Source organism: Conger conger, chromosome 12 (genome assembly GCF_963514075.1).
Source record: "Conger conger chromosome 12, fConCon1.1, whole genome shotgun sequence".
In the NCBI taxonomy this organism is placed as follows: Eukaryota; Metazoa; Chordata; class Actinopteri; order Anguilliformes; family Congridae; genus Conger; species Conger conger.
Genome location: NC_083771.1, coordinates 1,293,460 through 1,437,638, shown reverse-complemented (window position 1 = coordinate 1,437,638; position 144,179 = coordinate 1,293,460). Strand labels below are relative to the sequence as shown.

The 144,179-nt window shown below is 48.4% G+C and overlaps 9 non-coding genes and 10 pseudogenes across 9 annotated transcripts; 1 reads left to right on the top strand and 18 right to left on the bottom strand.

Annotated features, from left to right (window-relative positions):
* Positions 1-50,745: 50,745 nt before the first annotated feature.
* On the bottom strand, positions 50,746-50,862 carry LOC133106106 (U5 spliceosomal RNA). The gene has a single exon (XR_009704284.1). It is a non-coding gene; the product is annotated as a U5 spliceosomal RNA (small nuclear RNA).
* A 363-nt stretch (positions 50,863-51,225) lies between these two features.
* Positions 51,226-51,397, bottom strand: LOC133106304 (U2 spliceosomal RNA; annotated as a pseudogene).
* A 6,104-nt stretch (positions 51,398-57,501) lies between these two features.
* On the bottom strand, positions 57,502-57,618 carry LOC133105752 (U5 spliceosomal RNA). Its single transcript, XR_009703945.1, has one exon. It is a non-coding gene; the product is annotated as a U5 spliceosomal RNA (small nuclear RNA).
* A 326-nt stretch (positions 57,619-57,944) lies between these two features.
* LOC133106455 (U2 spliceosomal RNA) lies at positions 57,945-58,124 on the bottom strand (annotated as a pseudogene).
* Positions 58,125-63,444: 5,320 nt separating this feature from the next.
* Positions 63,445-63,561, bottom strand: LOC133105751 (U5 spliceosomal RNA). The gene has a single exon (XR_009703944.1). It is a non-coding gene; the product is annotated as a U5 spliceosomal RNA (small nuclear RNA).
* A 324-nt stretch (positions 63,562-63,885) lies between these two features.
* On the bottom strand, positions 63,886-64,061 carry LOC133106551 (U2 spliceosomal RNA; annotated as a pseudogene).
* Positions 64,062-68,042: 3,981 nt separating this feature from the next.
* On the bottom strand, positions 68,043-68,159 carry LOC133105750 (U5 spliceosomal RNA). The gene has a single exon (XR_009703943.1). It is a non-coding gene; the product is annotated as a U5 spliceosomal RNA (small nuclear RNA).
* Positions 68,160-68,518: 359 nt separating this feature from the next.
* LOC133106394 (U2 spliceosomal RNA) lies at positions 68,519-68,696 on the bottom strand (annotated as a pseudogene).
* An 8,686-nt stretch (positions 68,697-77,382) lies between these two features.
* LOC133105749 (U5 spliceosomal RNA) lies at positions 77,383-77,499 on the bottom strand. The gene has a single exon (XR_009703942.1). It is a non-coding gene; the product is annotated as a U5 spliceosomal RNA (small nuclear RNA).
* Positions 77,500-77,861: 362 nt separating this feature from the next.
* Positions 77,862-78,041, bottom strand: LOC133106407 (U2 spliceosomal RNA; annotated as a pseudogene).
* Positions 78,042-83,214: 5,173 nt separating this feature from the next.
* Positions 83,215-83,305, bottom strand: LOC133106566 (U2 spliceosomal RNA; annotated as a pseudogene).
* A 2,398-nt stretch (positions 83,306-85,703) lies between these two features.
* LOC133106323 (U2 spliceosomal RNA) lies at positions 85,704-85,894 on the bottom strand. The gene has a single exon (XR_009704469.1). It is a non-coding gene; the product is annotated as a U2 spliceosomal RNA (small nuclear RNA).
* A 7,358-nt stretch (positions 85,895-93,252) lies between these two features.
* Positions 93,253-93,429, bottom strand: LOC133106472 (U2 spliceosomal RNA; annotated as a pseudogene).
* A 3,352-nt stretch (positions 93,430-96,781) lies between these two features.
* LOC133106312 (U2 spliceosomal RNA) lies at positions 96,782-96,972 on the bottom strand. Its single transcript, XR_009704467.1, has one exon. It is a non-coding gene; the product is annotated as a U2 spliceosomal RNA (small nuclear RNA).
* A 445-nt stretch (positions 96,973-97,417) lies between these two features.
* On the bottom strand, positions 97,418-97,534 carry LOC133105748 (U5 spliceosomal RNA). The gene has a single exon (XR_009703941.1). It is a non-coding gene; the product is annotated as a U5 spliceosomal RNA (small nuclear RNA).
* A 358-nt stretch (positions 97,535-97,892) lies between these two features.
* LOC133106309 (U2 spliceosomal RNA) lies at positions 97,893-98,066 on the bottom strand (annotated as a pseudogene).
* Positions 98,067-109,899: 11,833 nt separating this feature from the next.
* LOC133106557 (U2 spliceosomal RNA) lies at positions 109,900-110,004 on the bottom strand (annotated as a pseudogene).
* Positions 110,005-110,453: 449 nt separating this feature from the next.
* LOC133106098 (U5 spliceosomal RNA) lies at positions 110,454-110,570 on the bottom strand. The gene has a single exon (XR_009704275.1). It is a non-coding gene; the product is annotated as a U5 spliceosomal RNA (small nuclear RNA).
* Positions 110,571-120,263: 9,693 nt separating this feature from the next.
* LOC133142257 (perforin-1-like) lies at positions 120,264-138,644 on the top strand (annotated as a pseudogene).
* The last annotated feature ends 5,535 nt before the right edge of the window (positions 138,645-144,179 follow it).

Here is a 144,179-nt window from a genome sequence, read left to right as displayed (position 1 = left end):
CTGCAGAAACTTCACATCAAGCTCAAAACCTTAGTTATTTTGGCAGGAGAAAGTGCTTCAACACAAAAAGATTGTGCAGTTTTCATGACTTGTTATTAAAAGCAATTAGTATGATACCTTGCTGGCATGCGGTTTCGGTTGTGTAGTGCTTATCACGTTAGCCTTACAGGCGAAAGGTCCACAGTTTAAAGCCGAGCAGAAACATGGATTTTGGGACTGCAACGAGGAACACAGTGCATGTCTGGAATATCAAATTGTGTAAAACTTCTCTCTGTGGCTCAACGTTGATATCAGAAAAGTCCAAACATTGGTCTGTACTTGAACCAACCTGGCTATCTCCTGACAATTAGCCTGAGTAATTTATGCCAGAAGAGCTACGTTGTTAATCCAAAAGAACACGTGACCCATGAATCCTTAGTTATCGCAAGTGTGCTTGGCCAATGTGAAAGCTGTTTCTGCTCGGTTTTGAACCGAGAACCTTTAGCGTTCTTGGCAAACATGATAGCCACTACCCTGCAGAGACTACACATCAAACTCATCATCTGAGATTTCATTTAGCAGGGAAACATGCTTCAACACAAAAAGATTGTGCAATTTTCATAATTTAGTATTAAAAGCGATTAATATATCTTGCCGGCATGCGGTTTTGGTTGTGTAATGCTTATCACGTTAGCCTCACACGCGAAAGGCCCTCAGTTTAAAGCCGAGAAGAAACATGGCTTTTGGGATTGCGACGAGGAACACAGCGCCTGTCTGGAGTACGAAATTGCGGAAAAACTCATCAATGTGGCTCAAGGTTAATGTCAGAAAATTTCAAACATTAGTCTCGACATGAACCAACCCATCTATCTCCTGACAATTAGCCTGAGTATAATATGCCCGAAGAACCATCTTGTTAATCCATAAATTCACGTCACCCACACCCACAAATCCTTGTTCATCGCAATGTGCTTTGGCAGTGTTTACAGTGGAAAAAGCAGTTTCTGCTCGGTTTTGAACCGAGAACCTTTAGCGTTCTTGGCAAACATGATAGCCACTACCCTGCAGAGACTACACATCAAACTCATCATCTGAGATTTCATTTAGCAGGGAAACATGCTTCAACACAAAAAGATTGTGCAATTTTCATAATTTAGTATTAAAAGCGATTAATATATCTTGCCGGCATGCGGTTTTGGTTGTGTAATGCTTATCACGTTAGCCTCACACGCGAAAGGCCCTCAGTTTAAAGCCGAGAAGAAACATGGCTTTTGGGATTGCGACGAGGAACACAGCGCCTGTCTGGAGTACGAAATTGCGGAAAAACTCATCAATGTGGCTCAAGGTTAATGTCAGAAAATTTCAAACATTAGTCTCGACATGAACCAACCCATCTATCTCCTGACAATTAGCCTGAGTATAATATGCCCGAAGAACCATCTTGTTAATCCATAAATTCACGTCACCCACACCCACAAATCCTTGTTCATCGCAATGTGCTTTGGCAGTGCTAACAGTAGAAAAAGCAGTTTCTGCTCGGTTTTGAACCAAGAACCTTTAGCGTTCTTGACAAACATGATAGCCACTACACTGCAGAAACTTCACATCAAGCTCAAAACCTTAGTTATTTTGGCAGGAGAAAGTGCTTCAACACAAAAAGATTGTGCAGTTTTCATGACTTGTTATTAAAAGCAATTAGTATGATACCTTGCTGGCATGCGGTTTCGGTTGTGTAGTGCTTATCACGTTAGCCTTACAGGCGAAAGGTCCACAGTTTAAAGCCGAGCAGAAACATGGATTTTGGGACTGCAACGAGGAACACAGTGCATGTCTGGAATATCAAATTGTGTAAAACTTCTCTCTGTGGCTCAACGTTGATATCAGAAAAGTCCAAACATTGGTCTGTACTTGAACCAACCTGGCTATCTCCTGACAATTAGCCTGAGTAATTTATGCCAGAAGAGCTACGTTGTTAATCCAAAAGAACACGTGACCCATGAATCCTTAGTTATCGCAAGTGTGCTTGGCCAATGTGAAAGCTGTTTCTGCTCGGTTTTGAACCGAGAACCTTTAGCGTTCTTGGCAAACATGATAGCCACTACCCTGCAGAGACTACACATCAAACTCATCATCTGAGATTTCATTTAGCAGGGAAACATGCTTCAACACAAAAAGATTGTGCAATTTTCATAATTTAGTATTAAAAGCGATTAATATATCTTGCCGGCATGTGGTTTTGGTTGTGTAATGCTTATCACGTTAGCCTCACACGCGAAAGGCCCTCAGTTTAAAGCCGAGAAGAAACATGGCTTTTGGGATTGCGACGAGGAACACAGCGCCTGTCTGGAGTACGAAATTGCGGAAAAACTCATCACCGTGGCTCAAGGTTAATGTCAGAAAATTTCAAACATTAGTCTCGACATGAACCAACCCATCTATCTCCTGACAATTAGCCTGAGTATAATATGCCCGAAGAACCATCTTGTTAATCCATAAATTCACGTCACCCACACCCACAAATCCTTGTTCATCGCAATGTGCTTTGGCAGTGCTAACAGTGGAAAAAGCAGTTTCTGCTCGGTTTTGAACCAAGAACCTTTAGCGTTCTTGACAAACATGATAGCCACTACACTGCAGAAACTTCACATCAAGCTCAAAACCTTAGTTATTTTGGCAGGAGAAAGTGCTTCAACACAAAAAGATTGTGCAGTTTTCATGACTTGTTATTAAAAGCAATTAGTATGATACCTTGCTGGCATGCGGTTTCGGTTGTGTAGTGCTTATCACGTTAGCCTTACAGGCGAAAGGTCCACAGTTTAAAGCCGAGCAGAAACATGGATTTTGGGACTGCAACGAGGAACACAGTGCATGTCTGGAATATCAAATTGTGTAAAACTTCTCTCTGTGGCTCAACGTTGATATCAGAAAAGTCCAAACATTGGTCTGTACTTGAACCAACCTGGCTATCTCCTGACAATTAGCCTGAGTAATTTATGCCAGAAGAGCTACGTTGTTAATCCAAAAGAACACGTGACCCATGAATCCTTAGTTATCGCAAGTGTGCTTGGCCAATGTGAAAGCTGTTTCTGCTCGGTTTTGAACCGAGAACCTTTAGCGTTCTTGGCAAACATGATAGCCACTACCCTGCAGAGACTACACATCAAACTCATCATCTGAGATTTCATTTAGCAGGGAAACATGCTTCAACACAAAAAGATTGTGCAATTTTCATAATTTAGTATTAAAAGCGATTAATATATCTTGCCGGCATGCGGTTTTGGTTGTGTAATGCTTATCACGTTAGCCTCACACGCGAAAGGCCCTCAGTTTAAAGCCGAGAAGAAACATGGCTTTTGGGATTGCGACGAGGAACACAGCGCCTGTCTGGAGTACGAAATTGCGGAAAAACTCATCAATGTGGCTCAAGGTTAATGTCAGAAAATTTCAAACATTAGTCTCGACATGAACCAACCCATCTATCTCCTGACAATTAGCCTGAGTATAATATGCCCGAAGAACCATCTTGTTAATCCATAAATTCACGTCACCCACACCCACAAATCCTTGTTCATCGCAATGTGCTTTGGCAGTGCTAACAGTGGAAAAAGCAGTTTCTGCTCGGTTTTGAACCAAGAACCTTTAGCGTTCTTGACAAACATGATAGCCACTACACTGCAGAAACTTCACATCAAGCTCAAAACCTTAGTTATTTTGGCAGGAGAAAGTGCTTCAACACAAAAAGATTGTGCAGTTTTCATGACTTGTTATTAAAAGCAATTAGTATGATACCTTGCTGGCATGCGGTTTCGGTTGTGTAGTGCTTATCACGTTAGCCTTACAGGCGAAAGGTCCACAGTTTAAAGCCGAGCAGAAACATGGATTTTGGGACTGCAACAAGGAACACAGTGCATGTCTGGAATATCAAATTGTGTAAAACTTCTCTCTGTGGCTCAACGTTGATATCAGAAAAGTCCAAACATTGGTCTGTACTTGAACCAACCTGGCTATCTCCTGACAATTAGCCTGAGTAATTTATGCCAGAAGAGCTACGTTGTTAATCCAAAAGAACACGTGACCCATGAATCCTTAGTTATCGCAAGTGTGCTTGGCCAATGTGAAAGCTGTTTCTGCTCGGTTTTGAACCGAGAACCTTTAGCGTTCTTGGCAAACATGATAGCCACTACCCTGCAGAGACTACACATCAAACTCATCATCTGAGATTTCATTTAGCAGGGAAACATGCTTCAACACAAAAAGATTGTGCAATTTTCATAATTTAGTATTAAAAGCGATTAATATATCTTGCCGGCATGTGGTTTTGGTTGTGTAATGCTTATCACGTTAGCCTCACACGCGAAAGGCCCTCAGTTTAAAGCCGAGAAGAAACATGGCTTTTGGGATTGCGACGAGGAACACAGCGCCTGTCTGGAGTACGAAATTGCGGAAAAACTCATCACCGTGGCTCAAGGTTAATGTCAGAAAATTTCAAACATTAGTCTCGACATGAACCAACCCATCTATCTCCTGACAATTAGCCTGAGTATAATATGCCCGAAGAACCATCTTGTTAATCCATAAATTCACGTCACCCACACCCACAAATCCTTGTTCATCGCAATGTGCTTTGGCAGTGCTAACAGTGGAAAAAGCAGTTTCTGCTCGGTTTTGAACCAAGAACCTTTAGCGTTCTTGACAAACATGATAGCCACTACACTGCAGAAACTTCACATCAAGCTCAAAACCTTAGTTATTTTGGCAGGAGAAAGTGCTTCAACACAAAAAGATTGTGCAGTTTTCATGACTTGTTATTAAAAGCAATTAGTATGATACCTTGCTGGCATGCGGTTTCGGTTGTGTAGTGCTTATCACGTTAGCCTTACAGGCGAAAGGTCCACAGTTTAAAGCCGAGCAGAAACATGGATTTTGGGACTGCAACGAGGAACACAGTGCATGTCTGGAATATCAAATTGTGTAAAACTTCTCTCTGTGGCTCAACGTTGATATCAGAAAAGTCCAAACATTGGTCTGTACTTGAACCAACCTGGCTATCTCCTGACAATTAGCCTGAGTAATTTATGCCAGAAGAGCTACGTTGTTAATCCAAAAGAACACGTGACCCATGAATCCTTAGTTATCGCAAGTGTGCTTGGCCAATGTGAAAGCTGTTTCTGCTCGGTTTTGAACCGAGAACCTTTAGCGTTCTTGGCAAACATGATAGCCACTACCCTGCAGAGACTACACATCAAACTCATCATCTGAGATTTCATTTAGCAGGGAAACATGCTTCAACACAAAAAGATTGTGCAATTTTCATAATTTAGTATTAAAAGCGATTAATATATCTTGCCGGCATGCGGTTTTGGTTGTGTAATGCTTATCACGTTAGCCTCACACGCGAAAGGCCCTCAGTTTAAAGCCGAGAAGAAACATGGCTTTTGGGATTGCGACGAGGAACACAGCGCCTGTCTGGAGTACGAAATTGCGGAAAAACTCATCAATGTGGCTCAAGGTTAATGTCAGAAAATTTCAAACATTAGTCTCGACATGAACCAACCCATCTATCTCCTGACAATTAGCCTGAGTATAATATGCCCGAAGAACCATCTTGTTAATCCATAAATTCACGTCACCCACACCCACAAATCCTTGTTCATCGCAATGTGCTTTGGCAGTGTTTACAGTGGAAAAAGCAGTTTCTGCTCGGTTTTGAACCAAGAACCTTTAGCGTTCTTGACAAACATGATAGCCACTACACTGCAGAAACTTCACATCAAGCTCAAAACCTTAGTTATTTTGGCAGGAGAAAGTGCTTCAACACAAAAAGATTGTGCAGTTTTCATGACTTGTTATTAAAAGCAATTAGTATGATACCTTGCTGGCATGCGGTTTCGGTTGTGTAGTGCTTATCACGTTAGCCTTACAGGCGAAAGGTCCACAGTTTAAAGCCGAGCAGAAACATGGATTTTGGGACTGCAACGAGGAACACAGTGCATGTCTGGAATATCAAATTGTGTAAAACTTCTCTCTGTGGCTCAACGTTGATATCAGAAAAGTCCAAACATTGGTCTGTACTTGAACCAACCTGGCTATCTCCTGACAATTAGCCTGAGTAATTTATGCCAGAAGAGCTACGTTGTTAATCCAAAAGAACACGTGACCCATGAATCCTTAGTTATCGCAAGTGTGCTTGGCCAATGTGAAAGCTGTTTCTGCTCGGTTTTGAACCGAGAACCTTTAGCGTTCTTGGCAAACATGATAGCCACTACCCTGCAGAGACTACACATCAAACTCATCATCTGAGATTTCATTTAGCAGGGAGACATGCTTCAACACAAAAAGATTGTGCAATTTTCATAATTTAGTATTAAAAGCGATTAATATATCTTGCCGGCATGTGGTTTTGGTTGTGTAATGCTTATCACGTTAGCCTCACACGCGAAAGGCCCTCAGTTTAAAGCCGAGAAGAAACATGGCTTTTGGGATTGCGACGAGGAACACAGCGCCTGTCTGGAGTACGAAATTGCGGAAAAACTCATCACCGTGGTTTACGGTTAATGTCAGAAAATGTCATACAGTAGTCTCTCCGTGAACCAACCCATCTATCTCCTGACAATTAGCCTGAGTACATTATGCCCGAAGAACCATCTTGTTAATCCATAAATTGACGTCACCCACACCCACAAATCCTTGTTCATCGCAATGTGCTTTGGCAGTGTTTACAGTGGAAAAAACTGTTTCTGCTTCATTTCAAACCGAGGACTTTTGTCGTTCTTGGCAAACATGACAGCCACTAGCCTGCAGAAACTACACATCAAACTCATTATCTGAGATTTCATTTTGTAGGAAAACGTGCTTCAACACAAAAAGATTGTGCAATTTTCATGACTTAGTATTAAAAGCAGTTAGTATGATAACTTGCTGCCATGTGGTTTCGGTTGTGTAGTGGTTATCACATTAGCCTCACACGTGAGAGGTCCCTGCTTACAAACTGGGCGGAAACATGGCTTTTGAGTTTGCAAGGAGGAACACAGCGCATGTCTGGAGTATCAAATTGCGTAAAACATCTCTCTGTGGCTCAACATTGACATCAGAAAAGTTCAAACATTGGTCTCTACTGGAATCTATCTATGATCTGACAATTAGCCTGAGTACATTATGCCCAAAGAACCATCTTGTTAATCCATGAATTGAAGTCACCCACACCCACAAATCCTTGTTCATCGCAATGTGCTTTGGCAGTGCTAACAGTGGAAAAAGCTGTTTCTGCTCGGTTTTGAACCAAGAACCTTTAGCGTTCTTGACAAACATGATAGCCACTACACTGCAGAAACTTCACATCAAGCTCAAAACCTTAGTTATTTTGGCAGGAGAAAGTGCTTCAACACAAAAAGATTGTGCAGTTTTCATGACTTGTTATTAAAAGCAATTAGTATGATACCTTGCTGGCATGCGGTTTCGGTTGTGTAGTGCTTATCACGTTAGCCTTACAGGCGAAAGGTCCACAGTTTAAAGCCGAGCAGAAACATGGATTTTGGGACTGCAACAAGGAACACAGTGCATGTCTGGAATATCAAATTGTGTAAAACTTCTCTCTGTGGCTCAACGTTGATATCAGAAAAGTCCAAACATTGGTCTGTACTTGAATCAACCTGGCTATCTTCTGACAATTAGCCCGAGTAATTTATGCCAGAAGAGCTACGTTGTTAATCCAAAAGAACACGTGACCCATGAATCCTTAGTTATCTCAAGTGTGCTTGGCCAATGTGAAAGCTGTTTCTGCTCGGTTTTGAACCGAGAACCTTTAGCGTTCTTGGCAAACATGATAGCCACTACCCTGCAGAGACTACACATCAAACTCATCATCTGAGATTTCATTTAGCAGGGAAACATGCTTCAACACAAAAAGATTGTGCAATTTTCATAATTTAGTATTAAAAGCGATTAATATATCTTGCCGGCATGCGGTTTTGGTTGTGTAATGCTTATCACGTTAGCCTCACACGCGAAAGGCCCTCAGTTTAAAGCCGAGAAGAAACATGGCTTTTGGGATTGCGACGAGGAACACAGCGCCTGTCTGGAGTACGAAATTGCGGAAAAACTCATCAATGTGGCTCAAGGTTAATGTCAGAAAATTTCAAACATTAGTCTCGACATGAACCAACCCATCTATCTCCTGACAATTAGCCTGAGTATAATATGCCCGAAGAACCATCTTGTTAATCCATAAATTCACGTCACCCACACCCACAAATCCTTGTTCATCGCAATGTGCTTTGGCAGTGTTTACAGTGGAAAAAGCAGTTTCTGCTCGGTTTTGAACCAAGAACCTTTAGCGTTCTTGACAAACATGATAGCCACTACACTGCAGAAACTTCACATCAAGCTCAAAACCTTAGTTATTTTGGCAGGAGAAAGTGCTTCAACACAAAAAGATTGTGCAGTTTTCATGACTTGTTATTAAAAGCAATTAGTATGATACCTTGCTGGCATGCGGTTTCGGTTGTGTAGTACTTATCACGTTAGCCTTACAGGCGAAAGGTCCACAGTTTAAAGCCGAGCAGAAACATGGATTTTGGGACTGCAACGAGGAACACAGTGCATGTCTGGAATATCAAATTGTGTAAAACTTCTCTCTGTGGCTCAACGTTGATATCAGAAAAGTCCAAACATTGGTCTGTACTTGAACCAACCTGGCTATCTCCTGACAATTAGCCTGAGTAATTTATGCCAGAAGAGCTACGTTGTTAATCCAAAAGAACACGTGACCCATGAATCCTTAGTTATCGCAAGTGTGCTTGGCCAATGTGAAAGCTGTTTCTGCTCGGTTTTGAACCGAGAACCTTTAGCGTTCTTGGCAAACATGATAGCCACTACCCTGCAGAGACTACACATCAAACTCATCATCTGAGATTTCATTTAGCAGGGAAACATGCTTCAACACAAAAAGATTGTGCAATTTTCATAATTTAGTATTAAAAGCGATTAATATATCTTGCCGGCATGCGGTTTTGGTTGTGTAATGCTTATCACGTTAGCCTCACACGCGAAAGGCCCTCAGTTTAAAGCCGAGAAGAAACATGGCTTTTGGGATTGCGACGAGGAACACAGCGCCTGTCTGGAGTACGAAATTGCGGAAAAACTCATCAATGTGGCTCAAGGTTAATGTCAGAAAATTTCAAACATTAGTCTCGACATGAACCAACCCATCTATCTCCTGACAATTAGCCTGAGTATAATATGCCCGAAGAACCATCTTGTTAATCCATAAATTCACGTCACCCACACCCACAAATCCTTGTTCATCGCAATGTGCTTTGGCAGTGTTTACAGTGGAAAAAGCAGTTTCTGCTCGGTTTTGAACCAAGAACCTTTAGCGTTCTTGACAAACATGATAGCCACTACACTGCAGAAACTTCACATCAAGCTCAAAACCTTAGTTATTTTGGCAGGAGAAAGTGCTTCAACACAAAAAGATTGTGCAGTTTTCATGACTTGTTATTAAAAGCAATTAGTATGATACCTTGCTGGCATGCGGTTTCGGTTGTGTAGTGCTTATCACGTTAGCCTTACAGGCGAAAGGTCCACAGTTTAAAGCCGAGCAGAAACATGGATTTTGGGACTGCAACGAGGAACACAGTGCATGTCTGGAATATCAAATTGTGTAAAACTTCTCTCTGTGGCTCAACGTTGATATCAGAAAAGTCCAAACATTGGTCTGTACTTGAACCAACCTGGCTATCTCCTGACAATTAGCCTGAGTAATTTATGCCAGAAGAGCTACGTTGTTAATCCAAAAGAACACGTGACCCATGAATCCTTAGTTATCGCAAGTGTGCTTGGCCAATGTGAAAGCTGTTTCTGCTCGGTTTTGAACCGAGAACCTTTAGCGTTCTTGGCAAACATGATAGCCACTACCCTGCAGAGACTACACATCAAACTCATCATCTGAGATTTCATTTAGCAGGGAAACATGCTTCAACACAAAAAGATTGTGCAATTTTCATAATTTAGTATTAAAAGCGATTAATATATCTTGCCGGCATGCGGTTTTGGTTGTGTAATGCTTATCACGTTAGCCTCACACGCGAAAGGCCCTCAGTTTAAAGCCGAGAAGAAACATGGCTTTTGGGATTGCGACGAGGAACACAGCGCCTGTCTGGAGTACGAAATTGCGGAAAAACTCATCAATGTGGCTCAAGGTTAATGTCAGAAAATTTCAAACATTAGTCTCGACATGAACCAACCCATCTATCTCCTGACAATTAGCCTGAGTATAATATGCCCGAAGAACCATCTTGTTAATCCATAAATTCACGTCACCCACACCCACAAATCCTTGTTCATCGCAATGTGCTTTGGCAGTGTTTACAGTGGAAAAAGCAGTTTCTGCTCGGTTTTGAACCAAGAACCTTTAGCGTTCTTGACAAACATGATAGCCACTACACTGCAGAAACTTCACATCAAGCTCAAAACCTTAGTTATTTTGGCAGGAGAAAGTGCTTCAACACAAAAAGATTGTGCAGTTTTCATGACTTGTTATTAAAAGCAATTAGTATGATACCTTGCTGGCATGCGGTTTCGGTTGTGTAGTGCTTATCACGTTAGCCTTACAGGCGAAAGGTCCACAGTTTAAAGCCGAGCAGAAACATGGATTTTGGGACTGCAACGAGGAACACAGTGCATGTCTGGAATATCAAATTGTGTAAAACTTCTCTCTGTGGCTCAACGTTGATATCAGAAAAGTCCAAACATTGGTCTGTACTTGAACCAACCTGGCTATCTCCTGACAATTAGCCTGAGTAATTTATGCCAGAAGAGCTACGTTGTTAATCCAAAAGAACACGTGACCCATGAATCCTTAGTTATCGCAAGTGTGCTTGGCCAATGTGAAAGCTGTTTCTGCTCGGTTTTGAACCGAGAACCTTTAGCGTTCTTGGCAAACATGATAGCCACTACCCTGCAGAGACTACACATCAAACTCATCATCTGAGATTTCATTTAGCAGGGAAACATGCTTCAACACAAAAAGATTGTGCAATTTTCATAATTTAGTATTAAAAGCGATTAATATATCTTGCCGGCATGCGGTTTTGGTTGTGTAATGCTTATCACGTTAGCCTCACACGCGAAAGGCCCTCAGTTTAAAGCCGAGAAGAAACATGGCTTTTGGGATTGCGACGAGGAACACAGCGCCTGTCTGGAGTACGAAATTGCGGAAAAACTCATCAATGTGGCTCAAGGTTAATGTCAGAAAATTTCAAACATTAGTCTCGACATGAACCAACCCATCTATCTCCTGACAATTAGCCTGAGTATAATATGCCCGAAGAACCATCTTGTTAATCCATAAATTCACGTCACCCACACCCACAAATCCTTGTTCATCGCAATGTGCTTTGGCAGTGCTAACAGTAGAAAAAGCAGTTTCTGCTCGGTTTTGAACCAAGAACCTTTAGCGTTCTTGACAAACATGATAGCCACTACACTGCAGAAACTTCACATCAAGCTCAAAACCTTAGTTATTTTGGCAGGAGAAAGTGCTTCAACACAAAAAGATTGTGCAGTTTTCATGACTTGTTATTAAAAGCAATTAGTATGATACCTTGCTGGCATGCGGTTTCGGTTGTGTAGTGCTTATCACGTTAGCCTTACAGGCGAAAGGTCCACAGTTTAAAGCCGAGCAGAAACATGGATTTTGGGACTGCAACGAGGAACACAGTGCATGTCTGGAATATCAAATTGTGTAAAACTTCTCTCTGTGGCTCAACGTTGATATCAGAAAAGTCCAAACATTGGTCTGTACTTGAACCAACCTGGCTATCTCCTGACAATTAGCCTGAGTAATTTATGCCAGAAGAGCTACGTTGTTAATCCAAAAGAACACGTGACCCATGAATCCTTAGTTATCGCAAGTGTGCTTGGCCAATGTGAAAGCTGTTTCTGCTCGGTTTTGAACCGAGAACCTTTAGCGTTCTTGGCAAACATGATAGCCACTACCCTGCAGAGACTACACATCAAACTCATCATCTGAGATTTCATTTAGCAGGGAAACATGCTTCAACACAAAAAGATTGTGCAATTTTCATAATTTAGTATTAAAAGCGATTAATATATCTTGCCGGCATGCGGTTTTGGTTGTGTAATGCTTATCACGTTAGCCTCACACGCGAAAGGCCCTCAGTTTAAAGCCGAGAAGAAACATGGCTTTTGGGATTGCGACGAGGAACACAGCGCCTGTCTGGAGTACGAAATTGCGGAAAAACTCATCAATGTGGCTCAAGGTTAATGTCAGAAAATTTCAAACATTAGTCTCGACATGAACCAACCCATCTATCTCCTGACAATTAGCCTGAGTATAATATGCCCGAAGAACCATCTTGTTAATCCATAAATTCACGTCACCCACACCCACAAATCCTTGTTCATCGCAATGTGCTTTGGCAGTGTTTACAGTGGAAAAAGCAGTTTCTGCTCGGTTTTGAACCAAGAACCTTTAGCGTTCTTGACAAACATGATAGCCACTACACTGCAGAAACTTCACATCAAGCTCAAAACCTTAGTTATTTTGGCAGGAGAAAGTGCTTCAACACAAAAAGATTGTGCAGTTTTCATGACTTGTTATTAAAAGCAATTAGTATGATACCTTGCTGGCATGCGGTTTCGGTTGTGTAGTGCTTATCACGTTAGCCTTACAGGCGAAAGGTCCACAGTTTAAAGCCGAGCAGAAACATGGATTTTGGGACTGCAACGAGGAACACAGTGCATGTCTGGAATATCAAATTGTGTAAAACTTCTCTCTGTGGCTCAACGTTGATATCAGAAAAGTCCAAACATTGGTCTGTACTTGAACCAACCTGGCTATCTCCTGACAATTAGCCTGAGTAATTTATGCCAGAAGAGCTACGTTGTTAATCCAAAAGAACACGTGACCCATGAATCCTTAGTTATCGCAAGTGTGCTTGGCCAATGTGAAAGCTGTTTCTGCTCGGTTTTGAACCGAGAACCTTTAGCGTTCTTGGCAAACATGATAGCCACTACCCTGCAGAGACTACACATCAAACTCATCATCTGAGATTTCATTTAGCAGGGAAACATGCTTCAACACAAAAAGATTGTGCAATTTTCATAATTTAGTATTAAAAGCGATTAATATATCTTGCCGGCATGCGGTTTTGGTTGTGTAATGCTTATCACGTTAGCCTCACACGCGAAAGGCCCTCAGTTTAAAGCCGAGAAGAAACATGGCTTTTGGGATTGCGACGAGGAACACAGCGCCTGTCTGGAGTACGAAATTGCGGAAAAACTCATCAATGTGGCTCAAGGTTAATGTCAGAAAATTTCAAACATTAGTCTCGACATGAACCAACCCATCTATCTCCTGACAATTAGCCTGAGTATAATATGCCCGAAGAACCATCTTGTTAATCCATAAATTCACGTCACCCACACCCACAAATCCTTGTTCATCGCAATGTGCTTTGGCAGTGTTTACAGTGGAAAAAGCAGTTTCTGCTCGGTTTTGAACCAAGAACCTTTAGCGTTCTTGACAAACATGATAGCCACTACACTGCAGAAACTTCACATCAAGCTCAAAACCTTAGTTATTTTGGCAGGAGAAAGTGCTTCAACACAAAAAGATTGTGCAGTTTTCATGACTTGTTATTAAAAGCAATTAGTATGATACCTTGCTGGCATGCGGTTTCGGTTGTGTAGTGCTTATCACGTTAGCCTTACAGGCGAAAGGTCCACAGTTTAAAGCCGAGCAGAAACATGGATTTTGGGACTGCAACGAGGAACACAGTGCATGTCTGGAATATCAAATTGTGTAAAACTTCTCTCTGTGGCTCAACGTTGATATCAGAAAAGTCCAAACATTGGTCTGTACTTGAACCAACCTGGCTATCTCCTGACAATTAGCCTGAGTAATTTATGCCAGAAGAGCTACGTTGTTAATCCAAAAGAACACGTGACCCATGAATCCTTAGTTATCGCAAGTGTGCTTGGCCAATGTGAAAGCTGTTTCTGCTCGGTTTTGAACCGAGAACCTTTAGCGTTCTTGGCAAACATGATAGCCACTACCCTGCAGAGACTACACATCAAACTCATCATCTGAGATTTCATTTAGCAGGGAGACATGCTTCAACACAAAAAGATTGTGCAATTTTCATAATTTAGTATTAAAAGCGATTAATATATCTTGCCGGCATGTGGTTTTGGTTGTGTAATGCTTATCACGTTAGCCTCACACGCGAAAGGCCCTCAGTTTAAAGCCGAGAAGAAACATGGCTTTTGGGATTGCGACGAGGAACACAGCGCCTGTCTGGAGTACGAAATTGCGGAAAAACTCATCAATGTGGCTCAAGGTTAATGTCAGAAAATTTCAAACATTAGTCTCGACATGAACCAACCCATCTATCTCCTGACAATTAGCCTGAGTATAATATGCCCGAAGAACCATCTTGTTAATCCATAAATTCACGTCACCCACACCCACAAATCCTTGTTCATCGCAATGTGCTTTGGCAGTGTTTACAGTGGAAAAAGCAGTTTCTGCTCGGTTTTGAACCAAGAACCTTTAGCGTTCTTGACAAACATGATAGCCACTACACTGCAGAAACTTCACATCAAGCTCAAAACCTTAGTTATTTTGGCAGGAGAAAGTGCTTCAACACAAAAAGATTGTGCAGTTTTCATGACTTGTTATTAAAAGCAATTAGTATGATACCTTGCTGGCATGCGGTTTCGGTTGTGTAGTGCTTATCACGTTAGCCTTACAGGCGAAAGGTCCACAGTTTAAAGCCGAGCAGAAACATGGATTTTGGGACTGCAACGAGGAACACAGTGCATGTCTGGAATATCAAATTGTGTAAAACTTCTCTCTGTGGCTCAACGTTGATATCAGAAAAGTCCAAACATTGGTCTGTACTTGAACCAACCTGGCTATCTCCTGACAATTAGCCTGAGTAATTTATGCCAGAAGAGCTACGTTGTTAATCCAAAAGAACACGTGACCCATGAATCCTTAGTTATCGCAAGTGTGCTTGGCCAATGTGAAAGCTGTTTCTGCTCGGTTTTGAACCGAGAACCTTTAGCGTTCTTGGCAAACATGATAGCCACTACCCTGCAGAGACTACACATCAAACTCATCATCTGAGATTTCATTTAGCAGGGAAACATGCTTCAACACAAAAAGATTGTGCAATTTTCATAATTTAGTATTAAAAGCGATTAATATATCTTGCCGGCATGCGGTTTTGGTTGTGTAATGCTTATCACGTTAGCCTCACACGCGAAAGGCCCTCAGTTTAAAGCCGAGAAGAAACATGGCTTTTGGGATTGCGACGAGGAACACAGCGCCTGTCTGGAGTACGAAATTGCGGAAAACCTCATCACCGTGGCTCAAGGTTAATGTCAGAAAATTTCAAACATTAGTCTCGACATGAACCAACCCATCTATCTCCTGACAATTAGCCTGAGTATAATATGCCCGAAGAACCATCTTGTTAATCCATAAATTCACGTCACCCACACCCACAAATCCTTGTTCATCGCAATGTGCTTTGGCAGTGTTTACAGTGGAAAAAGCAGTTTCTGCTCGGTTTTGAACCAAGAACCTTTAGCGTTCTTGACAAACATGATAGCCACTACACTGCAGAAACTTCACATCAAGCTCAAAACCTTAGTTATTTTGGCAGGAGAAAGTGCTTCAACACAAAAAGATTGTGCAGTTTTCATGACTTGTTATTAAAAGCAATTAGTATGATACCTTGCTGGCATGCGGTTTCGGTTGTGTAGTGCTTATCACGTTAGCCTTACAGGCGAAAGGTCCACAGTTTAAAGCCGAGCAGAAACATGGATTTTGGGACTGCAACGAGGAACACAGTGCATGTCTGGAATATCAAATTGTGTAAAACTTCTCTCTGTGGCTCAACGTTGATATCAGAAAAGTCCAAACATTGGTCTGTACTTGAACCAACCTGGCTATCTCCTGACAATTAGCCTGAGTAATTTATGCCAGAAGAGCTACGTTGTTAATCCAAAAGAACACGTGACCCATGAATCCTTAGTTATCGCAAGTGTGCTTGGCCAATGTGAAAGCTGTTTCTGCTCGGTTTTGAACCGAGAACCTTTAGCGTTCTTGGCAAACATGATAGCCACTACCCTGCAGAGACTACACATCAAACTCATCATCTGAGATTTCATTTAGCAGGGAAACATGCTTCAACACAAAAAGATTGTGCAATTTTCATAATTTAGTATTAAAAGCGATTAATATATCTTGCCGGCATGTGGTTTTGGTTGTGTAATGCTTATCACGTTAGCCTCACACGCGAAAGGCCCTCAGTTTAAAGCCGAGAAGAAACATGGCTTTTGGGATTGCGACGAGGAACACAGCGCCTGTCTGGAGTACGAAATTGCGGAAAACCTCATCACCGTGGCTCAAGGTTAATGTCAGAAAATTTCAAACATTAGTCTCGACATGAACCAACCCATCTATCTCCTGACAATTAGCCTGAGTATAATATGCCCGAAGAACCATCTTGTTAATCCATAAATTCACGTCACCCACACCCACAAATCCTTGTTCATCGCAATGTGCTTTGGCAGTGCTAACAGTGGAAAAAGCAGTTTCTGCTCGGTTTTGAACCAAGAACCTTTAGCGTTCTTGACAAACATGATAGCCACTACACTGCAGAAACTTCACATCAAGCTCAAAACCTTAGTTATTTTGGCAGGAGAAAGTGCTTCAACACAAAAAGATTGTGCAGTTTTCATGACTTGTTATTAAAAGCAATTAGTATGATACCTTGCTGGCATGCGGTTTCGGTTGTGTAGTGCTTATCACGTTAGCCTTACAGGCGAAAGGTCCACAGTTTAAAGCCGAGCAGAAACATGGATTTTGGGACTGCAACGAGGAACACAGTGCATGTCTGGAATATCAAATTGTGTAAAACTTCTCTCTGTGGCTCAACGTTGATATCAGAAAAGTCCAAACATTGGTCTGTACTTGAACCAACCTGGCTATCTCCTGACAATTAGCCTGAGTAATTTATGCCAGAAGAGCTACGTTGTTAATCCAAAAGAACACGTGACCCATGAATCCTTAGTTATCGCAAGTGTGCTTGGCCAATGTGAAAGCTGTTTCTGCTCGGTTTTGAACCGAGAACCTTTAGCGTTCTTGGCAAACATGATAGCCACTACCCTGCAGAGACTACACATCAAACTCATCATCTGAGATTTCATTTAGCAGGGAAACATGCTTCAACACAAAAAGATTGTGCAATTTTCATAATTTAGTATTAAAAGCGATTAATATATCTTGCCGGCATGTGGTTTTGGTTGTGTAATGCTTATCACGTTAGCCTCACACGCGAAAGGCCCTCAGTTTAAAGCCGAGAAGAAACATGGCTTTTGGGATTGCGACGAGGAACACAGCGCCTGTCTGGAGTACGAAATTGCGGAAAAACTCATCACCGTGGCTCAAGGTTAATGTCAGAAAATTTCAAACATTAGTCTCGACATGAACCAACCCATCTATCTCCTGACAATTAGCCTGAGTATAATATGCCCGAAGAACCATCTTGTTAATCCATAAATTCACGTCACCCACACCCACAAATCCTTGTTCATCGCAATGTGCTTTGGCAGTGCTAACAGTGGAAAAAGCAGTTTCTGCTCGGTTTTGAACCAAGAACCTTTAGCGTTCTTGACAAACATGATAGCCACTACACTGCAGAAACTTCACATCAAGCTCAAAACCTTAGTTATTTTGGCAGGAGAAAGTGCTTCAACACAAAAAGATTGTGCAGTTTTCATGACTTGTTATTAAAAGCAATTAGTATGATACCTTGCTGGCATGCGGTTTCGGTTGTGTAGTGCTTATCACGTTAGCCTTACAGGCGAAAGGTCCACAGTTTAAAGCCGAGCAGAAACATGGATTTTGGGACTGCAACGAGGAACACAGTGCATGTCTGGAATATCAAATTGTGTAAAACTTCTCTCTGTGGCTCAACGTTGATATCAGAAAAGTCCAAACATTGGTCTGTACTTGAACCAACCTGGCTATCTCCTGACAATTAGCCTGAGTAATTTATGCCAGAAGAGCTACGTTGTTAATCCAAAAGAACACGTGACCCATGAATCCTTAGTTATCGCAAGTGTGCTTGGCCAATGTGAAAGCTGTTTCTGCTCGGTTTTGAACCGAGAACCTTTAGCGTTCTTGGCAAACATGATAGCCACTACCCTGCAGAGACTACACATCAAACTCATCATCTGAGATTTCATTTAGCAGGGAAACATGCTTCAACACAAAAAGATTGTGCAATTTTCATAATTTAGTATTAAAAGCGATTAATATATCTTGCCGGCATGCGGTTTTGGTTGTGTAATGCTTATCACGTTAGCCTCACACGCGAAAGGCCCTCAGTTTAAAGCCGAGAAGAAACATGGCTTTTGGGATTGCGACGAGGAACACAGCGCCTGTCTGGAGTACGAAATTGCGGAAAAACTCATCAATGTGGCTCAAGGTTAATGTCAGAAAATTTCAAACATTAGTCTCGACATGAACCAACCCATCTATCTCCTGACAATTAGCCTGAGTATAATATGCCCGAAGAACCATCTTGTTAATCCATAAATTCACGTCACCCACACCCACAAATCCTTGTTCATCGCAATGTGCTTTGGCAGTGTTTACAGTGGAAAAAGCAGTTTCTGCTCGGTTTTGAACCAAGAACCTTTAGCGTTCTTGACAAACATGATAGCCACTACACTGCAGAAACTTCACATCAAGCTCAAAACCTTAGTTATTTTGGCAGGAGAAAGTGCTTCAACACAAAAAGATTGTGCAGTTTTCATGACTTGTTATTAAAAGCAATTAGTATGATACCTTGCTGGCATGCGGTTTCGGTTGTGTAGTGCTTATCACGTTAGCCTTACAGGCGAAAGGTCCACAGTTTAAAGCCGAGCAGAAACATGGATTTTGGGACTGCAACGAGGAACACAGTGCATGTCTGGAATATCAAATTGTGTAAAACTTCTCTCTGTGGCTCAACGTTGATATCAGAAAAGTCCAAACATTGGTCTGTACTTGAACCAACCTGGCTATCTCCTGACAATTAGCCTGAGTAATTTATGCCAGAAGAGCTACGTTGTTAATCCAAAAGAACACGTGACCCATGAATCCTTAGTTATCGCAAGTGTGCTTGGCCAATGTGAAAGCTGTTTCTGCTCGGTTTTGAACCGAGAACCTTTAGCGTTCTTGGCAAACATGATAGCCACTACCCTGCAGAGACTACACATCAAACTCATCATCTGAGATTTCATTTAGCAGGGAGACATGCTTCAACACAAAAAGATTGTGCAATTTTCATAATTTAGTATTAAAAGCGATTAATATATCTTGCCGGCATGTGGTTTTGGTTGTGTAATGCTTATCACGTTAGCCTCACACGCGAAAGGCCCTCAGTTTAAAGCCGAGAAGAAACATGGCTTTTGGGATTGCGACGAGGAACACAGCGCCTGTCTGGAGTACGAAATTGCGGAAAAACTCATCACCGTGGTTTACGGTTAATGTCAGAAAATGTCATACAGTAGTCTCTCCGTGAACCAACCCATCTATCTCCTGACAATTAGCCTGAGTACATTATGCCCGAAGAACCATCTTGTTAATCCATAAATTGACGTCACCCACACCCACAAATCCTTGTTCATGGCAATGTGCTTTGGCAGTGTTTACAGTGGAAAAAACTGTTTCTGCTTCATTTCAAACCGAGGACTTTTGTCGTTCTTGGCAAACATGACAGCCACTAGCCTGCAGAAACTACACATCAAACTCATTATCTGAGATTTCATTTTGTAGGAAAACGTGCTTCAACACAAAAAGATTGTGCAATTTTCATGACTTAGTATTAAAAGCAGTTAGTATGATAACTTGCTGCCATGTGGTTTCGGTTGTGTAGTGGTTATCACATTAGCCTCACACGTGAGAGGTCCCTGCTTACAAACTGGGCGGAAACATGGCTTTTGAGTTTGCAAGGAGGAACACAGCGCATGTCTGGAGTATCAAATTGCGTAAAACATCTCTCTGTGGCTCAACATTGACATCAGAAAAGTTCAAACATTGGTCTCTACTGGAATCTATCTATGATCTGACAATTAGCCTGAGTACATTATGCCCAAAGAACCATCTTGTTAATCCATGAATTGAAGTCACCCACACCCACAAATCCTTGTTCATCGCAATGTGCTTTGGCAGTGCTAACAGTGGAAAAAGCTGTTTCTGCTCGGTTTTGAACCAAGAACCTTTAGCGTTCTTGACAAACATGATAGCCACTACACTGCAGAAACTTCACATCAAGCTCAAAACCTTAGTTATTTTGGCAGGAGAAAGTGCTTCAACACAAAAAGATTGTGCAGTTTTCATGACTTGTTATTAAAAGCAATTAGTATGATACCTTGCTGGCATGCGGTTTCGGTTGTGTAGTGCTTATCACGTTAGCCTTACAGGCGAAAGGTCCACAGTTTAAAGCCGAGCAGAAACATGGATTTTGGGACTGCAACAAGGAACACAGTGCATGTCTGGAATATCAAATTGTGTAAAACTTCTCTCTGTGGCTCAACGTTGATATCAGAAAAGTCCAAACATTGGTCTGTACTTGAATCAACCTGGCTATCTTCTGACAATTAGCCCGAGTAATTTATGCCAGAAGAGCTACGTTGTTAATCCAAAAGAACACGTGACCCATGAATCCTTAGTTATCTCAAGTGTGCTTGGCCAATGTGAAAGCTGTTTCTGCTCGGTTTTGAACCGAGAACCTTTAGCGTTCTTGGCAAACATGATAGCCACTACCCTGCAGAGACTACACATCAAACTCATCATCTGAGATTTCATTTAGCAGGGAAACATGCTTCAACACAAAAAGATTGTGCAATTTTCATAATTTAGTATTAAAAGCGATTAATATATCTTGCCGGCATGCGGTTTTGGTTGTGTAATGCTTATCACGTTAGCCTCACACGCGAAAGGCCCTCAGTTTAAAGCCGAGAAGAAACATGGCTTTTGGGATTGCGACGAGGAACACAGCGCCTGTCTGGAGTACGAAATTGCGGAAAAACTCATCAATGTGGCTCAAGGTTAATGTCAGAAAATTTCAAACATTAGTCTCGACATGAACCAACCCATCTATCTCCTGACAATTAGCCTGAGTATAATATGCCCGAAGAACCATCTTGTTAATCCATAAATTCACGTCACCCACACCCACAAATCCTTGTTCATCGCAATGTGCTTTGGCAGTGTTTACAGTGGAAAAAGCAGTTTCTGCTCGGTTTTGAACCAAGAACCTTTAGCGTTCTTGACAAACATGATAGCCACTACACTGCAGAAACTTCACATCAAGCTCAAAACCTTAGTTATTTTGGCAGGAGAAAGTGCTTCAACACAAAAAGATTGTGCAGTTTTCATGACTTGTTATTAAAAGCAATTAGTATGATACCTTGCTGGCATGCGGTTTCGGTTGTGTAGTGCTTATCACGTTAGCCTTACAGGCGAAAGGTCCACAGTTTAAAGCCGAGCAGAAACATGGATTTTGGGACTGCAACGAGGAACACAGTGCATGTCTGGAATATCAAATTGTGTAAAACTTCTCTCTGTGGCTCAACGTTGATATCAGAAAAGTCCAAACATTGGTCTGTACTTGAACCAACCTGGCTATCTCCTGACAATTAGCCTGAGTAATTTATGCCAGAAGAGCTACGTTGTTAATCCAAAAGAACACGTGACCCATGAATCCTTAGTTATCGCAAGTGTGCTTGGCCAATGTGAAAGCTGTTTCTGCTCGGTTTTGAACCGAGAACCTTTAGCGTTCTTGGCAAACATGATAGCCACTACCCTGCAGAGACTACACATCAAACTCATCATCTGAGATTTCATTTAGCAGGGAGACATGCTTCAACACAAAAAGATTGTGCAATTTTCATAATTTAGTATTAAAAGCGATTAATATATCTTGCCGGCATGTGGTTTTGGTTGTGTAATGCTTATCACGTTAGCCTCACACGCGAAAGGCCCTCAGTTTAAAGCCGAGAAGAAACATGGCTTTTGGGATTGCGACGAGGAACACAGCGCCTGTCTGGAGTACGAAATTGCGGAAAAACTCATCAATGTGGCTCAAGGTTAATGTCAGAAAATTTCAAACATTAGTCTCGACATGAACCAACCCATCTATCTCCTGACAATTAGCCTGAGTATAATATGCCCGAAGAACCATCTTGTTAATCCATAAATTCACGTCACCCACACCCACAAATCCTTGTTCATCGCAATGTGCTTTGGCAGTGTTTACAGTGGAAAAAGCAGTTTCTGCTCGGTTTTGAACCAAGAACCTTTAGCGTTCTTGACAAACATGATAGCCACTACACTGCAGAAACTTCACATCAAGCTCAAAACCTTAGTTATTTTGGCAGGAGAAAGTGCTTCAACACAAAAAGATTGTGCAGTTTTCATGACTTGTTATTAAAAGCAATTAGTATGATACCTTGCTGGCATGCGGTTTCGGTTGTGTAGTGCTTATCACGTTAGCCTTACAGGCGAAAGGTCCACAGTTTAAAGCCGAGCAGAAACATGGATTTTGGGACTGCAACGAGGAACACAGTGCATGTCTGGAATATCAAATTGTTCAACTTCTCTCTGTGGCTCAACGTTGATATCAGAAAAGTCCAAACATTGGTCTGTACTTGAACCAACCTGGCTATCTCCTGACAATTAGCCTGAGTAATTTATGCCAGAAGAGCTACGTTGTTAATCCAAAAGAACACGTGACCCATGAATCCTTAGTTATCGCAAGTGTGCTTGGCCAATGTGAAAGCTGTTTCTGCTCGGTTTTGAACCGAGAACCTTTAGCGTTCTTGGCAAACATGATAGCCACTACCCTGCAGAGACTACACATCAAACTCATCATCTGAGATTTCATTTAGCAGGGAGACATGCTTCAACACAAAAAGATTGTGCAATTTTCATAATTTAGTATTAAAAGCGATTAATATATCTTGCCGGCATGTGGTTTTGGTTGTGTAATGCTTATCACGTTAGCCTCACACGCGAAAGGCCCTCAGTTTAAAGCCGAGAAGAAACATGGCTTTTGGGATTGCGACGAGGAACACAGCGCCTGTCTGGAGTACGAAATTGCGGAAAAACTCATCAATGTGGCTCAAGGTTAATGTCAGAAAATTTCAAACATTAGTCTCGACATGAACCAACCCATCTATCTCCTGACAATTAGCCTGAGTATAATATGCCCGAAGAACCATCTTGTTAATCCATAAATTCACGTCACCCACACCCACAAATCCTTGTTCATCGCAATGTGCTTTGGCAGTGTTTACAGTGGAAAAAGCAGTTTCTGCTCGGTTTTGAACCAAGAACCTTTAGCGTTCTTGACAAACATGATAGCCACTACACTGCAGAAACTTCACATCAAGCTCAAAACCTTAGTTATTTTGGCAGGAGAAAGTGCTTCAACACAAAAAGATTGTGCAGTTTTCATGACTTGTTATTAAAAGCAATTAGTATGATACCTTGCTGGCATGCGGTTTCGGTTGTGTAGTGCTTATCACGTTAGCCTTACAGGCGAAAGGTCCACAGTTTAAAGCCGAGCAGAAACATGGATTTTGGGACTGCAACGAGGAACACAGTGCATGTCTGGAATATCAAATTGTGTAAAACTTCTCTCTGTGGCTCAACGTTGATATCAGAAAAGTCCAAACATTGGTCTGTACTTGAACCAACCTGGCTATCTCCTGACAATTAGCCTGAGTAATTTATGCCAGAAGAGCTACGTTGTTAATCCAAAAGAACACGTGACCCATGAATCCTTAGTTATCGCAAGTGTGCTTGGCCAATGTGAAAGCTGTTTCTGCTCGGTTTTGAACCGAGAACCTTTAGCGTTCTTGGCAAACATGATAGCCACTACCCTGCAGAGACTACACATCAAACTCATCATCTGAGATTTCATTTAGCAGGGAGACATGCTTCAACACAAAAAGATTGTGCAATTTTCATAATTTAGTATTAAAAGCGATTAATATATCTTGCCGGCATGTGGTTTTGGTTGTGTAATGCTTATCACGTTAGCCTCACACGCGAAAGGCCCTCAGTTTAAAGCCGAGAAGAAACATGGCTTTTGGGATTGCGACGAGGAACACAGCGCCTGTCTGGAGTACGAAATTGCGGAAAAACTCATCAATGTGGCTCAAGGTTAATGTCAGAAAATTTCAAACATTAGTCTCGACATGAACCAACCCATCTATCTCCTGACAATTAGCCTGAGTATAATATGCCCGAAGAACCATCTTGTTAATCCATAAATTCACGTCACCCACACCCACAAATCCTTGTTCATCGCAATGTGCTTTGGCAGTGTTTACAGTGGAAAAAGCAGTTTCTGCTCGGTTTTGAACCAAGAACCTTTAGCGTTCTTGACAAACATGATAGCCACTACACTGCAGAAACTTCACATCAAGCTCAAAACCTTAGTTATTTTGGCAGGAGAAAGTGCTTCAACACAAAAAGATTGTGCAGTTTTCATGACTTGTTATTAAAAGCAATTAGTATGATACCTTGCTGGCATGCGGTTTCGGTTGTGTAGTGCTTATCACGTTAGCCTTACAGGCGAAAGGTCCACAGTTTAAAGCCGAGCAGAAACATGGATTTTGGGACTGCAACGAGGAACACAGTGCATGTCTGGAATATCAAATTGTGTAAAACTTCTCTCTGTGGCTCAACGTTGATATCAGAAAAGTCCAAACATTGGTCTGTACTTGAACCAACCTGGCTATCTCCTGACAATTAGCCTGAGTAATTTATGCCAGAAGAGCTACGTTGTTAATCCAAAAGAACACGTGACCCATGAATCCTTAGTTATCGCAAGTGTGCTTGGCCAATGTGAAAGCTGTTTCTGCTCGGTTTTGAACCGAGAACCTTTAGCGTTCTTGGCAAACATGATAGCCACTACCCTGCAGAGACTACACATCAAACTCATCATCTGAGATTTCATTTAGCAGGGAGACATGCTTCAACACAAAAAGATTGTGCAATTTTCATAATTTAGTATTAAAAGCGATTAATATATCTTGCCGGCATGTGGTTTTGGTTGTGTAATGCTTATCACGTTAGCCTCACACGCGAAAGGCCCTCAGTTTAAAGCCGAGAAGAAACATGGCTTTTGGGATTGCGACGAGGAACACAGCGCCTGTCTGGAGTACGAAATTGCGGAAAAACTCATCAATGTGGCTCAAGGTTAATGTCAGAAAATTTCAAACATTAGTCTCGACATGAACCAACCCATCTATCTCCTGACAATTAGCCTGAGTATAATATGCCCGAAGAACCATCTTGTTAATCCATAAATTCACGTCACCCACACCCACAAATCCTTGTTCATCGCAATGTGCTTTGGCAGTGTTTACAGTGGAAAAAGCAGTTTCTGCTCGGTTTTGAACCAAGAACCTTTAGCGTTCTTGACAAACATGATAGCCACTACACTGCAGAAACTTCACATCAAGCTCAAAACCTTAGTTATTTTGGCAGGAGAAAGTGCTTCAACACAAAAAGATTGTGCAGTTTTCATGACTTGTTATTAAAAGCAATTAGTATGATACCTTGCTGGCATGCGGTTTCGGTTGTGTAGTGCTTATCACGTTAGCCTTACAGGCGAAAGGTCCACAGTTTAAAGCCGAGCAGAAACATGGATTTTGGGACTGCAACGAGGAACACAGTGCATGTCTGGAATATCAAATTGTGTAAAACTTCTCTCTGTGGCTCAACGTTGATATCAGAAAAGTCCAAACATTGGTCTGTACTTGAACCAACCTGGCTATCTCCTGACAATTAGCCTGAGTAATTTATGCCAGAAGAGCTACGTTGTTAATCCAAAAGAACACGTGACCCATGAATCCTTAGTTATCGCAAGTGTGCTTGGCCAATGTGAAAGCTGTTTCTGCTCGGTTTTGAACCGAGAACCTTTAGCGTTCTTGGCAAACATGATAGCCACTACCCTGCAGAGACTACACATCAAACTCATCATCTGAGATTTCATTTAGCAGGGAGACATGCTTCAACACAAAAAGATTGTGCAATTTTCATAATTTAGTATTAAAAGCGATTAATATATCTTGCCGGCATGTGGTTTTGGTTGTGTAATGCTTATCACGTTAGCCTCACACGCGAAAGGCCCTCAGTTTAAAGCCGAGAAGAAACATGGCTTTTGGGATTGCGACGAGGAACACAGCGCCTGTCTGGAGTACGAAATTGCGGAAAAACTCATCAATGTGGCTCAAGGTTAATGTCAGAAAATTTCAAACATTAGTCTCGACATGAACCAACCCATCTATCTCCTGACAATTAGCCTGAGTATAATATGCCCGAAGAACCATCTTGTTAATCCATAAATTCACGTCACCCACACCCACAAATCCTTGTTCATCGCAATGTGCTTTGGCAGTGTTTACAGTGGAAAAAGCAGTTTCTGCTCGGTTTTGAACCAAGAACCTTTAGCGTTCTTGACAAACATGATAGCCACTACACTGCAGAAACTTCACATCAAGCTCAAAACCTTAGTTATTTTGGCAGGAGAAAGTGCTTCAACACAAAAAGATTGTGCAGTTTTCATGACTTGTTATTAAAAGCAATTAGTATGATACCTTGCTGGCATGCGGTTTCGGTTGTGTAGTGCTTATCACGTTAGCCTTACAGGCGAAAGGTCCACAGTTTAAAGCCGAGCAGAAACATGGATTTTGGGACTGCAACGAGGAACACAGTGCATGTCTGGAATATCAAATTGTGTAAAACTTCTCTCTGTGGCTCAACGTTGATATCAGAAAAGTCCAAACATTGGTCTGTACTTGAACCAACCTGGCTATCTCCTGACAATTAGCCTGAGTAATTTATGCCAGAAGAGCTACGTTGTTAATCCAAAAGAACACGTGACCCATGAATCCTTAGTTATCGCAAGTGTGCTTGGCCAATGTGAAAGCTGTTTCTGCTCGGTTTTGAACCGAGAACCTTTAGCGTTCTTGGCAAACATGATAGCCACTACCCTGCAGAGACTACACATCAAACTCATCATCTGAGATTTCATTTAGCAGGGAGACATGCTTCAACACAAAAAGATTGTGCAATTTTCATAATTTAGTATTAAAAGCGATTAATATATCTTGCCGGCATGTGGTTTTGGTTGTGTAATGCTTATCACGTTAGCCTCACACACGAAAGGCCCTCAGTTTAAAGCCGAGAAGAAACATGGCTTTTGGGATTGCGACGAGGAACACAGCGCCTGTCTGGAGTACGAAATTGCGGAAAAACTCATCACCGTGGTTTACGGTTAATGTCAGAAAATGTCATACAGTAGTCTCTCCGTGAACCAACCCATCTATCTCCTGACAATTAGCTTGAGTACATTATGCCCGAAGAACCATCTTGTTAATCCATAAATTGACGTCACCCACACCCACAAATCCTTGTTCATCGCAATGTGCTTTGGCAGTGTTTACAGTGGAAAAAACTGTTTCTGCTTCATTTCAAACCGAGGACTTTTGTCGTTCTTGGCAAACATGACAGCCACTAGCCTGCAGAAACTACACATCAAACTCATTATCTGAGATTTCATTTTGTAGGAAAACGTGCTTCAACACAAAAAGATTGTGCAATTTTCATGACTTAGTATTAAAAGCAGTTAGTATGATAACTTGCTGCCATGTGGTTTCGGTTGTGTAGTGGTTATCACATTAGCCTCACACGTGAGAGGTCCCTGCTTACAAACTGGGCGGAAACATGGCTTTTGAGTTTGCAAGGAGGAACACAGCGCATGTCTGGAGTATCAAATTGCGTAAAACATCTCTTTGTGGCTCAACATTGACATCAGAAAAGTTCAAACATTGGTCTCTACTGGAATCTATCTATGATCTGACAATTAGCCTGAGTACATTATGCCCAAAGAACCATCTTGTTAATCCATGAATTGAAGTCACCCACACCCACAAATCCTTGTTCATCGCAATGTGCTTTGGCAGTGCTAACAGTGGAAAAAGCTGTTTCTGCTCAGTTTTGAACCAAGAACCTTTAGCGTTCTTGACAAACATGATAGCCACTACACTGCAGAAACTTCACATCAAGCTCAAAACCTTAGTTATTTTGGCAGGAGAAAGTGCTTCAACACAAAAAGATTGTGCAGTTTTCATGACTTGTTATTAAAAGCAATTAGTATGATACCTTGCTGGCATGCGGTTTCGGTTGTGTAGTGCTTATCACGTTAGCCTTACAGGCGAAAGGTCCACAGTTTAAAGCCGAGCAGAAACATGGATTTTGGGACTGCAACAAGGAACACAGTGCATGTCTGGAATATCAAATTGTGTAAAACTTCTCTCTGTGGCTCAACGTTGATATCAGAAAAGTCCAAACATTGGTCTGTACTTGAATCAACCTGGCTATCTTCTGACAATTAGCCCGAGTAATTTATGCCAGAAGAGCTACGTTGTTAATCCAAAAGAACACGTGACCCATGAATCCTTAGTTATCTCAAGTGTGCTTGGCCAATGTGAAAGCTGTTTCTGCTCGGTTTTGAACCGAGAACCTTTAGCGTTCTTGGCAAACATGATAGCCACTACCCTGCAGAGACTACACATCAAACTCATCATCTGAGATTTCATTTAGCAGGGAAACATGCTTCAACACAAAAAGATTGTGCAATTTTCATAATTTAGTATTAAAAGCGATTAATATATCTTGCCGGCATGCGGTTTTGGTTGTGTAATGCTTATCACGTTAGCCTCACACGCGAAAGGCCCTCAGTTTAAAGCCGAGAAGAAACATGGCTTTTGGGATTGCGACGAGGAACACAGCGCCTGTCTGGAGTACGAAATTGCGGAAAAACTCATCAATGTGGCTCAAGGTTAATGTCAGAAAATTTCAAACATTAGTCTCGACATGAACCAACCCATCTATCTCCTGACAATTAGCCTGAGTATAATATGCCCGAAGAACCATCTTGTTAATCCATAAATTCACGTCACCCACACCCACAAATCCTTGTTCATCGCAATGTGCTTTGGCAGTGTTTACAGTGGAAAAAGCTGTTTCTGCTCGGTTTTGAACCGAGAACCTTTAGCGTTCTTGGCAAACATGATAGCCACTACCCTGCAGAGACTACACATCAAACTCATCATCTGAGATTTCATTTAGCAGGGAAACATGCTTCAACACAAAAAGATTGTGCAATTTTCATAATTTAGTATTAAAAGCGATTAATATATCTTGCCGGCATGCGGTTTTGGTTGTGTAATGCTTATCACGTTAGCCTCACACGCGAAAGGCCCTCAGTTTAAAGCCGAGAAGAAACATGGCTTTTGGGATTGCGACGAGGAACACAGCGCCTGTCTGGAGTACGAAATTGCGGAAAAACTCATCAATGTGGCTCAAGGTTAATGTCAGAAAATTTCAAACATTAGTCTCGACATGAACCAACCCATCTATCTCCTGACAATTAGCCTGAGTATAATATGCCCGAAGAACCATCTTGTTAATCCATAAATTCACGTCACCCACACCCACAAATCCTTGTTCATCGCAATGTGCTTTGGCAGTGTTTACAGTGGAAAAAGCAGTTTCTGCTCGGTTTTGAACCAAGAACCTTTAGCGTTCTTGACAAACATGATAGCCACTACACTGCAGAAACTTCACATCAAGCTCAAAACCTTAGTTATTTTGGCAGGAGAAAGTGCTTCAACACAAAAAGATTGTGCAGTTTTCATGACTTGTTATTAAAAGCAATTAGTATGATACCTTGCTGGCATGCGGTTTCGGTTGTGTAGTGCTTATCACGTTAGCCTTACAGGCGAAAGGTCCACAGTTTAAAGCCGAGCAGAAACATGGATTTTGGGACTGCAACAAGGAACACAGTGCATGTCTGGAATATCAAATTGTGTAAAACTTCTCTCTGTGGCTCAACGTTGATATCAGAAAAGTCCAAACATTGGTCTGTACTTGAACCAACCTGGCTATCTCCTGACAATTAGCCTGAGTAATTTATGCCAGAAGAGCTACGTTGTTAATCCAAAAGAACACGTGACCCATGAATCCTTAGTTATCGCAAGTGTGCTTGGCCAATGTGAAAGCGGTTTCTGCTCGGTTTTGAACCGAGAACCTTTAGCGTTCTTGGCAAACATGATAGCCACTACCCTGCAGAGACTACACATCAAACTCATCATCTGAGATTTCATTTAGCAGGGAAACATGCTTCAACACAAAAAGATTGTGCAATTTTCATAATTTAGTATTAAAAGCGATTAATATATCTTGCCGGCATGTGGTTTTGGTTGTGTAATGCTTATCACGTTAGCCTCACACGTGAAAGGCCCTCAGTTTAAAGCCGAGAAGAAACATGGCTTTTGGGATTGCGACGAGGAACACAGCGCCTGTCTGGAGTACGAAATTGCGGAAAAACTCATCACCGTGGTTTACGGTTAATGTCAGAAAATGTCATACAGTAGTCTCTCCGTGAACCAACCCATCTATCTCCTGACAATTAGCCTGAGTACATTATGCCCGAAGAACCATCTTGTTAATCCATAAATTGACGTCACCCACACCCACAAATCCTTGTTCATGGCAATGTGCTTTGGCAGTGTTTACAGTGGAAAAAACTGTTTCTGCTTCATTTCAAACCGAGGACTTTTGTCGTTCTTGGCAAACATGACAGCCACTAGCCTGCAGAAACTACACATCAAACTCATTATCTGAGATTTCATTTTGTAGGAAAACGTGCTTCAACACAAAAAGATTGTGCAATTTTCATGACTTAGTATTAAAAGCAGTTAGTATGATAACTTGCTGCCATGTGGTTTCGGTTGTGTAGTGGTTATCACATTAGCCTCACACGTGAGAGGTCCCTGCTTACAAACTGGGCGGAAACATGGCTTTTGAGTTTGCAAGGAGGAACACAGCGCATGTCTGGAGTATCAAATTGCGTAAAACATCTCTCTGTGGCTCAACATTGACATCAGAAAAGTTCAAACATTGGTCTCTACTGGAATCTATCTATGATCTGACAATTAGCCTGAGTACATTATGCCCAAAGAACCATCTTGTTAATCCATGAATTGAAGTCACCCACACCCACAAATCCTTGTTCATCGCAATGTGCTTTGGCAGTGCTAACAGTGGAAAAAGCTGTTTCTGCTCGGTTTTGAACCAAGAACCTTTAGCGTTCTTGACAAACATGATAGCCACTACCCTGCAGAAACTTCACATCAAGCTCAAAACCTTAGTTATTTTGGCAGGAGAAAGTGCTTCAACACAAAAAGATTGTGCAGTTTTCATGACTTGTTATTAAAAGCAATTAGTATGATACCTTGCTGGCATGCGGTTTCGGTTGTGTAGTGCTTATCACGTTAGCCTTACAGGCGAAAGGTCCACAGTTTAAAGCCGAGCAGAAACATGGATTTTGGGACTGCAACAAGGAACACAGTGCATGTCTGGAATATCAAATTGTGTAAAACTTCTCTCTGTGGCTCAACGTTGATATCAGAAAAGTCCAAACATTGGTCTGTACTTGAACCAACCTGGCTATCTCCTGACAATTAGCCTGAGTAATTTATGCCAGAAGAGCTACGTTGTTAATCCAAAAGAACACGTGACCCATGAATCCTTAGTTATCGCAAGTGTGCTTGGCCAATGTGAAAGCTGTTTCTGCTCGGTTTTGAACCGAGAACCTTTAGCGTTCTTGGCAAACATGATAGCCACTACCCTGCAGGAAAACGGGCTTCAACACAAACAATTTTCATAATTTAGCATTCAAAGCAATTAATACACCTTGCTGGCATGTAGTTTCGGTTGTGCAGTGCTTATCACGTTAGCCTCACACGCAATAGGCCCTCAGTTTAAAGCCAAGCAGAAACATGGCTTTTGGGATTACAACGAGGAACACAGCGCATGTCTGATTATCAAATTGCGTAAAAACTCATCACCGTGGTTTCCGGTTAATTTCAGAAAATGTCAAACATTAGTCTCTACGTGAACCAACCCATCTATCTCCTGACAATTAGCCTGAGTACTTCATGCCCAAAGAACCATTGTCTTATCAATCCAGGGTTAGACACGGAGTACCACAAGGATCTGTGCTTGGGCCCTTGCTTTTCTCTCTCTATATGCTTCCCCTGGGACAAGTTATTCACAAACATGGCATTAACTTCCACTGCTATGCTGACGACATACAGTTGTATCTATCAGTCACACCTGAGGAAGTTATCCAGCTGTCAAAATGGAAGCGTGTCTTCAAGACATAAAGAAATGGATGAGTCATAACTTTCTTTTGCTGAACTCAGATAAGACCGAGATAATGTTAGTGGGGCCCAAGTCCCTAAATTATCTGACGATATGCCAAACATTGATGGAATTTCTATCACTTCCAGTGCTGTCATCAAAGACCTTGGTGTTACTTTTGATCCACATCTTGCATTTGATGTACATATTAAAAACATCTCTCGGGTTACTTTTTATCACTTGAGGAATATCTCCAAAATTCAGAAGATACTGTCCCTAAATGGTGCAGAAAAGCTAGTCCATGCTTTTGTTACCTCAAGATTAGATTACTGCAATGCTCTTTTGTCTGGATGTGCAAATTACTCTCTGAAAGGGCTCCAGCTAATTCAAAATGCAGCAGCTCGTATTCTTACTAGAACAAGGAGATTTGAGCACATCAGCCCAGTGTTAGCTTCACTTCACTGGCTGCCTGTTAATTTCTGAATAGATTACAAAATACTACTTCTGACTTTTTAAGCCTTACATGGGCTTGCCCCTCTGTATGTAAACAATTTACTTCATCCTTATACTCCCTCATGAATACTCCGTTCACAGGGTGCAGGCCTCCTTGTTATTCCTAGAATAACTAAAAGTTCCATAGGTGGCAGAGCCTTTTCCGATTGTGCTCCATTCCTGTGGAACAAATTGTCTGCTCATGTTTGAGGTGCGGACACTATCACCTTATTTAAAGCTAGGCTAAAAATGTATATCTTTAGTCTGTCCAATAGTTGAGGGGGGCCTGAAAAACGAAAAAATCCAGCTGTTTTAAAATTTTGATTCTTTGGACTGAAATGAATAGAAAATGTGCCAAATATGACAAAAGAAAAAATGTGCAAGAAAGTGTCAAAATAAAAATTTTCAGGATCTGAGATTTCCTTTTGCTGCTGTCAGGGTTTCCCAACTAATTTTCCAGCCAGTACCTTTTTTTGGCTCACGTGTGCAGATCGTTGCCTTAATTGGTAGCCAGGTGCAGTCTAATTACCAAACCAGTTATCCATTATTGGTAGGCGGGGCCTACTCTATTTAAGGCTCATTTTCCCCTTGTTTCTGGGTTTGTGTGTTTCATTTTGCTTCAGACACTGAGCCAATGCCCAGTAGCACAGATATTTTAAAAGACATTCAGCACTTCTCTTTTCTTAGGATTAAGATTAGAATTTTGTTGTCTGATTTCACCCTGTTGAGGTTCTCTTCCTAAGCCATGTTACTCTGTATTCAGGTGGCTGTATCAATTTTCTGGAATATTCTCTCTCTTTCTAAAGCTCTCCAGTTTGTGTGGAGCTACTCCAGTTATTCTTTAGAAACTGTGTTTGGCAGTGCCTCATAAGTCTAATTGGATTCTTCTACCATTTTCCCTTTCTCCTCTTGTGGTTCCCCTAATTCAGGGGTCGGCAACCCTGGTCCTGGAGAGCCGCAGGGTGTGCTGGATTTCGTTGTTACTTGGCATTAATTGATCAATGAAAGCCGTTGATTACACAATTAACTCACCTCACCTGGTTTCTTGGGTCTGAATCGGTTGCTTATTTTAAGGTGGAGACGAAAGCCAGCACATCCTGCAGCTCTCCAGGACCAGGGTGCAGTTTAATTATGATGCCTTGCTGCCATGTGGTTTCAAAAGTATCATGGTTATCGCATTTGCCTCACACGAGACTGGTCCTCAGTTAGAAACTGGGCAGAAGCCTGGCTTTTGGGATTGCAATGAGGAACAGTACATTTCTGGAGTATCAAATTGCCTCAAACTTATTTCTGTGGCTCGATGTTCAAACATTGGCCTCTACTTCAACCCATCTATCTCCTGACAAATAGCCTGAGTACTTTATGCCAGAAACTCCCTTGTTACTCCATAAATTCACATCACACACACCCAGAAATCCTTATTTATCCCAAATGTGCTTAGGCAGTGCTTTCAGTGCAAAAGCTGTTTCTGCTCAGCTTTAACCCTCTGGGGTCTGAAGGCAAAATGAGAAGTAATGACTGCCACGCTCTGACATTTGTCATTTTAATGAAATTTATATACAGTGATTCCAAAGTGTTTCAGCACAAACTCCACTACAATCATATGAGAACAGCAAGTAGGACTGAATCATTTCTGGGTTGTAAATTGCTCTAGAATCACACATTCAAACCCTCAGTTTTGAGCCCGTACAGGAATGTTGCAAGAGCCTGCACTAACCAATTGTTTGGATTGCTGACATTTGTTCATCTTGGTCTTGGGTCTCAAAGATATTGTAGTAAATCCAATTAGAAATATAAAATATAAGGCTGAGTAAGTAGGCTTTTCACACTTGGCCTGACCCCTCCCTACCTCTAAGAGAACGCCTTTCCACAAAGCAGTACTCGGTGAGCCATTTCAAAGACATACATATTTTGATTCAGGAACTTATTGAAATCACCACACAATCTACATACAATGAAGATGCAATTCCCAAATATCCCAAATGTGCCCTTTTAGCTGTCCGCAAAGGGGGACATCACCCGGAGTGTTCTGTTTCTTCCCAATGTCCATCCTGCACAGCATGTAACTCTTGTGACCATACGACGCCACCTTGTTGACATCCAGAGTCTGTGTGGCTGGAGGCACAGGCACATGATCATACATGGCCTGTTGAGATTCCTTGGGTTCCGTCTCTGAGACACCACACACCTGTGCAGTGAGCTCCTCCATAAGTGCCACTGCTTCCTGTTCCAGTGATGACAGTTCTTTGTATAGCATGTAAGAATTTGTTGCAGCACTGTCCAAAAAATCTAATTTATAAATCCTGTGTGTGTGTGTATAGCCTACAAACAAAGGTGCCTCTACCTAAGAAAAAAATGCAGAGGTATGATTTTGAGATGTAATGGTAAGAATCCTTTATGAATTCAGAACAGAGTGGGAACTTACAAACATGCATTATTGACTATTTGGAAGAACACCACAGGTTTTTATACAGCACATATTTAACAATATTATCTTAAGACATACACTTCCTCTTGCAGTTGGTCTGTTTAGCAAAGTGTTCTTTTTCTGCCATTTCCCTGAACATAGATACAGTCCATTAATATTGATTGTGCTGCAAGTACAACCAGTTTTAGAATCCTGGCTACACCACTACACATCACGTATAGTAATTTACAAATGTAAATATTACTTTATTCAAAGTTGGAGAAGTTGCAGTCCACATGCAGGAAATGCATTTACTCATGAAGTTGTTCCTCAGCTGGTTCCTTTTGCTGTTCAGAATGACTCTTCATCACTGTCGATACCAGATGAGTTGTTTGCTTCTTCCACAAGGCATGCAGCACCTGAAGTCCAGTCATTCGTGCCATTTTCCGTGATAAAATGTTCACCTCAAAAGAAGTGACTCGCCTGTACTTCACTGTAATTATCAAGCTTTACAGTAGGCGGTCATGATATCGCCCCTCCCCTGCCAGAGAATAATCATCACCCCGTGTCAATATGGATGAGATGAGTCAGAATTTGTGCTGAACAAAACTTGCATATTTGTTATGTACGGCCCTGAGAACCCAGACGCAGAGCAAGGGATATTGCCAAACATTGTTTATTATATTCCAAGTCCAAAGCCAAGAGATCACAAGATAACCAAGCCAAAATGAGATGCAAAAGGAAAGTTGAAAAAGTGATGAGGTCAAAATCCAGAAAATAAAAGGGCAAAGGTACATACGGGGTAGGCAAAAATCAAAGCAAAAAAACGGAATCAAAAGTCAAAACCAAATAAACGGATGTGGCGCAAACAAATCAGAAGGGTTAGGCAAACTCTGAAATCAGGCAAAGGGTTAAAGGAACCCAGACTACCCCAATGCTCCTTAAATAGGCCCCGCTAAATTAATTCACAAAAGCCTTGCAAGACAAACACAAGGACTCTTGCTGCACCAAAACGTGGCACCACATCTTCTCTGGTTTCTTTTCATGATTGCTCAGGTAAACTGTTCCCATTTAAAGAGAATAATAAATATAGCTGCAAGCAGCAATGAGCGGGCCCAAGCACCATGGGCGCAGTCGCCTTGGTGGCATAGTTGTGCCAATGCCATGATTAACAATATATACACACTTTGGAAATAATTACCTTCCTGGGCAACGTATCGTGTGCACAGGAATTCCCCTTTGATCAATGAAGATGTTGGTGCCGCTATTGGAATGCATAAAACTATGATATAAGCCTCACTTCCTGTTGCCAGATGGTGGCGCTATAACATTGAGCCATTTTTGGTATATCGATTTGATTACACTCCAACAATGAGCATCTGTGTAAAGTTGCCGTCACATCAGACAATGGAGAATTGAAGTCAGACCACTTCCTGTTTGCCTGGCACGAAAATGAACAGGTGTGAAGTTTCAGCCACATCAGACAATGTAGAATGAAACAAAAATCGCGTCTCGGTGGCGCAGCCTATAGAGCACTGACCGCATGCTCATTGCGAGCCGCGACGTCGGCGGATCGAATCCGACTGTCTGACATTTGTCGTATTTCTCTCTCTCTCTTGCCCTCTCTCTCGCCCCCATTCTTCCTGTCTCTCTATACTATACTGTCCAATAAAGCTGAAAAAGGCCTAAAAGATATCAACAAAAAATCACTTCTTGCTTGCGCAACGTGATAACATGCTACAGTCCTGTAATGTTTACCCGCACAATGATGGAGAGCAGAGATTAATTATCACAGTTTTTACACTGGGAGGCACAATTTATGCTTGAAAAGACATTAGGTTATAAATATGCATTCAAAATTAAACCATTGGCTTAAAGATCTATTCAATCTTATTGTGGCTGCACCGAGGATCAAACCACTGACCGTCCCAGTCAAATATCTTAACCACTACGCTACACTGCCCTATTTTTTATACCTGGGTCACATCTATTGGCCAAAAGTTGTATGTTTCTTTTTTCTTGGTTAAATCATTTTGTCAATGAAGGGTCGGATAATATTGCAAGGATTCAGCGATAATTATCCTGCCTGAAACGCATTTGTTCAGCCAAATATAAAGGAGATGCCAACTCTCTGCCCTCAATACGGTATTTGCCTTTTAAGTTGCCTTTTCTAGCGAGATTTTGTTCTCTTAGTTGGTGTTTAATGACAAGCCTAATAAACTAACAGAGCTGGCAATTTAACTGAAAGTTTTCTATTCATGTAAACCAATGTAGCTGACCTGTTTTTGGCCTCACAGACTGGCTGCTGTTAGCCTGTGCGTGTCATCTCGAAACTACCTGCCTGCGATACCGTTGTTGAACATAACGGTCTCATGATCATGTAGGGTTCGAGCAGCTGATATGAGCCACCTCAGATGCTAACGTTTCTTTTTCACTTCATTCCTGAGAAATGAATGCAACCGTTAATTAATTCAGCGCGACAAAAAGACTTCTTGGTTTGCAACCTAACTGTGCTAAGGGCTGTTTTTTATATTCCTAAATATGCTACAATATGATTTAGTAACAAAATAACAGTTCACATCAATGCATTATACTGTATTATAGCCTATGTGTTAATCTTTTAAATATGATACTGTCCTGCCAGTAAAAGCCTGTCTAAGTCTAAATGTCTTTGATATTTATTTTAGTTATTCTATTCATATAATGAAGATAGATAAAAGAAACGTTGGGCTGGGTGTTGTCAATACATTTTGTCACGTAGGCAGCAGCTGTAAATCATACATCGTTATGCATACTGGCTCTCTATGAAAAACAAACAATCGTTGACAAATCACTTGAACAAATCACCACTTTTTGCCAATAGATGGAATCCGCGTATCAGAAATGGAGGGAAGTTAGTGACGCAATTTGTCTGAGTCAAATAGATTGTGTAGTCAGCTTCACTGTTTCCTCAAGGGAGCCTACAATTTTCTCTCAAATGAAGTCAAATAGAAACGCCTCAAATTCCTTAAGACTTCTTGGTTTGCAAGCTAACTTTCCAAACAGCTGTTTTGTATATAGCTCCAACAACGAACATATGTGTGAAATATCAGCCAGATCAGACGATCTAGAATGAAATTACGGCCATTTCCTGTTGGCACGGCGCGACATAAAATTGTACACCGTACCGTACCGTTTGAGAGATCAGAAATATCCTTTCAATTTAGCATCAGGACTATCCTGAGACCATTCTCACCACATTTGGTGTGAATGTGATGAACCCCCTAGGAGGAGTATTTCAAAGTTTGGTACGTGTAAAAACACTTAAACACACAAAATCCAAAATGGCTGACTTCCTGTTCGGAAAAGTTAAGGGATGCAAATGAGAAATGTGTGTCTTGAGGAGACCTAAAGGTCTACCAGATTTGGTGCATTTACGTGAAAGTATATGTCCTCAATATTAGAAAATAACAACAGGGGGCGCTGTGTAGCCACTCCCACATGAATGTGTATATGGATGTGATTGCACTCCAACAGTGAACATATTTGTAAAATATCAGCCAGATCAGACGATGTAGAACGAAATGAAGCCCACTTCCTGTTTTTGCGCATAACGGGTCTCATTCATGAAACGTTAGTAAGTCTATGTGCAGATTTGCACATAAACGTCCACACTACTAAAAACCTACTCCGGATTCATGAACGCCGCGGGAAACCCAGATCTGATCGTAAACTTGTGTGTATGATCATGAATGCCAATCCATCGTAAAGTGAAAGCGCGCTCCCGGTAATCAGCAATTAGCATAAATCCCCGCCCATGAATAGACAATGATTGCCATAGAAGGAGGTGTAGAAGCATCCAGTCGACCTGTCAGTCATCATGGCACAAACAAGGAAAGAGAGAGAAAATATATATATATAAAAATCCTTTTCCGAAGCGGAGATCAAAATCATCTTGGGTGAAATATGTTATTGGGTAAAAAATATTTCATTTTCTTCTATCAGTAGTGGTGTTGTGACAGGGACAGGCAAAGCGAAGGCCTGGAAGGAGGTGACAGATGCTGTTAATGTTGCCTCTGTAGACAATAGAACCATATCCGAGGTTAAACATAAATGGTTTGACATGAAACTGGAGGCAAAGAAACGCATAAGCGCACAAAAAAAACATGCATCAGCCACAGGAGGAGGAGGCTCACAGGCACAAATATCACCTGCTGACGAGCGCATCGCTGGCATTATTGGGGAGACCTCTCTGTCAGGAATTATACCTGACGGAGACACCGACATGCCTCCACTGGAGACAACATCAAACCCAGATGGTAAGGTGATAATTGTTGTATCATAATACATTCTGAAAACCATCACTGATAGCTTAGTGGTTAGTGTAGTTTAACCTAGGTCGTACAGTCCCACCAAACAAACAGAACATTTGTGGGGGTTTCTCTTCGGATTGAATGAAGTGGAAACGGGAAACCAGTAATGTTATATTGTGCGATATGGTGCGTAATGGATATCAGTGTCGGAATGTACAGCTATTTAACATTCATTTCAAGAAAGGATACGGATAGCGTATAGCCCACTGCAGTTTTGTATGCATCGTCTTCAAATTATTTGAATCTTAATAGCCTAAAGCTCTGTTTTGTACTGTACAGCTCCAAACAACTCTTCAAGGGTTCTGAATTTCTGTATGTTTACACTAGGACTCGGAACTGTACTGTCCTCTCAGGTCCACTTTTGCACGTGTTCTTGTGTTTGATTTGCACTTTGTTGTACGTCGCTCCTGATAAGAGCGTCTACGTAATGTAACGTAATGTAATGTAAAAATAAGTTAGTCTGCATCCAACGTAAATTAAACATTTTTCAATTAAGATTTATTTAATGTTTCTTTCAAATGAAAAAAGAGCCACACATAAAACGAAAAAAAACAAACGTTGTGTCATATTTCTAGCTGGCGAGTGCACCTCCCATGATGTGGCTCCACCACCTGCTGCCGCCGCTGCTGCTCCTGCTGCACCCAGGTACCGAGGCCGAAGAGGTGATCGGGCTGTCCTTACGGATGAGGTCCTGAGGAATCAAGAAAGTCTACTTACAGCAGTCAACCAAATCGACACGTCCCTCCAAGAAATTAACACCAGCTTGAAGGAAATCTGCAAGGCACTTTTGCGTCCTCAACAATAAAGCGTTATGTTGTCAGTATTGTGTGATGTCTGTGTTTATCCTGGGAAAACACTTATTTACTACAAGATAATCAAGCTACTCTCTTTTACTCTGATAATTAAATATAGCCTATTTGTATACATTTTAAAGAGCATGACCTGAAAATGAACTGAGGTAGCCTACTGAAACAGGATGTTGTATATAAATATAAAACAAAATACAAATGAAACTAACTTTTTGCAAAGCTTGTCGGCCTAAAATGTGCACAGCTTATTCAGTCTTAGCAACACTTACCTTAAAATTGCTCTACAAGTCGCTGGCGTGTCTGTATAGCAGCCGCATTTCGAGGCCCAAGAGCTGGTTCCGGAGGCAGTCGTTCCTCTGCATTGGGGACTTCAGGCAGGGGAAGGCCCTGTTTAATGGCCACTTTGTGCAGGACACAGCAGGCTAATATTATTTTGCACACCTTCACGGGTGCATAAAGAAGGGTACCACCTTTATTGTCCAGGCAGATCCATCTTGCCTTCAAGACCCCATTTGTGCGCTCCACAACGGCCTGAGTAGCAGCGTGTGCCTCACAGATCAGTTGCACATTAACGGAATTAAAGTTTTTCCGGTTTATGTAAGCAAATGCGTCACAAAGAATGTGTAATCTATTGAGTTGATTTTCATAGATAATTCACAATCATGAACCTAATCTGGATCTTAAACCTGCTAATTGCCAACTAATTTAACTAAATGTATTATATTTTTAATTGTCATGTTCATATCACGTGTTTCAAAGGCATCTGCGTATTGTTTACATAACAGAGCGCGCAATATGAATAAAAACGTAAATTTCCAGTAGTGACAAGCATTATTTATGTGCATTCTTGAATTTACACAAGGTGGTCAGCAGCAGGTGTAGATTTTGTTAGTAGCTACGAAAAGATCGGAGCTACTAAAATATTGATGAATGCCAAAAACCCGTAAATTTCCCTCTGCTCGCATTTTACACACAAATTCGTTCAGCTCACGTTTCATGAATGAGACCCAACGTGTGTATTGTACACCTCGCCATTGCCATACCGTTCGAGATATCAAAAATCCGTTCGCAATTTAGGGTCAGGACTATCCTAAGATCATGTTGACCACATTTAGTGTGAATGTGATAAATGCCCTTGCAGGAACACATACAAATATGATAACCTCACTTCCTGTTGCCAGATGGTGGCGCTATAACATTGACCCGTTCTTGGTATATGATGTGATTACACTCCAACAATGAACATATTTGTAAAATATCAGCCAGATCAGACAATGTAGACCATGAAATTATGGCCGCTTCCTGTTGGCGTGGCTAGACATGGTAATTGTAGGTATATCCTACCAATTCAGAATCATTACTTTCCTGAGACCATTCTGACCACATTTGGTGTGAATGTGATGAAACCCCCTAGCAGGAGTACTTAAAAGTTTAGTACACGTGAAAACGCACTAAATCCAAAATGGCTGACTTCCTATAATAATAATAATGATAATCCTTCCAATTAACAATAGGGTCCTTCGCACCCTACGGTGCTTGGGCCCTAATAAACAAAATGTAAAATGTTGGAGATATAGTGACCTGTTTGGTTGGACTTTGATGGAGGTGGAGCTGGTTCGTTTTGGCAGAGAGGGAGGTTTTTGGGGTTGAGTGGAACTGTTCTTTTGGCTTGTTTCATATGGCACGCTATTGCTGGGTGGGGAGTTCACCACCCCAATGTTTCTAAAATAGGCCCCGCTAAAAAAGTTGACAAAAAAAGACGCTTTACAAGACAAGGACAAACGCAAGGACACCTGCAGCGCCACAAAGTGGCACCACAACACAGTGTAAAAATCCAGAACCCCCTTCCCACCCTTCTCTGGTCTCTTTTTAACAGCTCTGGGCAAGCGTTCCCACTTTGAAAAAAAAAACCAAAATTATAATTTACTTCTTCCCTCCCGATCTGCATAGGAATCAGGGCAATCTCTGAACAGGTGGTTTGATGACCTGCAGAGGTTGCACCTGATCCCATTCCCACACTCAGCAGCAAGATGCCCCACCTCCCTGCACCTATTACAAAAAATTACCTGGCAGGCCTCTGCCAGGTGACCATAGGCCCCACACTTCCTGCACAGTTTTGGCTGGCCTTGATAAAAGACCTGCCCCCTGTTCTCTCCCAGGACAATGAGGGAGGGCAGGTGTCTCAATCCCCCGTAACCCGTTTTGTCTTCCACCAATTTTACTGGCACCTTCCAACTCCCCGTCCAGATACCATCAATGTCTAGTATTTTCTGAGCTGTCCCTCGAACGAGACAGTAGTTAGTCAGCCATGAAACCAGGTCCTCTGCCTCTACCGTCTCGTTGTACATCTTAAAGATGATGTACTTAACAGAGTTGTCTGTAAGCCTCTCAATGTCAAACATTGAGAAGCTGTCCTTAATGTTCTCGAGGGTGTTCCAAAAAGAAACCAACAGCTGGGGGGTTCTGAAACTTACATCAAAGCCTCGCCCCTGGGGGAGAACCACCAAACAGTTTGTTCCCTGGCACAAACTTCAACACTACCATGAGAAGCTTCCTGGAGAAGTCCAAACGGGACATCACCAGGAGCTTCCCTTCCTTCTCCCTCAGGGAGAAATGGACACAGCAGTGCCTCCGGGCGCCGACCCTAGCAGCTGCCATCCCGGATACGCCACCACACAAAACTAAACCACACTCCCCCCACCTCCCCCCACTACCCGGGATCTTTAAACCCGCTATCCAGGCTTCCCTTCTCAAGACCTCTGCAAATGGCTCTATACAGCACACGAACAGAAGAGGGGATAAGGGACACCCCTGACGGACGCCGCAGTTGATTGTCACTGCCCTGGTTAGGAACCCGTTTACCAAGAATTTACTCCTCGCCCCCGCGTAAAGGAGTCCCACCCGAGCTAGAAACCCGGCCGGAAAGCCCATCGTTTTGCAGTACACTGAACATGTACTGGCGCGAGACCCGATCGTAAGCCTTTTCGAAATCTAAATTTAGAAGCGCTAATTTCAGATTTCTATCTCTCGCCAGACAGATGGCATCTCTCACCAACACCAGGCTGTCCGTGATCCTCCTTCCGGCCACTGCACAGGTTTTATCCGGGTGTATCTATCCCCCTAAAACTGATTTCATTTTGATAGTTAAAATTTTACTAAAAAGTTTCAAATCAAAATTTAAAAGTGTGATCGGACGCCAGTTCTTTAGGTCCGTCACATCTCCTTTTTTAAATAACAGGGTCACAACTCCCTCCTTAAAACTGTCCGGGAGCTGCTCCCTAAAATCAAACTCCTGAAAAACTTTCTCCAAATCTGGACCCACCAGATCCCAGAAGGTCTCATAAAATTCCAGGGGCAAGCCATCTGCCCCTGGAGCTTTCCCTTTCTTAAAAGACCTCAGGGTGGTGGACAGGTCCGCTAAAACTATGGGGGCCTCAAGACCCACCCCCTCTCCAACAGTTCTGTTCATTACCCTTAGAAACTCCTCCAACCTCTCCTCCACCACCTCCTTGGTGGAGAAGAGGTTGGAGAAGAACCTTTCCACCTCCTTCCTCAAACCCTCACTCGTTTGAGCCAAGGAGCCATCCTCCTTTCTCAACCCCTTCATGAGGGCTCCCTGCGCCATCACCCTTTTAAAAAAGTACCTGGTGCAGGCCTCTCCCTCATCTATGTCCCTCTCCCTGCTCCTAAAAATCACGCCCTTCCCCTGGGCTTCTGCCATGGCAGCCATGAGACGCCTCGTCTCCTCCACCTCTGCTCGGAAGTCAAAACCCCCGAGCAGGAGGTTAGAGTAACGATTGAGGCGCCTCTGGAGCCCGGCCCACACGCGCCTCTCTCTCTCCCGCTTCTCCACGCCAGCGTGGATAAAAAAGCTCTTTATCCACGCCAGCGTGGATAAAAAAGCTCTTTATTTTGGGCTTTGTGTCCTCCCACCACTCCACCCTGCTCCCAAAAAGGTCCAGGAGAGACTTCCAGGCCATGTACTCCTTCCTGAACTGCTCCTACACTCCCCGCTCCAGCACCAGGGAGCAGGTCAGGAGGACGTGGTCCGAAAAAAACACAGGGGTTGCCCGTGCTGTAGCCGCAGCCACCTCCCTTCCAAAAATAAAATCTATTCTGGAGGCTCTGGCCCCATCCGGACTACTCCAGGTAAAGCCCGGAGCTGGATTTGCTTCTTTTAAAAGGTCTAAGTTTAAAATCCTTTAAAACCGTGTTTAAAAACAAAGAGGTCTTATCTAATCTAAAATCCCCAAAACCCCTTCTCCCTTCCCTTTCTAAAATGCAATTAAAATCCCCCACGAACAAAAAGTGGAACCTTCCCCAGCAGGTGTGGGGGTAACCCGTGAAATAAATCAAATCTGTCCTGCTTTAACGCTGGGGCATAAACATTTATTACCCGAAATGCCACACCCCCAAAACTCAAAGAAACCGCTAAAACCCTACCTGGTCTAATCACCGTGTGACCCACCACCTCCACCCTTGTGTTTCGCACCAGGACTGCCACCCCATCCGACTTGTTCCCATCTGATCCACTCCACACAGACGGGCCGTGGGTCCACCTCCTCTCCCACTGTTTATAGGAGGAGCTGAGGGGCAGGCAGCATTCCTGTAGGCAGAGGATGTCTGCCCCCACAGTTTCCAGGTTCGCAAACACTGCCTGCGCCCTCCCTGGAGTACGGATGCTTCTCACGTTAATTGTGGCTATTGAGATGGTGGCCATTTTTTTTTTGTAAGGGATTTAAAATCAGTTAAGCCTCTTAAAAACACGGTATCACAGTTAAAACCATTTTCCCCACACCTAGGGCTTAGTGCCCCCTGCTGGCTCAGAACTTCACAAGAACTGCCACCCCATCCACAAAATGCCTCAACACCTGCAAACCCAGTGTCCCCAGCAGAGGGGATTAGATTAATACAAATTGTAGAGAAACCCGAGCAAAATGTGACCTTTCAACGCACCAGGTGCCTCCGGCCCCCTTCCCAGCCACTCCCACTGACCCGGGGTTTCCATTGCTGCCAGCCGGCCGGACAATCCGAGAGGGAAGGTGGGAAAAGTCCCGCTCCCAGCAGCAGCTGGATCAGGGGCCCACACTGTGCCCAGAGGGTCCTTGCCACCGGGCAGTCCCACAGGCAGTGGCGGACCGACTCCTCCTCTTCACACCTGGGCCAAGGGCACTTTGCAGTCCTGGCCAGTCTCCGGGCATGCAGCACTCCTTGGACCGGGAGGACCCCATGCGCCGCCAGCCAGGCCAGGTCTCTATGGCGATGCAGCAGATCTGGGTGGGCCACAGCGTTCCAAACTTCTTCCGGCTGGCCTACTGCCAGCTCACGCACCTGGCTCACCGGATCCCTACCCTGCACAAAGGACAGGAGAGACTTGTGGTTAGTTAACCCCCGCTCCCACCCCTTCCAACCCCATTTTCTTTAAAAAGGCCTTCATATTCACGTACCCTCCCACCATTTTAAAAGCCAACGGCACCGATAACGGCACCTTCACCACCCCAATGCTTTTAAAATAGGCCCCGCTAAAAAACTTGACAAAAAAAGACGCTTTACAAGACAGGGACAGACACAAGGACACCTGCAGCGCCACAAAGTGGCACCACAACACAGTGTAAAAATCCAGAACCCCCTTCCCACCCTTCTCTGGTTCCTTTTTCACTACCGTTCTGGGCAACCGCTCCCATTTGGTGCCCCATAAAAAATAAAACACAGCACGATCAAGACGAGACAACACGGCACGAGACGGCACAAACACAACACTCACAAACAGCCACAAGGGTAAAATCACTGATTTTAAAATGAGTATTTTGCCCTCCAGCGATAGTTCCCTCAGTCTCCAAAACCCCAGCCGTTTTTCCGTTGTTTTTAAAATCCCTTCCCAGTTCCCATCCCCACATCCGTCAGAATTAAATTGGACCCCGAGGATTCTCATCTGGTCAGGTCTTGCAGTCATTGGCATTCCAGAGAGTTCCGTCCCTGTCCAACGTCCGTACAGTTTCAGGTCACACTTGTCTTTATTAAGTCTTGCCCCTGAGGCCCTCCCAAACCACACTGTCCTGTCAACAGTCCGGTCAATGGAAGGCTGGTCAGTGCACAGTACGGTCACGTCATCCATGTATAAAATGCAGCGGGCCTCCTGCCCACCGCTCCCTGGAATGCCCAGCCCTGTTATCCGGGTATCCCTTCTCAACACTTGTGCCAGTGGCTCTATACAGCACACAAACAGGAGTGGCGATAACGGACAGCCCTGGCGGACACCGCAGCGGACGTCTACTGCCTTGGAGAGGACCCCGTTCACCAGGATTCTGCTTCTAATCCCCGTATACAGAAGCCCCACCCGTGCTAAGAACCCAGCCGAAAAGCCCATTTTCCCCAGCACCTTGAACAGGTACTGGTGCGAGACTCGATCAAACGCCTTTTCAAAATCTAAATTTAGTACAGCGAGCCGAATGTTTCTGTCTCTCGCATAACAAATGGCGTCTCTTACCAGTACGAGGCTGTCAGTGATCCTCCTTCCAGCCACAGCACAAGTTTGATCTGGGTGGATCACGTCAGGTAAAACCGTCCTCATCCTCAGGGTTAAAATCTTACTTAAGAGTTTAAAATCGAAATTTAAAAGGGTGATCGGACGCCAATTCTTAATATTGGACCTATCCCCTTTTTTAAAAATCAATGTGACCACCCCCTCTCTAAAACTCTTGGGTAAAATTTTAAGGTTGTCAAATTCGTTAAAAATATTTAAAAGGTCCGATTCCAATAAATACCAAAATTTCCCATAAAATTCCCATGGCAGCCCATCCAACCCCGGTGCTTTGCCTTTTTTAAAAGACTTAAAACTGCGTGTTAGCTCTTCCCTCCCTATTCCTCCTTCCAAAATGCCTCTATCCTCCACCACCCCCTCTATAAAATTTAGCACCTCCCCCATCCTTTCCTCCTCTACCTCCTTTTCCCTAAATAAATTACCATAAAACCCCTCCACCACCCTCAGCATGCCATCTGTATCTGTATTTAAAACTCCATCTTCTCCCTTCAGACCTTTCATAAAAATATTCCTTGATAAAATCTTTTTAAAAAAGAATCTGGTACATTTTTCTCCTTCCTCTATCTCCTTTTCTCTACTGCTAAAAATGATGCTTTGGCATTTCTTCTCCATTAAAATCTCCATCTCTCTTTTGACCTCTTCATATTCTTCTTTAAAATCAAACCCCATATTTATTAAATTCCCGTATCTGTTTAGTCTCTTTTGTAGTCCCACCCACACCCTCCTCTCCTTTGCTTTTTTCTCCCTCCCCTGCTTAATAAAAAATCCCTTTATTTGTTTTTTTACCCACTCCCACCACTCAGCCCGGGTCTCATAAAAACATTGGAGGGTCCGCCATTCTTCAAAAACTTCATTAAAAGCCATCACTACTGCCGGGTCCTCCAACAACCGGCAGTTCAGTTTCCATATTCCCCTGCCGACTGCTACACCTGACTTCACAGCCAGGGAGCAGCACAGCAGGGAATGGTCTGAGTAAAATACCGGGCTCAGAGACGATGCCAGACCAGCAAAACCCCTGGCAAAGAGGAAGTCAATCCTCGATGCCCGGGATCCATCACTCGTGCGCCAGGTAAAACCCTCCTGCCCCGGGTTAAGAGCAGAATAAATGTCCGTGAGTTTAAAATCCTTTATTAAATTATTCAAATAAAAAGACGTTTTGTCCATTTTAAAATCCTCCCCTGCTCCCCTCCGCCCAGCCCTGTTTAAAACACAATTAAAATCCCCAACCAATAGCAGAGGAGCTCTCCCTAAAAGATATGTGGGGAGCTCCTGAAGGAGCTCCCAGCGCTCCTGCTTCCCCTGCGGGCAATAAATATTCACGAGGTTAAAAGTCATTTCATTAGAAGAGAGAGCTACTGTTAAAACTCTGCCTGTTCTCACCACTGTGCTCCCCTTCACCTCAATATTTCTGTTCTTCACCAGCACTGCCACACCATCCGCCCGATTGGAGTGGGAGCCGCTCCAGAGAGACGGCCCCTGCTGCCATAGGTCCTCCCACATCCTGTAGGAGGAGCGATATGGCAGCCCACACTCCTGTAGGCAAATCACATCTGCTTGCACACTTTCCAAAGAACACAACACAGATCTTGCCCGCTTTAATGTCCTCACGCTGCACACATTAATGGTTGCCACCGTGAGGGGCATGTGCTGGGAAGCCATTTTATTAATATTTTTTAAATTAAAAAGTGAGGGTTAAAACAGGCAGAAATAATTAAAAACACCACGAAGTTAAAAGAAATGCCATACTCACCATTACTTTAAAACCCCACTGGTGACCCAGCAGATGACGATGGTTCCGTCTCGGAGATATAGGGGGCCTGGTTTTGTCCCTGCTCCCGGTAGATTGGGGAGGAGCCCGATGACCCGCTGTCTGACAGCCCAGCCATCAGGCCCCACCTCTCCCTCACCCCCCTTTTCTTTCTCTCCGCCCCTTCAGTTCCAGTCTCTGCACCTCTTTTACGGACAATTCCTTCCACCAACATTTCCTCATCACTCTCCCCCTCTGTTACAGTCTCCATGAAGACTGCGTCAGAGTCGGAGTCAGAGTACAGAGACTCGACGGGTTCACAGGCCATTTCTTTCTCCCTGTTCTCCCCCACCTTCACTTCCACCTCCTCACCTGCACCTTCTTTCCCGGCCACGCCCACACTCATTCCCTCATTAACCTTCACATTCACTCCACCTGCCTCTCCCTCGTTCTCTCTTACATTCTCACCAGCACCCTTTCCACCAGCCGCGCCCACACTCGTTCCCTCGTTTGCTCCCCCATTCACTCCACCTGGCTCTCCCTCATTCTCTCCCACATTCTCACTCACTCCACTCATTCCAGCCACACCCTGACCACCATTCTCACCTTCTGCCCCTTCTTGGGCTTCCTCACCCTTTCCCTCTTCCTTCTCCTCCTGCTCCTTCCTCATGGCCTCCCCCTCCTCCCGCTGCCTCTCCCGGGCGTCAGCCCTCGCCTGCTTGGCCCTGTTCGCGTAGGAATCAGGGCAATCTCTGAACAGGTGGTCTGAAGACCTGCAGAGATTGCACCTGATTCCATTCACGCACTCAGCCGCGAGATGCCCCACCTCCCTGCATCTGCCAGGTGACCATAGGCCCCACACTTCCTGCAGAGTTTTGGCTGGCCTTGGTAGAAGACCCAGCCCCCTGTTCTCCCCCAGAACAATAAGGGAGGGCAGATGTTTTAACCCCCCATAACCATTTTTGTCCTCCACCAATTTCACCGGGACCTTCCAACTCCCAGTCCAAATCCCATCTATATCCATTATTTTCTGGGCTGGCCCCCTCACCAGGCAGTAGTTTCTTAGCCAGGCTACCAGGTCTTCTGACTCCACCGTCTCATTATACATCTTGAAAACGATGTATTTTACCGAGTCATCTGTGAGCCTCTCAATGTCGAACATTGAGAAGCTCTCTTTAATGTTTTCGATTGAGTTCCAGAAGGAACCCAACAGCTGAGGGGTGCGGAAGCTTACGTCAAAGCCCCGACCCCTCGGGAGCACAACCAAACAGTTTATGTCTCCCGGCACAAACTTCAATGCTCCCATGAGCAGCTTCCTGGAGAAGTCCAAACGGGACATCTCCAGGAGCTTCCCTTCCTTCTCCTTCAGGGAGAACCGCACACAGCAGTGCCTCCGGGCGCCGACCCTAGCAGCCGCCATCCCGGATACACCACACTACAAACAATTTAACAAAGAAGTATCAACCACAGAGAAACACAGGAAAAGCACGCCCAAAAGGGCCCTACCCCCCCGGAGGACCCCCTCACTCCTCCTCTCCGGTTGGGCTCTTAACACACCCTACACACACAACAAAAGGACACAAGCAACACAGCTATTATTTACTTACTTTTTTCCTTTGAGCGCAACAAGACTCCTCTCCCACCAACCAACGATTCGACCGCCTATCTTAGCCAAAAGGCCGAGAAGCGATAACCACAAACTGGCCCCTGCCGACGGCGCCCTCCCGGTGGCCCCGGACCGCGCTCGGGGCAGACGCCACCTGGCCCAGGAGCCGGCCCCCCTCCCCGCCTTCCCAAGAACCCTGCGCACGCACTGACTGGCCGGTCGGCGAGCTACCGTAACGACCGGACTCAGCTGGCTCCTCCCACCAAGATCCACTGTCCTCCACTGGCAGGCACAGCCGCCAAAAACACTCAACACATACCGAGTACACTGTTACTTACTGAATAGCTGCTCTCTAGGCAGCGACCAAAGCTATTTAGCGAGCGGGGCATCGATCGCACGCGGCAAGCAGGCGATAAGCCAGAAACGAGCAAGTCGGCGACTCGCAAGCAACCCGCATACCTGTCGCACATTGCCGTCTGTCCTTAAACCGTTCGAAGCTGCCCCGTCCTGTGGACGGAGCATCCAAAAATAGCACAAACTCAGGTGCGTTCCTCTCCACGGAAATCTTTAGTAAAAGGCGAAAGACTTGTGCGTGCTGAAGAGAAACCCGAGCGAAATGTGACCTTTCAGCGCACCAGGCGCCTCCGGCCCCCTTCCCAGCCACTCCCACTGACCCGGGGTTGCCACTGCTGCCAGCCGGCCGGACAGACAATCCGAGAGGGAAGGTGGGAAAAGCGAGACAGCGCAATAACAACAAACAGTTACGTCCCGCACAGAAAACTACATCATTTTGCTAAAAAACTGAGGCAAGCACACTTACAACAAGGGCACATATTCACCCTATTTACAACACAATTTACATGCATACAAAAAAAACAAACAAACAAACAAACAAACAAACAAAAAGGGGGAAGAACAGGGCAACCCACCCACCTAGTAAAGGACAACAAAACACAACCTTTTTTTGCACAAAACTTGGAGAGGCGCACCGTTCCCGAACGCACTGCAATAACGGGTCGATGCTTGAAGCGGACGGAGCAAGCTCCTTCTCCGACTCCCTGTGCCAAAAATCCGTTTAATATATAGTCCCCTGATAGGGGACATATCAGATATTAAACTGATAAGAACAGATTTTGTTTTTAAAAGGTTTATTATATCAATACATTTTTAAAATACAATACATTGTTTGTGCTCGGGCATGTCCTTACAGAAATAAATATCACTTCATAAATAACAAAATTACATTACAGTAAAAACATATATTTAAATACAATAAAAGCAAGTAATTTCATTAAAATTCCCACGAGGACCCTTTGCCCTTCCCTTTTTTCCCGATAAAAGCACACACAATATTTAAAATCACAACCACAATCATTAAAACAGAAGACCTTTGTACCGGGCAGCGGTGGGCGCTCTTAAACAACCTGCCTTCACACCGCCCCTGTTACCTCGTCATAACAGATCCCGGCCGGTCAGGCTGGCCCTCCCGGCCCCATTATCATCGTCCAGGCTGCATGCCCCCATGCCCCCTTGGCCCAGTCCACTCCTCTTCTCCGCCGGTCACGCCACATGTAGTCTCTGAGGGAGGCAAACGCCACCCTCCTCAGTGCCTCCGGTGACAAGGCCCTGTTCTCCTTGATCCACACAGTGCGGGCAGTCCAGATGGCCTGTTTCACAGAGTTCATGGCCAGCCACAGGCACCTCCACCGGCGTGAGGTCCTTCCCCTGCCCACGCCGTACAGCACCATCTGGCACTGCAGGGTCAGTCCCGCTCCCAGCAGCAGCTGGATCAGGGGCCCGCACTGTGTCCAGAGGGTCCTTGCCACCGGGCAGTCCCATAGACAGTGGCGGACCGACTCCTCCTCTTCACACCTGGGCCAAGGGCACTTTGCAGTCCTGGCCAGTCTCCGGGCATGCAGCACTCCTTGGACCGGGAGGACCCCATGCGCCGCCAGCCAGGCCAGGTCTCTATGACGATGCAGCAGATCTGGGTGGGCCACAGCGTTCCAAACTTCTTCCGGCTGGCCTACTGCCAGCTCACGCACCTGGCTCACCGGATCCCTACCCTGCACAAAGGACAGGAGAGACTTGTGGTTAGTTAAAACCCCCGCTCCCACCCCTTCCAACCCCATCTTCTTTAAAAAGGCCTTCATTTTCACATACCCTCCCACCATTTTAAAAGCCAAGGGCACCGATAACGGCACCCTCACCACCCCAATGCTTCTAAAATAGGCCCCGCTAAAAAACTTGACAAAAAAAGACGCTTTACAAGACAGAGACAGACACAAGGACACCTGCAGCGCCACAAAGTGGCACCACAACACAGTGTAAAAATCCAGAACCCCCTTCCCACCCTTCTCTGGTCTCTTTTTCACTACCGTTCTGGGCAACCGCTCCCATTTTGTGCCCCATAAAAAATAAAAGACGGGACAACACGGCACGAGACGGCACAAACACAACACTCACAAACAGCCACAAGGGTAAAATCACTGATTTTAAAATGAGTATTTTGCCCTCCAGCGATAGTTCCCTCAGTCTCCAAAACCCCAGCCGTTTTTCCGTTGTTTTTAAAATCCCTTCCCAGTTCCCATCCCCACGTCCGTCAGAATTAAAATGGACCCCGAGGATTCTCACTTGGTCAGGTCTTGCAGTCATTGGCATTCCAGAGAGTTCGGTCTCTGTCCAACGTCCGTACAGTTTCAGGTCACACTTGTCCTTGTTTAATTTTGCCCCTGAGGCCCTCCCAAACCACACTGTCCTGTCAACAGTCCGGTCAATGGAAGGCTGGTCAGTACAAAGTATGGTCACGTCATCCATGTATAAAATGCAGCGGGCCTCCTGCCCACCGCTCCCTGGAATGCCCAGCCCTGATATCCGGGTATCCCGTCTCAACACTTGTGCCAGTGGCTCTATACAGCACACAAACAGGAGTGGCGATAACGGACAGCCCTGGCGGACACCGCAGCGGACGTCTACTGCCTTGGAGAGGACCCCGTTCACCAGGATTCTGCTTCTAATCCCCGTATACAGAAGCCCCACCCGTGCTAAGAACCCAGCCGAAAAGCCCATTTTCCCCAGCACCTTGAACAGGTACTGGTGCGAGACTCGATCGAACGCCTTTTCAAAGTCTAAATTTAGTACGGCGAGCCGAATATTTCTGTCTCTCGCATAACAGATGGCGTCTCTTACCAGTACGAGGCTGTCAGTGATCCTCCTTCCAGCCACAGCACAAGTTTGATCCGGGTGGATCACGTCAGGTAAAACCGTCCTCATCCTCAGGGTTAAAATCTTACTTAAGAGTTTAAAATCGAAATTTAAAAGGGTGATCGGACGCCAATTCTTAATATTGGACCTATCCCCTTTTTTAAAAATCAATGTGACCACCCCCTCTCTAAAACTCTTGGGTAAAATTTTAAGGTTGTCAAATTCGTTAAAAATATTTAAAAGGTCCGATTCCAATAAATACCAAAATTTCCCATAAAATTCCCATGGCAGCCCATCCAACCCCGGTGCTTTGCCTTTTTTAAAAGACTTAAAACTGCGTGTTATCTCTTCCCCCCCTATTCCTCCTTCCAAAATGCCGCTATCCTCCACCACCCCCTCTATAAAATTTAGCACCTCCCCCGTCCTTTCCTCCTCTACCTCCTTTTCCCTAAATAAATTACCATAAAACCCCTCCACCACCCTCAGCATGCCATCTGTATCTGTATTTAAAACTCCATCTTCTCCCTTCAGACCTTTCATTAAAATATTCCTTGATAAAATCTTTTTAAAAAAGAACCTTGTACACTTTTCTCCTTCCTCAATCTCCTTTTCTCTACTGCTAAAAATGATGCTTTGGCATTTCTTCTCCATTAAAATCTCCATCTCTCTTTTGACCTCTTTATATTCTTCTTTAAAATCAAACCCCATATTTATTAAATTCCCGTATCTATTTAATCTTTTTTGTAGTCCCACCCACACCCTCCTCTCCTTTGCTTTTTTCTCCCTCCCCTGTTTAATAAAAAATCCCTTTATTTTTGTTTTTTTACCCACTCCCACCACTCAGCCCGGGTCTCATAAAAACATTGGAGGGTCCGCCATTCTTCATATACTTCATTAAAAGCCATCACTACTGCCGGGTCCTCCAACAACCGGCAGTTCAGTTTCCATATTCCCCTGCCGACTGCTACACCTGACTTCACAGCCAGGGAGCAGCACAGCAGGGAATGGTCTGAGTAAAATACCGGGCTCAGAGATGATGCCAGACCAGCAAAACCCCTGGCAAAGAGGAAGTCAATCCTCGATGCTCGGGATCCATCACTCGTGCGCCAGGTAAAACCCTCCTGCCCCGGGTTAAGAGCAGAGTAAACGTCTGTGAGTTTAAAATCCTTTATTAAATTATTCAAATAAAAAGACGTTTTGTCCATTTTAAAATCCTCCCCTGCTCCCCTCCGCCCAGCCCTGTTTAAAACGCAATTAAAATCCCCAACCAATAGCAGAGGAGCTCTCCCTAAAAGGTATGTGGGGAGCTCCTGAAGGAGCTCCCAGCGCTCCTGCTTCCCCTGCGGGCAATAAATATTCATGAGGTTAAAAGTCATTTCATTAAAAGAGAGAGATACTGTTAAAACTCTGCCTGTTCTCACCACTGTGCTCCCCTTCACCTCAATACTTCTGTTCTTCACCAGCACTGCCACACCATCCGCCCGATTGGAGTGGGAGCCGCTCCAGAGAGACGGCCCCTGCTGCCATAGGTCCTCCCACATCCTGTAGGAGGAGCGATATGGCAGCCCACACTCCTGTAGGCAAATCACATCTGCTTGCACACTTTCCAAAGAACACAACACAGATCTTGCCCGCTTTAATGTCCTCACGCTGCACACATTAATGGTTGCCACCGTGAGGGGCATGTGCTGGGAAGCCATTTTATTAAAATTTCTTTTTAAATTAAGAAGTGAGGGTTAAAACAGGCAGAAAGAATTAAAAACACCACGAAGTTAAAAGAAATGCCATACTCACCATCACTTTAAAACCCCACTGCCACCTGCTGGTGACCCAGCAGATGACGATGGTTCAGTCTCTGATATGTAGGGGGCCTGGTTTTGTCCTTGCTCCGGGTAGATTGGGGAGGAGCCCGATGACCCGCTGTCTGACAGCCCAGCCATCAAGCCCCACCTCTCCCTCACCCCCCTTTTCTTTCTTTCCACCCCTTCCGTTCCAGTCTCTGCACCTCTTTTGCGGACAATTCCTTCCACCAACATTTCCTCATCACTCTCCCCCTCTGTTACAGTCTCCATGAAGACTGCGTCAGAGTCGGAGTCAGAGTACAGAGACTCGACGGGTTCACAGGCCATTTCTTTCTCCCTGTTCTCCCCCTCCTTCACTTCCACCTCCTCACCTGCACCTTCTTTCCCGGCCACGCCCACACTCATTCCCTCATTAACCTTCACATTCACTCCACCTGCCACTCCCTCGTTCTCTCTCACATTCTCACCAGCGCCCTTTCCACCAGCCGCGCCCACACTCGTTCCCTCATTTGCTCCCCCATTCTCACCTGCACTCTTCCCCCCAGCCACGCCCACACTCATTCCCTCGTTTGTGCACACATTCACTCCACCTGCCTCTCCCTCATTCTCTCCCACATTCTCACTCACTCCACTCGTTCCAGCCACACCCTGACCACCATTTTCACCTTCTGCCCCTTCCTGGGCTTCCTCACCCTTTCCCTCTTCCTTCTCCTCCTGCTCCTTCCTCATGGCCTCCCCCTCCTCCCGCTGCCTCTCCCGGGCGTCAGCCCTCGCCTGCTTGGCCCTGTTAGCGTAGGAATCAGGGCAATCTCTGAACAGGTGGTTTGACGACCTGCAGAGATTGCACCTGATTCCATTCTTGCAATCAGCGGCGAGGTGCCCCACCTCCCTGCACCGATTGCAAAAAATGACCTGGCAGGCCTCTGCCAGGTGACCATAGGCCCCACATTTCCTACACAGTTTTGGCTGGCCTTGATAAAAGACCAGCCCTCTATTTTCCCCCAGCACAATGAGGGAGGGCAGGTGTCTCAAACCCCCATAACCGGTTCTGTCCTCCACCAATTTCGCGGGAACCTTCCAGCTCCCCGTCCAGATACCGTCGACATCCATGATTTTCTGGGCTGGCCCCCTAACGAGACAGTAGTTGGCCAGCCACGCAACCAGGTCTTCTGGCTCCACTGTCTCATTGTACATTTTAAAAATAATATGTTTCACGGAGTCATCTGTGAGCCTCTCAATGTCAAACATTGAGAGGCTATCTTTATTCTTCTCCAGGGTGTTCCAAAAGGAACCCAACAGCTGGGGGGTTCTGAAGCTTACATCAAAGCCCTTCCCCCGGGGAAGCACAACCAGGCAGTTAATGTCCCCTGGCACAAATTTTAATGCTCCCATTAGAAGCTTCCTGGAGAAATCCAAACGGGACATCTCCAGGAGCTTCCCTTCCTTCTCCCTCAAAGAAAACCGGACACAGCAGTGCCTCCGGGCGCCGACCCTAGCAGCCGCCATCCCGGAAACGCCACCACACAAACACTAAACCACACTACAAACAATTAAACACAGACCTCCAACAACCACTGAACCAAAGAAAAGCAAGCCCAAAAAGGGCCTTACCCTCCCGGAGGACCCCCTCACTCCTCCTCTCCGGTTGGGCTCCTCCACGCACCTGTACACACAAGAAAAAACCACACAAGCAACAAAAAGAAACACTATTTTTTTACTTACTATTCTGTAGTAGTAAACCGACTCCTCTCCCACCAACGAACGATTCGACCGCCTATCTTAGCCAAAAGGCCGAGAAGCGATAACCACAAACTGGCCCCTGCCGACGGCGCCCTCCCGGTGGCCCCGGACCGCGCTCGGGGCAGACGCCACCTGGCCCAGGAGCCGGCCCCCCTCCCCGCCGTCCCAAGAACCCTGCGCACGCACTGACTGGCCGGTCGGCGAGCTACCGTAACGACCGGACTCAGCTGGCTCCTCCCACCAAGATCCACTGTCCTCCACTGGCAGGCACAGCCGCCAAAAACACTCGACACATACCGAGTACACTGTGACGTACTTACCACCGAGTCACTTACTGAATAGCTGCTCTCTAGGCAGCGACCAAAGCTATTTAGCGAGCGGGGCATCGATCGCACGCGGCGAGCGGGCGATAAGCCAGAAACGAGCAAGTCGGCTCGGCTCATCGGCGACTCGCAAGCAACCCGCATACCTGTCGCACATTGCCGTCTGTCCTTAAACCGTTCGAAGTTGCCCCGTCCTGTGGACGGAGCATCCAAAAATAGCACAAACTCAGGTGCGTTCCTCTCCACGGAAATCTTTAGTAAAAGGCGAAAGATTTGTGCGTGCTGAAGAGAAACCCGAGCGAAATGTGACCTTTCAGCGCACCAGGCGCCTCCGGCCCCCTTCCCAGCCACTCCCACTGACCCGGGGTTGCCACTGCTGCCAGCCGGCCTGCCGGACAATCCGAGAGGGAAGGTGGGAAAAGCGAGACAGCGCAATGACAACAAACAGTTACGTCCCGCACACAAAACTACTACATCATTTGGCTAAAAAACAGAGGCAAGCACACTTACAACACAATTTACATACATACAAAAAAACAAACAAACAAACAAAAAGGGGGAAGAACAGGGCAACCCACCCACCTAGTAAAGGACAACAAAACACAACCTTTTTTTTGCACAAAACTTGGAGAGGCGCACCGTTCCCGAACGCACTGCAATAACGGGTCGATGCTTGAAGCGGACGGAGCAAGCTCCTTCTCCGACTCCCTGTGCCAAAAATCCGTTTAATATATAGTCCCCTGATAGGGGACGTATCAGATATTAAACTGATAAGAACAGATTTTTTTTTTTTTGTATTTAAATTAATTTATTGGTCCGCACCAACCTCATTACATTTACATACAAACAATAAACAAACAAATTCCAAACCACATCCTCTTAACAACTGTAAACTCAAAACCCCACCCTCCCCTGAAGTCCCAAAGTCCCAACACATTCCCACTGTACCAACCCATTTCAAACCAAACCAAACAAAAACAGAACCGAAACAACCATACAACCGCCAGGTGGAAACGGGCAAAGTGGTAGCACTTGTGGGGGACCCTTCCCAGGACCATCCTACACGCGAAAGATGTAAAAATCGCGTCAAGTTTCAGGGGGATCCTCGGCACGCCGCGACCCCCCTTGTCCACCGGCATGTAAATGAGGTCGCGATGCACGTACTCGTACCTCCCTCCCCACAGAAACTTGAACATGGCCCTGGTCAGGGCCACCTTGATCCTTGCAGGAACTGGGAAAACGTAGGCCAGGTGTAGGAGTAGTGGGAGCAGGACAGCCCTCACCACTACCACCCTCCCAGTCAGTGACAGCCGCCTGCGTGCCCACACCCCCAGCCGTGATCTTACCAGCGCCATACGCTCTTCCCAGTTCCGCTCACCACTGCCCTGGGGAAAGAAGCGCACCCCCAACACCTTCAGTCCCCCTTGGCACCGCTCCCAGCCACCGTAGTCCCTCACCTCCTCTCTCCACCGGCCACACAGCAGGACTGAGGACTTGGACAGGTTCACCCTGGAGCCCGTCCCTGCCGCAAACCTGTCCACCAGGACTCTCACCCTTGCCAGGGACCGAGTCGACGACACAAAAATTGTTGTGTCGTCAGCATACTGCTGGATTTTCAACTCGGCCCCTGCGGCCCCTGGGATCCTCACCCCGTCCACCCCTGGGTCCCGGCGCACCAGCTCCGCAAAGGGCTCCATGAACAGGACGTAGAGCAGAGGGGAGATTGGGCACCCCTGCCGCACCCCCCCTGCTTGCTCCACAGCCCCGCTCAGAAACCCATTCACTCTTACGCAGCTGTACACTCCCCTGTACAGCATGCGCAGCCAAGACAGAAACCGGGGGCCCAAACCCATCTGCTGCAGGACCCGGAACAGGAAGGCGTGCTGCACCCGATCGAAGGCCTTCTCCTGGTCGATGCTGACCACCGCCAGAGGAAGGCCCCGATCGCGCACCCAGTCGATCGTGTCCCGCAGCAGAATCAGGTTCCAGCTGCAGGACCGCCCCGGTACCCCACAAGTCTGGTCAGGGCTGACCAGGACGTCCATCACCTGCTTCAGGCGGACCGCAGCTGCTTTGGCCAGCAGCTTATAGTCCGCCGTCAGCAGGGTGATTGGACGCCAGTTCTTCAGATCAGCCCTGTCACCTCCCTTATAGAGCAGCGTCACCACTCCTTTTCTCATGGAGGCCGACAGCGCTCCCCCCTCCAGAAGCGCCTGAAAAACCTCCAAGAGATCCGGACCAATGATGTCCCAAAACTCCCTGTAGAACTCCCACGGGAGTCCGTCATGCCCCGGGGACTTCCCTTCCCTCATGGAGCGGAGCGCCCCTGTCAGCTCCTCCAAACTGAGCTCCGCCTCCAGTGCCTGCCCTTCCTCCCGCCCCAACCGGGGCACCACACACCCCAGCAGTGCCTCCTGCTCCTCCGGGTCGCACTCTCTCCTGCTGAAGAGGTCTCGGAAGAAGCCCTCCGCGATCCCCAGCATCTCCGGGACCCCCGTTTCCAGCCCCGCTTCCCCTTTCAACCCGGAGATCACGGCGGCCCTCCTCCGAGCCTCAGCAGCCTGAAAAAAATATGCGGTGGGCTTCTCCCCCTCCTCCATCTCCCTCAGCCGGCCCTGGAAGGCCGAGGCCTTAGCTCTTCCCTCCAGGAGGCTTCTCACCCTCTCCTTCGCCCCCTCATACGCCTCCCACCTCACTGCCCTCCCCCTGTTGAGCTGGGCGTGCATGTAGGCGAGGAGATCTAACCACCTCCTCACCTCAGCCCGCTCCCTCCGCCGCTGCGCCATGCTGAAGTTTCGGCAGAACAGCCCGAAACGCACTTTGGCCGCCTCCCACCACTCTACCGCTGTGGGGTACAAGCCCCGCAGAGCCCTCACGGCCTTATACAACCCTCTAAAAGCCTCCTGGAAAGCCCTAGTTTTTATTAGGGAGGTGTTTAGCTTCCAGTAGCCTGGCCCCCATTGCGTGTTGGGAATGGGGACCGCCACCTGCAGCATGTCATGGTCCGATGCCCATGAAGGCTGCAGCGTGGCGGTCACCCCCACCCACTCCTTTGGCACGAAGATGTAGTCCAGGCGGCTCGCAGCTCCCCTGGAGTTACGCCAGGTAACGCCTGGAACCGCCGGATGCACTGCCCGAAAGGAGTCGACAAGGCCGTGGTCCCTGACCAGCTCTGCCAGCGCTCTCGCCGAATGATCCACTCCAGCAGCGCTAGCCCCACCCCCATCCAGCGACACATTAAAATCCCCCCCCAGGATGATCCGTCTGGAGGTGGACAGACTGGGCACCAGCTCCCTGAAAACCTCCAGCCTCCGCCCACTCCGAGTCGGCCCGTACACATTAACCACCCGTAATTTGCAAGAAGCGCAATCAATGTCTGTGAACATTGCCCGCCCCGCCACAATGTCCACCGACTCCTGGACTTCCATACCTACCCCCTTTACAAGGATCCCCAGCCCATCGGCATGAACGCTGCCCACCGACCACGCCGATGGGCCCCACGTCCACTCCTTCGTAAAGAGAAGTACGTCTCCCATGTCCCGAAGATGCACCTCTTGCAACAAAAACACATCTCCACCTGTTGCCGCCAAAGAGGCAAAAAGTGCCTGCCTCTTCCCCGAGCTCCGCAACCCCCGCACATTCAAAGTAAAAACATTACACCCCATTATTTTAAACAAAATATTTTACCTACCCACCCTTACCTTCAATCTCCTTCCTTCTCGGAGGAGTCCCCCCCTCCCTCGAGTCCTTTCTCCATCCCCATCACCCCTGTTATTCCCGCCACATCCCAGCCCACAAACTGGGAAGACAGGCTGACTGCCGGTCCTACTAAGGCCGCAGAGGCTCCAGGTGCTTCCTCCCGGTCCACCTCAATGTCCACCTCCTGGGCCTCCCCCTCCGCCGAGTCCGATAGGGCCAGGAACCTGTTCTGCAGAGGGATGCCTGGTCCCGCCTTTGCCTCCCTCCCGTTTGTGTCCCCCGAGCGAACCCGCTTCCGCGCTGCCACCTGCGCCCACACCGGCACCTCCCCCTCTGGAGGAGGGCTGTCCCCCCACGCCAACGGGGTCTGCAGGTCCGCAGTGGTGCACATAGCCGCTCCCTCCGCCTCCGGGGACAAGACCTCCTCACCAAGAGGCACCGACAGGGGGGAGAAAAGCTCCGGCGAACCCTCTCTCGGGACCCCGGACTCCTCCGCCACGGCCCTCGCCTTCATCACCACTGCGCCCAGCCCCAAACCCAGGCCAGGACGCGAGGAAGGCCCGAAGATCTGCTCACCCTTGGACCTCCCATCCATGCCTCCCAGCGCCGGAGCAGGATCCCGATCTCTTGGCCTCGCGGCGAAAACCCGGACCGGACCGGAATCCAGACCCAGACCGGAACTCCTAGCCGGACCGGAACCCGGACCGGAATCCGGACCCGGACCGGAACCCGGACCGGAATCCGGACCCGGACCGGAACCCGAACCGGAATCCGGAGCCGGACCGGACCCAGGAGCAGGACCCGGACCAGAGCTCGGGGGCGCAGCGGAACCCGGACCCGACCCAGACCCAGACCCAGCCGCCATGACCTCACTGGATCCACCTGCTTCTTGCTCCGGTCTCCCATCCGCGCCGCTCCGTGGCTCCTCCAAGACTGAGGCCTCGCCCCCATGCCCAGGACAGGGGGACGGATCCAGCACGGGAGCCAGCCCCCCAGGCCCCACCCCTTCCTGATCCGGCCTAGTGGCCAAGGCCGCCGCAGAGCCTGGGCTTGTAGTGCTGGAAGGCCCAGCCCCGTGCTCCGAAGCCTGCCCTCCCTCCGTAGCCGACTCCCCTGCTTCTCGCCCGGCCTTCTTGGTGCTAGGCCGTGCTCGACCTCCAGGAGGCCCAGAGTAGGCCCCAAACTCACCCTGCACCAAGGCCGCAAACGACCTCACCCTTTCTGGGCAAGCCCGGAAAAGGTGCTCCACACTCCCGCAGAGACTGCATGTTTTCGGGGCCACGCAGTCTTTTGTCGCATGCTCCGTCGATGCACAATGCCTGCATCGGTCGGTGGAGCACACCGCCTTAACGTGCCCGTACATCCCACACCGTCTACAGTACAATGGCTGGCCTGGGTACACCAGGTAGCCTCTGTCCGGGCCTATGGAGAAGGCCCCTGGTGGATGCGCGATCCCCCCCACACCTGAGGGATCTTGCTTAAAACGTACATAAAACCGCCTCTTACCGTTCCAGAAGCCAAACTTGTCCTTCAGCTTGACTGCCTCCTTCACCTCCGAACAATACCTCCGCAGGAAAGCCAAGATGTCCTCCTCCCGCACAAAGGGGTTGTACATGTGGACGGTAAGAGGTCTCAGGGCCTTGGTGTATAGCAAATGCATCGTAATGCCTTGTAGCGCCGGATTTCCTTCGCACTCCAAAAACTTTTGATGCAAATTAAAACACGCCGCTTCCGAAAAAAAGGTTAAATCAAAAAACCCTCTTTGGGAAAAATCCTGCAAACAAAACACCGTTTTCCGATCCACCATCAAAAGATCTTTCAAAACTTTTTCAACAAAAAAATCCAAATTAAAGCCGTTCCGTTTCTCTCCCTCCTCCATCTCCACACGAACCGTGTTCTGCAGCCGCACCCGATAGGCCGGCAATCCACCGTCTGGTGTCTCCATCCTCTTCTCTTTCTTTTAGCCAAAAGGCCGAGAAGCGATAACCACAAACTGGCCCCTGCCGACAGCGCCCTCCCGGTGGCCCCGGACCGCGCTCGGGGCAGACGCCACCTGGCCCAGGAGCCGGCCCCCCTCCCCGCCTTCCCAAGAACCCTGCGCACGCACTGACTGGCCGGTCGGCGAGCTACCGTAACGACCGGACTCAGCTGGCTCCTCCCACCAAGATCCACTGTCCTCCACTGGCAGGCACAGCCGCCAAAAACACTCGACACATACCGAGTACACTGTGACGTACTTACCACCGAGTCACTTACTGAATAGCTGCTCTCTAGGCAGCGACCAAAGCTATTTAGCGAGCGGGGCATCGATCGCACGCGGCAAGCGGGCGATAAGCCAGAAACGAGCAAGTCGGCTCGGCTCATCGGCGACTCGCAAGCAACCCGCATACCTGTCGCACATTGCCGTCTGTCCTTAAACCGTTCGAAGTTGCCCCGTCCTGTGGACGGAGCATCCAAAAATAGCACAAACTCAGGTGCGTTCCTCTCCACGGAAATCTTTAGTAAAAGGCGAAAGATTTGTGCGTGCTGAAGAGAAACCCGAGCGAAATGTGACCTTTCAGCGCACCAGGCGCCTCCGGCCCCCTTCCCAGCCACTCCCACTGACCCGGGGTTGCCACTGCTGCCAGCCGGCCTGCCGGACAATCCGAGAGGGAAGGTGGGAAAAGCGAGACAGCGCAATAACAAACAGTTACGTCCCGCACACAAAACTACTACATCATTTGGCTAAAAAACAGAGGCAAGCACACTTACAACACAATTTACATACATACAAAAAAACAAACAAACAAACAAAAAGGGAGAAGAACAGGGCAACCCACCCACCTAGTAAAGGACAACAAAACACAACCTTTTTTTTTGCACAAAACTTGGAGAGGCGCACCGTTCCCGAACGCACTGCAATAACGGGTCGATGCTTGAAGCGGACGGAGCAAGCTCCTTCTCCGACTCCCTGTGCCAAAAATCCGTTTAATATATAGTCCCGATAGGGGACGTATCAGATATTAAACTGATAAGAACAGATTTTTTTTGTTTAAGAAACTTTTATTTTTACAAATTACATTTTACATTTTATTTACATTACATACACGTAACACCAACTGTATACCCACCCCTTACCTTTTCCACAGACAACACCTATATATTCATTATTTACACTTTTATTTACACTATTTACACATTTGCCTCTTAGAGGCTCAAGGCGGCCTTCACCTTTTCCCATTTCTTTTCTCCCCTTTTTTTTCCCTCTACCTGGGCGCACACCCTCATCTCCACCTCCACTCTTCTCTCCCACCCCTTGAAACACTGCACCCCCCAGTCGTGCCATCTGAGGGATTCAGCATTTTCCTGTTCCTGCTGTCCCACAGGGCCAGCTTCCCCAAGCTCACCAGGAGGCTGAAAACCTCCCTCTCCTCAGCCTTAAATTAAATTCTGGGTCCCCATCCTTCCTGGGACCGCACAGGTTTGATCTGGTCCCAGCACTTCCCCCAAGACCCCCTTGGCCCTGTTGGCCAGCACCTTCCCCAGCACCTTGTAGTCGGTGCAGAGGAGTGTGACTGGCCGCCAGTTCCCCAGATCTGTCCTCTCACCCTTCTTGTAGAGCAGATTTATTACCCCCTCCCTCATTGATAGGGGCATTTTCCCCACCTCTCCCACCCGGTTGAAAACTTCCACCAGGTCCTCCGCCATTATACCCCAGAAGTGGGTATATAGCTCCCTGGTGATCCCGTCCCTCCCTGGCGTCTTCCCCGCTTTTAGGGAGAACAAGGCCTCCCTTACCTCTTCCTTGCCTATCTTCTTCCCCAGAGCTTCCTGTCTTCCCTCCCTTACCTTCCTCCAGAGCTTCCCTACCAGCCTGTCCCCCTCCTCTGTGTCCCTCTCCTCCCTCCCAAACAGCACTGAGTAAAAAAGCGCCGCGGCGTCCAGTTTTTCCTCCTGCTTCCTTACCTCCCCCTGGCCTGTCCTTATCGCCTCTATCCATCCGTCGCTCTGGCGTTCCCTCACGACTTTAAAAAAGAAAGGGGTTACCCTCTCATCCTTCTCCCTCCTCTCCACCCTTGCCAGGAAGGCAAACCGCTTTGCTTTCCCCATGTAATATGCCTTTATCTTCCCTTTTAAAGCCTTTACCTCCTCTACCTCTACCCTCCCTCCCCTGTTTGCCACACCCACCCAGTATTGTAGTTCGCTCTGTAGTGCCCACACTCTCTCTCTCTCTTCCCTCCTCTTCGCTATCCCATAGGCCACACAGAACTCCCTTACCCTTTGCTTTACCACCTCCCACCACTCCAAGATACATGGAAATTGGGCCTTGAAAGCCTTCCAACCAAAATAAAACTCCTTAAACTGCTCTACAAAAACTGCATCCTCCAGGAGTTCTGCATTAAAGCTCCAAATCCTGCTTTTTTTCCGCTCCCCTCCCTCTAATATACACTTTATTGCACAATGGTCGGAGGACCAGCTTGGTAGCAGCACAAAACTTTTCAACTTAAACGCCTTTGAAACAAAAAAATAATCCAGCCTTCTCCTACAGCCCCTGGAGTTCGCCCATGTAAACCCCTCCCCCTGTCGGCCATTTTCCCCAAAACAATCAAACAAAGAAAACCTAACTAAAATCTCTTTTTCTAAATAACTAACAGAAAAATCCCTCCTTCCTCCCACTATCCCTTCATCCACAGCCACATTAAAGTCCCCTCCCAAAATCATACCTCTATTCGTCGCCAACAAAACCGGCAACAACTTAAAAAAAGCCAAACGCTCAGAAATATTGCACGGGGCATGCACATTTATGAGCCGTAATTTCTCCCCCCCCCACAAAACATCCACACACAGGAGCTTTCCTGGGACTATGGTCAGGAACTCCTCGACCACTACCCCCCTTCCCTTAAACAAAATCCCCAAGCCGTCTGCGTGGACATTGCCCACTGACCAAACTGAAGGCCCTAAACCCCAATCCTTCCTAAAAATGGCCACATCCTTCCCCCCTCCCAAATGGCATTCTTGAAGGAACAGTACATCAAACGGCACCTCTTTTAGCGATAAAAACAGTGCAACCCTTTTGTCCCGTTCCTTTATGCCCCTGGCATTTAGAGACATGAAAGTCCTCTCCATTACTAAAAGTGTATTAAAAGACTTATTGGCTTCCGGCCTACCTCCGTCCAAAAATCTTCTCCATGGCCCCCCTCGGATCCGTTAGCGGTGGAGCCTCCAAGCTCCCCATCTCCTTCTCCACCTCCTCGGCCCAGTCCTTGGGCCTAGCCACGGCTTTGGTAGGGGCCTTGGCCTTAGCCTGCCTCCCCCCCGGTGGAGCTCCAGCCATCTCAGGCCTCTCCTTCCTCTTCTCTCCCCTCAGCCTGATGACGGCATCCTCCTCCATGGACAGCTCCATGTCGGACTCGTCGCTGCCTTCCTCCGCCGTCTCCCTCCTTTCCCTGCTGCCGAGCTCCAGATCGGTGTCCGGGATCGGGCCTTCCTCCATGTTAGGTCCCGCTGAGCCCGGCCTAGGCCCTCTCTGCTCCCCCTTCCTGCTTTCTGCCTCGCTCTGCTCTGCTGGGCCTGGTATAGGCCCCTCAGCCTCCACTGGGCCTGGTGTAGGCCCCTCCGCCTCCACTGGGCCTGGTGTAGGCCTCTCCGCCTCTGTTGGGCCTGGTGTAGGCCTCTCAGCCCCTGCCTGTCTCGTTGTAGGCCCCTCCGCCACTGTTGGGCCTGGTGTAGGCCTCTCAGCCCCTGCTGGTCTCGATATAGGCCCCTCAGCCTCTGCTGGGCCTGGTGTAGGCCTCTCCGCCCCTGCTGGCCCTGCTGTAGGCGCTGCTCTCTCCTTGGCTGCATCGGCGTAGGTGCGGCGGCGCTCAGGGCATGCCCTCATGAGATGGTCCCCGGAGCCACATACGTTGCAGGTGCGCGGCTCCTTGCACTCGACTGCCATGTGCCCTCGCTGCCGGCAGTTGTGGCACACCACCGACCTGCACCCCGCGTCGACGTGGCCCACCTCCATGCACCTCCGACAAAAAGGAGGCTGCCTGGAATATGAGATGTGGCCCTTCACTCCTTCGACCATGCAGAGGGCCGGAGGATGGAGGTAGCCCTCGTAGCCATGGTCGCTCTCCCGGAGCAGGACCTCGTACACCCTCTGGCCATTCCAGAAGCCGAAGACGTCCCTCCGGTATCTGGGTCCGGCCACCACCCTGGCGAACCTCTCCAGGTACCTCCCGACCGCCTCGTCCGGCACGTTCATATCGAAGAGGTTTATAATCACCACCCTGTGGTTCCTCCTCTCCATGGACTCCACTCTCCATGGCCCCAGGTCTTCCCTCTTGCATCTCTCCATGAATGCCTGGAATGCTTCTGGTCCTCTGAAGGCCATGTCAACGAACTCCTCTCTCCCGTTCCTCTGGATGCCCAAAATATCCCTCTCTGACAGAGAGAACTTCTCCAAAACAAAACTCTTCACAAATTCTTCCCTCTGGGGCATGCTCCCTGGGGCTCCTGCCCATTTCACCCTTGCAGTGTTTCTTACGGCTCTCCAATTGCTAGATGACATACTTACTGTCGCTTCTCTCCACCACAAACCACTTGATCTTAGCCAAAAGGCCGAGAAGCGATAACCACAAACCGGCCCCTGCCGACGGCGCCCTCCCGGTGGCCCCGGACCGCGCTCGGGGCAGACGCCACCTGGCCCAGGAGCCGGCCCCCCTCCCCGCCTTCCCAAGAACCCTGCGCACGCACTGACTGGCCGGTCGGCGAGCTACCGTAACGACCGGACTCAGCTGGCTCCTCCCACCAAGATCCACTGTCCTCCACTGGCAGACGCAGCCGCCAAAAACACTCAACACATACCGAGTACACTGTTACGTACTTACTGAACAGCTGCTCTCTAGGCAGCGACCAAAGCTATTTAGCGAGCGGGGCATCGATCGCACGTGGCAAGCAGGCGATAAGCCAGAAACGAGCAAGTCGGCTCGGCTCATCGGCGACTCGCAAGCAACCCGCATACCTATCGCACATTGCCGTCTGTCCTTAAACCGTTCGAAGTTGCCCCGTCCTGTGGACGGAGCATCCAAAAATAGCACAAACTCAGGTGCGTTCCTCTCCACGGAAATCTTTAGTAAAAGGCGAAAGATTTGTGCGTGCTGAAGAGAAACCCGAGCGAAATGTGACCTTTCAGCGCACCAGGCGCCTCCGGCCCCCTTCCCAGCCACTCCCACTGACCCGGGGTTGCCACTGCTGCCAGCCGGCCGGCTGGACAGACAATCCGAGAGGGAAGGTGGGAAAAGCGAGACAGCGCAATGACAACAAACAGTTACGTCCCGCACAGAAAACTACATCATTTTGCTAAAAAACAGAGGCAAGCACACTTACAACAAGGGCACATATTCACCCTATTTACAACACAATTTACATACATACAAAAAAAACAAACAAACAAACAAACAAAAAGGGGGAAGAACAGGGCAACCCACCCACCTAGTAAAGGACAACAAAACACAACCTTTTTTTGCACAAAACTTGGAGAGGCGCACCGTTCCCGAACGCACTGCAATAACGGGTCGATGCTTGAAGCGGACGGAGCAAGCTCCTTCTCCGACTCCCTGTGCCAAAAATCCGTTTAATATATAGTCCCCTGATAGGGGACGTATCAGATATTAAACTGATAAGAACAGATTTTTTTTGTTTAAGAAACTTTTATTTTTACAAATTACATTTTACATTTTATTTACATTACATACACGTAACACCAACTGTATACCCACCCCTTACCTTTTCCACAGACAACACCTATATATTCATTATTTACACTTTTATTTACACTATTTACACATTTGCCTCTTAGAGGCTCAAGGCGGCCTTCACCTTTTCCCATTTCTTTTCTCCCCTTTTTTTTCCCTCTACCTGGGCGCACACCCTCATCTCCACCTCCACTCTTCTCTCCCACCCCTTAAAACACTGCACCCCCGTCGTGCCATCTGAGGGATTCAGTACTTTCCTGTTCCTACTGTCCCACAGGGCCAGCTTCCCCCAGCTCACCAGGAGGCTGAAAACCTCCCTCTCCTCAGCCTTCAGGCTCCCCACCCCGGCAGCCCTCATGACCCCCTCTTTGTCCACTGCTGTGGCCCATACCGGGAGAAACACCCCCCTGTTTGCCCTTCCCCAGAACACTCTTGCGAAAGGGCATTCCCATAGGGCGTGCCCTCCCGTCTCCTCCCTCCCACAGCCCCTAGGGCACAAAGGGCTCCTGGCAGTGCCCGCCCTGTGCATCCTCTCCCTCACTGGTAGTCTTCCCAGACCGCCCAACCAGTTCAGGTCTCCTGCCCGGTTTGGGAGCCACCTGGCCGTCAACCACCTCCATTGCCCTCCGCACCTTTCCACCTCCCTCTCTGCCTCCCTCGTCCTCCTGCCCAGGATCGCCTTATAGAGGGCCCGATGGTCCCCCAGCCCCTGCGCCATGATGATCTCTCTGTGAGCCCTTAAAAAGAGGACTGCCCTTGCGTAACACCACGGGGTATCCTCCGCCCTCGGCCCCCTGTTGTCCCACCCCACCAGGTCTCTCATTGCTGTCCCCACCCACATCTTCATGAGGTGCCGGCACTTATGGCCCTCATCCGCCACCAGGGTATCAAAAATGCCCTTTAAAGATAGCACCTCTAGCTTTAAGCCCACGTCCACGAGGCCTCTTCCCCCTTTCTCCACTGGCAAAAATAAAACCTCCCGTTTTACCGGCTCTAACCGCCCTCCCCACAAGAAATTAAAAATCAACCGGTTCAATTTCACCCTGCACACCGCCGGCATCGGAAAAACCCTCCCTAAATAACTCAATTGCGGCAAAAAATCTGCCTTCACCACTAGTACCTTACCTGTCAATGTTAATGCCCTCGCCCTCCACAAACCCACCCTCTTCCTTACCTTTTCCAGGCACTGTTCCCAGTTCAGCCTGTCTGCCCTCTCCCTGCTGAACCGGATCCCCAGCACCTTCATCCCATCCTCACACACTGCGAGGCCATGCTGCTCCCCCCTCCTCCCTCTCCATCCCTCGGTCACCATCACTGCCGACTTGCTGTTGTTCACTTTGGACCCCGACCCCCGACAGTACTGGCCCACCAGGCCCATGACCCTCTCGATGTCCCTTTCAGAGGAGACCACCACTGTAGTGTCGTCCGCGTACTGCAGCAGCTTTAAGGTCTCTCCCCCGCTGCCTGGGATCTGCAGGCCTCTAAAAACCCTGTCCTGCCTCATCAGTTCTGCCAGGGGCTCTATAAAGCAGACATAGAGCAGTGGGGACAGAGGACACCCCTGTCTCACCCCTCTACCCTGCGACACCGCCGCGCTCAGAGCTCCGTTCACCTTTACCCGGCTGAAGGCCCCCCTATAGAGGGTCTTCACCCAGGAAATAAACCGCTCTCCGAACCCCATCCTTCCCAGAACCTGCACCAGGAAGGCGTGGTCGACCCGGTCGAACGCCTTCTGCTGGTCCAGGCCGATCACCCCTACCCCCACCTTCCTGCTTCTCGCCCAGCTCAGCACATCCCTGAGCAAAATTAAATTCTGGGTCCCCATCCTTCCTGGGACCGCACAGATTTGATCTGGTCCCAGCACTTCCCCCAGAACCCCCTTGGCCCTGTTGGCCAGCACCTTCCCCAGCACCTTGTAGTCGGTGCAGAGGAGTGTGACTGGCCGCCAGTTCCCCAGATCTGACCTCTCACCCTTCTTGTAGAGCAGATTTATTACCCCCTCCCTCATTGACTGGGGCATTTTCCCCACTTCTCCCACCCTGTTGAAAACTTCCACCAGGTCCTCCGCCATTATACCCCAGAAGTGGGTATATAGCTCCCTGGTGATCCCGTCCCTCCCTGGAGTCTTCCCCGCTTTTAGGGAGAACAAGGCCTCCCTTACCTCTTCCTTGCCTATCTTCTTCCCCAGAGCTTCCTGTCTTCCCTCCCTTACCTTTCTCCAGAGCTTCCCTACCAGCCTGTCCCCCTCCTCTGTGTCCCTCTCCTCCCTCCCAAACAGCACAGAGTAAAAAAGCGCTGCGGCGTCCAATTTTTCCTCCTGCTTCCTAACCTCCCCCTGGCCTGTCCTTATCGCCTCTATCCATCCGTCGCTCTGGCGCTCCCTCACGACTTTAAAAAAGAAAGGGGTTACCCTCTCATCCTTCTCCCTCCTCTCCACCCTTGCCAGGAAGGCAAAACGCCTTGCTCTCTCGATGTAATAAGATTTAATCTTTTCTTTTAAACCCTTTACTTCCTCTGCGTTCACCCTCCCTCCCCTGTTTGCCACACCCACCCAGTATTGTAGTTCGCTCTGTAGTGCCCACACTCTCTCTCTCTTCCCTCCTCTTCGCTATCCCATAGGCCACACAGAACTCCCTTACCCTTTGTTTTACCACCTCCCACCACTCCAAGATACATGGAAATTGGGCCTTGAAAGCCTTCCAGCCAAAATAAAACTCCTCAAACTGCTCGACAAAAACTGCATCCTCCAGGAGTTCTGCATTAAAACTCCAAATCCTGCTTTTTTTCTGCTCCCCTCCCTCTAATATGCACTTTATTGCACAATGGTCGGAGGACCAGCTTGGTAGCAGCACAAACTTTTTCAACTTAAACGCCTCTGAAACAAAGAAATAATCCAGCCTTCTCCTACAGCCCCTGGAGTTCGCCCATGTAAACCCCTCCCCCTGTCGGCCATTTTCCCTAAACCCATCAAACAAAGAAAACCTAACTAAAATCTCTTTTTCTAAATAACTAACTGAAAAATCCCTCCTTCCTCCCACTATCCCTTCATCCACAGCCACATTAAAGTCCCCTCCCAAAATCATACCTCTATTCGTGGCCAACAAATCCGGCAACAACTTAAAAAAAGCCAAACACTCAGAAATATTGCACGGGGCATGCACGTTTATGAGCCGTAGTTTCTCCCCCTCCCACAAAACATCCACACACAGGAGCCTTCCTGGGACTATGGTCAGGAATTCCTCTACCATTACCCCCCTTCCCTTAAACAAAATCCCCAAGCCATCCGCGTGTACATTTCCCACTGACCAAATTGAAGGCCCCAAAACCCAATCCCTTCTAAAAATGGCCACGTCCTTCCCCCCTCCCAAATGGCATTCTTGCAGGAAACATACATCAAACGGGACCTCTTTCAATGATAAAAACAGTCCCACTCTTTTGTCCCGTTCCTTTATGCCCCTGGCATTTAGAGACATGAAAGTCCTCTCCATTACTAAGAGTGTATTAATGTAATTATTGGCCTCCGGCCTACCTCCGTCCGAAAATCTTCTCCATGGCCACCCTCGGATCCATTGGCAGTGGAGCCTCCGCACTCCCCATCTCCTTCTCCACCTCCTCGGCCCAGTCCTTGGGCCTAGCCATGGCTTCGGTAGGGGCCCTGGCCTTAGCCTGCCTCCCACCCGGTGGAGCTCCAGCCATCTCAGGCCTCTCCTTCCTCTTCTCTCCCCTCAGCCTGATGACGGCATCCTCCTCCATGGACAGCTCCATGTCGGAGTCGTCACTGCCTTCATCCGCCGTCTCCTTCCCCTCCCTGCTGCCGAGCTCCAGATCGGTGTCTGGGATCGGGCCCTCCTCGGTGCTAGGCCCCGCTGGGCCTGGTGTAGGCTCCTCCGCCTCCATTGGGCCTGGTGTAGGCCTCACAGCCTCTGTTGGGCCTGATGTAGGCCTCACAGCCTCTGTTGGGCCTGGTGTAGGCCCGTCTGCCTCTGTTGGGCCTGATGTAGGCCTCACAGCCTCTGTTGGGCCTGATGTAGGCCTCACAGCCTCTGTTGGGCCTGGTGCCGGCCTCTCCACCCCCGCTGGCCCTGGTGTGGGTGCTGCTCTCTCCCTGGCTGCATCGGCGTAGGTGCGGCGGCACTCCGGGCATGCCCTCATGAGATGATCCCCGGAGCCGCAGGTGTTGCAGGTGCGCGGCTCCTTGCATTCGACCGCCATGTGCCCTCGCTGCCGGCAGTTGTGGCACACCACCGACCTGCACCCCGCGTCGACGTGGCCCACCTCCATGCACCTCCGACAAAAAGGAGGCTGCCTGGAATATGAGATGTGGCCCTTCACTCCTTCGACCATGCAGAGGGCTGGAGGATGGAGGTAGCCCTCGTAGCCATGGTCGCTCTCCCGGAGCAGGACCTCGTACACCCTCTGGCCGTTCCAGAAGCCGAAGACGTCCCTCCGGTACCTGGGTCCGGCCACCACCCTGGCGTACCTCTCCAGGTACCTCCCGACAGCCTCGTCCGGCACGTTCATGTCGAACAGGTTGATGATGACCACCCTGTGGTTCCTCCTCTCCATGGACTCCACCCGGAAAGCCCCCAGATCTTCCCTTTTGCATCTCTCCATGAATGCCTGGAAAGCTTCTGGTCCTCTGAAGGCCATGTCAACGAACTCCTCTCTCCCGTTCCTCTGGATGCCCAAAATATCCCTCTCTGACAGAGAGAACTTCTCCAAAACAAAACTCTTCACGAATTCTTCCCTCTGGGGCATGCTCCCTGGGGCTCCTGCCCATTTCACCCTTGCAGTGTTTCTTACGGCTCTCCAATTGCTAGATGACATACTTACTGTCGCTTCTCTCCACCACCAACCACTTGATCTTAGCCAAAAGGCCGAGAAGCGATAACCACAAACTGGCCCCTGCCGCCGGCGCCCTCCCGGTGGCCCCGGACCGCGCTCGGGGCAGACGCCACCTGGCCCAGGAGCCGGCCCCCCTCCCCGCCTTCCCAAGAACCCTGCGCACGCACTGACTGGCCGGTCGGCGAGCTACCGTAACGACCGGACTCAGCTGGCTCCTCCCACCAAGATCCACTGTCCTCCACTGGCAGGCACAGCCGCCAAAAACACTCAACACATACCGAGTTACTTACTGAATAGCCGCTCTCTAGGCAGCAACCAAAGCTATTTAGCGAGCGGGGCATGGACCCCCTCCCTCATTGACTGGGGCATTTTCCCCACTTCTCCCACCCGGTTAAACACCTCCACCAGGTCCTCTGCCATCTCTCCCCAAAAGTGGGTATATAGCTCCCTTGTTATCCCGTCCTTCCCTGGAGTTTTTCCCGCCTTTAGGGAGAACAAGGCTTCCCTTACTTCTTCCTTATTTATTTTCCTCCCCAGAGCTTCCTGTCGTCCCTCCCCTACCTTCCTCCAGAGCTGCGCCACCAGCCTGTCCCCCTCCTCTGTGTCTCTCTCCTCCCTCCCAAACAGCACAGAATAGAAACGCGCTGCAGCGTCTAATTTTTCCTCCTGCAGTCTTACCTCCCCCTGGTTTGTAGCTAGCGCCTCCATCCATCCCTCGCCCTGGCGCGCACTCACCGCCTTGAAAAAGAAAGGCGTTACCCTCTCGTCCTTTTCCTTCCTCTCCACCCTCGCCAACCTCCTTGCTTTCGCTATATAATAGGCCCTTATTTGTTCCTTTAAAGCCTTTACCTCTTCTGTCTTTACCCTCCCTCCCCTGTTTACCACGCCCACCCAGTATTGCAGTTCACTCTGCAGTGCCCACACTCTCTCTCTCTCTTCCCTCCTCTTGGCTATCCCGTAGGCCATGCAAAACTCCTTTATTCTGATTTTCACCAGCTCCCACCAATCCAAAACACATAAAAACTGGGCTTTGAAGGCCTTCCAACCCAAATAAAACTCCTTAAATTGCTCTATAAAACAAAAATCTTCTAGGAGTTCGGCATTAAAACTCCATCTCCTTTTTCTTTCGTTCTCCCCTCCCTCCAAAATACACTTTATTAAACAATGGTCCGATGACCAGCTTGGCATCACCACAAATTTTTTCAAACGAAAACTTTTGGACACAAAAAAATAATCCAGCCTTCTCCTGCAGCCCCTGGAATTTGCCCATGTAAACCCCTCCCCCTGTCGGCCATTTTCCCTAAAACAATCAAACAAAGAAAACTTAACCAAAATCTCTTTTTTTAAATAAAGAACTGAAAAATCCCTCCTTCCCCCCACTATCCCCTCATCCACAGACACATTGAAATCCCCCCCCAAAATAATACTCCTATTTGTAGCCAAAACTTCTGGCAAAAGTTTAAAAAAATCATACCGCTGAGAAATATTGCACGGGGCATGCACATTAACAAATCTCATTCTCTCCCCTCCCCACAAAACATCCGCACACATGAGCCTTCCTGGGACTATCGTCAGAAACTCTTCTATTTCTACCCCCCTTCCTTTAAACAAAATCCCCAAACCGTCAGCGTGGACATTGCCCACTGACCACACTGAAGGCCCCAGATCCCAATCCTTACGAAAAATGGCCACATCCCTCCCCCCTCCCAAATGACATTCCTGCAAAAAAAGTACATTGAATGGTGCCTCTTTTAAAGATAAAAACAGCGCCAACCTTTTGTCCCGGTCTTTTATGCCCCTGGCATTAAGAGACAAGAAAATTTTTTCCATTAATTAAAATGAAATAAAAGGTGCTGGCCTTCAGCCTACCTCCTTCCAAAAATTTTCTCCATCCCCATCCTGGGTTCCGCCGGCAATGGAGCGTCCGCATCCCCCATCTCCTTCTCCACCTCTTCGGCCCAGTCCTTGGGCCTAGCCTTGGCTTTGGTCGGGGCCCTGGCCTTAGCCTGTCTCCCCCCTGGTGGAGCTCCAGCCATCTCAGGCCTCTCCTTCCTCTTCTCTCCCCTCAGCCTGATGACGGCATCCTCCTCCATGGACAGCTCCATGTCGGAGTCGTCGCTGCCCTCATCCGCCGTCTCCCTCCCCTCCCTGCTGCCGAGCTCCAGATCGGTGTCTGGGATCGGGCCTTCCTCGGTGCTAGGCCCCGCTGAGCCCGGTGCAGGCCCTCTCTGCTCCCCCTTCCTGCTTTCCGCCTTGCTGTGCTCTGTTGGGCCTGGTGTAGGCCCCTCAGCCTCCACTGGGCCTGATGTAGGCCTCTCAGCCTCTGCTGGGCCTGGTGTAGGCCTCTCAGCCCCTGCTGGGCCTGGTGTAGGCCTCTCAGCCCCTACTGGGCCTGATGTAGGCCTCTCCGCCTCCTTTGGGCCTGGTGTAGGCCCGTCAGCCTCCTTTGGGCCTGGTGTAGGCCTCTCAGCCCCCCGCTGGGCCTGGTGTAGGCCTCTCAGCCCCCCGTTGGGCCTGGTACAGGCCTCTCAGCCCCCGCTGGCCCTGGTGTAGGCGCTGCCCTCTCTCTGGCTGCGTCGGCGTAGGTGCGGCGGCGCTCAGGGCATGCCCTCATGAGATGATCCCCAGAGCCGCAGACGTTGCAGGTGCGCGGCTCCTTGCACTCAGCCGCCATGTGCCCTCTTTGTCGGCAATTGTGGCAGACCACCAACATGCACCCCGCGTCGACGTGGCCCACCTCCATGCATCGCCGACAGAAGGGAGGCTGCCTGGAGTACATGATGTGGCCCTTCACCCCTTCGACCATGCAGAGGGCTGGAGGATGGAGGAAGCCCTCGTATCCATGGTCACTCTCCCGGAGCAGGACCTCATACACCCTCTGGCCATTCCAGAAGCCGTAGACGTCCCTCCGGTATCTGGGTCCGGCCACCACCCTGGCGTACCTCTCCAGGTACCTCCCGACAGCCTCGTCCGGCACGTTCATATCGAAGAGGTTGATAATCACCACCCTGTGGTTCCTCCTCTCCATGGACTCAACGTGGTATGACCCCAGATCTTCCCTCTTGCACCGCTCCATGAACGCCTTAAATCCATCCGGTCCTCTGAAGGCTACATCCACAAACTCGTCCCTTCCATTCCGCTGTATCCCCAGGATGTCGTTCTCCGACAGCGAGAACTTCTCCAAGACGAAGGCCTTCACAAACTCTTCCCTCTGGGGCATTCTCCCTGGGGCTCCTGCCCACTTAACTCTCACGGTATTCCGCACTGCTCTCCAATTATTGCTCGCCATACTTACAAATTGGTCACTTCTCCTCACCACAAACCACTTGATCTTAGCCAAAAGGCCGAGAAGCGATAACCACAAACTGGCCCCTGCCGACGGCGCCCTCCCGGTGGCCCCGGACCGCGCTCGGGGCAGACGCCACCTGGCCCAGGAGCCGGCCCCCCTCCCCGCCTTCCCAAGAACCCTGCGCACGCACTGACTGGCCGGTCGGCGAGCTACCGTAACGACCGGACTCAGCTGGCTCCTTCCACCAAGATCCACTGTCCTCCACTGGCAGGCACAGCCGCCAAAAACACTCAACACATACCGAGTACACTGTTACGTACTTACTACCGAGTTACTTACTGAATAGCTGCTCTCTAGGCAGCGACCAAAGCTATTTAGCGAGCGGGGCATCGATCGCACGCGGCAAGCAGGCGATAAGCCAGAAACGAGCAAGTCGGCTCGGCTCATCGGCGACTCGCAAGCAACCCGCATACCTGTCGCACATTGCCGTCTGTCCTTAAACCGTTCGAAGCTGCCCCGTCCTGTGGACGGAGCATCCAAAAATAGCACAAACTCAGGTGCGTTCCTCTCCACGGAAATCTTTAGTAAAAGGCGAAAGATTTGTGCGTGCTGAAGAGAAACCCGAGCGAAATGTGACCTTTCAGCGCACCAGGCGCCTCCGGCCCCCTTCCCAGCCACTCCCACTGACCCGGGGTTGCCACTGCTGCCAGCCGGCCGGCCGGACAGACAATCCGAGAGGGAAGGTGGGAAAAGCGAGACAGCGCAATAACAACAAACAGTTACGTCCCGCACAGAAAACTACATCATTTTGCTAAAAAACAGAGGCAAGCACACTTACAACAAGGGCACATATTCACCCTATTTACAACACAATTTACATACACACAAAAAAACAAACAAACAAACAAACAAACAAAAAGGGGGAAGAACAGGGCAACCCACCCACCTAGTAAAGGACAACAAAACACAACCTTTTTTTGCACAAAACTTGGAGAGGCGCACCGTTCCCGAACGCACTGCAATAACGGGTCGATGCTTGAAGCTGACGGAGCAAGCTCCTTCTCCGACTCCCTGTGCCAAAAATCCGTTTAATATATAGTCCCCTGATAGGGGACGTATCAGATATTAAACTGATAAGAACAGATTTTTTTTTATATTAATGAGACTTTATTTCACAAACAAGAACAATACAATTCATAAATACATTTTTACATTTCCACATGCCAACCCAGGCCCACCCACTTCCATGCCGCTCAAAAAACTAAATCTAACTCAGAACACAAAATCCCTCCCAACAAAGTCCCCTTCCTGTACATAACACAATCCCGTCTTAAACAAAATCCCTTCATCCCTCCCCCAACACAGTCCCACACACCTATTTAACTAAAACATATTTCCACATCTGTTACACCCCCACATATACAGTCACAACCATCCTATATACTTACATACACAACAAGACAAAACTATACCTCCTTACTTACCTATACTCACCCCTCCTGTAAACCCTCCCAAATACTCTTCCATTTCTCCCTAGCGGCATGGAATCCCCACCTTTCCTCCTCCACCCGAAATCTCCACCCCAACTCAGTCTTAACCCACCTGACTACTCCTTCCACCTTCCCTTCCACGCTACACCTCACTGCCAGGCAGCGAGCGTCCCACAGGGCCTTCTTTACCAGTGATACTGTGAGAAGCACCACAAAAACGTCCCTGCCTCTGACCCCTTGCAGCCCCTCTCCGAAGAGCACTCCCTTCTGTGTGAGTCCCTGCAGAACCGGGAAACTGCTTTTAATGTCCCCCCACACCGCCTGTGCAAACCCACAGCTCCAAAGCGCATGGTCAACCGTCTCAACCCCAAAACACGTGTTTCTGGGGCAGAAACAATTGCGGGATATGCCATGGCGGTACAGCGTGTCCCTCACTGGCAACCGGTTTAATGCCACCAACCAGTTCAGGTCATTGAGCCTGTTCCCCAGTCTCTTCGCCTGAACCTTTCCCCATACCACTTTCAGCACTCCCACCACCTCCCCCGGCTTCAGTTTAGCCCTCAGCACGCTGTACAAGTCCCTGTGCGAGACGGCCAAACCCGGGTCCTGGCACTCCTCATTTCTCCTCGCCCATCTCATTGCGTGCCAATAGTGGCTGGGCCTGGTCTCTGCCTTTGGCACCAGATTCTGCCACGCACACAGCTGCCTCATAAACCCCCCAAACCAAAACCGCACAAAATACTGGTGCTTGTGCTGCAGTGGGGCAGTGAGCGCCGTACACAAGTTGCAAAAGAAAAGGGTGTCAAATTTCAGCCCTAAGCACGGCACGTCACGCCCTCCCTCCAATACCGGCTGATACATGCGGGCTCGCTGAACGTACTCATACGAGCCCCACAGAAAACGAAAAACAGCCCTCGTCAGGCTTTTACGCTGCCTAGCTGGCAAAGGAAACACCAAACTCAAAAAAACCAAAGACGAAAGAACCTCGGCCTTCAGCACCGTGGTCTTCCCCATGAGGGACAGAGGCCGCTGCTGCCACAAGCCTAGCTTCCTCCTGGCCATCGCAATCCTCTTGCCCCAATTCAACCCGCTACTGTCCCCTTCCATGAAATCCACCCCCAGCACCCTTAAAGGGCCAGCGCAGACCTCCATCCCACCTAGACTGTCCCTCCTTCCTGCCCAGGCTCCGAAAAATTTAATCTTACACTTACCTATATTTAATGCAGACCCAGATGCCCTCCCAAACTGGCCTACCAGCTCAAGAGCACACTCTACACTCCTGTCGCTAGTGACAAACAACGTCATGTCGTTTGCATATGCTGACATCTTTAAAACTGCTCCCCCACTACCTGGGAGCCACACCCCCTCCACTCTCCTATCCGCATGCATTGCAGCTGCCAGGGGCTCCAAATACAAAACATACAGCAGGGGGGACAGGGGGCAACCCTGTCTCACGCCCCTTGTCTGCAACACAAAATCTCCTAAAAACCCGTTTATCTTAACTTGGCTGCCAACTCCGGAATAAAGTATACTTACCCACCTTCTAAAATTGGCGCCAAAACCCAACCTCTCCAAAACTCTAAACAAAAAACTATGGCAGACCCTGTCAAAAGCCTTCTCCTGGTCCAGACTCACCAGGACCAGAGGAAGGCCTCTGTCCTCCACCCAGCTCACCACATCCCTAACCAGCTGCAGGTTGAACAGCACAGACCTACCCTCTACCCCACACGTCTGATCGCTATGGATCACGTGCGGCATGGCCTTGCCCAACCTTGCAGCTAGGGCCCGAGCAATTATTTTGTAGTCGACCCCTAACAAAGTCAGGGGCCGCCAGTTGCTCAGCTCCTCAGGGTCTCCTTTCTTATACAGGAGGGACACCACCCCTTCCCTCATAGAAGGGCTTAACTGCCCTCCCGCAAATATTTCCTCCACCACCTTTAAGAACTCAGCCCCCAGCAACTCCCAGTTCTCCACATAAAACTCCCTGCCCATCCCGTCCTTGCCCGGGACCTTCCGCCTGCTCATCCCTTTCAGGGCCTCCCACAACTCCTGTTTGGAGAACGGGAGCTCTAGCTCCGCCCTCACAGCCTCCGGAACTCGTCTGTCGAGGAACCCCAGAAAGTGATCCCCCCACTGCTGGTCCACCTCCTGCTCGCCAAACAGCTGCTGGTAAAAAGATGCGGCGACCCCTAACATCTCCCCGCTGTCCGTGTGCAGCTCCCCTTTCTGCCCCCTAAGCCCCCCTAAGGTCTTGCAGCCTCCTTCTCACCGCCCGAAACTCCCCCACATCTTTATCCCTTTTCCGCTTCACGTACCTCCTTGCTAAAATTCCCACCCGCCTTTTGATGCTCTTCCACCAGTCCACCCAAGACCCATAGAGCGGCCTCAGGTTCCGCCAGCCCTGGTACGCCCATTGCAGCTGCTTCCTAAACTCGTCCTCCCCCACTATCCCCTCGTTCAGTTTCCAGTACCCCCTGCCAAAGGTCCTACTGGAAACTAAAACCCCCACAGTAAGTGCCAAGTGGTCAGAAAACCACACTGGAGTCACAAAACCAAAACTTATTCTTTGCCCCTTCTGTAAAAAAATATAATCGATGCGACTCTGGCTCCCCCTTGTGTTCACCCAGGTCACGCCAGGACCCTGCTTATTCACAACCCGATAAGCATCCTCCAAATTAAACCCCTGTACAACAGAACATAATCCCCTGAGGCTCGCATCCTTCCCCTTATCAATACTGGTATTGAAATCCCCCCCCAAAATCAAAAACCTTGTCGAGCACAGCAATGCGTCAAACCCCGAAAACACCTCCCTCCTGCCAACCGGGTCAGCGGGGGCGTACACGTTGACCACCCTGTATTTTATATTCCCCCAGTCAAAATCAACTAATAGTACCCTGCCCTGCACGGCAGACAAACAATGTACAATCTTAAAATCCCTCCCACCAAACAAAACCCCCACTCCAGTGGAATGAACTCCCCCCACACTCCATCTTGACTCCCCTCTCCCCCACTCCTTAGAAAACCATTTACAATCTGCCCCATCCCTCAGATGCACCTCTTGCAGGAGGCAGATATGAAAATCCAACAATGAGAGGTGTGCAAATACCGCCCCCCTCTTCTCTTTATTCTGCAACCCCCTCACATTGACGGTCGTTATTTTGAATTCCGCCATGTTTCCAGTGAGAGCCCCCTGTACATGACCAAATCCCCTTTACTCTCTTTCCTCCCTATCATCTAATACAAACCCCTCCATGTCCCACTCGAGGGGGGACTCCCCTCCCAGGCCCATGTCCGAGTTGTCCTCCAGCAACGACTCCTCAGCCACGTATGTCAGAGCCGCATAGCGGTTTGACAAATTGACCTCCGAGCCAGACTTGTGCAGCTTGGAGGGATCGGAGTCCTCGAAAGAGGCCCGCGTCCTCCCTGCCACTCTTGCCCACTGCATGCTGTCCTCCGCAGGCTCCGTGTCCCCCCAAGCAAGCGGGGTTCCCAGATCCCCGGAGGCCAACCCAGCAATACCCACCTCCGCCTGAGCTGGACCATGACCTGAAGCTGGATTCGGGACTGGAGCTGGATTCGGGACTGGAGCTGGTTCGGGGACTGGAGCTGGATCAGGGACTGGAGCTGGATCAGGGACCGGAGCCGGAAGATCCTTCCCTCCCACCTGCTTGCCTCGAAAAGCAGCCGCTGCCGCCCTGCGGAAGCGCTGCGCTAACCCGGAATGAACCGGGCTGTCCGGGCTCTCCGGAATAACCACGCCCGGAACCGGATCAGGAGCCGGGCCAGCGACCGGAGCTAGCGCTGCAGTGGGAAACGCCTTGTGCCGTCCCTTCACTCCACCTGGTTCAGGTGCAGCCTGAGCAGGAGCAGGGCCTCCTTTCAGAGGCCGTGCAGACGCCCCAGCCGATAAAGGAGCTACAGGAACCGAGCCAGCAACAGCACGCGCGCAGGCAGGGACTTTCGACGGGCCTGGCGTTTCCTCATCAAGGGACCCCCTCCGGGAATCTGGTCCTGGCTTGTGTTTTGCCTTTCTCTTGCCCTCTCCTCCGGTAACAGGATAAGTCCCCTTGGCGCTCCTCTCTCCTCCACCACCAGGGGGATCCACGGCCTCGTCCTCCACCTCACAAACAGCCCCTCCCATTACCTCCGCATAGGTCCTCCTCCGTTCCGGGCACGCCCGAAACAGGTGCAGCGTGCTAGAACAAAGGCTGCAGCATTTAGGTGCGGCACATTCCTTGGCCTGGTGATCCTCAGCTCCACAATTCCTGCAATTACTTGCCTTACAGTCCTCTTTCAAATGACCGTATAGGCCGCAACGCCTGCAGTATACTGGCATTCCAGGGTAGTAAAGATACCCCCTATCCGGGCCTATGGCAAAACTCCCAGGAGGGTGTTTGTACCCACCAGCACTAAGCGCATCCGTTTTAAATTTAACCATGTACCGCCTCTTTCCAGTCCAAAACCCATACTTGTTCTTCACTTTGGAGCCCTCCTTCACTTCTGCGCAATAGCGGTGCAAAAAACATAAAATGCCCGACTCCAACACAAAAGGATTATACAAATGAATCACTAAAGGCCTGAGGGGCCTGGAATACAGCAGCCAGACCGTGACTCCTCTCAAAACTGCATTATCCCTAGCCTCCTTGAAACGGTGGTAGAAATTCAAACAGTCCGCTTCCGTAACAAAAGTTAAATCAAACAGGCCTCTACTTGGCACATCTTGTAGACAAAAAACAGAATCAGGCTCCAAAGCAAACAAACCTTTGATGATCTTCTCCACGAAAAAATCCAGCGTCACCGTCTCTCTCATCCCTTCCGAAACCTCGAACCTGACGGTATTCCTCAACCGCACCCGGTGGGTCGGCACCTCTTCATCCTCCAAAGACATCGCTCCCGCGAAGAACAGATACTACACTTGATCTTAGCCAAAAGGCCGAGAAGCGATAACCACAAACTAGCCCCTGCCGACGGCGCCCTCCCGGTGGCCCCGGACCGCGCTCGGGGCAGACGCCACCTGGCCCAGGAGCCGGCCCCCCTCCCCGCCTTCCCAAGAACCCTGCGCACGCACTGACTGGCCGGTCGGCGAGCTACCGTAACGACCGGACTCAGCTGGCTCCTCCCACCAAGATCCACTGTCCTCCACTGGCAGGCACAGCCGCCAAAAACACTCAACACATACCGAGTACACTGTTACGTACTTACTACCGAGTTACTTACTGAATAGCTGCTCTCTAGGCAGCGACCAAAGCTATTTAGCGAGCGGGGCATCGATCGCACGCGGCAAGCAGGCGATAAGCCAGAAACGAGCAAGTCGGCTCGGCTCATCGGCGACTCGCAAGCAACCCGCATACCTGTCGCACATTGCCGTCTGTCCTTAAACCGTTCGAAGCTGCCCCGTCCTGTGGACGGAGCATCCAAAAATAGCACAAACTCAGGTGCGTTCCTCTCCACGGAAATCTTTAGTAAAAGGTAGTTTTATTGGTTTTTTTTAAATTTCTTAACAATTTTAAATTTTAAAACACACTCAATAACACAAACAAAAAATTTTTAAACACACACTTAAACCAGAAGGAACAGAGACATCAAAATAAATGAATAACAAATTTTCAAAAGAGTGATTCAAAAAATGTTCACAAAAACCCAGAATATCCAAAAAAATCACTATGTAATTCAAAGAAAACAAAAGTGAGTTAAAAGACAAAGCAATGAGGAAAAAAAGAAAGTCGCTCAGGTTTGCTGTCCCGAGAGGCTTCTGTGTCCCTTGGGGGGGGGGGTGGACTAGATGATGAATTCTTTCCAATGGTCCACCCCCCACTTCTCTCTCGCCAGGTTCTTATTAGTGTGCATGTCCACCAGAATTCCGTCCTGGAGGAGGTTTTGGATCCTCCTCCGGAGAGTGACCAGGTCTACGGATGTTTTCTGGTAGACCTTGATGTTCCTCGTCTCCCACAGGACCTGCTTCACGATGTTGATGATCCTCCACTGACGCTGGAGCACGGTGGTCTTGCATCCCCCCGGCGGACCGTAGAGGACGCCCTCAGCCATCAGGGAGGATCTTGGCAGGAACCTGCTTAGGGAGACAGAGGAACAAACAAGGCCCCAGACCCGCCTGGCCACGGAGCACTCCCAGAACAGATGGTGAATGTGTTCAGAGTCAGTGCATCTGTGGGGGCAGCGTTCAGTCAGGGCTAAGTGCCGGCGGTACATAAAAGTTTGTGTGGGGAGACACCTATGGGCTGTCATCCAGGCAATGTCTTTTTGTTTGTTGGTAAGACACTTGTGTGTCACATTTGCCCAGATGACTTGCGGGTCCAGGTCTGGCCCCCCCCTCGGGAGCGTTACAATTTGGCCAGATCTTAAATGAGCCATGATCATTTTGTAGCTCCACGAGGTAGGCCAGCCCTGGGCAGACCCGTCCTGTAGGCAAAGTCCTTCAGGGCTCGATAGGCATAGGGGGGGTCCCAGCTGTAGGGTATGGTGAGGTCCAGCACACCCAAGCCCATTGCTCTGAGGAAGGGGGTGGCATAGTACCTGGCAAAAGTACCAGAGGCCTTACCCACCTTCCCTACGTTCTGGACAAGGGTGGCCAGACCCTGCACCATAATGATGGTTTCGATGTCTGGGACCCCCCGCCCCCCATTCCGCTCCTCCTTGAGGAGGGTGACGCGTTTAAGTTTTTCCATGGTGCTCCCCCAGACAAAGCGGAAAGCCATCCGGGTGATTAACTTCCCGGTGGCTTTGTCTGGGGGAAACACCCTCCCCACATAGAGCAGAATGGGTAGGACAATTGCCTTCAGGACAAGGATCTTACCCGCCATGGTCAAGGGCCGTGCACTCCAGCTCATGATTTTATTTTGGACGTGGCGGAGGGCTCCCTCCCAGCTGGTTCTCCCTCCTCCGTCAGCCTGGAAGGTCACCCCCAGGAGAAATCTTTAGTAAAAGGCGAAAGATTTGTGCGTGCTGAAGAGAAACCCGAGCGAAATGTGACCTTTCAGCGCACCAGGCGCCTCCGGCCCCCTTCCCAGCCACTCCCACTGACCCGGGGTTGCCACTGCCGCCAGCCGGCCGGCCGGACAGACAATCCGAGAGGGAAGGTGGGAAAAGCGAGACAGCGCAATAACAACAAACAGTTACGTCCCGCACAGAAAACTACATCATTTTGCTAAAAAACAGAGGCAAGCACACTTACAACAAGGGCACATATTCACCCTATTTACAACACAATTTACATACATACAAAAAAAACAAACAAACAAACAAACAAACAAAAAGGGGGAAGAACAGGGCAACCCACCCACCTAGTAAAGGACAACAAAACACAACCTTTTTTTGCACAAAACTTGGAGAGGCGCACCGTTCCCGAACGCACTGCAATAACGGGTCGATGCTTGAAGCGGACGGAGCAAGCTCCTTCTCCGACTCCCTGTGCCAAAAATCCGTTTAATATATAGTCCCCTGATAGGGGACGTATCAGATATTAAACTGATAAGAACAGATACTACACTTGATCTTAGCCAAAAGGCCGAGAAGCGATAACCACAAACTGGCCCCTGACCGCGCTCGGGGCAGACGCCACCTGGCCCAGGAGCCGGCCCCCCTCCCCGCCTTCCCAAGAACCCTGCGCACGCACTGACTGGCCGGTCGGCGAGCTACCGTAACGACCGGACTCAGCTGGCTCCTCCCACCAAGATCCACTGTCCTCCACTGGCAGGCACAGCCGCCAAAAACACTCAACACATACCGAGTACACTGTTACGTACTTACTACCGAGTTACTTACTGAATAGCTGCTCTCTAGGCAGCGACCAAAGCTATTTAGCGAGCGGGGCATCGATCGCACGCGGCAAGCAGGTGATAAGCCAGAAACGAGCAAGTCGGCTCGGCTCATCGGCGACTCGCAAGCAACCCGCATACCTGTCGCACATTGCCGTCTGTCCTTAAACCGTTCGAAGCTGCCCCGTCCTGTGGACGGAGCATCCAAAAATAGCACAAACTCAGGTGCGTTCCTCTCCACGGAAATCTTTAGTAAAAGGTAGTTTTACTGGTTTTTTTAAATTTCTTAACAATTTTAAATTTTTCCTTTTTTAAAACACACTCAATAACACAAACAAAAAATTTTTAAACACACACTTAAACCATAAGGAACAGAGACATCAAAATAAATGAATAACAAATTTTCAAAAGAGTGATTCAAAAAATGTTCACAAAAACACAGAATATCCAAAAAAATCACTATGTAATTCAAAGAAAACAAAAGTGAGTTAAAAGACAAAGCAATGAGGAAAAAAATAAAGTCCATTTCGCTCAGGTTTGCTGTCCCGAGAGGCTTCTGTGTCCCTTGGGGGGGGGGGGGGGGTGGACTAGATGATGAATTCTTTCCAATGGTCCACCCCCCACTTCTCTCTCGCCAGGTTCTTATTAGTGTGCATGTCCACCAGAATGCCGTCCTGGAGGAGGTTTTGGATCCTCCTCCGGAGAGTGACCAGGTCTACAGCTGTTTTCTGGTAGACCTTGATGTTCCTCGTCTCCCACAGGACCTGCTTCACGGTGTTGATGATCCTCCACTGACGCTGGAGCACGATGGACTTGCATCCCCCCGGCGGACCGTAGAGGACGCCCTCAGCCATCAGGGAGGATCTTGGCAGGAACCTGCTTAGGGAGACAGAGGAACAAACAAGGCCCCAGACCCGCCTGGCCACGGAGAACTCCCAGAACAGGTGGTGGATGTGTTCTGAGTCAGTGCATCCGTGGGGGCAGCGCTCGGTCAGGGCTAAGTGCCGGCGATACATAAATGTTCTGGTGGGGAGACACCTATGGGCTGTCATCCAGGCAATGTCTTTTTGTTTGTTTGTAAGACATTTGTGTGTTACATTTGCCCAGATGACTTGCGGGTCCAGGTCTGGCCCCCCCCTCGGGAGCGTTACAATTTCTCCAGATCTTAAATGAGCCATAATCATTTTATAGCTCCACGAGGTTAGGCCAGCCCTGGGCAGACCCGTCCTGTAGGCAAAGTCCTTCAGGGCTCGATAGACATAGGGGGGGTCCCAGCTGTAGGGTATGGTGAGGTCCAGCACACCCAAGCCCATTGCTCTGAGGAAGGGGGTGGCATAGTACCTGGCAAAGGTACCAGAGGCCTTACCCACCTTCCCTGCATTCTGGACAAGGGTGGCCAGACCCTGCACCATAATGATGTTAACAATGTCTGGGACCCCCCGCCCCCCATTCCGCTCCTCTTTGAGGAGGGTGACGCGTTTAAGTTTTTCCATGGTGCTCCCCCAGACAAAGCGGAAAGCCATCCGGGTGATTAGCTTCCCGGTGGCTTTGTCTGGGGGAAACACCCTCCCCACATAGAGCAGAATGGGTAGGACAATTGCCTTCAGGACAAGGATCTTACCCGCCATGGTCAAGGGCCGTGCACTCCAGCTCCTGATTTTATTTCGGACGTGGCGGAGGGCTCCCTCCCAGCTGTTTCTCCCTCCTCCGTCAGCCTGGAAGGTCACCCCCAGGAGCTTGATGGTATTCCTACGTACAGGGAAGGAAACGGTCAGCTCCTCACTCCAATATGGAGACAGAAACATTTCACTCTTGTCCCTGTTGACCAGGGCGCCAGTGGCCACACAGAAGTCGTCCAACACCTTGGTGGCACAAGCGATAGAACGACTGTCTGTGGCGACGATGGCAATGTCGTCCATGTACGCCATCACCTTTAGCCGTTCCCCCCCCGCTCCAGGGAGTGGATAGCCCACCACCCCTGGATTGGCCCTGATGGCCTGGAGGAACGGTTCCAGGCAGATGACGTACAGGAGAGATGTTAGAGGGCACCCCTGCCTGACGCCAGACCTGACATCGAACGGGGCAGAGGGCTGTCGATTGACAACCACTCTGCCCGTTATGTCTGTCAGACAGATCTTTGTCCAGCGCAGGAGGGGGCCAGGAATGTTCATTTTCTCTAGCACTCTCTCCAAGCACACATGACTCACCCAGTCAAATGCCTTCTCTTGATCGAGACTGAGAAGGCACAAGGGGGACCTCCGCTCCCCGGAGTGGATGATTAGATCCCTCGCGAGGAGCAGGTTGTCATTTATGGACCTCCCCTGCACGCTGCAGGTCTGGTCCGGTCCGATCACAGATGTTATCAGGCCTTGGAACCTCCCCATCAGCGCCTTCGCCATGATCTTGTAATCGACTGAGAGGAGGTTGATCGGCCGCCAGTTGCGGAGGTCCTTCAGGTCCCCCTTCTTTGGGACAAGAGCTACTGAGCTCTGTCTCAGTGAGGCGCCTAACCGCCCCTCCCTGTACGCAGCCCTGAACACTTCCGCCACTTCCCCCTTCAGGAGATCCCAGTGAGCCTGGTAAAACTCAGCTGGGATTCCGTCAGGGCCCGGAGCTTTATGTGTATTCAGGGAGTGCACGGCCCTGGTGAGCTCCTCAGTGCTCAACTCCGCCTCCATCTGCTCATCTCCCAGGCGTCTGTCCAGGCAGCCCAGGAAGGTGTCCATGAGAGTCCCGTCTGAGGGCCTCTCGCTGTAAAGGCCCTCGTAGAACTCCCTGGCCACCTCCCGGACCTCCGCCTCTTCAGACACCACCACACCTCTGCTGTTATAGAGAGACAAGATGTTATTCGTCTTGGTTCGTGCCCTGCGGAAGAAGAACCGCGTGCACTTCTCATCCTCCTGGAGGCCCTGGAGTTTGGAGCGGAAGGTCTATTTCTTCCGCTCTTCCCGGTAGAGGGTGGTGAGGCTCTGCCGAGCTTGTGCGATTTCGCTGCCAACATCCAGGCCTCGGGACTGGAGGAGGCTTAGTCTTTGGAGGGCAGCATTGTGGCGTTCAAAAACTGCCCTCCCTTCCTTCGCCTTCCTCCGCCCGACTGCCCGGAAGTAGCCCCGCACTCGCTCCTTCACCATCTCCCACCACTCCACCGGGGAGTCAAAGAGATGTTTCAGACTCACCCACTCCAGGTATCTTCTCGAGAAGGAGAGACGCACCTGGGGGTCTTGGAGATGGCTGATATTCATCCGCCAGAGCCCCTTACCCACGGTTATAGATTTCTCCCAGACCAGGGACACGGTTACCATGTGGTGGTCCGAGAAGTGCACCGCCTTGGTGGAATAGCTGTGCACCCTCAGGCCTGGGGAGAGCAGAAACATGTCAATTCTGGATGAGGAGGAGCCAGAGGAGTTCACAAAAGTATGCTGGGGAGGAGAGGCGCCCCCGGCGTCGCAGAGGGAGAAATCCTCGATGAGGGACCGCAGCAGGGTGCCGGAGCGATCCGGCCTTGGTTTGCTGCGGTCCTCATCTCTTAAAACACAGTTGAAATCTCCCCCTACGACGACGGGCATCGTGCAGTGTAACAGTGGTGGTAGTTTAGTGAATAGGGAGACTCTCTCGGCCACGCTGGTGGGACCGTACACGTTGATGACCCTGAGTGGGGAACCCCCGACCTCGAGATCGGTGACGAGGATTCGCCCACTCTCCACAATGCTGTGTGCTGTTATTTTAGCATAGGGATTTTTCATCAACGTGCCGACCCCATCAGCTCTGGCGATGTTTGAGCCAGACCAGAGAGAGTCTCCCATTCTCCATTCCTCCCCCAGAACGCCATCCCACTCCCGAAACGGAATCCCACATTCCTGGAGCAGGACGACGTCTGAGGGGATCTGTGACAGAATGGAGAAAACAGTGGTGCGTTTATCGGGGTGTCTGATACTTCGGGTGTTAAGTGTGGTGAGTGTGAAGTTGAATGCCATGATATTTATTGTTTTTGTGTATCTGGTGATCCAGTATGGCTGTTAGCCATATTCTGACAAATTTGGTTGATTGTGTTGAAAATTGTATCCGGGTTATTGTGGCGCCTACTCACCCCCTGACCATGTTCTCCCATGGGTCTCCCCTCCTGACTGCCTGGGAGGTTCCGTCCTGGAGAGGTGGGGGTGGTTGTTTTTGCCCCAGGGCTCCCCCCCGGGCCTAGGAGGGCCTGGGAGGAGGGGGATGTTGTCGCCTCCCTTTGAGAGTCTGGACCGGGGGCTGGCTGGTCCCTGATGGAATGGGGGTGAAGTGTGCCAATGTTCTGTAAGTTTTCCTTGTGATGTACTGATTTTGGTGGATGGGTGGGAGGTTTGGGAAGGGTATTGGGCCTGGCGAAAGATTTGGGACTGTGTACCGGTTTTTTGTTTGATTGTACTGTTTGTCTTTTGGCGTTGATCGGTTGGCGTGTTATTGCTGGGTTTGGAGGCTGGCTGGGTGTATTTTGCGGTTTAGCTGTTGTGGGTGATCGAATTTTTTTCCCCTTTCGTTTAGGTTTTTGCCACGGGGTGATGGAATTTGGGTCCGATTCTGCAGATGAGGAGTCGGACCCCTCCACCACAATGGGGGTGTCAGAGTCAGGCTCCTCTTTTACTGTGATGACAGAGGGTTGGGTAACAGGGGATGCTGTTGAGGTGGGGGTTGCCGGTGTTGTGCTGCAGGGAAGGGTTAGCAGTGTTTGTGTTGTGGGGGTTAGGCTGTCAGGCTGGGGCAAAGGGGGAGTGGGTGCTCTAATGCGTGGTGTGGGGGTAGGGTGGGGTGGGGGAGGGGGGGCAGTCATTGACGGTGGTGGGGGCGCGGTGCTTCGGGCCCTGTTCGCGTACGAGAGGGGGCAATTCCGGAAGAGATGCCCCCTCACCCCGCAAAGATTACAGGGCCTCGGATCACGGCACGCCCTGGTCTCGTGCTCGCCGCCACACGACTTGCACTTGACCACTGTGCAGGCTGCGGCCAAGTGACCTAACTCGCCGCAGTTCCTGCACAGCTTGGGCATGCCGTAATAAAACACCACGCCCCGGTGTCTCCCCAGCGTGATGGTACTGGGGATGTGACATACCCCCCCCACTGCAGAGGGGTCAGGCTTGAGCTGGACCAGCCATTTCCTGGCCCCGGTCCAGACTCCATCCTCATCCAGGACCCTCCTGGCTTCAGATTTTACTTGGCCATACCTGCCCAACCACGTACTCACATCGTGGTCCTGTACAGTTTCATTAAAAAACTGCACAGTGACCACTTTGCTTTCCGTGTCGGACAGGGGCTCAACTTGAAAGTTGTTAAGGGGAGACCTGTCCTTCCCCTCTCTATAGAGGTTCCAGAACCTCTCCAGGATATTAGCGTTTTTAAAGCTAATTTCAAAAATATCAGCGTTACCTGGAACCTTCACCAGGCAGTTCAGGTCGCCTGGCACGAAGCCCATGGCTCGCTGAAGCACTGCCCGGCTAAACTCCAGGCGGGTCATACCTGTCACTCTCCTCTGGCTGTTGGCTGTTGGGGCAGCAGCATTGGTTCCCCCCCTAGTGGACGCTGGCTCGGTGGCGCCCTCCACAGCTGCGCCATTCGCCCCGTGCTCCACCAGGGGGCCTACCCTGTCGCTGCTGCCCCCCTCTCCGCTGTTCAGGAGGGTTAGCCGGACGGCATTGTGGCGCCGCACACCTGGCTGAGCCGCCGTCGCCATTCCTGCTGGGGGCCGGAGTCCAGCTGTAGGCAGAGAACAAAGAATCGCCTGAGGTTGATGGCCTGTCCCAGGGGGACCGAACATGCAAGGGGGCCGATGGTTCAGCTCCCCTGCCGCTAGTGAACCTCCCTTCCGATGGGGGGGGCGCCAAGCGTTGGTCCGGTACGCAGCGAGCAGGTCCGGATCCAAAGGGCGCCGCCGTCGTCTGGGGGGAGGTCCACGGATCCCCCTTTCTGCCTGCTCCGCACGCCTCGTCCTCCGGAGGGGTTCCGCTGGATCTGCTGCAGGGCCTGAAAAACCCTGGCAGAGAGAGCAACCGGCGAAGGCCCAGCAAGGCTGGTACAGGCCCGGAGAGCAGCCCTTCCCGGCGTTCTCTCCGGGCAGCTCTTGTACTCGCCTCTGGCTTCCGGCAAGAAAGCGTTCTGCAGCAGTGGAGCTCGTCCTCCGGATGGCGGGAGTCTTCTGGCAGGGTGGCCTCCAGGCGAGTCTCTGCCTCCGCTGGCTGGCTCTCGAGGATCCTCGTCGCCGCCTCAGTCCAGGAAAAGGTGGTGGAGTCCCGGGCTTCTTGGCTGGCTCTCTGGATCCTCGAGGCTCCTCCGGGTCCGGCTCCCTCTGGTGGCAGGCTCTGGCAACGGCAGCTCCCTCCGCAGTTCCTGGATCAGCTCCCTCGCTCCTTCTCTCCAGCCACCTAGTTGGTTCCTCCCAACAGGCCCTGGGGTACCTGGAGGTCAGAGAGGGCCGCGGTCAAGCCACTGGTACTCTCTCCTCGCTCCAGGTACAGCTGTTCCGGGGGTGGTCCGTGAACTGCGAGTCCGCACCAGCCGCGGTCAAGCCACGTACTGGGAACGGAACTCGCAGTCCGTCAGGTTAGGAGGAAAAACCAGGTGGAAAAAAGAGGGGGGCGAAGGAGCCAAGAAAGGGAGGAAAAAGGGAGAGAGAGAAGGGACACAAGCTCTGAGAAGCCTCTCGAGAACAGCCGAAAACCCCCTGTCTACCACTAGCAAGCCAGTGGTAGGCAACAGGTTAATTCGTGCTGAAGAGAAACCCGAGCGAAATGTGACCTTTCAGCGCACCAGGCGCCTCCGGCCCCCTTCCCAGCCACTCCCACTGACCCGGGGTTGCCACTGCCGCCAGCCGGCCGGCCGGACAGACAATCCGAGAGGGAAGGTAGGAAAAGCGAGACAGCGCAATAACAACAAACAGTTACGTCCCGCACAGAAAACTACATCATTTTGCTAAAAAACAGAGGCAAGCACACTTACAACAAGGGCACATATTCACCCTATTTACAACACAATTTACATACATACAAAAAAAACTAACAAACAAACAAACAAACAAAAAGGGGGAAGAACAGGGCAACCCACCCACCTAGTAAAGGACAACAAAACACAACCTTTTTTTGCACAAAACTTGGAGAGGCGCACCGTTCCCGAACGCACTGCAATAACGGGTCAATGCTTGAAGCGGACGGAGCAAGCTCCTTCTCCGACTCCCTGTGCCAAAAATCCGTTTAACATATAGTCCCCTGATAGGGGACGTATCAGATATTAAACTGATAAGAACAGATTTTTTTGTTTAAGAAACTTTTATTTTTACAAATTACATTTTACATTTTATTTACATTACACACACATAACGCCAACAGTATACCCCCCAGACAATACATATACATTCATTACTTACACTTTTATGTACACTATTTACACTTTTGCCTCTTTACAGGCTCAAGGCGTCCTTCACCTTTTCCCATATCTTCTCACCCCTTTTTTTTCCCTCTCCCCGGGCGCACACCCTCATCTCCATCTCCACCCTTCTCTCCCACCCCTTGACACACTGCACTCCTGTCATGCCATCTGAGGGATTCAACATCTTTTTATTTCTGCTGTCCCACAGGGCCAGTTTCCCCAAGCTCACTAGGAGGCTGAAAACCTCCCTCCCCTCATCCTCCAGGCTCTCCACCCCAGCAGCCCTCATGACCCCCTCTTTTTCCACTGCTGTGGCCCATACCGGGAGAAACACCCCCCTGTTTGCCCTTCCCCAGAACACTCTTGCAAAAGGGCATTCCCATAGGGCGTGCCCTCCCGTCTCCTCCCTCCCACAGCCCCTGGGACACAGCGGACTCCTGGCAGTGCCAGCCCTATACATCCTCTCCCTCACTGGTAGTCTTCCCAGGCCTCCCAGCCAGTTCAGGTCTCCTGCCCGGTTTGGGAGCCACCTGGCCGTCAACCACCTCCACTGCCCTCCACACCTTTCCACCTCCCTCTCTGCCTCCCTCGTCCTCCTACCCAGGATCGCATTATATAGGGCTCTATGGTCCTGTAACCCCTGTGCCCTGATGAGCTCTCTATTTGCCTTCCAGAACATCATTGCCCTTGTATAACACCACGGGGTGTCCTCTGCCCTCGGCCCTCTGTTGTCCCACCCCACCAGCTCCCTCATGGCCGTCCCCACCCACATCCTCATGAGGTGCCGGCACTTGTGGCCCTCATCTCCCACCAGTGTATCAACAATGCTCTTGAGATGTAAAACATCCAGCTTTAAGCCCACGTCCACAAGGCCTCTTCCCCCTTTCTCCACCGGCAGAAATAACACCTCCCGCTTTACCGGTTCTAAACGCCCTCCCCACAAGAAATTTAAAATCAACCGGTTCAGCCTTACCCTGCACACCGCCGGTATCGGAAAAACATTCCCCAAATAAACTAATTGTGGCAACAAATCTTTCACCTTCACCACTAGCACCTTACCTGTCAAAGTCAACGCTCTCGCCCTCCACAAGCCCACCCTCCTCTTTATCTTTTCCAGGCACTGCTGCCAGTTCAGCCTGTCCGCCCTTTCCCTGCTGAATCGAACCCCCAGCACCTTCATCCCGTCTTCGCACGTTGCCAGGCCCTGCTCCTCCCCCCTTCTCCCTCTCCATCCCTTGGTCACCATCACTGCCGACTTGCTATAATTTATTTTCGACCCCGACCCCCTACAGTACTGGCCCACCAGGCCCATGACCCTCCCTATGTCCCCGTCTGAGGAGACCACCACTGTGGTGTCGTCCGCATACTGCAGCACCTTTACCCTCTCCCCCCCGCTGCCTGGGATTTGCAGGCCTCTGAACTCCCTGTCCTGCCTCATCAGCTCCGCCAGGGGCTCTATGACACATACGTATAAAAGCGGGGACAAAGGACACCCCTGCCTCACCCCCCTACCCTGCCTCACCTGCGCACTCAGGGCTCCGTTCACCCTCACCCGGCTGAAGGCCCCGTTGTAGAGGGTCCTCACCCAGGCGATAAAGCCCTCCCCGAACCCCATCCTGCCCAGCACCTGCACCAGGAAGGCATGGTCCACCCGGTCGAACGCCTTCTGCTGGTCCAAACCGATCACCCCTACCCCCACTTTCCTGCTCCTCGCCCAGCTCAGCACATCCCTTAGCAAGATCAAATTCTGGGACCCCATCCTTCCTGGGACCGCACAGGTTTGATCCGGCCCCAGAACCTCCCCCAGCACCCCCTTGGCCCTGTTGGCCAGCACCTTCCCCAGCACCTTGTAGTCGGTGCAGAGGAGTGTGACTGGCCGCCAGTTCCCCAGATCTGTCCTCTCACCCTTCTTGTAGAGCAGATTTATTACCCCCTCCCTCATAGATAGGGGCATTTTCCCCACTTCTCCCACCCGGTTCAAAACCTCCACCAAATCTTCCGCCATTATTCCCCAGAAGTGGGTGTACAACTCCCTGGTGATCCCGTCCCTCCCTGGAGTCCTCCCCACTTTTAGGGAGAACAAGGCCTTCCTTACCTCTTCCTGACCTATCTTCCTCCCCAGGGCCTCCTGCTGTCCCTCCCTTACGTTCCTCCAGAGCTTCCCTACCAGCCTGTCCCCCTCCTCTGTGTCCCTCTCCTCCCTCCCAAATAGCACAGAGTAGAAACGCGCTGCGGCGTCCAGCTTCTCCTCTTGCTTCCTAACCTCCCCCTGGCCTGTCATTATCGCCTCCATCCATCCATCATTTTGGCGTTCCCTCACCGCTTTAAAAAAGAAAGGCGTTACCTTTTCGTCCCTTTCCCTCCTCTCCACCCTTGCCAGGAAGGCAAACCGCCTTGCTTTCCCTATGTAGTGTGCTTTTATTTTCTCTTTTAAAGCCCTGACCTCCTCTGTCCTTACCCTCCCTCCCCTGTTTGCCAGGCCCACCCAGTACTGTAACTCGCTCTGCAGTGCCCACACCCTCTCTCTCTCTTCCCTCCTCTTCGCTATACCATAGGCCACACAGAACTCCCTCACCCTTTGCTTCACCACCTCCCACCACTCTAAGATGCAGGAAAATTGGGCTTTGAAGGCCTTCCACCCCAAATAAAATTCTACAAACTGCTCCACAAACACAGCGTCTTCCAGGAGTTCAGCATTAAAGCTCCACATCCTGCTCTTCTCCCGTTCCCCTCCCTCTAAAATGCATTTTATTGCGCAATGGTCGGAGGACCAGCTTGGCAACAGCACAAAATTTTTTAACTTAAACGCCTTTGAAACAAAAAAATAATCCAGCCTTCTCCTACAGCCCCTGGAGTTCGCCCATGTAAACCCCTCCCCCTGTCGGCCATTTTCCCTAAACCCATCAAACAAAGAAAACCTAACTAAAATCTCTTTTTCTAAATAACTAACTGAAAAATCCCTCCTTCCTCCCACTATCCCTTCATCCACAGCCACATTAAAATCCCCTCCCAAAATCATGCCTCTATTCGTGGCCAACAAATCCGGCAACAACTTAAAAAGAGCCAAACGCTCAGAAATATTGCACGGGGCATGCACGTTTATGAGCCGTAGTTTCCCCCCCCCCCCAAAACATCCACACACAGGAGCTTTCCTGGGACTATGGTCAGGAATTCCTCTACCATTAAACGGAAGAACAGGGCAACCCACCCACCAAGTAAAGGACAACAAAACACAACCTTTTTTTGCACAAAACTTGGAGAGGCGCACCGTTCCCGAACGCACTGCAATAACGGGTCGATGCTTGAAGCGGACGGAGCAAGCTCCTTCTCCGACTCCCTGTGCCAAAAATCCGTTTAATATATAGTCCCCTGATAGGGGACGTATCAGATATTAAACTGATAAGAACAGATACTACACTTGATCTTAGCCAAAAGGCCGAGAAGCGATAACCACAAACTGGCCCCCGCCGACGGCGCCCTCCCGGTGGCCCCGGACCGCGCTCGGGGCAGACGCCACCTGGCCCAGGAGGCGGCCCCCCTCCCCGCCTTCCCAAGAACCCTGCGCACGCACTGACTGGCCGGTCGGCGAGCTACCGTAACGACCGGACTCAGCTGGCTCCTCCCACCAAGATCCACTGTCCTCCACTGGCAGGCACAGCCGCCAAAAACACTCAACACATACCGAGTACACTGTTACGTACTTACTACCGAGTTACTTACTGAATAGCTGCTCTCTAGGCAGCGACCAAAGCTATTTAGCGAGCGGGGCATCGATCGCACGCGGCAAGCAGGCGATAAGCCAGAAACGAGCAAGTCGGCTCGGCTCATCGGCGACTCGCAAGCAACCCGCATACCTGTCGCACATTGCCGTCTGTCCTTAAACCGTTCGAAGCTGCCCCGTCCTGTGGACGGAGCATCCAAAAATAGCACAAACTCAGGTGCGTTCCTCTCCACGGAAATCTTTAGTAAAAGGCGAAAGATTTGTGCGTGCTGAAGAGAAACCCGAGCGAAATGTGACCTTTCAGCGCACCAGGCGCCTCCGGCCCCCTTCCCAGCCACTCCCACTGACCCGGGGTTGCCACTGCCGCCAGCCGGCCGGACAGACAATCCGAGAGGGAAGGTGGGAAAAGCGAGACAGCGCAATAACAACAAACAGTTACGTCCCGCACAGAAAACTACATCATTTTGCTAAAAAACAGAGGCAAGCACACTTACAACAAGGGCACATATTCACCCTATTTACAACACAATTTACATAAATACAAAAAAAACAAACAAACAAACAAACAAACAAAAAGGGGGAAGAACAGGGCAACGCACCCACCTAGTAAAGGACAACAAAACACAACCTTTTTTGCACAAAACTTGGAGAGGCGCACCGTTCCCGAACGCACTGCAATAACGGGTCGATGCTTGAAGCGGACGGAGCAAGCTCCTTCTCCGACTCCCTGTGCCAAAAATCCGTTTAATATATAGTCCCCTGATAGGGGACGTATCAGATATTAAACTGATAAGAACAGATTTTTTGTTTTTAAAAGGTTTATTATATCAATACATTTAAAAAAAAAAAAATACAATACATTTTTTGTGCTCGGGCATGTCCTTACAGAAATAAATATCCATTCATAAATAACAAAATTACATTACAGTAAAACCATAAATTTAAATACAATAAAAGCAAGTAATTTCATTAAAATTCCCGCAAAGACCCTTTGCCCTTCCCTTTTTTATCGATAAAAGCACACACAATATTTAAAATAACCACCACAATCATTAAAACAGACGACCTTTGTACCGGGCAGCGGTGGGCGCTCTTAAACAACCTGCCTTCACACCGCCCCTGTTACCTCGTCATAACAGATCCAGGCCGGTCAGGCTGGCCCTCCCGGCCCCATTATCATCGTCCAGGCTGCATGCCCCCATGCCCCCTTGGCCCAGTCCACTCCTCTTCTCCGCCGGTCACGCCACATGTAGTCTCTGAGGGAGGCAAACGCCACCCTCCTCAGTGCCTCCGGTGACAAGGCCCTGTTCTCTCTCAGCCACACAGTGCGGGCAGTCCAGATGGCCTGTTTCACACAGTTTATGGCCAGCCACAGGCATCTCCACTGACGTGAGGTCCTTCCCTTGCCCACGCCGTACAGCACCATCTGGCACTGCAGGGTCCGTCCCGCTCCCAGCAGCAGCTGGATCAGGGGCCCGCACTGTGTCCAGAGGGTCCTTGCCACCGGGCAGTCCCACAGGCAGTGGCGGACCGACTCCTCCTCTTCACACCTGGGCCAAGGGCACTTTGCAGTCCTGGCCAGTGTCCGGGCATGCAGCACTCCTTGGACCGGGAGGACCCCATGCGCCGCCAGCCAGGCCAGGTCTCTATGGCGATGCAGCAGATCTGGGTGGGCCACAGCGTTCCAAACTTCTTCCGGCTGGCCTACTGCCAGCTCACGCACCTGGCTCACCGGATCCCTACCCTGCACAAAGGACAGGAGAGACTTGTGGTTAGTTAAAACTCCCGCTCCCACCCCTTCCAACCCCATCTTCTTTAAAAAGGCCTTCATTTTCACATACCCTCCCACCATTTTAAAAGCCAAAGGCACCGTTAAAGGCACCTTCACCACCCCAATGCTTCTAAAATAGGCCCCACTAAAAAACTTGACAAAAAAAGGAAGCTTTACAAGACAGGGACAGACACAAGGACACCTGCAGCGCCACAAAGTGGCACCACAACACAGTGTAAAAATCCAGAACCCCCTTCCCACCCTTCTCTGGTTCCTTCTTTACCACCGTTCTGGGCAACCGCTCCCATTTTGTGCCCCATAAAAAATAAAACACAGCACGATCAAGACGAGACAACACGGCACGAGACGGCACAAACACAACACTCACAAACAGCCACAAGGGTAAAATCACTGATTTTAAAATGAGTATTTTGCCCTCCAGCGATAGTTCCCTCAGTCTCCAAAACCCCAGCCGTTTTTCAGTTGTTCTTAAAATCCCCTCCCAGTTCCCATCCCCATGTCCGTCAGAATTAAAATGGACCCCGAGGATTCTCACTTGGTCAGGTCTTACAGTCATTGGCATTCCAGAGAGTTCAGTCTCTGTCCAACGTCCGTACAGTTTTAGGTCGCACTTGTCTTTGTTGAGTCTTGCCCCTGAGGCCCTCCCAAACCACACTGTCCTGTCAACAGTCCGGTCAATGGAAGGCTGGTCAGTGCAGAGTACGGTCACGTCATCCATGTATAAAATGCAGCGGGCCTCCTGCCCACCGCTCCCTGGAATGCCCAGCCCTGATATCCGGGTATCCCTTCTCAACACTTGTGCCAGTGGCTCTATACAGCACACAAACAGAAGTGGCGATAACGGACAGCCCTGGCGGACACCACAGCGGACATCTACTGCCTTGGAGAGGACCCCGTTCACCAGGATTCTGCTTCTAATCCCCGTATACAGAAGCCCCACCCGTGCTAAGAACCCAGCCGAAAAGCCCATTTTCCCCAGCACCTTGAACAGGTACTGGTGCGAGACTCGATCGAACGCCTTTTCAAAGTCTAAATTTAGTACAGCGAGCCGAATGTTTCTATCTCTCGCATAACAGATGGCGTCTCTTACCAGTACGAGGCTGTCAGTGATCCTCCTTCCAGCCACAGCACAAGTTTGATCCGGGTGGATCACGTCAGGTAAAACTGTCCTCATCCTCAGGGTTAAAATCTTACTTAAGAGTTTAAAATCGAAATTTAAAAGGGTGATCGGACGCCAATTCTTAATATTGGACCTATCCCCTTTTTTAAAAATCAATGTGACCACCCCCTCTCTAAAACTCTTGGGTAAAATTTAAAAGTTGTCAAATTCGTTAAAAATATTTAAAAGGTCCGATTATAATAAATACCAAAATTTTTCATAAAATTCCTGTGGCAGCCCATCTAAGCCCGGTGCTTTGCCTTTTTTAAAAGACTTAAAACTAATTTAGATCTTCCCTCCCAATTCCTCCCTCCAACTTGCCTCTGTCCTGCACCACCCCCTCTATAAAATTTAGCACCTCCCCCATCCTTTCCTCCTCCACCTCCTTTTCCCCAAATAAATGACTGTAAAACTCCTCCACCACCCTTAGCATGCCCTCGGTATCAGTATTTAAAACTCCATCTTCTCCCTTCAGACCTTTCATTAAAATATTTCTTGATGAAATCTTTTTAAAAAAGAATCTGGTACATTTTTCTCCTTCCTCTATCTCCTTTTCTCTACTGCTAAAAATGATGCTTTGGCATTTCTTCTCCATTAAAAACAGGAAATTTTTGTATTTAAATTATTTTATTGTCCGCTCCGACATCACTTACACACACTGTACAACAAACTCCAAACACAAAACCTTTCTCTACATCTCTTTGTAACAGAAAAAAAAACCCAAAACCCCACCCCTTCCCAACCAAGTCCCAAAGCCCATTCTTTCCCCCTCCCCCTTCCCAACACATTCCCACCGTACAAAACGCATTTCAAACCAAAAAATCTCAGAAAACAGAGACAGCAATACAAACCAATACAGAAAACAAAAAAAAACAGCACTACACACAAAACCCTTCAAAAACCCTAAATCACCCCCTTCCATCGCTCCCATGCAGCGTGGAAACCCCACCTGAGCACCTCCCATCGGAAGCGCCGCTCCACCTCCGCCTCCACCATCCGCACCACCCCCCTCCCTGTCCACCCCGTCTTCACCGCTCCCCTCTCCCCCCGAGCCCCCCACAGCTTCTGCTTTGTCAGGCTCAGCAGCAGCAACGTCTGAAACCCGGCCCTCCCCTTCTCCCTCCCCAACCCCTCTCCAAATAACACTCCCTCCCGTGTCACCCCCCTTACCCTCCTGTACCTCCTCCCCATCCGCTGCCACACCTCCTGGGCAAAGGGACAGCCCCAGAAGACATGGGCCACGGTCTCCTCCTCCCTCCCACAGCCCTCCCTGGGACAGAACCTGTTCTGGGTCAGCCCGTGCCGGTACAGGACGTCCCTCACTGGCAGCCTCCCGTAGGCCACCAGCCAGTTCAGGTCCCTCAGGCGGTTCTCCAGCCCTTTCGGCTGGATCGCCGCCCACACCTCCCGCCCCACCGGCACTCCTGTCCCCCCCACCGGCCTCAGCCGCGCCTTTAGGGCCTTATACAGGGCCCTGTGCTGCAGCACCAGCTCCCTGTCTGCACACTCCTTGTGCCTCTTGGCCCAGCGCCCCACCTGCGCATAATGAGCAGGGGCCACCTGCCCCCTCGGCACCCTGTTGTCCCACCCCACCAAAAACCGCACACAAGACGAAAACCAAAAACGAACAAAATACTGAAATTTATGACCCTGGGGGGAAACCAAAGAAACACACAAATTACAAAAAAACTAAACATCTAGCTTGAGGGGAAGGTGAAGTACATCCCTCCCTCCCTCCTCCACCGCCATGTACATCACCTCCCTCCTCACATATTCATAACCCCCCCACAAAAACTTAAACACGGCCCGCACCAGCTCCCTCCTAAGCCGCACGGGCAACAGAAAAACACAGGCCAAATAAATCAACCCCGGCAGAATGTCGGCCTTTAGGACGAGGACCCTCCCGGACAGTGTGAGCCGGCGTGTCGACCAAAGGCCCAATTTGCTCTTCACACCCGCCACCCTCCTCTCCCAGTTCCTCGCTGCGTCCCGCCTGTCTCCCTCCCCAAACTCTACCCCCAGGACCTTCACTGGCCCTGTACTTACCTGCAGCCCACACTGTCCATCCCTTCTACCCTTCCACGCCCCTAAATACTTAATTTTGGACTTTGCCAGGTTAATAGCAGCCCCCGCCCCCCTGGCAAAATCCCCCACCACCTCCATCGCCCTCCGCAAACTCCTGTCCCCATCCATAAACAAACAAACATCATCCGCATACATTTCCAACTTCAAAATCTCACCCCCCGCCCCTGGCATTGGCACCCCTTTTATCCCTCCCTCCCTCCTAATTGCCTCCGCCATTGGCTCTAAATACAAAACAAAAAGGAGTGGTGACAAAGGGCACCCATGCCTTACCCCCCCCTTCTGCCACACCATGTCCCCCAAGTGCCCGTTAACCCCTACCCTCCTCCCTACACCCCTATACATCAAGTGCAGCCACCTTAAAAACTTTACCCCAAAACCCAAACGCCCTATAACCCCAAACAAAAAACTATGACCCTATCAAATGCCTTCTCCATATCGAGAGAGATAAGAGCAAGCGGGAGGTGCCTTTCCTCCACCCAACACAGGACATCCCGCGTGAGCTGGAGATTCCACACAGCTGTTCTCCCCTCTACCCCACAGGTCTGGTCCTCCCCCACCAGGAACGGCATGGCTAACCTCAGCCGGCCTGCCAGTGCCCGGGCGATGAGCTTGTAATCTACGCCCAGAAGTGTTATTGGGCGCCAGTTTTTTATGTCAAGCTCATCGCCCTTCTTGTACAGCATGGCCACCACTCCTTCTTTCATCGAGGGGCCGAGCTCCCCCTTCTCATACATCTCCCCCACGACGTCCAAAAAGTCTGGGCACACCATCTCCCAGAATTTACAATAAAACTCTTAAAAGCCAGGGAGCGCGCCTTCCCTTCGTGCAGCGCCCTTAGCTCTGCCTTTAACCCCTCCCACCTCCCCTCATCAAACTCCTCCCCATTGTTCCACTGCACATATAGCCCCTCTAGCTCCCTTTGGAGCTTAAGGGAGTACCTCTGCTCCCTCCTCCTCCTTCCCCTGCAGTATCTGATAACAAAAGCCCTAATTCGGGCCTTTGTTACCTCCCACTCTACCGCGGTACTGAAAAAGGGCTTCAGCGCCCTCCATCCCTTGTACTCCTCCCCAAAACGCACGCAAAAGGCCTCCTCCTCTAGCACTTGTGTATTCATGCGCCAGCACCCCCTCCCAAAAGCTGGCGCATCCCACCCCACTGTCACCGCCACCCCGCTGTGATCTGAAAAAAACAGCGGGATCACCTCCGCCGCCTTCACCCTCTGCCCCCCCGAAACAAAAACATAATCAAGGCGGGACTTGGCCCCCCTGCTGTTCCCCCAGGTAAGCCCCGGGTCCCTTGGCCACACCTCCCTAAACCCGTCGTTTAAGGAGAACCTCCCCAACACACCCTTCAGATGTGCCGCCGAGAAATCCGGCGCCTCAAAAGAAACGTTAAAATCCCCCCCCATCACTACCACCCTACTCGTGGCACACACCTGCTCCAGGGACACAAAGAAATCTTTCCTCCTTTGTACCAAGGCTGGAGCATAGACATTCACCAGCCTCAGCCTTCTTCCCCTCCAATCCCCGTCCATCACGAGGACCCTCCCCTGAACCCAAGAAAACACATTCCTGATTCTTATATCCCTCCCTCCAAACAAAATTCCCACCCCGGAAGAATGAGCCCCTCCCACACTCCAAAAAGAAAGCCCCCTCTTCCACTCAAAAGAAAATTTCTGAGCGTCCTCACTGGACCTCAGGTGCACCTCCTGCACAAAACAAACAAAAAATCTCTTCAGTGCCAAAAAATGAAAAACCCCCCTTCTCTTTCCATCGTTCCTCAGACCCCTCACATTACATGTCAGTACCGTGACATTTTCTGCCATGATCCAAACCTGAGGAAACCAAACAATAAACCTCCCCCTCACAGGCCAAACCCCCCCCCCCCCACCCTCCCTCCCCCTTCCTCCTCGCAATCTAAAAAAGGTACCTCGTTCGGGGCCCTCTGTTGGACCGGCCCCTCGTCGTACCCACACTCGGACAGGGGGGAAGCCATGTCCCACGCCAGGCTCTCACTGCTCGACACGTCAGTGGAGTCCCCCGAGTCCAGGTGCAATCCCCCCCTGACCACGCCGAGCCTGACCTTCTTCTTCTCCTTCTCCCCTGGAGATCCGCTCTCCCCGCTGGTGCTCTCCACTGCCAGCTCCTCTGTAGCCTCAGCCCACGTGAGGGTGCGGCTGCGCTTCACCCCTCCCTCCAGGCCTCCTTCCTCAGCCCCAGCTGCCCCTGCCACAAGGGCTCCCTCTGGGGGTGCCTTCCCTGCTGCCTCCACTTGGCCCTCCACCTCTGCTCCACCCGGGGCCAGCACTGCTCTGCCTGCCTTCGCCTCTCTCCTCCTGCCCCGAGGACATGGGGTGGGGGGCACCTCTCCCGATGACGGCACCGCTGAAGCCGAGGCCTCCAGCTCCGACTCCTCTACCACCTCCTCGACCGCCTTCTCCGCCACAGGAGCTGCCTCCAACACCAGCTCTGGATCCTCTCTCTGCTCTTCCCCCGCTGACTTGCTTCCCTGTCCCTGGGTTTCGTCCTCCTCTCCTCCAGGGGGCGCTGCATCAGCAGGAGCAGCACTGCCCTGCTCCCGTCCCCGCTGCGCTTCCTCCTCCCCACCACCAGGGGGAGCTGGCTGTCCTCCGGCTGCCTCGGCGTAGGTGCGCCTCCGGGTGGGGCAGTCCCGGATCGGGTGTTCCACACTCCCGCACAGGTGGTACTTCCTTCCTCTTGGGCACTCTCTCGCCGCATGCCCTTCTTCCCCACATGCCAAACAAACGAATGAACTGCAGTCCTTCGACATGTGACCGTATTTGAGGCATCTCCTGCAGTATGTGGGCAGTCCTGGATACGTAAGAAAGCCCTTATCCGGCCCGATAAGGCAGATGCCTCACACCTCCCACCGACTCCTCTTCAGGCCTGAGCCTCACCAGGTACTGCCTCTTCCCATTCCACACACCGAAGTAGTTCTTCACCCTCACCTCGGGCCTCAAAACTGTGCAGTACCTCCCCAAGAAAACCTCCACCTCTCTCGCCGTAACAAAGGGATTGTAGGTAAGTAGGGTAACCAGCTTCACATTGTTTGAGAACAGCGGCTCCATAATTATCCCCTTCAAGACCTCTGCCTCCTTCCTCTCCTTGTAGGCCTCGAAAACCTCCAAGCACAGGCCCTCACTCTCCAGCGTCACATCAAAAAGTCCCCTACTTGGATAATCCTGCACGCAATACATTTTCTCGACGCCGACATTAAAAGAATCGTGAAACAGTCTTACTATAATGAAGCGCAGATCCACCTTCCCTCTTTCCTCCACTGCGACCTGCAGCCGGATTGTGTTCCTCCTCCTCAAAGCTCCTCCCGAACTCTCTGGTCCTGGCGCAGTCATGGTCCCACACACAGAAAAATCCTCCGATCGCGAAAAAAAGTTTTGTCTCCGTCTGATAAGAACAGATTTTTTTTTATATTAATGAGACTTTATTTCACAAACAAAAACAATACAATTCATCAATACATTTTTGCATTTCCACATGCCAACCCAAGCCCACCCACTTCCATGCCGCTCAAAAAACTAAATCTAACTCAGAACACAAAATCCCTCCCAACAAAATCCCCTTCCTGTACAGAACACAATCCCGGCTTAATCAAAATCCCTTCATCCCTCCCCCAACACAGTCCCACACACCTTTTTGACTAAAACATATTTGCGCATCTGTTACAACCCCACATACACAGTTACAACCATCCTATATACTTACATACACAACAAGACAATACTATACCTCCCTTTACTTACCTATACTCACCCCTCCTGTAAACCCTCCCAAATACTCTTCCATTTCTCCCTAGCGGCATGGAATCCCCACCTTTCCTCCTCCACCCGAAATCTCCACCCCAACTCAGTCTTAACCCACCTGACTACTCCTTCCACCTTCCCTTCCATGCTACACCTCACTGCCAGGCAGCGAGCGTCCCACAGGGCCTTCTTCACCAGCGATACTGTGAGAAGCACCACAAAAACGTCCCTACCTCTGACCCCTTGCAGCCCCTCTCCGAAGAGCATTCCCTCCTGCGTGAGTCCCTGCAGAACAGGGAAACTGCTTTTAATGTCCCCCCACACCGCCTGTGCAAACCCACAGCTCCAAAGCGCATGGTCCACCGCGATTTAATGCCACCAACCAGTTCAGGTCATTGAGCCTGTTCCCCAGTCTCTTCGCCTGAACCTTTCCCCATACCTCTTTCGGCACTCCCACCACCTCCCCCGGCTTCAGTTTAGCCCTCAGCACTCTGTACAAGTCCCTGTGGGAGACAGCCAAACCCGGGTCCTGGCACTCCTCATTTCTCCGCGCCCATCTGCTGGCGTGCCGATAGTGGCTGGGCCTGGTCTCTGCCTTTGACACCAGATTCTGCCACCCACACAACTGCCTCATAAACCCCCCAAACCAAAAACGCACAAAATACTGGTGCTTGTGCTGCAGTGGGGCTGTGAGCGCCGTACACAGGTTACAAAAGAAAAGGGTGTCAAATTTCAGCCCTAAGCACGGCACATCACACCCTCCCTCCAATACCGGCTGATACATGCGGGCTCGCTGAACGTACTCATACGAGCCCCACAAAAAACTAAAAACAGCCCTTGTCAGGCTTTTACTCTGCCGAGTTGGCAAAGGAAACACCAAACTCAAAAAAACCAAAGATGAAAGAACATCGGCCTTCAGCACCGTGGTCTTCCCCATGAGGGACAGAGGCCGCTGCTGCCACAAGCCTAGCTTTCTCCTGGCCATTGCAATCCTCTTGCCCCAATTTAACCCGCTACTGTCCCCTTCCATGAAATCCACCCCCAGCACCCTTAAAGGGCCAGCGCAATCCTCCTGTCCCAGTTTAACCCACTGCTGTCTCCCTCCACAAAATCCACCCCCAGCACCCTTAAAGGGCCAGCGCAGACCTCCATTCCGCCTAGGCTGTCCCTCCTTCCTGCCCAGGCTCCGAAAAATTTAATCTCTCACTTACCTATATTTAATGCAGACCCAGAAGCCCTCCCAAACTGGCCTACCAGCTCAAGAGCACACTCTACACTCCTATCGCTAGTGACAAACAACGTCATGTCGTCTGCATAAGCTGACATCTTTAATGCTGCACCCACTACCTGGGAGCCACACCCCCTCCACTCTCCTATCCGCACGCATTGCAGCTGCCAGGGGCTCCAAATATAAAACATACAGCAGGGGGGACAGGGGGCAACCCTGTCTCACCCCCCTTGTCTGCAACACAAAATCTCCTAAAAACCCATTTATCTTAACTTGGCTGCCAACTCCGGAATAAAGTATACTTACCCACCTTCTGAAGTTGGCGCCAAAACCCAACCTCTCCAAAACGCTAAACAAAAAACTATGGCTGACCTTCTCCTGGTCCAGACTCACCAGGACCAGGGGAAGGCCTCTGTCCTCCACCCAGCTCACCACATCCCTAACCAGCTGCAGGTTAAACAGCACAGACCTACCCTCTACCCCACACGTCTGATCACTATGGATCACGTGCGGCATGGCCTTGCCCAGCTGCTAGGGCCCTAGCAATTATTTTGTAGTCGACCCCTAACAAAGTCAGGGGCCGCCAGTTGCTCAGCTCCTCCGGGTCTCCTTTCTTATACAGGAGGGACACCACCCCTTCCCTCATAGAAGGGCATAACTCCCCTACCACAAACATTTCCTCCGCCACCTTTAAAAACTCATCCCCCAGCAACACCCAGCTCTCCACATAGAACTCCCTGCCAATCCCATCCTTGCCAGGGACCTTCCTCCTGCTCATCCCTTTCAGGGCCTCCCACAACTCCTGTTTGGAGAACGAGAGTTCTAGCTTCGCCCTCACAGCCTCCGGTACTCGTCCGTCAAGGAACCCCAGAAAGTGATCCCCCCACTGCTGGTCCACCTCCTGCTCGCCAAACAGCTGCTGGTAAAATGATGCGGCGACCCCTAACATCTCCCCGCTGTCCGTGTGCAGCTGCCCTTTCTGCCCCCTAAGTCCACCTACAGCTGTCCTGGCTGTCGCTGCCCTCACTGTCTGAAAAAAGAAGGCACTGCACCTCTCATCCTTCTCAAAGCGCTCTTTCCGTGCCTTGAAACAAAAAATGCCTGCCCTTTTCTCGCACCACCTCCTCTGCCACTGCTTCAGCTCATCCACCTCCTGTACCCTCAGCTCACAGCCCTTATTCCACTCCTCATAAAGGTCCTGCAGCCTCCTCCTCACAGCCCGAAACTCCCCCAAATCTTTATTCCTTTTCCACTTCATGTACCTTCTTGCTAAAATTCCCATCCGCCTTTTAATGCTCTCCCACCAGTCCACCCAAGACCCATAGAGCGATCCCCTGAGGGTAGTATCCTTCCCCTTATCAATACTGGTATTGAAATCCCCCCCCAAAATCAAAAACCTTGTCGAGCACAGCAATGCATCAAACCCCGAAAACACCTCTCTCCTGCCAACCGGGTCAGCGGGGGCGTACACGTTGACCACCCTGTATTTTATATTCCCCCAGTTAAAGTCAACTAATAGTACCCTGCCCTGCACGGCAGACAAACAATGTACAATCTTAAAATCCCTCCCACCAAACAAAACCCCCACTCCAGTGGAATGAACCCCACCCACACTCCATCTTGACTCCCCTCTCCCCCACTCCTTAGAAAACCGTTTACAGTCTGCCCCATCCCTCAGATGCACCTCTTGCAGGAGGCAGATGTGGAACTCCAACAGTGAGAGGGGCGCAAAAACCGCCCCATCTTTGTCCTGCAACCCCCTCACGTTGACAGTAATAATTTTGAATTCAGCCATGTTTGTAGTCCAGCGAGAGAACACTGTACATGACCAAATCCCCATTTACACCCTTTCCTTTCCGCGCCTCAAAAGAAATATTAAAATCCCCCCCATCACTACCACCCTACTTGTGGCACACAACTGCTCCAGGGACACAAAGAAATCTTTCCTCCTTTGTAATAAGGCCGGAGCATACACATTTATCAGCCTCAGCCTTATACCCCTCCAGTCCCCGTCCACCACAAGTACCCTCCCCTGTACCCACGAGAAGACATTTACAATTTTTAGTTCCCTCCCTCGAACCAAAATTCCCACCCCCGAGGAATGAGCCCCTCCCCCACTCCAAAAAGAAATCCCCTTCTTCCATTCAAATGAAAATTTCTGGGAGTCCTCACTGGACCTCAGATGAACTTCCTGCAGGAAACAAACAGAAAATCTCAAAACCTCGAAACAGTATAATATCTCCCCAAAAACACCTCCACCTCTCTCGCCGTGACAAATGGGTTGTACATTAGCAAGGTAACCACCTTCACGTCGCTTGACAAGAGTGGCTCCATGCTAATGCCCTCCAGGATCTCCTCTTTCCTCTTCTCTTTGTAGGCCTCATACACCTCCAGGCACAAACCCTCACTCTCCAACGTTACATCAAACAGTCCTCAACCCTGGTGATCTTGAACACAGAACATGCGCTCCACCCCCACATGAAAAAAATCTTTAAATACCCTCACAATCACATAGTGGAGGTCGATCTTTCCTCTCCTCTCTGCCTCCACCTGCAGCCGAATGGTGTTCCTCCTCTTCAGTCCTCCTCCTGACATCTCCGGTCCTGGGGCTGTCATGGTCCCTCGTGGCAAAACCCGCACACTCCTTAATCGCGTAAGTTGTAAACTGATAAGAACAGATACTACACTTGATCTTAGCCAAAAGGCCGAGAAGCGATAACCACAAATTGGCCCCTGCCGACGGCGCCCTCCCGGTGGCCCCGGACCGCGCTCGGGGCAGATATCACCTGGAACCGGCCCCCCAACCCACCTTCCCAAGAACCCTGCGCACGCACTGACTGGCTGGCCGGCTAGCTACCGTAACTTCCGGACTCAGCTTGCTCCTCCCACCAAGACCCACTGTCCTCTACTGTCCTCTGCCGGCAGGCACAGCTGCCAAAAACACTTAACACATACCAAGTACTCTATTGCGTACTTACTACCAAGTTACTTACTGAGTAGCTGCTCTTGAGGCAGCGACCTAAGCTATTTAGCGAGCAGGGCATCAATCGCATGCGGCAAGCGGGCAATAAGTCAGAAACGAGCAAGTCGGCTCGGCTCATCGGTGACTCGCAAGCAACCCGCATACCTGTCGCACATTGCCGTCTGTCGTTATACCGTTCGAAGCTGCCCCATCCTGTGGACGGAGCATCCAAAAATAGCACAAACTCAGGTGTGTTCCTCTCCACGGAAATCTTTAGTAAAAGGCGAAAGATTTGTGCGGGCTGAAGAGAAACCCGAGCGAAATGTGACCTTTCAACGCACCAGGCGCCTCCGGCCCCCTTCCCAGCCATGGAAATCTTTAGTAAAAGGTTGTTTTATTGGTTATAATAATTTCTTACGGGTGTCTCGGTGGCGCAGCCTGTAGAGCACTGACCGCATGCTCATTGCGAGCCGCGACGTCGAAGGTTCGAATCCGACCGTCTGACATTTGTCACACGTTCTGGACAAGGGTGGCCAGACCCTGCACCATAATGATGGTTACAATGTCTGGGACCCCCCGCCCCCCATTCCGCTCCTCCTTGAGGAGGGTGACACGTTTCAGTTTTTCCATACTGCTCCCCCAGACAAAGCGGAAAGCCATCCGGGTGATTAACTTCCCGGTGGCTTTGTCTGGGGGAAACACCCTCCCCACATAGAGCAGAATGGGTAGGACAATTGCCTTCAGAACAAGGATCTTACCCGCCATGGTCAAGGGCCATGCACTCCAGCTCCTGATTTTATTTTGGACGGGGCGGAGGGCTCCCTCCCAGCTGGTTCTCCCTCCTCCGTCAGCCTGGAAGGTCACCCCCAGGAGCTTGATGGTATTCCTACGCACAGGTAAGGAAACGGTCAGCTCCTCACTCCAATTTGGAGACAGAAACATTTCACTCTTGTCCCTGTTGACCAGGGCGCCAGTGGCCACACAGCAGTCGTCCAACACCTTGATGGCACAAGCGATAGAACGATTATCTGTGGCGACGATGGCAATGTCGCCCATGTACGCCATCACCTTTAGCCGTTCCCCCCCGGCTCCAGGTAGTGGGTAGCCCACCACCCCTGGATTGGCCCTGAGGGCCTGAAGGAACGGTTCCAGGTAGATGATGTACAGGAGAGATGCTAGAGGGCACCCCCGCCTGATGCCAGACCTGACATCGAACGGGGCAGAGGGCTGCCGAATTGACAACCACTCTGCCCGTTATGTCTGTCAGGCAGATTTTTGTCCAGCACAGGAGGGGGCCAGGAATGTTCATTTTCTCTAGCACTCTCTCCAAGCACACATGACTCACCCGGTCAAATGCCTTCTCTTGATCGAGGCTGAGAAGGCACAAGGGGGACCTCCGCTCCCCGGAGTGGATGATTAGATCCCTTGCCAGGAGCAGGTTGTCATTTATGGACCTCCCCTGCACACTGCTGGTCCGGTCCGATCACCGATGTTATCAGGCCTTGGAACCTCCCCATGATCTTATAATCGACTGAGAGGAGGTTGATAGGCCGCCAGTTGCGGAGGTCCTTCAGGTCCCCCTTCTTTGGGACAAGAGCTACTGAGCTCTGTCTCAGTGAGGCACCTAACCGCCCCTCCCTGTACGCAGCCCTGATTTCGCTGCTAACATCCAGGCCTCAAGACTGGAGGAGTCTTAGTCTTTGGAGGGCAGCATTGTGGCGTTCAACTGCCCTCCTTTCCCTCGCCTTCCTCCGCCCGACTGCCCGAAAGTAGCCCCGCACTCGCTCCTTCACCATCTCCCACCACTACACCGGGGAGTCAAAGAGATGTTTCAGACTCACCCACTCCAGGTATCTTCTCGAGAAGGAGAGACGCACCTGGGGGTCTTGGAGATGGCTGATGTTCATTCGCCAGAGCCCCTTACCCACGGTTATCGATTTCTCCCAGACCAGGGACACGGTTACCATGTGGTGGTCCGAGAAGTGCACCGCCTTGGTGGAATAGCTGTGCACCCTCAGGCCTGGGGAGAGCAGAAACATGTCAATTCTGGATGAGGAGGAGCCAGAGGAACTCACAAACGTGTGCTGAGGAGGAGAGGCGCCCCCGGCGTCGCAGAGGGAGAAATCCTCTATGAGGGACCGCAGCAGGGTGCCGGAGCGGTCCGGCCTTGGTTTGCTGCGGTCCTCATCTCTTAAAACACAGTTGAAATCTCCCCCTACGACGACGGGGATTGCAGTGTGTAGTATGGGTAGTAAGAGAATGGAGAAAACAGTTGAGCGTTTGTCTGGGTGTTTAATACTGCGGGTGTTGAGTGTTGTGAAGGTGATTGTATTTGTCATGAGTGTTTTTATTTTTTTGTGATTTTATGGCACATTTGGTCTATTGTGGGAAAAATTGTATCTGGGTTATTATGGCGCCTACTCACCCCCTGACCATGTGCTCCCATGGGTCTCCCCATCTGACTGCCTGGGAGGTTCCGTCCTGGAGAGGTGGGGGCATGTTCTTGCCCCAGGCTTCCCGCCAGCCCCAGACATAAATTCAGAACTCCGCTTCTAACCCCCGGAAACTGTTCTCCATTTTCTCCGCTCTCCTCAATGCACGCCTCCTCCACCTCAGTCCTCCTTCGCTGCTGATGACTTTGCTGACTTTTTGGATGAGAAGGTCACAGTCATCCGCAGATCCTTTACAACCACCGCCCCCCTTACTGTGCCCTTCCCCCCCTCTAGGCCTATCCCTTCCTTTTCCACTTTCTCCCCCCTTACAGACTCTGATCTTTCTCAACTCCTGCTCTCCCACTGACCTACAACCTGTGCCCTTGACCCTATCCCCTCTTCTCTTCTCCAGACTATCACACCAGACATTCTCCCATTTGTCACCTCCCTTTTGTCAACTCCCTGTGTTCCGGCTGTTTTCCCGCCTCCTTCAAGAGGGCCCACACCACTCCGTTGCTAAAAAAGCCTGTGGTGGGAATTTTAATTTATTCCTGTAAGAAAACACTCAGAGACAGAGACAGTAAATAAAATCCAATCTTTACTATGCGCATAGGGTCCAAGTTACATGCAAAAACAAGGACAAAGGTTCCAGGACCTTTGTCTGGATATATGTAGGCACAGAGCGCAACAAATGTACGCCCCTTCATTAGTATTCATTGATATTTCTGATAATCAATATTCAAAGACAATCCACCGCTCTTCTCCTTACTGTAGATTGTTTATTCATATCTCCCCCTTCAAGGTACGTCATGCAGATGCATGTTCTCAAAACATTCCAGCATGACGTATACGCAGGGGCCTGTGCATTTAACTTGCGCGTCTGAGAATAATCTCTTATCTTGTTTTAACTCCCTGTTTCTAGGAAGATAATCCCCATGGTAGCTTCCGTCATGAGGTAGTATGTTTTTGGTTCTGCAGGCTCTTAGGCACCAAGACAAGATAATCCAGAACACACAGTTAATGGCCGTGGCCCATGGTACAGACAGGGAGAGACATCTCCACTCACACAGTTACAGAATATAATATTGAGTAGCACAAGGCAAGTTATGATACTTTAATAAGTGTGTATACTCTGGATCATTCCAGCATAAGCAACCAATAATAGTATAAGAAATTAGTAAAGGATAAGCAATTAATAATATGATAAGTAATTAATAATGAAATAATCACATGAATATATAATTTCAACAACAAAGCCTACCCTGGATCCTCCCGGTATCTCTTCTTCCTTTTCTTTCTTAAACCATAGAACAAGCTGCTTCTACTCAACTTTCTTCTTTCTTTTCTAACAACAACCTGCTAGACCCCCATCAGTCTGGCTTCAGATCGGGCCACTCGACAGAGACCGCGCTCTTCTCCGTCAGTGAGTCGCTCCATGCCGCACGAGCAGCCTCCCTCTCCTCTGTCCTCATTCTTCTAGATCTCTCTGCTGCCTTCGACACTGTGGATCACTCCATCCTCCTGTCCGCCCTGTCAGCAACGGGCATCTGTGGCACAGCCCTGGACTGGATTGAGTCCTATCTCTTTGGTCGCTCCTTCCAGGTTGCCTGGGCTGGTACAGTATCGACACCTCGGCCCCTTGCCACAGGAGTTCCCCAGGGCTCAGTCCTAGGCCCGCTTCTTTTTTCTCTTTACACTCGTTCCCTTGGCCCTGTGATCACTGCACATAGGCTATCCTTCCACTGCTATGTGGATGATACCCAACTCTTCATCTCGTTCCCACCATCTGATACACAGGTTTCTGCCCGTATCTCTGCTTGCCTGAGTGACATCCTGAGTGACAACCCAGACAAGACTTAAATGATATTCATCCCTGCTAATACCTCTCCCCACCTGGATCTCTCCATTTCCCTCGGGGATACCACACTCACGCCCTCACCCAGTGCAAGGAACCTCGGCGTGGTGATGGACAGCAGACTGTCCCTTTCCGAGAACATTGCGGCGGTGACCCGGTCTTGCAGGTTCTTCCTATACAACATACGGAGAATCCGCCCCTACTCGACCCAGCTCCAAGCGATGGTTCTGTCCCGCCTGGACTACTGCAATTCCCTCTTGGCTGGCCTCCCAGCGTCCGCCATCAGACCCCTCCAACTCATCCAGAATGCAGCAGCTCGTCTGGTCTTCAACCTTCCCAAATACTCACACGTCACCCCCCTGCTTACTTCCCTCCACTGGCTGCCTGTCATGGCTCGCATCAAACTCAAAACATTGGTGCTAGCCTTCCAAGCAGTTAAAGGGTCTTCCCCAGCTTATCTACAAAAAATCATCAGACCCTACACCCCTGCCAGACCTCTTCGTTCAGCCTCCACAGGCCGCTTGGCACCTCCCCCTCTCCGAACCTCCACCTCACGCTCACGACTACTGTCTGTTCTGGCTCCACGGTGGTGGAACGAACTTCCCGTTGAGGTCAGAACTGTAGAATCTCTCCCCACCTTCAAGCGCAAAATGAAGACGCACCTCTTCAAGCAGCACCTCTCCCCATCCCTCCCTACCTCCCTGTGAACCTTAATTGTTGTCTTTGTGATTTGCGTAGTGTTTCGGTATTTTTAGTTGGCTAGGTAAGCAGTATTTGGATAGTTTGGTCACTTTCGCGTTATTTGTTTGTTTATTTGTTGATTAAAAAAATAGGCCCTTGTCCTTATCTTTGTTGTACGGGTTGCAGTTGAAATTGTACTTCCCTCTAGGGTCTTTCAGCGCACTTACCCCTTGGTTATAGGTATGCACGTCGCTCTGGATAAGAGCGTCTGCCAAATGCCAATAATGTAATGTAATGTAATATCGTCTCGCAGACGACCCGTGCACGGTTTGCAGTCAGCGCTGATTCTCCAGGGAGTGCAGGTGAGGTATTGGGATCCCGGACAAGGCCGCAATGTTGTGGGAAATTTAATTTATTCCTGTAAGAAAACACTCAGAGACAAAGACAGTAAATATAATTCAATCTTTACTATGCATAGGGTCCAAGTTACATGCAAAAAACAACGACAGAGGTTTCTCTCCTTTGTCTGGATATATGTATGCGTGGAGCGCAACAAATGTACGCCCCCTTTGATTAAACATTCCCAATGATCAATATTCAAAGACAATTCCCCACTCTTCTCCTTACTACAGATTGTTTATTCATATCTCCCGCCTTCAAGGTACTGTCTATGCAGATACATGTTCTCAAAACATTCCAGCATGATGTATACGCAGGGGCCTGCACATTCCCTGCGCATCTGAGAAGTCTATCTTATCTTGTTTTAAGTCCCGATGTCTAGGGGGAGGATAATCTCCATGGTAGCCTCCATGGCGAGGACTTGTGTTTTTGCTACCGCAGGCTCACAGGCACCAAAACGAGATAATACAGGACACACAGTTTTCTGGCCGTAGCCTTGTAGGCCCACAGTACAGACAGTGAGAGACATCTCCACTCACACAGTTACAGAAAATAATATTCATTAGCACAAAGCAAGTTATGATACTTTAATAAGTGTGTATGCTCTGGATCACTCCAGCATAAGCAACTAATAATAGTATAAGCAATTAATAATAGGATAAGCAATTAATAATAAAATAATCCCATGAATATATAATTTCAACAACAAAAGTTCTTGCACTCTACAGAAAACTTGTATTCAAGTACTGTTGGGCTACTGTGCTAGATCAACCAAGAGATCCAAACTGATTGCTGGTTGTATGGGAGGAGGATACTACAAAGTCCTTGATGATCATTGAGAGGTTTTGCCAAGTTTAAGCTTCAGGTGGAGAGAAATCATCCACGCAGAGATATCAGCCAAGCAGGCAGAGATCTGTGTGGTGACCTGCGTGGTGACCTGGAAGAGATAACAGAACCAAGAGAGGACCAAGAACTGAGCCCTCCAGGGCTCCGGTTTGGAGTGGGTCAGAGACTGAGCCCCTCTAAGTCACCTGGTAGGAACGACCAGAGAGGTAGGAGGAAAACCATGTGAGTGCAGATCCTGTGACACCCGTCCCAGTCAGCGATGAGAGCAGAATCTCATGGTTGACTGTACGGAAGGTGGCCGACAGGTCGAGGAAGATGAGGACAGGGGAGAGGGATTTGGCTCTAGCAGAGTGGAGTGCCTCTGTGACCGCGAGAAGTCTCAGAGGAGTGGCCACTCTTGGGATAATGAAGATTGTTCCGGCGGAGATAAGTTGACAGTTGGGATCAGACCATTCCAGAGTTTTAGATAGGAAGGGAAGAAGAGAGACAGGCTGGTAGTTGTTCGGAGCAGAGGGTTTTAGGTCTTTCGGGTTTTACTTGTGTTTTTTGTGTATATATTCATAGTGGCATTGTGTATTCATGACTGAATATTGTGGTATGTGAATTATATAAGAATTACTTCACACTACAAAAAGCATGTGTTGATTTTCAGTTGTATTAGTAATTGAGGTATAAATACCAATAAGGGCAAGTTTGTTACATAGTGACCGTTTACTCACAAGTCTGGGGCCCTGTTATATACCATGCAGTTTAGTCAATGATCTACAAATAGACCACTTCCAGAACCTGAAGCCTCATTCACATAAAGTGAATATGTTCAAGCATGGAATATTCTAATGTCATCCGACATTTTTACTCGGACATCAAATTAATTGCATTTGTGTGTGCTTTCTATTAAGCTTGTTGCTTTATCAAGCCGATAATTCCTCCAATTTAAGATAAGTAAGAAACTAGATTAGAAATGTACAGTAAATGAAGATTTAACAGAAAATGATATGGTTTAAACTGGGTAATGAGGTTTTTGATAAAAGCAATACGTAGGTGAGACCGGGGCTTGTTGTCACATGGGTAAGTTGTCACACTGTTAATATTTTCACAACCAGAGGGCGCTACTTAAAAGTGGAATACTAGTTTTGTGCCTCTATATGGTCTGATGTCATATCCTGTCTGGGAAAACCAGATCACACTGTAAAGTGAGGTGAGCACATATTTCCCATTTTTCACATTGAAAAGTAAAAAATATAAATTCGATATGTTTTGTGATAACAATTGTACATTTGCACTTGTTAGAGGAGAGAATAGTGTGTCTTGTTATACTTTAGCTAGTGTCCTGCTTTAAGCTAATTTTAAGATATTGCTAACATTAGCAAACATGGCAGTTTGGGGCAACTTGTCTCAGTGAAAGTTACCAATAGGCTATACATAGACACAGAGGGTCTGCTTGTCAATGGTTAGCATAGTAATATTGAATTATGTGATTCTGGTTTTAAAGAAAGAAAGGAAGGAAAGAAGCAAGAGAGTTGAGATGGTCAGGAATTATCAAAGAAAAACAGAAAAGGGCGGCACAGCACCTGACGTGATGCTAAGGGCAGTGAGGCAGGTGAAGTTAGCCAAAAAATCAATCCGGAGTACAGCTACAGATTTTAACATCAACTACCGTACACTGGCTCGATACTGCAAGACGTTCACCGCAGCTGAAATAGGAAGTCAGACAGCCATCCCAACTGCGGTGGTTGGGTATAAATCTCCATGGAGTTGGAGCTACCTTATAAGATCAGCTGACATCTATTTTGGTTTGTCGCCAACTGAGGTGAGAAAGCTAGCATACAAATTTGCAGTGGCACAGGAGCTGCAGTTTCCACCAGCTTGGGCTGAAAAAGAAAAAGCCAGCAGTGAGTGGTTTACATGCTTCTTAAAGCGGCACCCTACACTCTCTCTCAGAAAGCCAGAGGCAACTAGCCTTGCCAGGGCAAGTGCCTTTAACAAGGAAAATGTCAAGTCTTTCTTTGACAATCTGGAGAAGGTGTTAGCCAGACATTCCCTGGGACCAGGGGACGTGTGGAATATGGATGAGACTGGTGTGACGACGGTGCAGAAACCAGACCGATTGGGAGCCAGACGCGGGTTTAAACAGGTAGGGTCACTTACATCTGGTGAAAGGGGTACTCTATTGATGCTAGCCTGTGCAGTCTCAGCAACAGGGAACAGTATCCCCCCCTACTTAATATTCCCTCTGGTGCACTTTCACCATCACTTCCTCAACAATGGACCACTTGGCAACATAGGAGGAGCAAATCCCACTGGGTGGATGAAGGAAACACACTTTGTGGATTTCCTCAAACATTTTGTTGAACATGCCTGAATTACAGAAATTGTGCTTAGCAATGGATAACTGTTATGTTATGTGTGACTAGGGTTGCCAACCGTCCCTTGAAATACGGAATCGTCCCGTATTTGGAAACTAAATGACACGTCCCGTATTGAACCGATAAGGGACGCGTTTTGTCCCTTATTTTTGAGAATCAATGAATGATAGAGCGATTTATATGAGAATTTACGGTAATCTTGCTGCGCTGCTGCCCTGCCCCTCTCCCGCTGCTTGACCAATGAGCGGAGTGCATTCTCACATCAGTGGAGAATTGGTATTGGTATCAGTGGAGTATTGGTTGGGTCCTGAGCGCGGCGGTTACGTGTTGGGTCCTGAGCGTGCTGACAACAAAAATGGCAGATGCTGATACCGGTTTAGACTTGGAGGTCTCGGACTCGGACAGTCCTCCTACCACTAACGTGTGTACTCCGCCGAGAAAAAAGATAAAAAGGCTTCAAAAACACAGGACCGACTGGGAAAAAGATAATGGGTGGCTTGAAAAGGCGGGGGACAACGTTTATAAGGCAAACTGCACCGTCTGCCGCCGATGTTTCTCTATCGCTCATGGTGGATTGACTGATGTGAAGCAACATTCATCAGGTGAACGCCATAAGAGGAGCATGAAGCAGCGGAAAACTAGGGGAACGCTTGACAAGTTTGTTGTTCGCCAAGCGACTCCAGAGGCGGATATGGTATATAAAATAAGAATGTTGATTTTGTTTTTTAACCCAAATCTGGTTAATAGATAGGCTAGCAGTATTATGGACGCTAATATTACCTTGGAACTGCTTTGCAAACTACCAATCAACTACTTCACACTGAAAGAAGTTAAGCTAACGTTACCATGATAACTTACTCTTCAGGGAAAGTGCAAGGAATGTCAGCATTTTATGGCCGAAAATAATACAATATTATTTTTTATTTAATTTAATAAACAAATGAATACAATTGATAGATAAATAATATATACAAATAAATACATAATCATAAATATACTATACAGTATACACATATATACAACCTTTTACATACATCTTCAAGTTCAAACAGTTCATATACTGGATAAATAAATATACATAATTTTACTATAATACAGGTAGTTAATATACTATACAAAAACTATACATATATACAGTGAGATTTATTTTTTTTCTTTACAGGTGACAGCTGCTGTGGTAGCACATATCTACCACACTGTGAAGCACAATTTGAGCTACAACTCAGCTGACTGTGCACTCAAGCTGACTCTCCGAACACTGAATGACTCCAGCATCGCCAAGAAGATGTCCTGTGGGAGGACGAAAGCTGAAGCAGTAGTCACAGATGTCCTGTCTCCAAAGGCAGTAGAGGAGGTCCTCAACAAATTAAAAAGTGGTGAGAATCCACTTCCCTTCTCTCTACAAACCGATGCATCTAATAAGGGCAATCGCAAGATGTTTCCCTTGGCCGTGCAGTTTTTCACTCCAGAGAACGGGATCATCAACAAGGTGATAGATTTTGTTGAAAATCCTGATGAATCTGCTGAAGGAATAGTCCATACCATCCGAAGCTCTCTTGAAAACATGGGCCTAACCTTGGATCATGTTTCTGCATTCAGTGCAGACAACGCAAATGTCAACTATGGCATCCACAATTCAGTCTTCACAAAATTGCAAAAGTCCAACAGTGAGATCCTTCGTGGCAACTGTCATGCGCATATTGTCCATAACACTGTGAAACATGCCCTGGATAAGCTCTCAGTTGATGTGGAAAATGTTGTCCTCAAGATCTACAGTTTCTTTTCCATCTCTGCCAAAAGGAGAGAGTCCCTGAAGGAGTTCTGTGAGTTTTGTTATGTGGAGTTCCATGAAATCCTGCGCCATGTGGTGACGAGATGGCTGTCACTCAACCCTGCAATCACCCGCCTGCTGCAGAGCTGGGCTCCGCTGAAGTCATACTTTATAAGCATCGGTGAGGAATGTCCACAGCACCTGCAAGCATTGCTGAGGTTGACAGAAGATGCTGGGGTTGAGGAAGAGGCAGGCCTTGTGGAAGTGTACCTCCTGTCCCTCTTTGAAGAGGTGGTTAAAAAGCTGGAGAAGAATGCAACCACATCAGTCGACCTCTATGCCATCATGGATTCTTTTCTGAGAATATTAACTCAGAGAAGAGATGATGGGTTCTACGGGTTCCTAACAAGACAAAAGCTCAAGCGTCTCTCGCCATCTGATGCTGATGTTGCCAGGCAGGAGTTTACAGCCTTCTTAAACACCGCCATCAGTTATGTCCAGAAGTGGTTTGACTTCTCAGAGGAAAATTGGCTCTTTCACCTGCAGCCCCTCTCTCTAGGATCTGGGAAGATCTCCTATGACAACATGGAGAAGATTACTGAACGGCTTCACCTAGTTGGCAGGTAAGGATGAAATGATTACCAGTGTAGTTGTGAAATATATTGATGAATTGAATGCTGGTGTATATAAGTCTGGCCTTAGTCTTCGGCTAGAAAGACTGCAGCAGTCAACAATTAACAATCTTTAATAAGTTCCCACAGGAGTAACCAGATGTGTATCCAGTGTTAAATAAAATGGGGCCAGCCATATATTAGGTTTTGACCTAGTCTTGTTTTATATTGTTTTTCATCTCTATTGGCAGGCTTCACATCTCTATGGATGAGCTCTATGATGAGTGTGTGACTGCACACAGCCTTCTGGAGCACCTCACTAAGGAGAAGGAGAAGTGGGAGTCCAAGGGAACAGCAGAGAGGTGGATGGAAGTTCTCCAGGCAGCTGACCTCCCCAACATCCTGGCTGTGGTATCCTTTGTCCTCAGCATCCCATCCTCTACTGGGTTTGTGGAGAGGATTTTCTCTTCAATGAATAACAAATGGACGGATGTGCGGAACAAATGTTCTGTTCCACTAATTAAGAGTGAGCTGATTGTCTCTCTGAATTATGAAATGTCTTGCTCAGAGTTTTACACTGCAGCACTGGAGGACAAATGACTACTTACCGCAGCAAGAGAGCAAAAGTGGAAAAATTAGGCCTACTCCAAATTCAGAGCTGCTTATTTCTAGTTGGCAAATGAATCCAAATGAGCAGCGACAGTCACAGGGTGGGCAGACTGTCAATAATCCTAATGGTAATGTGGTACAGTATATCTGAAACTTAGTCTGTCTCTATACAGGCTTTTGATGTAGCATTGATCTTCATGTCCACTCTGTTAAGGACACTAAGGGTCTTGTTCTCAGTATTTATTTTCTGTGCACTTTCAGGGGTTAGCAACCTTGTACATTCTACAGTTAAATACATGGTTTGTGTGTCTGTCTTCTTTTGTTCAGAAGATGCCTAAAAGTATTGTTGGTAGGCTACACAAGTGTAGTCAGGGCCTTTGAGGCACAATAAGTGTTTTTGTTTACAGTTTTTGCACTGCGCCACCTTAACGTGGTGGAGGGGTTTGTGTGTCCCGGTGATCCTGGGAGCTAGGTTGTCGGGGGCACTGTTAGCCCCCAGTAGGGTCTCCCAAGGCAACGGCCCATGACACGGCCACACAAAGACCCAGTTACCTCGCCCGGAAAAGGGAAACCGGGGCCCCCTGCTGGAGCCAGACCCGGGAGGGGAGCTCGACGGCGAGCGTCTGGTGGCCGGGCCTTATCCCATGGGGCCCGGCCGGGCACAGCCCGAACTGGTCACGTGGGGTCGCCTGTGGGCTCACCACCTGCAGGGGTCGGCATCGGAGTCGGGTGATTTGCCCAACGGGCAGTAGGCAAAGGCGGGGATCCGGGTGTGCTGATCCTCGGCGTCGCAGACTGGTTCTGGGGACGTGGAACGTCACCTCTCTGGTGGGGAAGGAACCGGAGCTAGTGCGGGAGGCGGAGCGGTACCAACTAGATATAGTTGGGCTCACCTCCACGCACAGTACTGGTTCCGGAACCAAACTCCTGGAGAGGGGCTGGACTCTGTTCTTTTCTGGAGTTGCTCAAGGTGAGAGGCGCCGGGCGGGTGTGGGGATACTCACAAGCCACCGGCTGAGCGCCACTGTGTTGGAGTTCCACCCGGGGAACGAGAGGGTCGCCTCTCTGCGACTACGTGTCGCTGGGGGGAAGGCTCTGACTGTCATTTGTGCTTATGCACCAAATGGCAGTTCAGAGTATCCGGCCTTCTTGGAGTCACTGGGTGGCATCCTGGAAAGGGTAGTTCTGCTGGGCGACTTCAACGCTCACGTGGGCAATGACGGAGAAACCTGGAAGGGGGTGATTGGGAGGAACGGCCTGCCTGATCTGAACCCAAGCGGTGTTTTGTTATTGGACTTCTGTGCTGGTCATGGATTGTCGATAACAAACACCATGTTCGAGCATAGGGTAGCTCATAAGTGTACTTGGTACCAGAGCACCTTATGCCAAAGATCGATGATCGACTTTGTGGTCGTATCATCAGACCTGAGGCCGTATGTCTTGGACACTCGGGTGAAGAGAGGAGCAGAGCTGTCAACTGATCACCACCTGGTGGTGAGTTCGATCAAGTTGCCGGGGAGGCTGCCTGACAGACCCGGTAAACCCAAACGTGTAGTGAGGGTGAACTGGGAACGTCTGGCGGAGGCCCCTGTTCGCGAGGTCTTCAACTCCCACCTCCGGAAGAACTTCTCACGAATCCCGGGGGAAGCTGGGGACATGGAGTCCGAGTGGGCCATGTTCAAAGCCTCCATTGCAGAGGCGGCAAGCAGGAGCTGTGGCCAGAAGGTCATCGGTGCCTGTCGGGCGGCAACCCAAGAACCCGCTGGTGGACACCAGCGGTGAGGGAGGCCGTCAAGCTGAAGAAGGAGGCCTTTCGGGCTTGGCTGGCCCGGGGGTCCCCTGAAGCAGCAGACAGGTACCGGGTGGCCAGAAGGGCTGCAGCTTCGGCAGTCGCTGAAGCAAAAACCCGGGTATGGGAGGAGTTCGGGGAGGCTATGGAGAAGGACTTTCGGTTGGCCTCGAGGAAGTTCTGGCAAACCATCCGACGACTCAGAAAGGGAAAGCAGGGCTTGTCTCAGGCTGTTTTCAGCAGGGGAGGAGAACTGCTGACCCGGACTGGGGATATTGTCGGGCGGTGGAAAGAGCACTTCGAGCAGCTCCTGAACCCGAACAACACGTCCTCTGTGGAAGAGGCAGAGCCTGAAGACTCGGGGGAATCTGCACCTATATCCCTGGCGGAAGTTGCTGAGGTAGTCAAAAAGCTCCTCAGTGGCAAGTCGCCGGGTGTAGATGAGATTCGCCCTGAGATGCTGAAGGCTCTGGACATTGTTGGGCTGTCTTGGCTGACACGCCTCTTCAGTGTCGCGTGGAGATCGGGGACAGTACCTGTAGAGTGGCAGACCGGGGTGGTGGTCCCCATTTTCAAGAAGGGGGACCGGAGGGTGTGCTCCAATTACCAGGGTATCACACTCCTCAGCCTCCCTGGGAAAGCTTACTCTAGGGTACTGGAAAGGAGACTCCGACCGACGGTCGAACCTCGGATTCAGAAGGAGCAATGTGGCTTCCGTCCTGGCCGTGGAACAGTGGACCAGCTCTTTACCTTGGCAGGGTTGCTGGCGGGGTCATGGGAGTTTGCCCATCCAGTCCACATGTGCTTTGTGGACTTGGAGAAGGCTTTCGACCGTGTCCCCCGGGGAACCCTGTGGGGTGTACTGCGGGAGTATGGGGTACCGGGGCCGTTGTTACGAGCCATCAGGTCCCTGTATAACCAAAGTGAGAGCTGTGTCCGCATTCTCGGCACAAAGTCAAGCACGTTTCCGGTGGGTGTTGGACTCCGCCAAGGTTGCCCCTTGTCACCGGTCCTGTTTGTGGTATTCATGGACAGGATCTCAAGGCGCAGCCGAGGTGAGGAGAGTGTCCGGTTTGGTGACCTCAGAATCGCATCTCTGCTTTTTGCGGATGATGTGGTTCTGCTGGCGTCATCGGACCGTGACCTTGATCAGCACGCACTGGAGCGGTTTGCAGCCGAGTGTGAAGCGGCCGGGATGAGAGTCAGCACCTCCAAGTCCGAGGCCATGGTTCTCTGCCGGAAAACGGTGGATTGCTCCCTCCGGGTTGGGAACGAGTCTTTGCCCCAAGTGAAGGAGTTCAAGTATCTCGGGGTCTTGTTCACGAGTGAGGGTAGAAGGGAGCGTGAGATCGAAAGGCGGATTGGTGCAGCGTCAGCAGTAATGCGGGTGTTGCACCGGACCGTTGTGGTGAAGAAGGAGCTGAGCCGGAAGGCGAAGCTCTCGATTTACTGGTCGATCTACGTCCCAACCCTCACCTATGGTCACGAGCTTTGGGTCGTGACCGAAAGAACGAGATCGCGTATACAAGCGGCCGAAATGAGCTTCCTCCGTAGGGTGGCCGGGCTCAGCCTTAGAGATAGGGTGAGGAGCTTGGACATCCGGAGGGAGCTCGGAGTAGAGCCGCTGCTCCTTCGCGTCGAAAGGAGCCAATTGAGGTGGTTCGGGCATCTGATCAGGATGCCTCCCGGGCGCCTCCCTTTGGAGGTTTTCCGGGCTCGTACAACTGGGCGGAGACCCCGAGGGAGACCCAGAGCCCGCTGGAGAGATTATATATCTCTCCTGGCCAGGGAACGCCTCGGGATCCCCCAGGAGGAGCTAGAATGCGTTGCTGGGGAGAGGGACGCCTGGAATACCCGGCTTTGCCTACTGCCCCCGCGACCCGACTCCGGATAAGCGGGTGATGATGGATGGATGGATGGATGGTTTTTGCACTGACTTATTCCAAAGAAGAAGTAAACATTTCTTTTCTGTACTGTACTGAAAGTTCACAAAAAAGTACTACTGAAATGTTACATGTTTTCTACGTTTTATATTGTTTAAAAAACTGTTTTAAGTGGAGCAGGAGAGGAGAGAGTTCTGTTTTATTCCAAAGAAAGATTAAGTTCAACATGTTGAACAGCTGTTTTGCACTGACAAAATAAATTCTTGAATGATAATTTGTTTCCCATGTATTCCTATTGCTCAAAAATAGGAAGCTGATCAAATTGAGGTTTGAGTGTCTTAGTACAAGGGCTTATTATAGATATATGTCTGGTAAATGGTTGAAGCCATTGCATTTCCTTATGATTACGGTATGGATAGGACTTATTACAACCCGCCCTCAAATAGTGTGAAAAATCGTTTAGCCAAAAAAAAGTCGCCCGGCCGACTAGGTGTCCCTTATTTCCATTTCAGGGAGTTGGCAACCCTATGTGTGACTGTTATGTTTATAGCTAGCCAGTTAGCTGAACAGTAGTACTGTAAAATAGTGAACACTGATAGTAGGGGCGATCTTGCGAGAACTGCGGAGATTCGCCGTTGAGACTGAGTTTTGCGGGACTTCGCAAGTGATAGCGAAGAAGAAGAAGAAGAAGAAGAAGAAGCCACCAGCTGCTGCGGTGAAAAAATATAAATAAATGTCCGCAAACTAGCCACGTTTGCTCTCCAGGTCGAATAGTTTGCATTTGTTTAAGAGAGAGAAGCGGCTGCCATCCGCAGTATTGTAAAGAACGTAGTTATCCACTAATTAAAGACGGAGCTTTCCCGTTTCCAGTTTATGCCGAACGTGTGCGTTATCTGAAGTCAAAGTAAGCAAACATTTCTTTAGTTTCGGTTTAGTAGCATAGGCTACAGTAACGTTCATGTTTGCTGTGTTAAAGAGCAAGTAGCCAACCCAGCTTAGTCCATTTCGATTACTAGCTCGTTTGTAGCTATTAAACAGGAAATGTGTGTAACGTTAATTATATTGTATGTAATATATCGTTCTTATAAAGTAACGTAATTGTGTGTTATGTTGCTTATGGTATTTAGTGATTATTTTTCCTGTAAAGTGATGCAAGTGTACACATTACTGATATTAGATTATTAATTTAGTCTACTTTGGTTTGTATTGTAGGCTTAGTATGTTGTCAGACTGCCCAGTTAAGTACTGCATGATGGTGCATTCGGTTTGTATACTAAACAAGCATTTGTTGTTTGTTCTGTAGACCACACACACCCACATACGCACCTTCTTTAATTCATTAAAGTGGATGAATTAAACCCCTCCTTGTGTCCTTACCGACGCACCGTGGCGACGACCACCCCCACACCTGAACCCCCATAAAGTCACCTTGAAGTACAATTGTAGCTGGCTAAGTGAACTGACTTTTCCGAGCAAACATTCTGTGGCACTCGACTCTAACATACGTAATCTTAACTGGTTAGCCGCATCGTATGACTGAAATCTTACAATCAAGTAATGTTGTATTCTGTGAGCTATTATGTGATGGCTCCGTTCAATTCGCCGTCTAAGAACCAGAGCACACTTCGCTCTTTCTGAAGTTGAGAGCAATCAGAGCATTGTCATTCAGAAATACAGAGCACTTACGCTCTGGAGCGCTCCAAGCATGCACTGGACGCTCTGAGAGCAAATAAACGAATGCAGCTGATATTGTAGCTAGTGGATAGCTACTGTGACAATGTTTCATTGAAAAGCTATGTTTGTAAGACAGATGTGGACTGATTTGTGATAATAAAACTCAATGATTTAAAGTAATTCTCGACAAGCTGATGTTAACGCCTGGTTCATAACTGGCCCATTGGGAATAAATTGCGTTCAGTTGCTGTGGTGTAAATAACCTACCCTTACAGTTGCCCAACGCTTTTATCCCCACCGGTATACAATAGTGCAAACCAAAGGTCACTGGAACAATTACAAAGGTCGGATGAATGATTAATATTCTATCATCAAGTAATCAGCCCAAAAGCTGTTTTGTTTTTCCTGACCTTTATAGTTTAGGTCAGATTTTCGGTTGGCGTATCGCCAAGGAGTTTGGTTCCCTTTTTCCTTTCTTTTCTCACAAAACTCACCCACTTCTTTAGAGATTTAGTGCTAGTTTGCACTTTCACAGTTTTGTTTCAGTGGGTAGTTTGCCAGGGAGACTCCCGATTTCTGTTATTTTCCTCTGCTATTTTAGTTGCTATCCAACTTATCGTTGGTAACTTTGTGATCCCTTCCCGGTCGCTCTTGGTCTCCCGCCCCTGCTCCCTCACAGTAGGCTAAGAATTGTAAATTCTACTATTTACATGGAGCATCTGCGGGCCCCCGCCTGTTTCCAAGTAAAACTCCCCTTAGCCGACTATCACATACGCAAATTATTTTTCAATCCGCGTATGAATATCCTTTCCTTGCCTCATTTTTGAAGAATATCTGGGAATGACGCGGTTTCCGAAGCGCGATGGTTTTATATGGGTTGTCGGTGTGTGTATATAACACGGTGTGGCGTGTAGCCTATAAATAGCATGAAACCGAAACTTAATCTGTCCTACTACAGTAAATTTAATTTCTCTGTAAGTGCAGCGCCCATGAGAGCATAACATTTTTTAAATAGACGTCATCATGAACACCAGTACATACCAAGATATTGAAATAACAAAACAATGCACCCCACCCCCCTCCAAAAGAGCATACTTCCAACTTTTTAATGCAATTCACGTACGTATACATCTACTTATATAAGTACACATAGCCTATTATATTATGAAGTATTAAGTGTTTATAGACAAGTTTATTCAGTTTAAAACATTTTTAATCATGAAAAAAGAATTTTTTAAATAAATAAATAAATAAATAAAAAATAAATAATCTGATGATCAAATAGGCCCTGGTCCTTATCTTCGTTGTGCAGGTAGCAGCTGAAATTGTACTTCCCACTAGGGTCTTTCAGCACACTTATCCCTGGTTATGGGTATACACTTTGCACTTTGTTGTACATCGCTCTGGATAATGGCGTCTGCCAAATGCCATTAATGTAATGTAATGTAATAAATACCTAATAAAGTGCTCACTGAGTGTATATGTATACTGACTGCATAGTCAACTTATCCATATGTCAAGAATTTATATTTTTCTGAAATATTTTTCAGCTATAATAAGTATGATAAACACTATACTCAATCATGTGGCAGCAATTAAATGCATAAAATCATGGTCAAGAGGTTCTGCTGTTTTTCAGACCAAATGGGGAAGAAATGTGGTCTAAGTGACTTTGATCATGGATTGTTGGTGCCAGGCAGGGGGGCTTTTCCCCTCTGCTGTATCTTTCTGCAGTCTAAGCCCTTCCTTGTAGTGCATAATAGCCAAGGGCATTGATTTCATGTGGTTGAGCTGGAAATCTGCGTAATGGACCTCTACAACATGCAGACTGTCATTCTTAGCAGTAGCCACTTTAAATGTTTCTTGAAACATCTCCTCTGCTTTCTTGAAGTTCTTCTTCTCTGCATAGCAAGCTGCTAAATCTAACATGGCATATACAAAGGAGGGTTGAATGGAGACGGCCTGATTCAGGTGTTGCATGCACAGTGTGAGAAGAGCTTCAGCCTCTTCTCCTCCATCCTGGATTGACATCTGTTTTTTAGTTATGTAGATCAGACCGAGTTGATGGTGCACAAGGGTTGAATTGGGTGTAATTTCCTGCAGCCTTTTCAAAAGAGACAAGGCCTTATCAAATTGCTTATTTTTCCGATAGAACATTGCCACATATTGCATCACATAGGGTTTGTTGGGATCCAAGTCCAGGGCCATTTCCATCAGCTCCTAGGCTCTCTGATATTCTTTATAGTCAGTGTGCTTCAGACCCAGCAGAACCATGATGTAAGCATTGTTTGGATCAAGTTCTAAAACCCGCCTCAACTGCCTGCTTGCTGGGGACTCTTCAAAGCTTGTGAGATTGAACTCGGTGCGATACAGAGCAACAGCATAACCCTCATTCCACTTTATCTCTTCTGGGTCCAACTCCAGCCTTTACATTACATTATTGGCATTTGGCAGACGCTCTTATCCAGAGCGACGTACAACAAAGTGCATACCCATAACCAGGGATAAGTGCGCTGAAAGACCCTAGAGGGAAGTACAATTTCAACTGCTACCTGTACAACAAAAATAAGGACGAGGGCCAATATATATATATATTTTTTTGGAACAAAGAAACAAAGAAACAGAGCAAAAGTGACCAAAGTTAATTATCCAAACACTGCTTACCTAGCCAACTAAAAATACCGATACACAATGCAAGTCACAGAGACAACAATTAAGGTTCACAGGGAGGTAGGGAGGGATGGGGAGAGGTGCTGCTTGAAGAGGTGTGTCTTCAGCTTGCGCTTGAAGGTGGGGAGAGATTCTACAGTTCTGACCTCAACAGGGAGTTCGTTCCACCACCGTGGAGCCAGAACAGACTGTAGTCGTGAGTGTGAGGTGGAGGTTCGGAGAGGGGGAGGTGCCAAGCGGCCTGTGGAGGCTGAACGAAGAGGTCTGGCAGGGGTGTAGGGTCTGATGATTTTTTGTAGATAAGCTGGGGAAAACCCTTTAACTGCTTGGAAGGCTAGCACCAATGTTTTGAATTTGATGCGAGCCATGACAGGCAGCCAGTGGAGGGAAGTAAGCAGGGGGTGACGTGTGAGTATTTGGGAAGGTTGAAGACCAGACGAGCTGCTGCATTCTGGATGAGTTGGAGGGGTCTGATGGCGGACGCTGGGAGGCCAGCCAAGAGGGAATTGCAGTAGTCCAGGCGGGACAGAACCATCGCTTGGACCAGGAGCTGGGTCAAGTAGGGGGTGAGAAAGGGGCGGATTCTCCGTATGTTGTATTGGAAGAACCTGCAAGACCGGGTCACCGCCGCAATGTTCTCGGAAAGGGACAGTCTGCTGTCCATCACCACGCCGAGGTTCCGTGCACTGGGTGACGGCGTGAGTGTGGTATCCCCGAGGGAAATGGAGAGATCCAGATGGGGAGAGGTATTAGCAGGGATGAATATAATTTCAGTCTTGCCTGGGTTGAGCTTTAGATGGTGGTTGTCCATCCAGCTCTGGATGTCCCTCAGGCAAGCCGAGATACGGGCTGAAACCTGCGTATCAGATGGCGGGAACGAGACGAAGAGTTGGGTATCGTCCGCGTAGCAGTGGTAGGATAGCCCATGTGCAGTGATCACAGGGCCAAGGGAGCGAGTGTAAAGAGAAAAAAGAAGCGGGCCAAGGACTGAGCCCTGGGGAACTCCTGTGGCGAGGGGCCGAGGTGTCGATACCGAACCAGCCCAGGCAACCTGGAAGGAGCGACCAGAGAGGTAGGACTCAATCCAGTCCAGGAAATGACAATATCTTAAAAATATGTTTATTATACATGAAGTTTAGATAAGTTTAGGTGAACTCTGACCTACTCTAGTTCAAAGGTCAGTATTGTGTGCGTGACAAAACAAACTGGTAGCCCTTAGTATGACTCAGTACCCATGAAGTAGCTCTCAGTTTCAAACAGGTTGGTGACCCCTGGTTTAGGCTATTGGTTTTGAAATAGTTCACATATCCCTTTTTTTTTATAGGGGGTATAGTCTGTGGCGTATATTGTACGCAGTGCATATGGCTTGCTGTGGCTATTGTTTGCAGTGGAATTACAGTTTGTAGTCTATACGGTTTGCAGTGCTTATAGCTTGCAGTAAATATTCTGTAATGTATGTGTTGGTTTGGTCTGCACTCTCTCCCTCTCTCCCTGCCAATAGGGCCCGGGTCCTGTCGTAGTCGTGGTCCTTCAGTAAAGCAGAGGAGGCCATAGAGGAACCGTCCCCTATCATATCTAAAGGGGCTACATCAGTTTTATGTCTTTATAAATATATTGATATCATTTCCAACAAACTGCTGGGTTTTAAAGATTGGTATTTTGTGTTGTGGTCTGTTATTCTGGAACAGAATAATATTGAAAGCACCAACAATCATTCCATGGTCTAAGTCACTTAGATCATATTTTCTCCCCATTCTGATGGTTGATGTGAACATTAACTAAAGCTCCTGACCTGTTTCTTCATGATTGTTTGTGATGCACTGCTGCCACATGATTGGCTGATTAGATAATCACATGAGTAAAATAAAGTCCTCGATGAGTGTATGTAGCTACTGTAGGACCTAAATATCCAAAATTAGCAAAAAGGTAATGAAATATAATCTAAATGTGCCTTTCTGGTGGAACTACTAACACTGAACATTTTACTGTTTGTATTGTAGCACATAAAAACAGTGCATGCATGCTGCAGCTAATACATTGTATGTGTTCTGAAATAAGGTGTATTTTCAAATAAAACCTATAGCAAATTACATATAGCCATAGCGTTAGGGTAAAGTATGCAAAGCATTAGTCTAAAGTTAGAGAACATAATAAGTAAATAGTAGTAAATATTCCCCATAGTGCTTTACGGCAGAGAGTCATGTCTCGGATGCTGACAAAGAAAATGTTGCCTTATGGTAATTATTTACTTGGAAATTTGAATTTTGTATTTTAGTTGTTTTACGTGGGTTTGAAATGACATATCAGTCATGTAATTTCAGCAAAACAAATACAGCTGATTTCTGGATAATGCCTGTAACAAATATAGAAACACAGTGATGGATGTTGCAGTTGCATTCCTTTCAATGCATACCATTTAAATGTATTTTAAACTGCACACCATTATATTATGGTGCCATCTTAAACTGTCCTCCCAGGATGTCACATTAAATGTATCAATTATGTCAGTCATTAAACTATTGCATTACACATTAATATTCTAATGTTACCATACTCAAAACTCATGCTTAGGATATTTAACCTCTGAGGTTGCTTACATGCTAGATTTGAAAAGAACAGTATAAATCGACCGTTGCAATCTTAAACTGTAATAAAATGAAATAAGTGGTTGTTATGTTCCCACTCCTTAGAGTCATTATTTGAACTTCATTCCCCTCTCAAAGGCAGCAGAGAGGTCATCAGTTTCAGCAGCAAGCTTGTCTTCAGCCCTCAGGGAGGCCAGAAGTTCAGATGCTTCTGCAGCCCTCTGCCTGTTTTTTGCCACCTCTCTGCAATTTGCTCCCGCTTCATGATTTCACAGAAAGAACTATACCATGTTAAAGCTATGGGTCTATAGAGTAATTGTATACCCACTTTCAATACAAATGTACAGTTTTGGAGTGATCAGCTATGCAATTGAGCTGGGTGGCAACTGCCAGTCTATGGCATGCTTGGCCGCCCCACACACACAGCAACAATTGCTGGGAACATGATTTCACAGAAATTCCTGTACATTATTAAAGATATGGGTCTATAGAGTAAATGTATACCCCCTTTCATTTGGTAACAATTTATCGTTTTTGAGTTATCAGCTATGCAAATAAGCTGCTTGTGAATTGACAGCCAATGGCAAATACACAGCGGTAAATACAGCAACAATTGAAAATGAATTAGATAATAAATGTATAATTTAATAGATATTATACATAGATTTAATGTATGCCCCTTTATATTTGGTAACATTTTTTTCAAACAGTAAGCAGGTATGCATTTAAATGAGCTGTTACTGCTGTCAAGAAATGTATGCTATTATAGTAGCTAGTCAAATAGCAAGCTAGTTGCTTGCTGACTTTTAGAAGTGGTATCAGCAATGGATTTAAACAATGGTAATTATGTGAGGAAATGCAGAAAACACGGTGACTATGTTCTCATTATTTGACGTTACGCTTTACTAGCTTTTATTTTGACGGAAAATCACAGGAAGTTGAGACCGGAAGTTCTGTACAGGAAATCTAATTGTTGCTAGCTTCACGGAGCTAGCTGTAGCCACTACAGGTTGGTCAAGCCGCCAAAATAAGAGTCTGTTAAAAAAAATTAGCGGAACCAGTTTCTGGCTGATTCAACTGGTTATTTTTACCCTTCCACCAGATACCATAAATCATTATTGTAACTCCCCCCATTTTTTCATTACCCCAAACAAGAAGTTCTTAGTAAGGCTTCTTTGTAAATAGGTCTGTATTACAGGTACAGTGCAATCCCTGTGTACTTGGACAGTCTCTGTTCCTTAGTCCAGCACATTGGATTTCAAATTAAACAATAAATGTGAGGTTGAAGTACAAACTGCTCCCTGTAATTTGAGGGTATTTACATAAATTTTGGGTGATGCGTGTAGGAATCACATCCCTTTTTTATACAAACAACCCCCCCCCCCCCCCCCCCCTCCATTTTAGGAGACCAAAAGTAATTGGATGGTTGCTTCTCAGCTGCCTCTGGATAGTCATGTGGATTCAATCACTTAATTAGTATCCATCTTTATCGGTACAATATTTTAACCCAAATCCATTATCAGGTCGAGTGGGGGTGTACTGGGATTCATTGATGTTAATGTACTACGAGCAGTGGATACCGCAATAGCGCACTTTACCGTACCATTCACACTTTGCGTAGGCCCTGCGGCCTGTATCACCTCTAGCCTGGGTGTAGATATAGAGGCCGGCAATTGTGTGCACACATAACATTTAGTGCGGTTTGCAGAATGTGCTGATCTATTTGCATATCTCCACCATGAGTTAGTAGCATATATGTGTGCAGGATTTCCTGATTCAGATAGGTAATCATCCGCCCCTAGATATCTTCTAGCCTTAGGCGAGGTTGGCACATGACCTTCACTGACCGTGCATGTCCCTATGATCAACAGAAACAGGGCAGAGAGAGGCATATCTGGGAACCGGTCTGGATTCTCTACTGACTTTGGAGCATAAATAAGTTCTTCACCAGGTTGGAGACGGACAAGCTCTATATGCTTCGCCCCCCTTTGTAGCTGGATTCCCTCCAAGTCTATCCTGACCCTTTAATAATATTGAAATGCACCCACACACAAGCAACTGGAGGCGATACTACCTTACAGTGTGATTGATATATCCACGTCTCTCTCTCCTGGATTCTCACTGCAGTAGGTGTGGTCAGGAGCACTTGATATAGACCCTTCCACGTCGGTTCACTCCACTTTTTCTTTTTAACACTTTGCACCAGGATCCAATCTCCAGACTTAATCTCTCCTGGTGGCAGCTCCGCTGGCAATCTGGGAGGAAGCACATTTCGAATCTCACTCTTATTAGTAACCTAGGCCTGTCAAGACTTCATTCCTAAATTCTGGCCCATTATCACTATATAATGCCTTTGGAATCCCCCACCTAGGAATGATTGCTCTACTCAGACATTTTGCTACTGTGATTGCATCTATAGATGTGGCTGGGAAAGCTTCTACCCATTTAGAGAAAGGTCATATCATTAGCAATACATATCTCTTCCCTTCACACGGTGTTAGATGTATAAAGTCCATCATCCATGTATGGAATGGCTCAGGGGGTGTAGGAATTGCCCCCTTTTGTGCTACCACCCCACCCCGTGTATTATAACTTTGTCATGTTGGGCATTTCTTAGAAAAGTTTTTTAGGTAAGTGGTGAGTCCAATGGTATAGTAACTTTGATCTATTACCCCCCTCATGAAATCTTTTAATTTGTCAACACGAGGACCGGAGTTGTACCACTGAAAGTCAAGGGAGCCATTATGAGGCTGAGAAATAAACGAATAAGATACATAGGTGCGACGACCTTGCCTGGTCTTCCTCAGTTGAGGTTGTTGCTGTCGTCCAGCAGGTGGCAGTGCTGCGTGCTATCCCTCCCTTCCCCTGTAATGGTCTAATTGTTGATTGGATAATTAGTTGAGTCACCAATTTTCCTGGTTGTTTGCACCTGAGAGAACCCTGATAAATGGCTTCACCCAGATGCTCAGGGAAGTGATTTCTCACTCCGTGCTGAGCCTTTGGTTGTTGGTTGTTGGTTGTTGGTTGTTGGTTGTTGGTTGTTGGTTGTTGGTTGTTGGTTGTTGGTTGTTGGTTGACTTGGTTGACTTGGTCTTCCTTTGTTATTTTGTATTTTCACACTCCACTTGCACTGACACTCAAACACCCCTAAACCGATTCACTCTGACACGCATTCAGACAGAAACACAATTATTGAAAATAAAACCCTTAAAATCAATTTGACTGCTTGATTGCCGGTCGTAACAATAGGCCACAAAATAGGCTAACTAAAACAAATGTTTGGAACATCATTAAGAAGAACGAGGGCAACGGCATATGTTTGGGATAATTGCTTTGCTGTGGGATAAAGCACCATCCAATCAGTTTGGAGGCATTTGTGGTTGAACTTGAGCAGATAAAATGTACTATTCAGAATTAATTCAAAATGGATCTCGAGCAGTTCCTTTTGACCTACTCTACACATGTACACTTTCCTCTTGCCATCACTCTGATGCAAGTCAATCTTGGTCTCATCTGTCCACAAAACCTTTTTCCAGAATAGTAGGCTCTTTTAGGTACTTCTTAGCAATTTGTAACCTGGCCATCCTGTTTTTGCATCTTGCAGTGTCGCCACTGTTTTTTTGTTTGTAAAGTCTTCTAGAGACAGTTAAAAAAATAAAATAAAAAAAAAGGTTGGCATTTATGTAGCGCCTTTATCAAAAGCACTGTACAATTGATGCTTCTCATTCACCCATTCATACACACACACTCACACACCGACGGCGATTGGCTGCCATGCAAGGCGCCGACCAGCTCGTCAGGAGCATTTGGGGGTTAGGTGTCTTGCTCAGGGACACTTTGACACAGCCCGGGCGGGGGATCGAACCGGCAACCCTCCGACTGCCAGACGACTGCTCTCACTGCCTGAGCCATGTCGTCACTGACACAGCTACAGCTGCATCCTGAAGAGTGCTTCTGATCTATTGGCCAGACGTTTGGGGATTTTCATCATTATGGTGATAATTTGGTCTTCTTTGGCCAACCAGCCCCTTCACAATCATTGCCTTCACCAATGCTCTCTTTCTTCTTCATGATATTCCAGATAGTTTATTTTGGTAAGAGTATTGTTTGGCCAATGTCTTTTGTTTTTCTCAGTGACATAATGGATTCCTTGACTGTCATTGGGATATCTGTGGTACTCTTGTTGACCTATGCCAATAACAGACTCCAAAGGCAAATCAAAGAGAATCAAGAATGAAATCAAAGAGAATCAAGACTCTTTCTCATGCCTGCAGTGAGGTACCAATTGAATACATTAGTTTCATATGAAATAGCTGAGAAGCCAACTGTCCAAGTACTGTTGGTCCCCGAAAATGCAAGGCTATGTATAAAAAGGGATGCAATTCTGACAATGATCACCTGACACAGATGTAAATTCCCTCAAATTAATGGTGACAGTCTGCAATGTAACCTCATCTTTGGATTTGTTTCATTTCAAATCCAATGTGCTGGAGTACAGAGCCAAAAGAACAGGAATTGTACCACTGTCCAAATACTTATGGACCTCAATGTATATGTCCATAAATGTGCAGGGTGAACTACATGAACATTTTCACGTTTCAAGAATATTAAAGCAAATGGGTTTTTTTTTTAAAGCAAACATTTTAAAGCAAACATGGAAAATGTTGCCACAAGGTGATTACCCTTTTCAGAATGTTTTCATTCATGTGAATCTGAAATTGAATGCGACTTGTTCATGAATCAATGATTTCTTGTTATTTCCATGTACCTCTTTTATCCCTTATCACTCCTTTATCATTTTCATCTCCTTTTTTTTTTTCATCTGACTTGTAGCTACCGTGTCTCAGGAAACCCGCCTCTCAGCCCAGAGTTCCAACAGCAGTTGCGCTCTCTCCCGCAGGAGTACAGTCCGAACACACGCCACCTGTACAAACGATTCATCCACACCTACGGAACGCACTACATCCAGCAGGTGCGACTGGGCGGTCGTCTGAGGAGGCTCACCTCCATCCGCACCTGCCTGGCCACCGTCAACGGCTACTCGGCCACCGAGGTGAAGGACTGCCTGAACACGGGCCTCTCTGTGGGGCTGGGCTATCTGGAACCTTCCGCCACTACCAGCCTGTGCAGGACTCTGCTGGAGAACCAGGACAGCCAGACGGGCTCTCAGCAGTCATACCTGAACCATGTCACCGAGGTCTTGGGCGGAAACAAGTGGCTGGGAGAGGTGTCCCTCTTCAAGAATGAATTCTTCGACTTCCGAAAATGGCAGACCAGCCTCAAGGACCTCCCGGACATCGTGTCGTACTCTCTGGTCCCCCTCCATGAGCTGATTCCCAACCCTGTTGTCAGGGGGAACGTGAATTCCGCGGTCAACCAATACCTGAAGGAGAACGCTATCCCAAAAGACAAGTCCCCCAAACAGTGTGTTGGGCAGCCCAACCTTTCTGCTGACTGCTGCCCCCAAAACTCGGAGAGGTCGGCTGCAGGTGACCGTGATCAAGGCCTGGGGGCTGCGTGGGGACCTGGTGGGGAAGCCAGAACCCGATGTGAAGTTCTGGTATGGACCCCACTTCCGCAAGACCTACTGGATCGACTCAGAGAACAACCCGTACTGGAACCGGGACTATGACTTGGGCCATGTGGAGGCCGATCACGAGCTGAAGATGGAAGTGTGGGACAAGGATGTGTCATACGATGACCACCTTGGCACCTGCAGTACGCAACTGCAGGAGGGCAGCCACACCCTCGGATGCAATCTGAGTAAAGGAAGGGGCTTCTCCTACTCCTACACTCTCACCTGCGACCCACAACTCAGCGGCTACCAGTGCGGCACGTACAAGCCTGCCTAACAGTACTGGGTCAGGGGACAACAGGCAGTACAAGCCTGCCCCCCCAGTGACGGGTCAGGAGACAACAGGCCAAATTTAAAAAAAAGAAAATTTGCACGCTGATCTGGTCACAGAAATACCAGAAAATCTACCTGCTGTTATCATCAATGAACAAGAATGTAATCCTCCAGAGCAATGCCACTATCACCAATCTACTGCAATGCATGTTTTACAATAATCAGCACTTATTGCTGTGTTATCTTGATTAATGTAGTTATCATGATGACTATCACATATTGTGTGTACCCAGCCAAGTTCACAGCGACCTGATGATTTTCTGCTCCAATGATTTTCACTTTATCAATCCACTAAATAAACAAATTGTATAGCTGAGTTTCCATATCTTATTGTTTCACATCTCTGTGCGATCACTTTAGTTCAGGAGAGCCATTCTGTGTAAACTGAAATTAAGTGCACCGTAGCACATCTTCAATTTTTGTGTGGCAGTAGGCAATGATGAGAAATATAAAGCCTGAAAATCCTAGCTTCATATGCTGCTTCATTGTTGTGCTACAGCCTTCTATATTTCAGGGGGCCATCGCTTAAAAAGCGCCAAGTTGTATGACATCCACATTTTACATGGCCACAATTAAAATAATAATTAAAACATACATTTCTAATTCCCTGTAAGTCTATAATGAATATATAATTTAGAAGATATTGGGCCTTAACCCTTTTAGTTCCAAGCCAATAGGAAGTGGCTCCATCCAAATCCCAAGGCGTTTTGGCTATGGTTGAGAACATTTAGGAAGGTTGACTCGAGAAATGGTTGAATGTTCACAAGGTTGAAATTGACTGACCAGTTTTCTTTGTCTTCTTCAACACTTTCATGCTCTGATTCTGAATAATCTGAGTCCTCAGACTCCACAGAAACATTCTCAATCATCTAGGATGCTGCTACCCGCAAAACTGTCCCAAAAATCCTCTGCTGTAAACCCTTCAAAATCTTCATTTTCGCTGCCGCTATCAAATAAATACGCCATAACTCATGCTCACTTCACTTGCAAAATACGAAAGAAACTTGGATTGCAGCATGGTTTGAATTTGATGTCAAAACAAGCCATAAGGCTTTGCTTATTTGCCTAGTGGTCTGCTGTTCCGGAGATGCACCGAAGTTACTCCGAACCCCGAATCCCCGGTTCTGTGGTAACGTTGTTGGCTGGGAACGCGGGTGGGGGAACAGCCTTCTGGGACTCTGGGACTCCTAAGTGTGACGACTTTCTTTCCGTGATGAAAAAGAGTATTTGACAGGTCAGCGGGGGGCACTCCAGGGCGCGCCAGCTCCTCCTGCGTCAAGAGTTTGGTGTCTGACTTTTTGATTGAATTTAGAGCTTTGGCGGCCTCTGCTGGCTGGAATAAAGAAGCTCTCTATGACACAGTCTGCCGCAAACTCGCACCACGGCTTATCGGTCCATTCCCATCTCCCATCGAGTCATCCGTCCCTCCACGGTCTAGCTGAACCTCCCACCTCCCCTACGCTCCATCCATCCAGTTTTCCACGTGTCCTGTGTCAAGCCCGACGCAGTGTCCTGGCTCAGCCCTCCTGCCTGACCCCCACCTCACCCCCTGGCTCATCGATGAAAATCCAGTGTCCACATTTATTCTTCCTACTTCTGGGTTGCACTTTGTGGTGGGAATTTTAATTTATTCCTGTAAGAAAACACTCAGAGACAAAGACAGTAAATAAAATCCAATCTTTACTATGCATAGGGTCCAAGTTACATGCAAAAACAAGGACAAAGGTTTCTCTCCTTTGTCTGGATATATGTATGCGTGGAGCGCAACAAATGTACGCCCCCTTTGATTAAACATTCCCAATGGTCAATATTCAAAGACAATTCCCCACTCTTCTCCTTACTACAGATTGTTTATTCATATCTCCCCCCTTCAAGGTACTGTCTATGCAGATACATGTTCTCAAAACATTCCAGCATGATGTATACACAGGGGCCTGTGCAATTAACTGCGCGTCTATCTTATCTTGTTTTAATTCCCTATTTCCAGGAAGATAATCCCCATGGTAGCTTCCGTCATGAGGTCTCATGAGGTCCTATGTTTTTGGTTCTGCAGGCTCTCAGGCACCAACACAAGATAACCCAGAACACACAGTTAATGTCTGTAGCCTTGGAGGCCCACAGTACAGACAGGGAGAGACATCTCCACTCACACAGTTACAGAAAATAATATTCATTAGCACAAAGCAAGTTATGGTACTTTAATAAGTATGAATGATCTGGATCACTCCAGCATAAGCAACTAGTAATAAGCAACTAATGATAGTATAAACACTAATAATAGGATAAGCAATTAATAATAAAATAATCACATGAATATATAATTTCAACAACATTTCCCTTCTCTTTTTCATTGATTATCCGCTAACATGCCACTTCTCTCAATTTTCGGCATGTGCTTCATTCACAGGAAAATACTTTATTGTTGAAACAGGTCATTTAATTCTATCACATGTTGGTATGGTCTCTCCGACGTGTCAGACGAAGCGGTCACTTCATTGACGTCCTGTAACATAAACATCTGATATTGTGGGTTAGCATTCAACATTTTTGATATCAATCCTTTAACTATGGGAACCCCACAGCAGCTGCAGAAGAACAGTACTGCGAATCCTGCTACTATGAGGGTCAGTACAGATGTTATTGCTGCTTTCCACCCCCCAGAAATGAGCCACTGCCACCAGGAGTTATCATACCGTATAGTCGTTTTGTTGTGCATCCGACTGGTCTTTTAAGCGCCGCAAAGCCTGATCTATTTCTCCGCCTTTCTCATCATTTGCTGGTATGTAAGTGCAACACAAGGCTCCCACGATATGACACACTCCCTCCTGCGCCGCCGTCAACAGGTCTAGCACCATCAGATTTTGCAGTGTCATTAGCCGTAAAGCAGTCAACTGTCGCTGTATGCTTCTAGTTATGTTGCTGGTCTCATTTATAAGTGCACTTAAACGGTAATTCAGTCTCCAAACTTAGCATTAGCTTCCCCACCCATGTCCAAGGAAATAGGGCGAGGGCTACCTTCTGTCTGGTTGTCCACAACTTTGCGTCACCTGGGACATTGGTGCCCCAGATAGAATCATGAGGTGCACTGCCGTCTCGCCTTTCCCGTGTGGTCTCATATGCGCTCACAATGTACGTGTGATCCCTCAATTGTACATAAGCACATACCCCTCCGCAGTTTGGCGGTAATGCCACATATATCCGATGTCCACACAACCAATACCAACTGTCCACGGCTCTCGTCCCATTCCAATGCGGTGCCGATGGGTTACATAGCGTGCCATTTGGACTGTTCTCTCTACCGGTGGAAAAGGACAGTTCATCTTCGAGCAGATATCCACAGAAAATCAGTAGTTTCCCCTGACACCCCCGGGTTACTCCCACAAATTCAGTGCCATTTCCCATGACACCACACCAAAACTTCTGCCCCGATTTATACTGGACTACCATGAGTGGAATGTTAGAAGTCATATTCCCCAATTTCAGATATCCATCTTTATCAGTACAATATTTTAACCCAAATCCATTATCAGGTCGAGTGGGGGTGTACTGGGATCCATTGATGTTAATGTACTACGAGCAGTGGATACCGCAATAGCGCACTTTACCGTACCATTCACACTTTGCGTAGGCCCTGCGGCCTGTATCACCTCTAGCCTGGGTGTAGATATAGAGGCCGGCAATTGTGCACACATAACATTTAGTGCGGTTTGCAGAATGTGCTGATCTATTTGCATATCTCCATCATGAGTTCGTAGCATATATGTGTGCAGGATTTCCTGATTCAGATAGGTAATCATCCGCCCCTAGATATCTTCTAGCCTTAGGCGAGGTTGGCATATGACCTTCACTGACCGTGCATGTCCCTATGAACAACAGAAACAGGGCAGAGAGAGGCATATCTGGGAACCGGTCTGGAGTCTCTACTGACTGTGGAGCGTAAATAAGTTCTTCACCAGGTTTGAGACGGACAAGCTCTATATGCTTCGCCCCCCTTTGTAGCTGGATTCCCTCCAAGTCTATCCTGACCCTTTAATAATATTGAAATGCACCCACACACAAGCAACTGGAGGCGATACTACCTTACAGTGTGATTGATGTATCCACGTCTCTCTCTCCTGGATTCTCACTGCAGTAGGTGTGGTCAGGAGCACTTGATATGGACCCTTCCACGTCGGTTCACTCCACTTTTTCTTTTTAACACTTTGCACCAGGATCCAATCTCCAGACTTAATCTCTCCTGGTGGCAGCTCCGCTGGCAATCTGGGAGGAAGCACATGTCGAATCTCACTCTTATTAGTAACCTAGGCGGGTCAAGACTTAATTCCTAAATTCTGGCCCATTATCACTATATAATGCCTTTGGAATCCCCCACCTAGGAATGATTTCTCTACTCAGACATTTTGCTACTGTGATTGCATCTATAGATGTGGCTGGGAAAGCTTCTACCCATTTAGAGAAAGGTCATATCATTAGCAATACATATCTCTTCCCTTCACACGGTGTTAGATGTATAAAGTCCATCATCCATGTATGGAATGGCTCAGGGGGTGTAGGAATTGCCCCCTTTTGTGCTACCACCCCACCCCGTGTATTATAACTTTCTCATGTTGGGCATTTCTTAGAAAAGTTTTTTAGGTAAGTGGTGAGTCCAATGGTATAGTAACTTTGATCTATTACCCCCCTCATCCCCAATATGGTGGGAATTTTAATTTATTCCTGTAAGAAAACACTCAGAGACAAAGACAGTAAATAAAATCCAATCTTTACTATGCATAGGGTCCAAGTTACATGCAAAAACAAGGACAAAGGTTTCTCTCCTTTGTCTGGATATATGTATGCGTGGAGCGCAACAAATGTACGCCCCCTTTGATTAAACATTCCCAATGGTCAATATTCAAAGACAATTCCCCACTCTTCTCCTTACTACAGATTGTTGATTCATATCTCCCCTGTCTATGCAGATACATGTTCTCAAAACATTCCAGCATGATGTATACACAGGGGCCTGTGCAATTAACTGCGCGTCTGAGAAATCTATCTTATCTTGTTTTAATTCCCTATTTCCTGGAAGATAATCCCCATGGTAGCTTCCGTCATGAGGTCTCATGAGGTCTTATGTTTTTGGTTCTGCAGGCTCTCAGGCACCAAGACAAGATAACCCAGAACACACAGTTAATGGCCGTAGCCTTGGAGGCCCACAGTACAGACAGGGAGAGACATCTCCACTCACACAGTTACAGAAAATAATATTCATTAGCACAAAGCAAGTTATGGTACTTTAATAAGTATGAATGATCTGGATCACTCCAGCATAAGCAACTAATAATAAGCAACTAATGATAGTATAAGCACTAATAATAGGATAAGCAATTAATAATAAAATAATCACATGAATATATAATTTCAACAACAACTTGGTTCTTCAGTCCCAGCACCCAGCACCCACCCATACCAGATTCCATAGGGCCCTACATTAATCAGTGCTGAAAGCTGACTGGAGATTTGAAAATATGCCTACATAATGTAAATGTTGTGATAAATAAGTGATTTATTCAATACACATTATTCAAAATTATTTACAGCATAGCAGTCTTAGAAAGAATCTGACAAAAATGTACAGTCTTGGAATGCTGTGTTTTCAACAACAACAATACAATAGGTAAGATTTTTGTGTTAAAACATTGTTACAAATCCATTGTAAATCTATTCCTATCATTTAAAAAGGCTCACTGGCATGTTGACTCACCCTCTGCCTGTGTTCATAGTCCTTAAATTTGGGTTTACAGTTTACAGACCGACACTCTGTACCAAAACATTGTATAGCTGTACAATAATTCAAGCTCATTGGTTG